The 124,896-nt window shown below is 34.2% G+C and overlaps 2 protein-coding genes across 5 annotated transcripts; both read right to left on the bottom strand.

Annotated features, from left to right (window-relative positions):
- Nucleotides 1–4,985: 4,985 nt before the first annotated feature.
- On the bottom strand, nt 4,986–113,632 carry LOC111061797 (pyrokinin-1 receptor-like). Of its 2 annotated transcripts, none has more exons than XM_039445199.1 (6): nt 113,504–113,632; nt 67,229–67,692; nt 38,574–38,790; nt 34,523–34,808; nt 11,821–12,035; nt 4,986–9,338 (listed from the first exon to the last, which is right to left on the bottom strand). In XM_039445199.1, the coding sequence occupies exons 2-6, from the start codon at nt 67,564–67,566 to the stop codon at nt 8,925–8,927; spliced, it is 1,470 nt and encodes a 489-aa protein (XP_039301133.1). In that variant the 5' UTR covers nt 67,567–67,692; nt 113,504–113,632; the 3' UTR covers nt 4,986–8,924. The 2 variants fall into 2 exon arrangements, with proteins under 2 accessions (XP_039301133.1, XP_039301128.1); XM_039445194.1 differs by lacking the exon at nt 113,504–113,632 and adding an exon at nt 70,960–71,831.
- Nucleotides 113,633–118,707: 5,075 nt separating this feature from the next.
- Nucleotides 118,708–122,437, bottom strand: LOC111060350 (protein disulfide isomerase-like 1-5). Of its 3 annotated transcripts, none has more exons than XM_039445232.1 (4): nt 122,310–122,437; nt 121,715–121,986; nt 120,637–120,829; nt 118,708–119,167 (listed from the first exon to the last, which is right to left on the bottom strand). In XM_039445232.1, exons 1-4 carry the CDS (start codon nt 122,407–122,409, stop codon nt 118,917–118,919), a joined length of 816 nt encoding a protein of 271 aa, XP_039301166.1. In that variant the 5' UTR covers nt 122,410–122,437; the 3' UTR covers nt 118,708–118,916. The 3 variants fall into 3 exon arrangements, 2 of the variants coding, with proteins under 2 accessions (XP_039301166.1, XP_039301169.1); XM_039445235.1 differs by having other exon boundaries at nt 118,708–119,178; XR_005573995.1 differs by lacking the exon at nt 121,715–121,986 and having other exon boundaries at nt 122,310–122,425.
- Nucleotides 122,438–124,896: the final 2,459 nt, after the last annotated feature.

Here is a 124,896-nt window from a genome sequence, read left to right on the forward strand (position 1 = left end):
TATGAGTGTATGTGCGTCTGTGTACACACGATATCTCACCTCACAATAATTATTATTAACGGAATGACTTGAAATTTGGAACTTAAGGTTCTTAATAGGATCCGACACGAACAATTTCAATCAAATGCAATTCAAGATGGCGGCTAAAATGGCAAAAATGTTGTCAAAAACAGGGGTTTTCGCGATTTTCTCGAAAACGGCTCCAACGATTTTGATCAGATTCATACCTAGGTAAGTCATTGATAAACTGTACCAACTGCCTCAAGTCTCATATCTGTAGAAATTTCAGGAGCTTTGCCTCATCTATGCGGCCAAGTTTGATTTCAGATTCCTCATTATCAGGCTTCAGATACAATTTGAACGAAAAATTTCAGGTGGAAAAGATTGAGCATGAAAATCTCTTCAATTAATGTTCAGTAACATTTTCACCTAAAATTGAAAATAAGCTCGAAATTCGATAAAATGTGATTATTTAATTGCAAACTGTTGATTCTATTAGATCATTCACTATGAAGAGATAGCAGACCTCTTATTTCTCCAGCGTTATTGTCCTGTCACCATCTGGCTCAAATCTGAATAGTAGACTTGAGATGCGCGTGTATACTAGCGTCAGATGATTAATTTTCATAACGGCAAGGAAAGTTGTGTGAGTGCGCCACACAAGATTTTTATAATCAACTAGCAGGGTACCCGTGCTTCGCTACGGGAATTTAATGAGCAGATTATTTTAGTAAAATATTTATATCTTGAATTCTACCAAAGCCGTTATAATAGTTTTTGAGATCCATCATACAAACAAAAATTGCTTGCTGAATATAACTTGAATAATAAATTAATATAGTCTCGTCACTGTCATAAGACCGTTTCAAGTTTCATTCAAATACATTTCTATAATACTTAGTTACCCAAAAATCGTTGTCAGTTAGTGTTATGATTAGTTGCGCTGCTATCACCTCAGTTTGAACAACACATTCAACTCTGTTGAAATATACATTCAACTGCGTATTTTAAAAAAACAATCAAAAGTTAGCGATGCCTTATGGTGTCACCCAGTTGCTCTTATGCACTCATCTTGACATCAGGGAATATTTTTATTGAATCATGCAATGTTTTCAAATTATATTGCTAAATGTTATAACCACAGCTGTTAATTTTCTCTCTTCCTCTCTTTAGTTTTCAACAAAAAATGGAAATTTCTGTTTCAATAAGCTGCCACTTGGATGATCAATTTTTCCTCTCAAGTTATCTCAGAGATGAGACTCAGCTCAAATTTTTGTATCACGGACCTACTATTTGCTAGGAGAATCTTATGATCTGCCCTCTATCGGTAATAAATAAAGAAATTAGGCCACAGCTTGGCATGAAAATTATTGAGTCTAATCATTTGAATTATTAATTGATGTGTTTGGAGTGCTCTGTAGAATAGTAGACTAATTGCAGCGAATTTTGTGGAATATTGAGCGGGGCTTAAGAGTCGACCTCGACTTTATCCATTGGCAATTAATATTTCTCGTTGACAGTTATCAAATTAGCAGTGATCATGTTTTTTTTTTGCTTTTGCTTGATGCAATTGAAAATAGAATTCCAAATCAAGTCTATTTGGGATTGGTTGACTCCATGGGTCTCTTGCTTATTCTGGAATTTCTGGCATAGCCTATCGCTTAAGCTGGTTTACACCGAAGGAGCAAATACATAGATCCACTACATCTGAAAATAAATCTTCCTCTAAACGCAGAGTAGTAAGTTATTGGCAAAATTTTGATAGCTTAATCCTTATGGATTCTATCAGATAGAACGGAACTTGACTAACACATTATGTTCATCAAATGTTCACATTTTGTTAATTACTTTGGTGTAAACACAGCTTTACTCTTCGTTTCACTTATTCAAAAGTGTAAAAGCAGCCAATCCACTGATTCTTTCTTCCATGGAAGTCCATTTATGTATAAGAGTCCATTCATAATAATTAGTCTAACATTTAATGTGGCTGATTTCTCATGTCCTAAACTTTACTACCATAAATATTAAAGTGGGAATTTTTAAGTGGACATTTCAATGTTAATTTGAATAATTCTGAATAGAGTTTATTCAATCACTTTGATTATTGACTATACCATTATATGATTTCTTTCTTTAATCTTAGCTTGAAACCAAAAGCTTAGGGATGAAAATTTGAATGTAAATTAACATGTAACTATATTTAATTTCCATCTAAATTGAGAACTTCGGTATTTACTTGTGATTCATTGATATAAATATCAATAGGTCTGTCTTGTGTCATGTAATGACATCAATATCGGGGACCGAGCTTAGCTCTGGAGTACAAAAGCATAAAACATTAATTTATTACGAAAGAAGAAATTATAATATCATTCATAGTTCATACAGAAATGTTCTATCTAATCACAGTAAATTGAGATTAATTCCCAGAGGAATGCAAAAATTTCCCTCTCAAAGGCCCAGTTGCACAAAAGCCGGTTGAATTTTAATCCTGATTAATTTCACGTGAACCAAATCAGAGAAGACCATTTCAAAAAAATTGGTCTACTGGAATTTATCAGGATGAAAATAATCCGGCTTTTTTTGCAACCGGCACTAAGTACCTGATTGAATGATTACAAAAGTTCAACAGCTGAGTCATAATTTTGACACAGTCCCACACACATGAACTCGCTCACTCACTTCCATCATCAACAGACGACGAAATAATTATTATCAGCTGTTTTTCCAAGGATGAATAATAATTATTCTTTCAATGTCCTTCAGCGAATTTTCCCAGGGATGAGACGTAATGCAATCGAATTTTTATATTATAATCCTACTATGCTCTGAATTTCGTGAGAATCGTTAGAGCCGTTTTCGAGATCCGGTGAAATACAAACATATAAACATCTAAATATCTAAACATCTAAACATATAAACAGAAATTGCTCGTTTAATAGTATAGGATGAAAGGGAATAGGACCAGCTGATGGAATATTATGTTTTTTTTATATAGTTTTTAGCTGATTTTGAAACATGAAAATATCAGGTCCAGTAGCTCAAAAGCCTGTTCAATTTCAATCATGATTAAATTCCATCAGAACTAATCAGAGCAGGGTTTTTTTTATAGAAGGCTTCTCTGATTGGTTCTCGTGGTATTTAGTCTGGGTTAGTCCAGAACAGACAGGACAACTGGCTCTCTCAAGGCCATAGCTGCGTAGAAACATAGAGCAACAGAGGAACCAATTCAACAGAAGCTGAAGAAATTAGTCACATTTCTATCACCTCACAATAAACATCAATTATTCAACTATCATATGTTTGGAGAGATCGATTTTAAATTTATTTTGCTATCATCCGGTCACTTTCTGTACCTACTTTTCCAGATGTTCCATGAATACTGCAATATTTTAAAATAAGATCGCTGAATTTGGTAACTCAACTACAGCTATTATAAGCTATAATCTTTTTCACTTGCTCACACTTTCTTTCTCATGTTTTCAACAGAGTATGAAAACTTTTTTTGATCAGCTGCTACTTGAGGGACAAATAATCATTTCTGAAAGAGCTTCAGCGATTTTTCCCAGAGTTGAGACCTGTTCCAAAATATTTTTTTTATCGTATAGTTTTTGAAATATCTGCTCTTGAATGTGTGACATTTATCATAGCCACCTCTAATAAAAGGCCCCGGCCTACGATATTGCAACGTCGCAGCGTAGGCCTAGAATCTAATACATGATTGGTGAAAAAGATTTTAAAAAATACCAGCTGATATTTTTCACCAATCGTGTATTAGATTCTAGGCCTACGCTGCGACGTTGCAATATCGCCGGGGCCTTGTATTAGAGGTGGCTATGCATTTATGAAAAGAAACAAGTTTGCCTCCAATTATTATTTTCTATTTTTGCTCATAGCCTATAACTTTTTTAAAAACCGATGGGAAAAATTCATGCTGATTAGACTATGAGTTAAAAAAGCATCAATTTCAATTTGATCTTTGATGTATAATTTTACAGTTCTACGCATTTCCCTAAGACTGTTGCAGCAGCTTTAGTGTTCAGTGAGAAATCTTTAGTTTTGCAACAAAATAGACGAATTGACAAAGGAATTTGGAGGAGATGGTTTGAACACAATTTTTGACTTTGCAGCTTTGTTTGGGACCAGTTCCCAAGAACTAATCCCTACCCCGTATGCTCAACAATGCTGTAGGGATAAAGATGGTTCCAAGGTGCAGTTTTTGTCTACACGCTTATATCTTGCGTTCAACCGACATTACTAACTATTCAAAAATGAAGATTGATAAATTTTCGACTATTTTTGCTCAGTGGAGATTTTTGATATTCCCACCAGATTTCCTGATTTTGCTCTTGAAAGTGTGAAATGAAGTCGATTTTCCATTTTCCACTTAGAATTCAATAGGAATGGAAAACGCCAAAAAGCTGGAACTAAAAGCCAGTTGATAGACGAATTAGATAGAATCTCTGAATTAGGCTATTTGAGTTATTGTAAAGTTTCATTGCAGCCTATAGTCCATTTCATACAAAACTACTTTCGACTTTTACAGTGATGGATATAGTCATAGCTCAAAGGTAGAAGCGCAGTTGCCAATTTGTCGATTAGACCTAGTCGACTCGATGCTTTCAGAGAGGAAACTTCGTAAGCACTTGAACACTCACTAGAAATAAAATTTGAGAACGCTGGCCGCTTTAGATCGGAAACATCGCCACCACTGCCTTTCTCTGCTGCTCATGCGCATATCCCTCCAAGTCAAAAGTAATTTTGTATGGACTATAACTTAAAACTTACAGTATTTTGTGGAGAATAGGATTTTATGAGTTAACCGATAATCCTTAACAGAATGATAGGCTATTCCCTGTGGAAGATAGGCTATTCAAATTATGAATTGAATGAATTTTTTGCTAGTTTTTAGAAATGCAAGTTTCAGAGCAAGAAGTGCTCCTGAAAAAGTTTCGGTCGAGGAATCACTAGGAAGTTTCGAAAAGTTTTTCTTTCTGAATCAGTATATTCTCTATTATAGCCTACGATAATGGTACACAATAATTTACATTGAATACAATAATTACTTGCTTGACACTTGTACCGCTGCCCAAAACAATAAAGTATCAATAACAAATGAGAACCATTTGAATTTTTGATCTCTAGAAATATTTAAATTGATTAAGTTTAGAATATAATTAAAAAAGGGCAAATCAATGTATCTGTTACACACAATTAATGTGAATGCCTAAAATGTATTAGCACTTATCAAATAAACCAGAGGGATGAATTAAAAACAGTAAACAATACAATACCTGGGTCTGAGCTACTGTATTCACTACAAATTCTGTTCATGAAATATTGACTAGTTGTTTCGCTTGAAATAATACACGAATGCATATTCATCATAATTTAGACTACTTAATCAAATATATGAACAGAGTCTATAAGGACTAGTAAGTGTTTTCTTAAAAATACCTATATTTTCTGTTGATATGAACAGTTTATAGTTGCTACATTGTTTGGCCTTGTTTTAGAAAAAGAATAACGATGGATACACCTATAGCCTACTAATTCAAGTAGGCTAGTAACAATAATAAAATTACTTACCTCTCTGTAAGGGTCGCAGTCTGTGGAACAAGCAATTATAGGTACATAATACGCAATTATACAGTACTTGCAGAGAAGCAAATGATTGATACTTCTTCATACTTTTGATACTTAATAGACAATCATACTTTTTCAATTGATATTATGATACTAAACAGACAATAAACATGATCATTTCCATTGTCACATTATTTAAAAATTTCAAGATGATTTATTATCGAAACTAGAATGGTACCCTTTTGGAATCATGCAATTTGGGGAAACTTCAAGTCCATGTGGTAACTTGAAATCCTTGCCTTAATCCCAGGTTTTCAGATGATAGCCTAATAGATGAAAATAATAAAATGTACAATAAATTGAAAGTCACAATATAGAATGATAGCCACCTATGCTAATATTGTCTGTAATCTGTAATAAATTACTTAGAATTAGAATAAGTTGCTATCGAATTATTATCATTGTATGGGGTAGCTCTTGTGCAATGTGATAACGTTTGTAGATAACAACTCAGGTTTGCGATTTTGAATTGTACTATTGTAGCCTTCTTACTTCTCCACCACTTATAGTACTTTTTAGTCCTACTGTCAACCACTTTGAGTGTAAAATCTTTGCAAATTTTGGAAGCCTACTACACGGTTTCGGCTGTAAAAACAAAATTTAGTTCCTATCAAGAGTGTAAATGATTAGGCCTAATTTGCCTACTTAGTACTCAAAAATATTGAAAGTTTGTTGTACTAGAGTTCCCGATGTGAGGTATCCCATTGTCAGCTATTACCTACATGCCTAAAAGAGTGTTTAATAAAGTACGGTACCATTACAAGTAGGTACTCTAGAGTTACATGATGAAGGTATCGTACAAAAATATTTACCTTCAGTACTTACAAAATATATCTTGTATTTTTTCAACCCTGTATTCATGATTACAATAATATAATACTCAATATATAAGTATACTCATATATACTTATGATTATAAATTCAGTTTAATAGCATAGTTGAAAAATAGGCTCATTCAATCAGAGCTCTCAAGATATTGCACATAATTAGTCAACTGAAGTATTGTCAATTTTATAAGCAATCAAGAACACTAATCATCATCGCTGGAAAAACACAAACTATTCAAAGAGTTTGTATTGAAAGTTGAGATGATATGATTATGGTTATTATAATTGGTCATTTGAATATCAGATAGATAGGCCTGACCACGGCTGGCTTGAAATATTGTACAATACTTGAGCTACTTATATACCAAGTATGAGATAAGGTAGCCAACTTGTATCTCAAGCATAGATAGCCCTGACTCCCCTCTCTCACTTCTCAATATACAAACTTTTCTATTATCTCTGAATATTACTGAATACAATACATTGAAAAACTATTTACAACATTTCAACCTATATTCAATAACTTATCTACTACTGCCATTGTCATTGTTTTGCGAAAATATAAATTCTATTTCATAATATGAAATACCTCTTACACTTATTATTATCCATCTATTACATTCAGTGTTTGACAATTCAAGAACGCTTTTTGCATATTGTACCCATATTATTATTACCCTGCTTATACAGTGGATAAAATCTCCTCTCTCAATCATACTATAAAAATGAAAGAAATGAGTGTTGATTATATTTTAATTGCACAAGGCATCAAAAAATTACACAGAATATAATACTTAGCTTGCTTCGATATCTCACAACTATAAACTGGAGAATAATGGTGAGCATCGAAGCTGTTTCCGAGATTGATGTGGATATGTTCACAACTGATTCAGAAAGGTACAACATAGAAAACTTTGACTTGACAGTAGGAAAACAGTTCTCATACATAGCTATAATAATAATGCATCGCACCAAAAATTATACGAGAATAAAAACTATCATAGGTGTTCACATGCTAAATATTCAATTGGAACACTGAACACAATATTGTTTTGTTTTCTATCGTACATGGTTTGTTATTGAACATTTTTAATCACTTTTAAGTATTGATTTTTTTGAGATCCTTCTCTTGAACCTTCTACGTATTTCCCTGCTCTCTACTCATTCTATTACAAAATGTGTATTCTATGAAACCATCAAACCCACTTACAAAGCTGTGTATTGATTTATTATAATTATCGTGGTAAGATACTTAATTACATTACTTGTGAATATTCAAATTTTAGAATTGGTCAAAAAGAGGTAATGAGAAAGAGGTAAAGAGAAATAAGAAAGAAAAGATGTGGGAGGAGATATAGGGTGCATAGTTGCTTAAGGACTGTGCAACAGGCTAAAAAAATTTACTGATTATATTTTTCAAAGTTTTTTGATTTGTATACTATCAAGCTATCAAAATAAAAAATCTCAGGAAAAAGTTCACGTTCATTTAGATATTAACGCCTTGAGTAAAAAGTTTTGGGACAAATCATTTCAAATCCGGTAAGAGATAAATTCTTGAAAATTTGAGGATACATTCTTCATGGTATTATTGAATAAAACAAAAAATTCTGAAAAAACAATTCTTGAGAAAGTTATTCCATTTACAAAACATAACCAGAAATAACTCAACTGTAAGTCACATCACAAGTAAACAATTTTTTCAGCATCTGTTGCACAGCCTTAAAGCAACAATGAACTGGGAATGTATCAAATCAAATTAAACCAACTTACTTATTGTTTTATCAAATGAATCATTTTTACAGATTGTTATTGGGTGTTACAATAATTTGACAATTCTTTATCAATAATACATATGATTTTTGTGTCCTGTAAAGATCATTATTGTTCTCATTATTTCAGTTGAATGGAATGTCAATACAGAATAAAACTCCTACACACTAGAAGTTCTGTTCATGTAGATACTTCACCACTCCAGTTCTATTTATGCTGTAGTGATATCAGATAGAGGTGATAATTTGATAAATAACTTGATCGTTCAACTACGCAGTACATTATCGGTTTCCGAATAAACTAGAGTTGCAGTCTTATCACGAGTATCACAGTTTAAGAGAATGTGTATTCCTGACCAGATCATTCTTTACAGACAGCCAGATCTGTCCAGAGTGTGTATTCCTGACCAGATCATTCTGGACATAAAGCCAGCTCTGTCCAGAATGTGTATTCCTGACCAGATCATTCTGGACAGACAGCCAGCTCTGTCCAGAATGTGTACTCCTGACCAGATCATTCTGGACATAAATCCATCTCTGTCCAGATTGTGTATTCCTGACCAGATCATTCTGAACATAAAGCCAGCTCTGTCCAGAATGTGTATTCCTGACCAGATCATTCTGGGCAGACAGGCAGCTCTGTCCCTCTGGAAGGCTTCCGCCTCCCATTCTTGGCTGATTGTCACCGCCGGTTCAACTCGCCCATGTAGTGAGCGAGCTCGGATCCGGTGAACTCAGGCTCGTCGTAGTCTTGCAAGCTGGAGTTGCTGATCGTGTGACTTTCTATGCTCATCTGCGATGGTTTCAGATGGAAGAGTTGCAGCCGCTTGGGGACTACTGCGCTGGCCGGTGACGCCTGGTGCAGCGGGGAGGTCTCCTTGTTGCTGATGTTTGTCACCTGCTGAGGCACAGTGATGCTCTGTCGAGACGTGTCCTTGTGCAGTTGCAGCATGATGTCCTGGTTGCCCCAGGAGATTGACGATTGGTGTCCAACACGCGAGTGGTTCAGCAGAGTGGGCCCACGCGAAAGCACGCTGTACTTTCTCTGGGCGAATGTCTCTTTCTCTGACCAACCGCACAGCTGAGCCAAAGTACCCTGCAAATGAGAAGAGACGGTTTAGAATAAATCATTTCACAAAATATAAACAGTAGGCTACCGCTGTATGGTTAAAGGAGATAGATAATCAATCAGTACATAATAATTAATCATATACATCAATCAATAAATAATATATGATTGAGGCATAATGATGAACAGACATACACAATATAAAATACAAATAATCTCACTAAAACACAAGAATGTCTAGAAACAATGAAAGAGGAAGCATTGTGTTTCTAAATCCACTCAATCATGGCTCTTGTTGAATAGTTGAACATAGTATGGTATACAGGCATACACAATCTAAAACACAAAATATCTTACTTGAACAAAAGAGAATGTCTAGAAACAATAAAATAGGAAGCATTGTGTTTAAATATTCACTCGAAAATTGCTCTTGAATAGTAGAAAATAGTAGTTTTGAAATAAAATAGAGGGTAGACCCTCTTCTTCTCCTCTCCTCCCTCCTCCTCCTCCCCCTCCTTCTCCTTAATATTCGAAATTAATAATAAGGACTGGCCCGTATTTCCATAATCGTAATTGGGATATAATTAATGGAGATAATTTATTGTACAAATTGTGTTCATTGTCTTTTATGAATACCCTCTGTACAACGATAATCAACCACCGTCGGCTACTATAGGCATGAATACAGTTTTGATTCTCAGAATTTGAAAAAATACGACATTGAGAATTCCACTAGATTGATTATCAAAGCAAATATGGGTATTGGGCTTGTGTGATTCGGAATAGTTCAACTAACGTTTGTTTCAATAATTAACTAGATATTTACCAAACTCAAGGAACATGTTTTTTATAAACAAATTTAAAAAAAAATTGAGGTGGTTTTATAACAAAGATTTGCAGATTCAGATCTACAGGTTTATCATAACGTAATATACATAAACAAATCATAATACTTCATGCTCGATATTACAAAGGATCATGAGACAGCATATTAAAGGAACGGAATAATAGTAGCCCGGTTTCAAAGACATTTTTCAAATATACAACTTTGAAGGTTGCAAATGCCACTCAGGCAATCTCTTCTGCCCTTAAAGTTATCCAAACTTGATATTAAGTTAGTTGCCTCTTTCTTCGACAATCTTCGTCCAGTGAACTTTTCTCTCAGAACTTCCGCATTTTGAAAAATGAATATTTTCACCAGGGGTGATTAACCTACTCAAAACTCAAAATTGATGACACCTGAGTGAAGTGACTTGGCGAGTGAAGTGATGCATCACTCTTGACGAGTATTGCGGAACAAATTCTGGCTGCAACAAAACTCTGGCTGAGGTAGTTATTAATAGCTTTGGAAGAGAGGTAATTTAGCTCTTGATATTTTCGCTTAATTTAAAAATTCACACCTCAAATAACTTCCACTAATTTTGACAGCTAATTTTTTCAGAAACCACAAGTCATCTAATGCCGGGTCTACACGACAACGATATTTGCGCAAACTTAACAGTGATCAATACAAAGTTGATTTATATTTTAGAGTATCAAAATAATAAAAACAATCATTATAAATTTTACTTGAGATGTTCGGTACTGCATCTATTTCATCTCATTGATACAGCGGAATACAGTCACAATATCTTGTATAGTCAATGCTAATGAATATTTTTTGTATTATAGAATTAGGATAATGTAGCCTATTATGGAATCGTATAATAAAAATCGTATTACGAAAGTGGATAATGAAGATTCGAAATCTACGGGTGTGGAATAGGAATAATAAAGATTCAACAATTAAAATAAAAAATATATCAGGCATATAAGGTTGATATTTATAATGGAGAAATAATCAACTTCAGTTACCATGTAATTAACGATTGAAAATTTCTAGTAGCCTAATGGCGTCAACTTATGGAATTTCTGAATCAATATAGCCTACTCATCACTTAATCAACATTCATATTGCCGTACATTTCTTTATAGAGAAGCAATGATCACCAGCATATATGAGTTAATTTCTCAAAAGTTTCGTAAATAGTCTTTTTAAGAATTTCAAGGACGCAGTCTGCGACTAAACCCCGCTTTTAGGCACCCTTGATCTATTTCAACAACTTAAAGCCGTGTCCACACTGGACAAATGTTCGACATACATGTTCGGCAAACATGTTTGTTGAGGAGCTCAGGGACAAACATTCAAAAAAGTTTGGACAATCATTGTTTGTCAAACAAAAAATTACTGTTTTTCCAAACATTTTCAGTGTTGACAGCTGTAAAACATAAAACCTGTTCTCCCCACTTACAAATATTTTGTTTGGTGACGCGTCCACACTGGCCACTGGCAAGCATTGTTTGTGAAACATAAAATTTGCCCAAACTGTTTCAACAAACATGTTTGTCGAACATTTGTTCAGTGTGGACACGGTTTTATAAACAAATTGTTTCAACAACTGAATGTCAATTGCAAAATGATAATCTGATTCAAGCAGAAAGTAATGAGTGAATTGATGTATTATCTGACCTTGAAAGCATCTCGGAACTTGTGTGACATGATGTTGTAGAGCAGTGGATTGATGGTGGTGGAGAGATAGTAGAGGATGCCACTGGTGTGAGTGAGTATGTTGTAGATGGCGATCACTGTCTCAGAGTTGGTGCCCTGGCTGCTGGCATAGAGAGCGAGCAGTCGCTGAGCGTGGAAGGGTGCCCAGCAGATAAAGAAGGCCACCACCACCACAACTGTGAACAAGCGACAATCACACATACTGATTGAAATTCAAATAATAGAAGTAAAATTATATGACACCAAATTGAAGAGAATAGGATTTTTGAGAGAATAGGAAATTCGTAATTGTAATTTCGCATCATTATCAATACTCCAATATTTATAATGAACTAGTTCTTTATAATAACTAAATTTGAAAATGGAGGTTTTTGATTGATAGTTTCAATCATTCTTTTAGATTGGATGAGTGCTGTGCTCTTGCCACTAGGTACCACTTGAAATGAGGCCATATTCACTAGTTGTGAGTCAATAGCCAGATTCATAGTTGAGGCCAGATTCACTAGTTGTGAATCAATAGCCAGATTAACTAGTTGTGAATCAATAGCCAGATTAACTAGTTGTGAATCAATAGCCAGATTAACTAGTTGTGAATCAATAGCCAGATTAACTAGTTGTGAATCAATAGCTATTATTCACTAGTCGTGAATCAATAGCCAGATTAATCAGTTGTGAATCAATAGCCAGAATCACTAGTTGTGAATCAATAGCCTGATTCATTAGTTGTGAATCAATAGTGATTATTCCTAGTTGTGAATCAATAGCCAGATTCACTAGTTGTGAATCAATAGCCAGATTCACAAGTTGTGAATCAATAGCCAGATTAATCAGTTGTGAATCAATAGCCAGAATCACTAGTTGTGAATCAATAGCCTGATTCATTAGTTGTGAATCAATAGCTATTATTCCTAGTTGTGAATCAATAGCCAGATTCACTAGTTGTGAATCAATAGCCAGATTCACTAGTTGTGAATCAATAGCCAGGTTTATAGTTGTGAATCATGAGCTAAAACGTCACCTCCTGGTGGTTTTACTGAGAATCAGTAGGAATCACAAGCTTCCAATTCACCTCCCGGTTTTTTAACTGAGAACCATGAGCTTAAAAATCACCTTCTTGTGGTTTAACTTTGAATTATGAGCTAAGAATTTACTCTCCGGCGGTTTAACTGAGAATCATAAGTTTATTGATCATCTCCCAGTGATTCAATTGAGAAACATGAGCTTGAAATTCTTTTTCGCGGTTGTTTAACTGAGTATCAGTTGATCAACTGAGAATTATGAGCTTAAATTCACTCTCCGGCGGTTTAACTGCGAATCATAAGCTTATTGATCATCACCCGGTGATTCAACTCAGAAACATGAGCTTGAAATTCATTTTCCCGGTTGTTTTACTGAGAATCAGTTGATTAACTGAGAATCATTAGCTTAGAAATTATCTCCCGGCGGTTTGGAACTGGCCTAAAGCCGTAGGTGAATTCTTGTCTTATCAACACCCCACCCATTAGCTATGTTCAAGCCTGGGGCAAATGAGAGCTTCAACAAATTATATGGAAAAAGCTTATCTTGTTTTCCCTCAATACAGTGTGAATAACGTGTGTCTCTGCATTATAGTTCGCGTTTATCAGAGGTGTAGGAGCTTCACGTTGATAGAAAAATGAAGAAGAAACCAATATCATAAATTCTATGATTAACAATGATCATAGGCTGACATTTCTTTTCGATCTCCGACTTCAAAAACTGTGATTAGGCCTACTTTGGAAATTGAACTTTAGCAATTCTAATAGATAACATCACATGGCTTGAGGCTATTATATTGTCTGGCTGGAATCTATATACATTTTTTTAAACTTCTATTGTTGAGCTATTGAATTTATATTGTATTTAAACTTCTATTTTATCCAAAAGGTTTGTGTACACCGTTCATACTATCTTGTCTTGTGTAAAGAGGAGCTGGCATACAACTAAGGAGTTGTGTGAGATAGGAGTTGAGAAATAGTTAGTATCTCAACTGAGGAGTTATGTTGAGATACCCGCATAAGTGATGAGTATCAGCATGAGTGACTGTATCAGCATAGACCAGTAATTTGATTGGCCAATGGTGATGGTCTTGATGATGATGAAAATAATTCAATGAGTACTTTAGGTGCGCTCAAAACCACTGGAAAGTAATTCCGTAGCTCGTAACTCACGAGCCTGTAGTGAGTTATGGAACATTCTTGAGTTTTGTAAAATATACTCCTGTCATCAAATTACCAATAGATTTATGACTGAACAATGTTCTTGACCTTTAAACATAAATAATAGAGGAATTTTCTCCCTTTCAATCTGAAACTCACGGGGAATCACTTAAAAAAGTTTTCCTATTTCTTTTTCGATATAAAAACGTTCGAGTTTACATAAATTAGTAGCATTAAAGAAGTCTGTGAGGACCAACATCAACGAACTCTGACCTTTTGTAACGATCTGGTGAATATTCTGTTTTCTAGGGTTGAGGCCAGCGTGCAAGGTTTTTATGATTGAAATTCCCGCTGAGATCAATCTGTCCTGGCGTATTTATGAAGATGAATATTCTCAGGGGAGAGCGGTGAGCGCTCTTTCGACAGGACCTGCTTTACAGCACTGCACCGTCGTTCGGTCCCCATACTTCGCACTAACTGAGGACACTTGTTCAATTAATAATCCTATATTGTCAAGGCTCCTGCAAGATTGGTCAGCTCCCTCACTACGCGCATTCATCAGTGACAAAATTGATTTTCTGATTCATTGAATCAGATTACTACTCATCAATCACATCTTAAAACAATTTACACAACGATATGATAAACCCTTTCAGCAAAGAAAACTTCTATACAATATACTTACTATACTTCTATATTTATATGCTTTATTCTGTGCCTTCCAATTAACCTTTTATTGTAATGAAGTTTCGAATACAATCACCTCATTAAATCAAGAAGTGAATCTTTCAATTTCTCAATACTGGAAATAGCCCTACGCTATGAATCGGTGGTACTTTTAATTATACTCAATGAGACTCAAATTATCTTCTACATACATGTTACATGCCTTCACTTTTAGCTTCAATAAAATATATGCAAAAAAACACCAGCAATCTGTTGCTAATGAAAAATGATGCAATATTACATGCGTAGAAGGTGTGGCGTGGAAGTTTGAAGTTGAAACTATACTAACTAGTCTATATTTTTCAGAATAGCATCTATATACAATGGTAATTATTCTCAAGAAAGTTAGCAGCGGTTGTGTTTGGATTGAGAGTTGATGAAAAAAATGTTTGCAAAAACTTGTTTTGCTCATTAACGTGGATTTAATATTTAGCCATCGCTGCCGCTTCTAGAGTCTGTCTTTTTCATTAGGGCGACTCTTTTCGAACGTGATTCACTTTAAATAATCCAGATATCTATTAGAAATCAACATTTTCCTCAGAATGGATCGAAATGACGTTCCTCAAAATGAATCAACTTCAAGATCAAGATTGACATAAGTCTTGTTGTAATCCATGATTTGAGAAAGAAAAATGAGAACAGTGAAAAAATTGATTGGTAAACTGTATTGAACGATTACCAAATGGCGAATACTTTGAAAGAGAAAAAACGATATAATTGATAGAACGTAAAGAAGGTAAAGGAAATGAAGGTATCCTTGAAAATCCAAGTGATTAAAGAGTGTAAATACAGTATAAAAACATCACTGTTATATATATGTGTATAATATTATACGATATAAAGTATAAAGTGATATTTCATTTTCACATCATAGATACAGCCATAAAAATTACAATTACAATGATAAGCCTTGAATTTAATTGTATTTCATGCCTAGTAGGATTAATTTGAGGAGATGCTGCGTTAAGATTGAGATGAGTTGATGAATTTCGTTATTTGATGATTTGATCGTTCGATTTTTAATTAAAATTTAAACGAGTTCGAACGAAGATTTACTTCCAGTTGTACACTCATAAGACCAGAAACTTCAGGCACAAGCACAATAATTTGAACAAATAGATAAAACAGATTACAAAAGCGAGTTGTTTTTATAGTAATTTATTAGATTTAGGAGCTATCTCATAATAATAAACACAGCTACTCATTTAGGGAAGCTTAACCCTACAGAAAGGGAACAATGATACTCTCCTTTGAATAGTGAGTAACCCGAATACCGCATTTTCATTATTATGTGAAGGGTGTGGAGCGGAAAAAGGAAGAAATAGCTCATAAAATCGGATACAATGTTTTTTGCTGAGTTAGAGTGGAGTGGAGTGGGCAACTTTCGCGGTTCCTTATCTTGTCATTCCAGCTGAGAGAAACATGGTGATGAATGTTTGTTTCCCAAGCATTGAAATGTGCGAGATTTTGCGACCTTTCAAATATGTTTGATTAATCGGTGGAATTTTTGAAATAATAATCTGCTCAATTTTCATTGTCTGGAAGTGTCAAGCGGTTGAAAAGAGAAGCATTGAAACATTTTTAAACAGTTCTTTCTTTGCGTATCAGGAACTAGTCTTCACATATCAACGAGTTCTAGTGTTCCACTAAAACTATTATTGCGGAGAAAGAAAAATCAGTGAACATTTTCCTGATAGTAGGTGAAGCTGACAAATCATCAGTGGAAGAGCATCCATGAAAGCATATAGGATAACGCTTGGAAAATGAAAAATAAATTCTTATCCATACTTAAATACTGATTTGATTCAAATTCAAATTCTTTATTTTCTGCATAAATACAATAACAAGAAATGTCTGTATATCGCAGTCGTCATAAGTACAATTATATAGGCCTACACATAGGTAACATGTTTTTTGGATTTAGTTAACATAATAAAAGGTCAGAAAAAGTCAGCCAGACAAAAACTCATTCAACGAGTAAAACTCTCCTTCTACAACAAACTTTTTTAGGTTTTTTTTGAACAAAGCATCATTATTAATCGACTTCAAACTATCTGGTAATTTATTATAAATTTTAATACCAGTGACATTTATATCCCCTTCAGACAAGGCAAGACGATGCTGGGGAAGTAGCAAATTGGTACCATGTCTTGTAGAATAATTGTGGCTAGCTCCTACAGTTATAAAACGGTCACCATTCCTTCTTATATATATAACAGACCGATAAACAAGAAGACCATAAAATGTCATAACGCCAAGTCTGCTAAAAGTCCCTCTACATGTATGATATACTGGAAGGCCTTCTATAATTCGGATAGCACGCTTTTGTATCTTGAACACCTCATTGGAATGGGATGAGAACCCCCAAGCTTCTATTGCATAAGTCATCACCGATGCAAAACATCCATGATAAACAGTAAGTAAATATTCTTTTTTAACAGTGACTTTAGTATTCTCAGTGAGAAGCACACTTTACTAAGTCTACTGCACACTTCAGTGATGTGAGGAATCCAAGAGAAATGCTTATCAATAGTAACTCCCAGAAATTTAGACGTAGCGGATTCACTAATGTGCCTACCATTTACAGATATGGATATTGGAAAGGGTGACTTATTTTTTGTCAGAAACTGGAGGAATTTAGTTTTGACCACATTTAATGATAGACTATTTCCAGATAGCCAATCATTCATAGATAATACTGCTCTATTCACCCTCAACTGAATACTCTCTTCCTGACCACCAAAAAGCAGAGTTGTGTCGTCTGCATAGAACAGAGCCTTGATATTTTTCATAACTCCTTACTCATGATAAACGATTATGTAATATTTTCCAGTATTATCGTGAAAGAGAACTTGTGAGTTTTTAAGAGTCTCCATAAATCTATCACACTCTTCAGGACAATATGGCTTCCATCTTTTTACATTAAACTTTCATCGAAGTCGAGAAAAGATCCAATTCATCTCACAAAGAGCTCTTTCCAAAAGCCTCTTGAGAGAATGATGTAATTGATGCAGTGCAGAAAGTTCCTGACTTCTTCATTGAAAGTTTCTTTCTCTTAATATTCTCTAACAATGGATTTTATCGGGATATCTTACATAAAAAGACGCTCCTATAAACGGAAAATCTACTCATTTTCCAGATGAATTACTGTATTCATCACGTTGAGCCAAGATCAATCTAATCACTCCAAAAGTTTGAAAAGCTAACATCCTGTGAAAAAATCCTTCTTCTGGATCCCCAATCGGTTCTAGTGTAGGCTATAGTATTAAGCTTTTGATTTGGATATAATCTCATATAAGTAACTGTAGTGTCAACTTGAAAATCTACATTTGAACTTTGTGCGTTCTTATCAGGCTTTCAAACTCTCAAAGAAAGTTATTCTCATGCATCAAATTTGATTGTTCCATGACGTTTTTGTTTTTGTACCGTGAAGATGGTTTCTGATCATATAATCTTCTACAATCAAGAAGTCCGTATAATCAACATAAAAGTTCAGCAGAGTTCATTCCACACACAAAAGCATTAATAAGAGCATATATAATCGAAACTTGCAGTTTTGAAATGGATATTCTCTTCAATATGAGAGTTTCCAATGTTATAAAATAAGTGCATCACCTACACATATTACCGTTATCATAATAGGATTGATCCATTGTTTCCCAATCAGAATGAGTTTGAACATTTTCAATTGGTGTCAATTTGGAAACGTAATGTCCTGAAAGAGCTGATCTTGAACAAGCAGTTTTCCGGTGTTTAAATGAAGATTTTCTCTCACTAAAATGGAGGCTGTCGCTCTCCATTGACGCGTACACAATTAAAGTTATTCGCAAAAGTTTAAAGTGGCTTAGAGCAGGTCTCTTACAAGAAATGTTCAAGTTGGACGGTAGCTTGATTTACAATCGGAGTGTTCAGTACTTCTATCTACTCTGTGGAATGGTTGGGATGAACAGAGCCAACTTTGAACTGAATTACTCTGACGAGTTCAGTTCATTGTTTTCCCATTGCCTCCTTCCACCATTACTGAGCGTTGTGAATTGAAGTGTTGGAGTGGATGTCGACTGCCAAACAATTCTACACGGAATGAGCAATGTAATCAAATTAGCACAATTGAGTATTATGTTGGAGGTTGATCATTTTGAAGCAATCCAGCAATATTATTAATCAAAAAATACTTTGATCCAAAAAGAACAGATAAATGAGAATATTATATGTGGAAGCATGAATCGATAACAAATTCAATCTATTGAGAGAGAATGAACGAGTTTTGTTGTGCGCATATCAGGCGAGCAGACTAAAAGCCGGGCTCAGATATTGATTTCAAAATCAACTAATTTGAAATGAAGTTGAAAAACTCACATTTACAGAAATACAGAATAAGGACTAAGATTCATGTGTTTAACAAAACAAAATTCAACTTACGTTCTAGCGTTAAAAATAATTAGTAGGAGTAAAAAATTACATGATGAATCATTACAGACTGAGGAGTTTTACAATAATATTGAGCAAAGAAATATGATGGAATATGAGAAAATTTGAGGTATTACTGTGATGTTTTCTTCAAATGAAACGGTGAAGTTTGGCTCTTAAGATGTCCATTCTCAGAAAGAGTATCGAGGATTCCCTCCCCTTCAGCACATGAACATAACGTAAGACGATGATCTTGAAATCAACATAGATTCAATGAAAATGTAATGTAGACGATTATTCTATTGAATGATATCATCACACGATTCATAGAGATATTCAGCTAGAAAAGAATACATTGCGTTATAGAAATCGATAGAATTAGTCTTAGAATCCAATCTAATGGTACTGGAATAGAAATCGATAGCATTAGTCTTAGAATCTAATCTATGGTACTGGAATTTACAACGAGCTAATACGTGGGAAAATTCATACACTTGGATATTGAATTAAGATTTGATCTGTTGTTGGAATTTTAAACAGTTAGAAAATAAGAAATCAGATATCCGCCACGATAATTAGGAAGTAAGAAACCCTCTCCTCAATCTTATTGAAAATACTACAATTATATTTATCTCTTACAGAGCATTGTAAAGTGTAGTCTTGACTTAGTATTTAGTATTTGAAATTTGTTTCATACTTGTTTGTATCATACTCTCAAGGCCACCCCAGTTTTTCCCAGTCGCTCTCAATGCGACACTATTTCAGAAAGACGAGTGAAACATTTTACTGGCTTTGTTACAAAATTGAGCTGTGGAATGGTAGGTCTACTTGTGGAGAATGAGAATATTTTTGTTCTATTCCCTGATAAATAAGAGTAGCCGTCACCAAAAAGTTAATATTGTGGAGAATGGACTGGGATAACTCTCATGTTCTGCGTCCACATTATTTAGCGACTAACAACAAATTGCATTTTTCATTTCCTATTGAGAAAAAACGCGCCACTGAAAATTGGTCTGTCTTTCCATATAATATAATTCATAGTTTATATTGAGTTTGACAGAATAATTCATAAACGAACATTTTTTTTTTCATAATAAGTGGTGTCCGTATGAATTTGACTAGGTTTAGTGAAAAAATTTTGTTTCGTGAATAATCTCACGGCTGCGGTAACTCATTCTCCAGCTCAGCAGTTCCTATTCCAATAATTCAGTGGTCGCTATGAAAGAAGTCATAAACAATTTGAAGAGTACTGACAGTGAGATAATCATGTATGAATTATGAGCAATTGCGGTTTCAAGTGGTTTGCATAATGACTTGGATTCAAGTCAAGAGGATCATGGTTCAATAATTTAAGTCTTGTTGGACATGGCAATCTTTTTCATCAGCTAGTTACAAGCACTTACAAAAGGTTAAAAATTCTCCTCCCTTCCCTATAATTGACTTTCAACATAGCATGATCAACAATATTCTTAAGCTAGTTTTACTGATTCACTCATTCGAATCTCATTCCGAGTATATTATGAAACTTATGTACTCTGGAATTTAGTCATATTTCAGTCACTTTTGCGAAGTAATGATAATAAAAAGTTGTTTTTTTTCACCTCCTGATTTGTTAAACGCAAAACTGTTGAATAATGTATAACTTTAATATCATATGCATTCTTCAGTAAATACGGATTTTACGGCTTTTTTAGCATTGTAATTTTTCCATTTTTCTTGGGATGATTCCTACATGAGCTCCAGGCTTGTGCGTGGGTAATGAAACTGATGATTTTTCAAGCTATCTGAAAACTGCAATATCAGAACAAATTCATAATTGGAGCTTTCATCTACAGTGTTGGACCATTTTTCCTGAATGAGTCTGTTCTGAATATTTATTATTCTAATTGATTGTTATTCTTCGATTTATTTATATATTTTGATTTATTATTCTTAATATTGTCAAATAAAGTATCCGACCGCACGTGGTCCCGCTATATGTCGCTTCCAGGGAAATTCTCCCAGCAGGAGGACAATGAATCCTTAGCTTGAAACAGACTTGGTTCACTGCGATAATTCTACTTCCACAACCTAATTTATACGGCTTCCACCCTCAACAATTCTCTCCACAATCCTGCAAACTTTCTGTCAAGAATTCAACTCACGTAAATTCATTCAGTCAGATTTCCTTCAGAAACCTTGGCTACAGCATGAGCCGTGTTGACCGCTCCATGCTAATGAAATTAATGACTTTTCTACGACTTGACTATAATATATGTTTCACATTCTTGGTGCGCTGAAATGTTGTCTTTTCTGTGAACTCTGTCTGTAGCAAGTTGATCATGAGAAGCAAGTTCTGTTGGGGCCTGGCGGCAAATCAGAACCGGATGTCCTTGGTCAAGGCTACTCCAGAATCTCCTGACTGCAGTCACTTGTTGTGCTAAGCTTTTTCCACTTAAAATCACTACATGCTTATTATATCACATTCACAGCATTTCGCTAACGTGCTATTAGACTGCTGGGCCATTTCAGCCTTGCTTTTTGCTACCAGCTCTGAAATAATGATTAGCAAAAATGTCAATAAATGACCAATCTCTTTCAGGCTTCCCAAATTATATGTTATCCAAGATACGGAATCTATCTCATTATAAGATCTCTCACATTGTTTCATATATTGGTACATAATCAATCAGTTCAGTTATAATTTATGACCTACTATTATCACTTCTTTCGATCTTGAAAATTGAATAGCATGGACTGAGCCTAACAGCATTAACTTGAAAACGGTAGATGATTGTTGTTAGAAGAAGCAATTCTCCATATATAGTGCTTTAAATTTTATAAGTATATCTCATCTATTATCATCATCCTCCTCTATATTGCTCACGCGTAAACCTGGAGCGGAGCATAATGTGCAAATCACCCACACCAAAAAAAAAAACACATTTCATGTCCCAATAGCCAATTCCGTCACCCTTTTGACCACAATCAGATAAGAAACTCTAATTCATGTCCCAATTCATCAATTTACATTTGAAACATTAGATTCATCGTCTCTTAACAAACACCCTTTAACTTTATATAGAGTTATAAGAAACTTGAAATTTGATAATATCAAGTATTATGTGAGTGTGGTTTAGACACTTAAAATTCCGTACGAACATGGACATGTAAAGCTGGGTTTTCGTTTGTGCATAAATGCCGTCGTCGACCACGACAGGGTGAGGATCTCAGATTGGGAAGATAGATTTCAATTTGTCTAAATAACCTAAAAGATTATGATCAATTATGTTTTAATGGAGGAGGTTGAGTATATACTTTTTATACTTTTAAATGGCAATATGTTGATATTATTAGAAATGTTTGATTCTTGAATAATAAACACAAATGATGAAAAGTTATTTGATTAGCTGTTTTAGCAGACTTGAAATTTGGACAATATGAATGTCTACAATGCTTGTCATCGTGGACTTCGGGAATTTACGCACAAACGAAATTGCACCTAAACTTATTCAACCTATTTATTCATCCAGCAATTAAAATCAAAGCACGAGTTCAAGATCTATCTAGATATCTTCTGAATAGATGAGATCTTAATAGATTCAAAAAGAGCTTCTCACCTGTACTGAAAGTGATTTTCGCAATGTGATTTGCATGGAGCAATCATCAATCAGAAAAGCGTCACTCAAAGCTTATTCGGGGAAAACTCAGCAAAGCAACACCTGACGAAATCTCCTCCCTGCTATCCATCTTAGGCATTTTGAAGACTGTATTGTATCATAAATAATATTTGCAGACTGAAGAATGAAAGCGGGCCTCATTTTATTCTATTATTACTGTCGCTTTAGTCCCAAGCAATATTTGATATTAAATTTATATTTTTTAAAACACAATGAACGTGAACTATTGCCTACTCAACCTAACTATGTAAAGTTCAATGTCAGCTAAAACCAAGATTGAGCACTAGAGCTTTCCATTACTATACTTATTTTCAGGAACTTCACCGTACGAAGTTCAATGCCATCCAACAATCAACTTCCTATTACTCACAAGAGTCATTTTGTCCAACCATTAAAGTATATTGCTGGAACTCTCCGAGTATTGAAGAACGAAGTTGAGGTTCGCGTAATGAAAGTGAAAAAGTAATCAAATTTTCGACACGATTAGTTGGCAGCATACTGCGCATGAGCGTGGGCAAATGAAACCACAAGTCGACCCATCCGTCCAATTTGAAAATCTCCTCTATTTGGGAAAACTCGATTGTCTAATTCAATTTCACAAGCCCGACAAAGATCAAGCGCCTCTCTCGCTCAAACAAAATGCTGCTGGAACTTCAATGTTGTAATCAGAAGGCGAAAAGATATCAGAAAGTCTGAATTCCAACTTCTCTCGACATGGGCATGCTAAACGGTTCCTAAGATTCCAACAGCTTCCATTCACAATTGAAATTGAATAAGACTATGAGACTGATTGCTTTTCTTATTTCCAGGCGTTATTCATTCGAACAATCAAGTTGAAATTGTTGTGTGCTAGGAACATTATATTATTTGCTCCAACACATTATCCATAATACGGAAGATTGGAAAAGCACAATGTTTCAAATTGTTGAATTATAGAACTTTGGAAGTTCAAGCTATTGAGGTAGCAATAGAGGAATCAACCAACTTTTCTGAAGATAATGATTAAAACTAGTCTCAAAAACTAACCATCAACTTCAATTTCACTAGAAATCTTACCCTTTGAGAAACTTAAAAACTTCTAAAACTCTAAAACCCAAGTAGTTAAGTGAAATTATGAGCAGTAAAAATCATATAGTCTGCATACACTATCACAAATTGATTTCGAACTAGTTCAAAAGTCTTCCTCCTCTTTAGCCTCCTGGTTATATCTTCATTTTGTAGTAGTTGGCTTGCATCAGGGTTGACATGATGATGGAGTCTCGACTCATATCGCATGGCAAATCGACTTATGTAAGCATGTGATATTTTATTTATTTGTCTCATTTCACAATCACAATATCAAATAAATGATTGGGTGAGAATCAACAGGATGAACCCAAATCTGTAGAAAAAGCGTGAGCTATGAAATTTGGACGATATCATATTATTTTATTCATTCCTCAATAAAATAAAAAAGGTGGTTGATTATGAAATATACTTAATTCAACTACTTTTATAAATCGTGAAATTTCAAAAATCAAATCAAAAAAATTTATTTCCAAGAATATTATATACAAAAATTATAGTTACAGTACAATAATTTATAAAGGAAACACAAGACTAGAGGTCTGTGTGTAGCAGGAGGTGAAAATGAAGTGAAAATGAAATCATTTTCCATCAGAGGTGACTTAACATTTCTTTCATCTACCTTCTATTGGCTTCCGAAGACTTTCTATCAATAAACTACATCAGTGGATCATTCCACCCTGGGCTATATTTGTTATCAGATAATACCAAAAAATACTCTCTGAAAAGTACTATCCCTTTCGATGTTCAAATTTCACCAACAATATCAAGAGCCCATGCTTCCCATTGTAAACTGAACAATTTTTGTTTCTCGATTGTTCGATTAAATTTCGCAATATATCGACAAATATTCAATAGTAGAATCAATGGAGAGCAAGAGTTATTGCTGAATGTATTGTGTGTACAATAGGCACCTTTCAGAGTCTACTATCACAGTAACCGCGAGCAGTGATGAATGGAGGTCATGTGATGTGATGTGTTGCAGTGTCTGATGTCAATGTGTATGGGCTTGCTTCTCAAATAGTAATATTGTGCAAAGCTGTGTGCAGTGCTTTGTGCCAGCTAGTCCGGTGGAGCAGACAGACGGGCTTCGTGGTTGTGATGAATTAGTGACCGCTTGCATCGACAATCGAGGCTCTCCATTACGCTGGATGAGGGCGAACTCCAAACAGTAGATATAGGCAATGCGCCATACACTGCGGCTAAGGAAGTTGACTCTGGTTGTAGATTTGATAGCAAAGTGAGTACAGAGAGTACATTACAACATAGCATAACAACGTATTACATTACATTACTTACATTGCATTACATTACAACGGATGTAACATAGAATGTAATTTAAAGTATATACTACATAATCCATACTCTTTGGGTGGGTATTATAAAATAAAATAGAATTTTTTTTTTATTGTCTTTTGTGTTTTCATAAAGAAAAGATAGCATACGTTATGCTATCAGTTCTCATCTATATGGTATTACTGTATACTATTAACTTTTGTTTGAAATTTAAATGTAAATGAATTAACACATTAATATACTATGGACTTCTGTTTGGAATTTAGATGTTATTTTATTAGGAAATGGATGAACACATTAACACACTCTTATTACTTAGCTTATACGAGCTAGATGTATTCAAATTGAACTATTGTTTTGTGTTTAACATAGAATTTAACTTTATTAATTGGAAAATGCATGTACTTCAGTATGTATTATCATGGAGAAACATTAGCGTAAGTAGATATCCCATAGTATAGGGCGTTTATGTCGCAACTTTTACTGTTATCTCAAGCCGATTACTGTTGATTATTGTCGAATTTTACTGTTTAGTAGGGGTGAGAGTGTATGAACGGCACAATATGAGAGACTACCAGTGTCACACAGCTCCACGGGAAAGAATTATATGAACAATCGGCTTGAGATAACAGTAAGAGCTGCGACATAAACGCCCTATACCATGGGATATCTTCTTATGCTATTGTTTCTCTATGGTATTATCCAAACACTTGTATAAGTCCGAATTTAACTATTGTTATGTGATAAATATATCATATACTTCATTTCAACATGGGCCTATATCATATACTTTCCTTCCAATGGATTATAAAAGAATCATGAAGATTTTAATAGTCTACTGGAATAACGAATGTGTGGAATTGATGAAAATTCATACATTCTTGAAGGAAAAGCTTGTTGGTTCACGCTAGGTGAGCAAATAATTATTGTGAAATGTCAGTGACTCTCCAAGGAAATCATGGAGAGGTCAAATTTGATGATTCAGTTAATCTTCTGGATGCAATATTATTATACGTAGTTGCAATATTTCAAGGTCACATGATGATATCAAGAATGAGGTAATACGAGATGGTTTTACAAATGGCTCACCATCCCTGAATTTCGAATAACTGATAATGTTTTCTGAACTTAAATGCTTAGCTAATTTAAGATTCAACCTTCACTTCGATTAATATCATCGTAATTTTCCCAATCTTTCGTCATTTGAGAGAAATCAATAATATCGTTTAAAATCACGACCATTTTCGAATAAATCCCAACTAAACTAAACTAGATAACTAACTTTAATCCAACAAGCTCTAAATAATAGAGAACATTATATGAAAATCTGGTGTGGCGCACTCACACAATTTTCCTTGCCGTTATGAATATTAATCAACTGAACGCTAATGTTCTCGCCCATCTCAAGTCTTTTATTCTAAGATGTGAGCCAGCTGGTGCCAGGACAATATCGCTGCAGACACACGAAGTCTCCTATCTCTTCATAGTGAGCGATTTAATAGAATCATCAGTTGCCAACAGTTTGCAATTGAATAATCTTATTTTCTCGAATTTCGAGCTTATTTCCAATTTTAGGTGAAAATGTTACTGAACATTAATTGTAGAGATTTTTCTGCTCAATCTTTTCCAATCAAAATTTTCTTTTTAGATTAAATCTGAAGCCTGTTAATTGGGAATTTAAAATCAAACTTTGCATAGATGGGGCGGTGCTCCTGAAATTTTTACAGATATGGGCCTTGTGGCAGTTGATAGAGCTTATCAATGACTTTTCTAGTTATGAAATTGATTAAAATCGTTGGAGCCGTTTTTGAGAAAATCGCGAAAAACCCTGTTTTTGACAACATTTTCGCCATTTTATCCGCCATCTTGAACTGCATTTGATCGAAATTGTTCATGTCGGATCCTTGTAGTGTAAGGACCTCAAGTTCCAAATTTCAAGTCATTCCGTTAATTGGGAGATGAGATATCGTGTACACAGACGCACATACACTCATTCTTATGATTCTTAAATCAAAAACTAGTTTTTTAATTGTCATGAATAAACCCAACCAAAATGAGAAATCCAGGTAATAAATCCAAGACCTTTTTTTGAGTCAACTCGAGATTAATCCTCTTGAATACACATAATACAAGGATGTGAGAGATTAACATACGCTTCAACGTCTATTATAGCGTATAGGCAGAGTCCACTCGATAGCTTGATAATGGAGCCACACTTCTACAAATAGGCTAACAAGCTCAGCCTATAATAAGATCATACATGATTAAATACCAACGCAGCTAATTTCCGAGCTAGCCTGCAGTAATTTACTCACGAAATTACTGATATTAAGAGTTCATGAAATTGCAAATGATTTACAGAGACCGTAAATTATCCTCAAGGAAGAGTCACGCTTTATCAGAGAATCCGAGAAAGTCATCTATCCGTTTGATGCGGATCCTATCTATTTATTGTGTAGCCATAGCTATAAATGGTACCTAAAGAAACAAAACTTCTTAACTAAATTTGACTTTTATGGGAAGTAGCACTGATACTTAATTCAATAGGACCTGTTCGGGTAGGTAGCCTATTTTTGTTCATTGTTCTCTATGGAATCATTGATCTTTTTGATCAAGTTTAGTATTACCCAGTTCTGTAGAGTATTCTATGCAAAATAGCTAACAGATGAAGTCAACAATCCCTCTCCATCGTTCTTCTTAGTTCTGATAAATAGTCTATACAGTATAAAGTATAACCATATTTTGCTATATTGTACTTCAAAAGAAGTTGGAAAAACTATCTATGAGACTCGATTTTTCAGTTTGAGCCAATTCTCGGAAAGGAACAGTATGGAAAATCTAGAAATTGTTCTCTTTACTGGTTTCAATATTATGTTATATTATAACAAGTGTTACTTTTTACTTGTTATATTATATTATTTCCAGTACTTGTTCAAAGGTGAAAATGGTGAACGGAAATCATCTGCATCATATATTGAAATATACTGGTTTGCCTAAACTTGTAAACTTGAAGAGAAAATCTTGGGACATCCGAGTGGAAATGCATTAATAACAAGCAACAATCAGAATAATGTCGAATTGAAATTCTACGAATCCAACAGCGTAGTACAGGGTAGCCATCTACATCAAAACCGCTCTCATTTAAACAAGATGACTCAAAGCAAACAATACAGCACCCGTTTAAATGAGAACGGAAAACAAGGTTGATTTTCACCGTCCAGAAAGGTCAGTCCAACTGTGCTCCACCAAGTGAAACAATGGAAATTATTTGCTGCACATCTGATTCATTTGAGTTAGTTTATTCTAGCATGCAATGTATATAACAAAGTCTTCCGCCCCCGATTAAATTTTAATGGAATAGCTTTCTCGTGAAATCATACGAGGTTTTTATAATAAATCACAGAGTTCTATATGAGTGCGTAATATGAATAATAGATGATTAATCATGAAACAAAACTGAATCTCCCTTGCATGATATAATAGATTTTTTTTTAGGTGACGAAATAAACATAATGTATCCTGTTAACAATGCATCATCTTCTCAATCTTCTCAGGAGTACACATGAATTATTTATGAGAGCATACATCATAACATGAATATATGTAAGATTCAAGCAAACATATCTAATATTAGTTAGATTAAGAGTTGCAATGTGAAATCAGTTTGAAACAAATAAGTTATATATCAGTGAAGTTACATTGGAATTTGTGAATTACCAATCAAGTTTATTGGAAAATGAAATAGAGTGGTACTAATCCTATAAAATTGTTATAGAATGTGAAGATTGAAGATCATTACAGAGATCAAGAGAATTGAAAATTATTAACACTATCCTCTTATTTCCATGACGCGGTTGCGCTATAATGAACAGGTTCACTGCTACACATATTTTGATTCGTTCTAAGACTGTCATTCATAGACTCATATTTCATAGAGATAAAATTTTATTGAATTAATTGTGAAATATATTCCAGATTCAACTCAAAGCAGCCTTGGATCAAAAATATATTATCATATCTTACCTTCTCACCATAAACCTGTTTCAAGAAAACAAGTTTCAAAAGTTGCAGTGGAAGCTATTTATTTCAGAACATTCTTAAACCTTTAAAATATGTCATATACTCCAAAACAATAAATCTTTGCACTACCATTCTATTTATTATATTCCACATGAAATCCTATACAGCAGGATTAAGCTTATTCTATGAATTGTGTAACAGGTTTTTTTCTCACCCAGTAACACGTTTCTACTTTTTACTTGCACATTATTTTACACCAGCTCACTATTATGAATTACCAAATGATAATTATTATCATTTCAATCGAATTAATAAATTATATTCCTGTTGAAATCACCAGCAACTTATAGAGTACTATGATATTATATCACCAACGATATAGTAATAGTATGAGATTCAAGGCTCTCGAATTGTATAGTTATTCATTATTTAGATTCTTCACTTGACTGAAAAAATCTACAAAACTCATTATCACCCAACGAACTACCAGAACAACATTAAGATGCAACTAATAAAATCAGTGTTAGTCTCAGAATAGCATGTACCCATGTATCTGAATTCTTGTATCTCGAGAATGGTAAGATCTATTTTCACAATATTATTACAGAGCTTGTAGATATTCTCTAATGCATTCTTTACTCGATTATTAAGAATTATGGGCTACAGTAGCACAATTTTCATCCACTATCATAGAAAATGATATTTAAATCTAATCTGATTATGAAAAATTGGTAAACTATTACGCCCACTTCACTTTTATAGTATTACTCTTCTCTTGAAACTTATTTTTATATTCAAAAACTCTCTTTGAGCAGGAGACACGGCTTCAGATAGCAAACAAGCTTTGGGATAAATGCTTGAGATGGAATTTTCTCATGTTATTGATATTGAAGTCTAACCTGCAGGCACATAGACAAAGAGTCAAAGACTTATGGGATTTTCGACTTTCCTTCTAAAAGATAAGTTTGATGTTGAAAGAAGCGCATGAAATTTTCATCAATCCATACGGAGCCTCCTCTTCTTAAAATGCTATAAGCTTCTTTGGAACCTGCTTTTTAGGTCCACTGGGTAAATCCAGCAGCTGCATTCTAAACACAACTGTGTTTCACTCGAAATCTTCCCATATTGTATCATGAGCCGTTACATATTTATTCATTTCGTTATCGAGAGCTATCACTTCATCCTGAGATACAGTTGAGATAACTTGATAATTTTTCGGTGAAGTTTGCGGTATTTATATTACCGGAACATTATTATAACTTTATGTTCTTTGAGTGAATAAGTTCTTGAAGGATTAGTAAGGTAAGAAAGGAATTAATACATTTTCTCCTCGAATAATTGAGTTCCATTATTAACATTCTGCATTAAAATTTCAAAATCATAAAACGTGATTGTTTCTAGAATAATCGTATAACTTTAGTATGAATCATAAGAATAGGATGCACAGAAAATCTCGATTCCGTCAAGAAATGTGAAAGACAACAAATTCGATCATTTCACATCAATACCAATTCAATACTGATCAGTACAATATTAATAATAATTCGTGAACAAAATAATTTCGAATCTTACAAGAAAAGTAGAAAAGGGGAAAAATTAGAATCTTGCTTGAAAATATTAATATGCTAATATGAATTCACATAACTTTGATAAGTTAGTTACTCCAATAGCTGTATTGAGAATAGAGCAGAAATAGCTGAGACTTAAGTCAGAAACTTGAGTTTCACTTATTGTCAAAATAGCAGTTGTGTCAGATGTAAGTTTCTTTTTAAAATTCTCCAAGTAGGGTTTCCTATTATGACTTGAACACTGGGAGGCTCACTTGAGTTTAGACGGTAAATAAGAAATATTTATATGGGTGTTCCTTGGATTGTAGCTCCTAATGGGAGGGTGCCACCTAGCTTTTTGAGTTTTGTTCAAGAATTATCATAATATCATGTACAGTTGAATCAATGAATAATTAGACCTCAGATAAAACTTGAACTTCTTCAATTACGACATAGATGATGAAGAAAATACAGTTCAGTTTTGAAATAAAATTCCATATCACATTGATCTATTGATAAATTTGTTTCGTGTTGGCAGAAGCATTTTGTTCCAAGCTGAATAAACCTTTCTTTTAGATGGTACTAGGATTCCTGACGGGAAGATTTCAAGAGTATCTCAACAAGTTTTTAACACCACTCCAATGTACACGAGAATGGAGTAGGGAGAATGCCAGGTGAAACAAAATTAGATAAGGGAATTCGCGAGAGTTCAAGATGGTTGTAGACTAGATGAGATTTAGCCGGGCATTTAATGGGGATGAAGAAAGGCTGCCAACCATCCTTTTCCCTTTTCCTTGTTGATTCGTTTCACACTTTTGTTGATTCGCAGTTCTCTCCTCCATCACTTTGAACTTGTCAGATCTTCTATTTTCGCTTCATATCACAGGACGCTCCTTGTCTATTACTGACAGACAGCTCGTGTGGCAGAAGGAAATATAAGAGCATCACTCTTTCGTTTCATTGCTCCAAATTGCGAGATTTCTAACAATTCATCTCCAGTCATGTGGACGACTGATCATGTGTCAAAATAGAAATCAATCAGGCTGCTCCATTCATATTATTTCTCAGATTGCGGATTGAAAGAAAATGATTGTGTCCAACAGAACTCTGCGCCACTGAGATTGATTGCTATTGTGAGAAATATTGCGACCTTCGATATTCCTCACACCATCGATCCGATTACGGTGGTCAGTTTCCCAAGAGTCGTGTGAATCAAAAATGTCTTATTACTTCCACTCGTGCTTTGACAGAGTCTGCCATTGAACCTTCATCCACTATTCGTCAGGAGAATTGATCATGATGAATTCTGCCAGCGCAATGTAGACGATAGAGTCTGAGACAGGAAGGTGTTAGAGATTCCAATTTTGACATTGTTGAAGCGATCAAATACACTCATTTAATTAATCGTTGCTAGAAATGGATTGTTTGAAGTAAATGAGCCCTTCTCGAAATGGGATAGGCACGGTAGCTTGTGATGAATTATTTTCAAAGATAACAATTTCTGTGGAAATACCACATGGATATACCAATTCATTGTACATCCAAATAAATTTGAGTTGTCTAGTCACCATTGAAAATATGCTGATACTTCTTGAAATTGAGCCTTTAGTATGAATTATATAAAAATTGGAAGTACCGCAAAGTTACAATATTTAACTTATACTATCTATGGTAGTCAGGGCGTGTTAATTTGGAACGCAGTTTATGAATGGAATTAACAAACATGTTTTAAATCAATTTCTATGTATATTTTTTGTTCTTTGGATGAAACATTAGGCTACCAGGATAATTCTGTAGAGATCTGATGATTTTGAAAGTAGTATTATCTAAAGATCTAAAGTGACCTTCACTTCCGATAATGAGCCATTTGTATGCAATAAAATTTTTACTAAACGTTTTACAAGAATTCTTCTAAAGAAATCACTTTATTTTATGTGAACCAAAGCAGAGCATGCAAATTTGTTCATTCCAGTTTTCAACTGCTCACAAGCTCTCACAACGCTTATTTTACTTTTTTCCGAACTTTTCAGGCCTAACGGTTGGCTACCAATAAAAAAACCAGACCAGCCCATGTAGCGGATGAACTCGATTCAACGAATATTGAATTTGCTGGTTGCAGTTACTCTGGTCACCAGAAAATTTCTAATATACTCTCATAACCTTGTACATATTCGACGAGAAATCACCTCCATAAAATACTGATTATTGAAATCCATCCAGATTTAAATACCTCGCCCTCAGCTGCCTATTAAAATTGATATATTTTTACACCTGTAGATCAAATTTAATTTATTCATTTTGATACTCTTCTAGTTAATATTGACAGACCGTGATAATGCTGTTTCACATCCAAAGTGTATTGACCAATCTGATTCGGCACGTTTGAACTCCAAGTATGGGTATTGCCGTATTGCGTGGACCAAATCGGATCAAGTATCAGTGTTTCATTCACTAATAAGATTTTAATGCGGAATATAAATCTGGTTATCTTACGAGCTGTTAAAACTGCAAGTATCCGTTTATGGAGCAGTAAAATGAGAGATCAGTGTTTCAGATCCATGTAGGCCTACAATACAGCGGCAGAATGGTATCGTGTTTTATTTGCAAGGAAGTCGTCTCTCTTTCGAAATGAATGACATTTTCCTCTAAGGAAGATTAGAGTGCTACTCGAGTTCTTATTTCCGCAATATGCGACCACAGTGCTGTAGCTATTCAAAAGGTAATTAATTCCCACTAGGGTAATAAACGGAGCTGTTGTAAACTTCCGCAGTGGGCTACCGGTAATGACCATTATTAGGCAATGTGTATCACGGGGCTATTACTTCCAACTCCTTTTGGAGTAGTGATAAAAAAAATGGATAAAATATTGAAATAACCTTAATTGTAATCAAGCAGATTTTATTACAAGACTTTTACAAGCGGATACTTTATTGGTATTCTATTAACCATGGAGTTTTTGTATAATTCATTACACAAATAATAGAATATTTCTATTGTAGTCATTTCTGGCTTCTGTCCCTGAAGTTTAATATTTGAGGATGAAGAATATAACTGTGAATCAACTGTCGATCCAAGATATCTCATACTTTTGTCAAAAAAGGTAAATATTATTGTGATGTGGAAAATGAAGAACTGAAACTGTTTGAAACTATCCTTGTTTTATAATTGAGCCATCATTTTTCTTTCAGGTTGAACTCCACGGAATTTGCAAAATTGACCCCGAGAGAGATTGGACTCCCCATTTCAATGTAGGAGGGATTGAGCAGTATATTGGAAAAATATGATTCTTGGTTTTTTTTTAGGGTGATGTCTACAAAAGGTGCAAACCTGGGCATAAGTATTGTAAAGATTATGTAAGAGGATTCAACATGAACAAAATATACTTATTTGATCCAATTCTCACTGATAAGAATTTCAGAAGAGAACACTGCGGCCACAAATACAGAGTTATTCATGATCCTTTGTTTTCTATATCTTTTTGAAATTACATACGACGATAATTGATAGAGATGTGATTTGAATCAGTTGAGTAGTGAGAAGTGGGATGTATACTCCATACATAAAAAAGTATAAATTAATGGTGAATTTTAACTTTTTTGTTTAGGGCTACTCTTGTTTATTTACTCTCTTGAAATTGGTATTAATTTTATGTCGAAGCATGTAGTGCTTGATGAAGTAAAGTTTTGAAAAAAGGGAACTTAGATGGTAAATTTTGTATATGTTACATTTTTAGTGGAATCACACAAACCCAGTCAAAAATACTCACTCAACATGCGAATGACATGGTTCTGACTCTTCTGGTTCTGGCGCTCGGCAATGTGATTTCCGGTGATGGAAGGCCTCTTTAGCAGTCTAGACCTTCTCAACTTGAGGCCGATGAGGATGTAGAGCACAGTGATGAGAGTCATCGGTGCTATGAAGAACAGACAGGTGGAGAGCAGAAAAGTCGGCTCAATTGAAGCGTCTTTCTTCAGAGTGCACATCGTCTTGGTGAGGACTGGTTCGTCAAAGGTCGAGTTCATCTCCACTTCCACTATGCCAAACTGGATTGCCTGCACAAAAACATTGATACATTATATCGTATTTGAAATCCTGGAATATAAGAATATTGGAATTCAGAACTAAAGGAATCCCTATCTAATAGGAATCAATATTGAGAAGTTTGGATGAATACTTTGTACATAGTACAATGTTGAAATTCCATATTATACATCTTTCATACAAAAAATACTAAAGTACTGTATACGAATTTTATCCTATCTAGGTGTGAAGATACTCTTCAGCCAACCAAATTTGGAATCTATTGCAGGTATAACATTGTGATAAATGTGAAATGATTGAAGTCATCCAATAATAATTTAAGAGAATAATTTCAAATTGTTTCATTCAATAAATACAAACAACTAACATATAAAAAAAATACAAATTACATTGATACTCGTGATATGAATAAACTACCTGTTTGGGCGATTTATGCGTGTGCGGAAAAAAGAGCCGAAAAGCACTCTTATGATTATTTATTATGATAATCTCTATCAAAGATAAGGAGATCATAATATGTTAACTATATACTTGAAAAAAATTCAAAGATATGATTATATTGAAAATAATAATATGAGAAGAGTGTTTCTTAAATGTTAGTGTTAAAAGGTCAGACAAATCGAAGGATTTTTCCGACCACTTAGTACTTTGCAAAAACACCTTTCAATGTCCCTAAAAGAAACCTGAACTTTGCCCTAGTTTTCCATATCCAGAAGACCAAAATTGGGATTCCCAGGATGATGTATCAATTTTCGATCTGCCCCACAAGAGAAGGATGCTTTGACATCCTTGACCGTACGCTGAGCGTGCTGAGAATATATTATTGGACATTTTCGGCTCACTACACCAAGTCTTTCAGCATTTCATTACTGTCAGGTGATCCAATAAGGAAAAATTATTCAAGGGTATAGTAGCCTGGTTTGTAAATCAATATCTTGGTACCTTGTGACTCTGACCTGTCTCCTCACGTTCAAGTCAGATAAGACTTGATGAGGTAGTGTCACGTATCACGTATCAAAACTGAAGAGTTTCTTGAGGAACAATAAATTTGATTATTTCGAAAAATCATACATATTGACAAAAGTAATCTCAATACCAAGGAGTGAGCGGTGGATGAAAACACAGATGTCAATACAAGTAAAACTAAATTGGATCCAAAAGTTTGGTATTTTATTGTGGACGTGCAGTCATGCGCAGATACATTTCCATTAGTTCATTTTTCATTTGTCATGTAATATTTCTTCCACAGAAAGTATATGGAAGCAAAAATCCATTTCTGCAATCGTATCTACAAACATGAATTGTTCATCTGACATCAACAATTTTATTTATATTTTCTTAGAATAAATTACTGTTATGAAAAGAGAAATTCTGAGAGAAGATAATAAAGCGGAAGAAAATATTATTCTACTTTTTCGTTAATCAAAATTCGAATCTCTTCTATTATTCACATCCAATGAGTATGTATTCCACGTAGGCCTACTTGATTGATTCAAATCCAAATTGAAAATGAAAAACATCCCACGAACTTCTGATTGCCTATTTCAGTACTTAATGAACTCTGATCCTTTCAGAGAGCTCTTTAAACGACAAAATCCACAATTCCCCTGCTACTGATTCCCAGTGCTGGATTTTATGATTATGTTCCACATTAAAGTGGAAAATACGTTTTGGTTGTAGATGAGCCATGATGACGAAATTTTTGCTTATAAGCTTCAACCAATTAAAATTTGAAACGTGAGTGTAATTTGGGAGGTGATTTGCTTTCAACTTTTTATAGCATTCATTCTGAATTCTCACCCAGTGCTATTGATTAACTAGCTAGTGTTGGGAGATAATCAAAGGTAGGAGTTATGTCGTCCTGAGTACAGCACCAAGTTACAATAAACTTTATTATTACAGATTTACATCTTTGATGATTCAACGAAATCTCAATGCTGTGAAACTTGACGAACTGTTGGCTCAACTTCCAATTTGATTTAGTATTCCAAGAAATGGTCGAAATAGGTACTTGATTAACTTAGAACTTGACAAACTGATACCCTCTCTGTTATAGAATATGTAGGAGAAGAAGAACAAAAATTTGTTTGCATTTGAAAAAAAAATCAATTGCAATTAGCTTCTATTGATATTCAGTGGTTGAAGAAATGGCCAAAATAGGTACTTTATTAACTGAAAACGTGACGAACTGAGACCCTCCCTGTTTTAGTATATAGTAGAAGAACAATTTCATTGCCTTTGAAAAAAAAATCAATTTCAATAGGCTTCTATTGGTATTTAGTATTTGAAGAAATGGTCGGAATAGGTACTTGATTAACTTAGAACTTTACGAACTGAAACTCTCTCTGTTATAGAATATATAGGAGAAGAAGAACAAGAATTTTATTGCCTTTGAAAAATCAATTGCAATAGGCTTCTATTGGTATTTACTATTTGACGAAATGGTCAAAATAGGTACTTGTTTAACTGAGAACTTGACGAACTGAAACCCTCCCTGTTTTAGTAAGGAGAAGAACAATTTCATTGCCTTTGAAAAAAAAATCAATTTCAATAGGCTTCTATTAATATTTACTATTTGACGAAATGGTCAAAATATGTACTTGTTTAACTGAGAACTGGACGAACTGAAACTCTCCCTGTTATAGTATAATAAGAGAAGAAGAAGAGCAGTTCTATTCGCTTTGAAAAATATCAATAATTGCAATAGGCTTCTATCAGTGCTCTCTCGACAAACAATTGATTAATGAATAATGAACAACGAATAATGAATTTATTGCCAAATATTAGAAATATTTTTACAAATTACAATTATTATTACATTGAAAGTTCATTATCGAACCATCAAACTATGCGAAGCAATCAGCAAGTAGTGCCCCATAGTGAGGTCCACGTTATAATGGCAGTGAAGAAAGATAGGAAAAAAACGTTGCCAAGTCTTCCATTTTGCCACTGACTGTACACAGCTGTTACTCAATTCATCCCATTAAATTTAATCCAATACTAATTATCACTTCCTTAATAAAATAATTAATTTATTGTCAAGTTATTCAATAAAATATATTTTTTCATAATTTGATTCGAAAATTTGCTTTCATATATAAGATCATATTTTTATTTTTATACAAACCTGAAATTTAAAAAACTGTGATACAACAATATGAATTTCAAAACAACAGAAATTGAGTTATTTGGTAGGTATTCTATTCCAATTTCCTTTAAAAATGATAGAAAAATAGAAATACTATTTAAAAATGAGTAATTTCAATGGATTAATTCTGAAATAACTTTTCAATATTATTTATACCGGTACGAGTAGGTCTAACCTATACGGGTTGGCTAAATGAAACATGGATGAAGTCTAGGATGGTTAGTTATCAACTTTTAAAATGTCATTTCAGGTATTTTAATTTGTGTTTCTCGTTCGGTAATGTTTAAAAATTATTTCATTGTTTCAAAAATACATTTTAAATCAATTATACGACTTGTGTACTCAGTATTTTGATAGAATGGAGAAAGAAAATGGCGGCTGAGAATATGGTTTGTTCAGTTTTGTACAGTCACTGTCAAAAGTAAATATAAAATATTCTGGCAAATAGACAACATTGCAAAGTGCGAGAGAAATAGTGCTATCTGTTTTGTTGTATGATAGAAAAGGACACCAACAGTATTGTCAATCGTGCACTGTCATTATAATGTGGACCTCACTATAGTAGTATGCTAGCGTTTGAGCGATCGTAACTGTTTCAACTTTTCGCCATCAATTTAGAGTGACTGACCTGCGGTATGGCGAGAATGAGCGCGAACAACCAGATGATGAAGACGAATTTGATGGCTCTGGACAGCTTGCTGAAGGTGTGCGAGAGGAAAGGGTGGCAGATGGCCACGTAGCGCTCGACCGTGAAGGCCGTGATGGTCAACACCGTAGCGTTGGCCGACGTCTCCGACGCCAGACCTGTCATCACGCAGGCCGTCTCACCAAACGTGTACGGGTATCTGCAACAACACTCATCCATTATCACATGAAAACCCCAAAACTCATCCATTTACAAATGAAAACCTCAACACTCATCCATTATCACTTGTAAACCTCACTCTGCACCGCAAAATTGATCCTCACTCATAATGTAATCGGAACCGGAAAATTGTTCAAGACTCATGATTTTTTTTCACACTGTAGGCCTAAAGCTGGATTCCCGTGACATTGAACAGTTAAAATATAACTCCTCAAGTTCTAATTTAGAACAGTATTTCACTCAGCACAGTCAATCGAGTATAGAAAATCCCATCACAACTTATGGGAGTTCTATTATTTTTACTGTTCACTGTTACTGTTGTGTGGGAATCTAGGAATATTCATCCTTCTCTGTGCGGGAATCTTTCTACAAAAATAATGTTAATTCGTATGGTTTTTAGTTGGTGGGTATGGTTTTTTACACCGTTATCTTTCTACTTTCTTGAATAAACATCGACAATTCCATAAAAAATTTACCTTTTGTGAAGGATTCCTACCTCATGATGCAATAATTCCATCCACAACGTAATCATTCTACGGTCGTTTCCCAATGGAAACAATTTTGGTTGAGGATACATCATTATTCTAAAGTTCGTGAGGGATATATAATAATTGATTTCCATTTGTAGGCTGCAGTTCGAAAATTAACAATAGATGTTGAATATGAATGCATAAATGGAAGTGGATGAATCAAATTTGAAATTTGTATAGATTTATGAATCAACGAAGTCAACGAAGTCTTTGACACACATGAAATGATTTTCACGGAGAAATAAGTTTCATGAATTAACACATTATTTTTTCAGGTCACGTGTATTGCGTATCGTGTTATTTTTTCCTGAACTCATCCACATAACTAAGAATGAATGTGAACTGTTTAAAATTATCTATTTATTGATAATAACAATCCACCGTGTTTGAAATCAATCTAATTCAAATAGTTCAGATAATAGCAATGAAATTTGTCCATAAAAAATACAGTAACTAAAATACAGTATCATCCATAATATATTCAATATAGAGTAACGGTACTGTATTATTTGGATGAGACTATTTTACAGGCAATATAGGAATATATAGGAAGGAGATGTTGACTATTCACTCATACTAGAGGACAAGAGCTGAGTTTCGGATCCCGGTTTCCACGCTTTGTGTACTTTATGCTTCAAAGAATTCTTCACTTCAGACATCTTCCTCACAATACAACTGAATATACAAGCTCCACTTTGAATGTCCGTTAGAGTCTGAACTAAATCCTCTCAGAAGAACTTGGGAGAATACAGGAGTAAGCTGCTTATAAATGCCCGTGCACCTGCTTATCAAAAATACCTTATTCAGAATTATGATTCCATAAACAAACTTCGACGATAAAGAATCTCCCTATTCTGATGTATTTGGAATTAATTACTTGAGATTGGGAGTTGATAATGATGATGAATTTCACGAGCTCAAGGTGCTTAAAATGATTGAGCTTCAATATAAAAGCTGATCAGAAGCAAATAGGGGAACTCAGGGAATCTGCTTTGAACCATTTGCTTTTGCTCTGAAATCTGTAAACTGTATTTGTTAACTACATCAATAGGAGTCTTGATATGTGATAAAGATAGTAAAGGAATGAACAATTTCTATCTCTCTCCAAGATAAAAATTACAACTTGATGTCTGATGTACCATGTACTCATGGTAATTGATAAATAAACTATACTGATATTAGGAGAATCACTTCATATTCCATTCAAGTTCTCATACCAGATTTATATATTACATTACAGAAATTCCCTTCATGTTCGAGTATTTTATTTATAGTAGTAATGCATTTGCTTAATCAAACATTTGAAAGGAATTCCTAGGGAATGTTATGCCTATTTTATTGTCACTCACAATAGTTCATGAGCGAGTTCTCCAGCCCAGGGGGCTCAATAGTTTAATCACGGTTGAATCCGGAGTTTAAAGGTGCGTACAGATATACGCGCCGCGAACATGAGCAATTCACTTTTAATCAGCTGATTATATCTGTATTTTTACAGAAACAGTAAGATACAGATATAAAAAGCTTGGCATCAGCTGATTAAAAGTGAATTGCTCATGTTCGCAGCGCGTATATCTGTACGAACCTTTACAGGTACAACCCAGTAGCAAATGCCACCTACTTGAAGAATTGAGAACTACGCCTGTAGGCGTTCCAATGCACCAATCAGAAGAGAGTATGGGGAGCTGGGAGGCGTGGCTTGTTGCTATTGGTCAGTTACTCTTACGTCACGGTTTTGGCATTCTCTATCATTCCCGCTATCTTCCACACACACAAACTCTTTCTCTCTTCAAGTAGAGCGCTGATGGGAAGGATAATCTTTTGTATCATTCCCCAAGAGCCCATTCACCATACAGAGTAACCAATAAGGCTCTATTGATTCACATTTTATATTATACTTGTATTTAATTCATGTTGCGGATTTGAAAATCAGTACAATAGGAATGAGTCCAGCCAAGGGCGGTCACTGGTCAAGTGTCTGATAACCAATATGCGTCTCTGATACTCAAGTGCCGTTTTCACAGTGCACCTTAAACGAAATTCTATTCCAAACTAGATTGAAAACATAGCTAGTAGCTAGTCTTGTTTGTTAAAATGTGGTTCATATTGAGTTTAAGCACAGAAGAAGGAAATAAGTGTTCTCTCCTCCGTGATTTAAGCCACCAGCTGATTCTATTCAGTTGGATCTCTTAGAGCCGGTTGCACAAAAGCCGATTAGATTTTAACCGTGAATAACTCCATGAGAACCAATCAGAGTAGCCGTCTTTTCAAAAAAGCCTTCTCTGATTGGTTCTCGTGAACCAATTCAACCGGCTTTCGTGCGATCAGCCCTTATTGTGCAAATTGCCCTAATAAAGACTCAATTCCTAATAGATATTAATATAACTTGATAAATCAAGCTGAAGATACGTTCTATGGAAGTGATATCATTTCAAGTGAGAATTATTGTTCATGGTGATGCCATACAAAGCACCCTGTTCGAGTGACAGCTGAGCGAAATAATCGAGCAAATAAGAGAAGCCAGTATGACGTATGCAAATTGCATTCCAGTTCAGATAAGAGCGCGGCCATTGCACGTCGTTGATTGCAGCGTTGGAGCTCGTCTCGTGCGCTGGGCGCACTGCAAGCGCGCTCCGAAAACAATAAATTATCAATAGCTTTTGGCTATTCGCTCAGCAAATAGAATCGCTCAAACCAGATCAGCCGCCTTCTAATCATCCTATCAAAAAGCAGTTATTTGAGATTCGTGATCTGATTTGGTGCACATCTTTCTTTTCCCAGAGTGCATTGTTAAAACTCATTCATATAGGAAAACTACTTGTAATTAAGAAATCTGAAGAAGGAATCTGGATTGCAGGAGACACGTGTGTATCCTCCCAGTAGTATATGATGTAGTAGTGTTTAGCATTGACATTATAGTGTACTGTTTAGTAGTGTTTTTATAGTAGAGTTTAGTAGTAGTGTTAGCTCACTCAACGTTAATTATAACTAACTAGAGTCCACCACCTTATTGAGAATATTCTTCTACTCCTAACTAATATTAATTGTACAAGTCAAAGTGAATACATAAATCATACTCCATACAACATGCTGAGAGAATAAGCTCAATTATATTGAAAGTAACTTGGCGAACACATGATGTGTATCTGTACACATAACTTTTTTGACAAGTCCCGTTCAATCTGGAAGAATTTTTAAGGATGGCAAGAAATCGGTCGTCCGAAATTCAATGTGTGTGCAACTGGCTAAAGGCTACCACACAAATATCTTGTAGAAAATCAAGCAATAATTCATAGAAAAAATTACAATTTTGATGATATAAGTGAATTAAAAAGTGATCTATCCTCTTCCATCGCCAAGAAGAGGGCTCCTCCAGTAAGATTCATTACAAACTGTCAGCATTCTTCAGGAATGACATCAATGCTTCCCATTCAACCATTAATGACAATTCAAAGTGAATCTCACTAAAACTGGTTATTTGGTTGAGAGGATATGTGAAAAATGCGAAACTTAAATTCAATGCTTCCTTGGTTCCACTTGAAATCACCAATACACCAAAGAACTATAATTGAAAGTTTCATCAGAATGACAAATTGTTCTAAAATAAGAAGGTCACAAAGAAGAGTTTCAATGATTTCTAGTTTGAGAAATCTAATATGAGATTTCTTCATATTTCTCTAAATTGATCTCTCAGAGATAAGCTTTCCTAGCTTCAAGTTTTTCCACAACAGAAAAAACCGTCAGCTGTTGGCTGTTGTTCAAAAGAACGATTTTCTACAACGTTCTCGGATTATCGATGAGCACAATGCTTCGGATTTTCTGATCGTCAGGAATTTTCTTATATTTTCCTTTCGTCATTCACACACTCATACTCTTCGTTTTGCACAGCGTCACCCAGATTCGAAAAATAATTGGATCAACTTTACTTTACAATCGATTCCTTCCATCAGTTATTCTGGAGAGTGGATGGGGCATAAATGGAGCCGTTCTTCCATTTAGAAAAGTAAACTGAAGTGGAGCTCCAGTAAAATTAGTTTTTAGTTGAGTTAACTCAACCGGCAGACAAACAATTGAGAATAAAGAAGCTAATGAATTTCAACTAATGGATTTTAAACTAGGATTTTTAAAATCATTCTAAAACATAGTGAGTTGCTCCAGAGTTATGAGAAGAAAGTGATACAACTATACTTCGTTTCAAAGAATTATTCTTCCATTATTTGCTGATGCCATGTTCAAATAATTTCAATACTCGAAGGTGCTTGACGAGCCAAATTCAATTTATTGCTCCTTTTATTGAGATATTTCCCAATAGATTGACCTAGTGAATTTTTTATATTGAACATTTTCTTGTTCGGCTCAGAGAGCTTTTCAAATCTGGAATATTCCAGCTGAAAAGGTAGAATTGACTTTTCCATGAATTATTTCAAAGAGTGGAATTCTCACGATTCTTCATGAATTATAAGAATTTACTAAGAGGATAGAAATCGTGAATATTTCGGAGCTCTTCTGGTTATAGTTATAGAGCTCGTGTAAGGCTAGCTATACACACATCGATTTTTGCTCGTACGATTTTTTGCCGTAATTATAAATTCTAGCAGATTAAACAGATTATGTTTTTCAAGTTCAGTTTAATCTGCTAGAATTCATGAGGACGGCAAAATAGCGTACGAACAAAAATCGATGTGTTTGTAACTGGCTTAAGTAATGCTCACACGATCTTAATAATCACATAAACAGGACTTTTCTTCTGATATAGATGCTGAGGAATATTCATCAGGAGTTTTCAATCCTGATTCCAATTCGAATATAGCTAATTTTTGAGGGATGAATCGACATATAGGAATGATTATACAGAGAGCATTATCATTTCAAAAACCACTGTCTAGACTCAAGTTGTTAAATCAAGGATCACAACTTTTGAGAACATTCTTGCTCCGATGTTTAGCTCTCATCATTTTCCTACAAAGTGTTGTTTACATTAAAAAGAATAGAAAATATCAAGTGATTGATCACAGAATGCCACGCTCAAAATAACTTGTTCTCTGCTCTCGTGTTGGCAGCACTCCCAGTTATAAATTAGTAATCAAAGTTTATGATAATTCACAGACATTCATATTTTTTTGGTTGTAACTCATAGTTAGTTCCTTTGCTGGCTTGAAAGAAATATTACACAAAATATTTTGGATTTGATGACGTGCTGAATATTCTACATGTGAATTTGAAATGAAATTATTCTATTCTGTGCTGTAACAATTAGTCTACTAAACTGGATCAGAAATTATTTGAACACATCCAAATATTATTTATTTCTTCTAGAAGATTAACTTCTATGATTAACTGCATATGAAACTGGAATTTTGGCTATGGATAACTGTTGAAAAAGTTGTGATTGTAATCTTCCCTTAATGAGCAGATCTTGAAAACCTTGATTGAAATACAAAATATAATGTTGGAAGATATCATACTCAGTGCAGTTAGAATGATCAAATAGAGCTCAAGTATCTATCAGCTCTGAAAATAAAATATTTTGGATTTGATGACGTGCTGAATATTCTACATGTGAATTTGAAATGAAATTATTCTATTCTGTGCTGCAACAATTAGTCTACTAAACTGGATCAGGAATTATTTGAACACAAAATATTTGAAATACAAAATATAATGTTGGAAGATATCATACTTAGTGCAGTTAGAATGATCAAATAGAGCTCAAGTATCTATCAGCTCTGAAAATATTTTAGTGGTTATCTATTCATAAATCATCATTGATATGGTTTCTTCCTCGTTTTATATCTATTTTCCATCTGACACTGTTCATTCCCTTTTGTTTTCGAAACTATGAAAATATACTGAAAGACTGATTGGTTCATCCCAATTGAAGCTGGAGAAATGTTTCCTGTTGGGTTGTTTACTTACTCATCATCCATAGCAGTATGAAGGATAAACATCACCTGAAACAAGTGCTTCATTGCTGCAGCTTTATTTGATGTGCTCTTTTGAAAATTCGTATACATCAATTTTTGTGTACATTTTTTGTGTAATAATAGCAGAAGAGTAATTGTTGGTGGTGAGTAATTTATAAGTGATGGTGTGGGAAAGAAGTGTTCCCCGATCAAATACAGTTCATAGAATTATACGTAATATTATAACCCGATACTTCATTAATATATTACAGTTAAATTCAATAGGCTTGAATTTACAAGGGGTTTTTACTCCCATTCATATTATTCCCTCAAAATGTTTATTCGAATAAGTCAAAATAAGTTCTTCACTGCTTCCATCATCGTCAATCCATAATCATTTATGTTACCTCTTTTTTATGGTTTCTCAACGTGAAGACATTTCTTATAACAAACAATATCATATATGACATCTTGTCATATCAAAGGAAGTCGTAGAGACAATTCTTAAAACGTGCAGCTATCTAACATTAACAACAATTCAAAGTTTTTCAATTGATTGAGAAAATGAAAAATCAACATCTCTTACATCTTTATCCGACAGTACAGTGGAGTCTCCTAACTTTCGCATAGACGCCAAATGTATATATTTATGTTCTTTATAATTGAATTATGATAATATTGTAAAACATGTTAGTGTTGTGGATAAATTTTAATTTCAATTTCAAACTTTTTTCATTCATACAAGAAGTACATCATCAAAATGATAGGGGGAGAAAAAAAGGTAATCTTGTGCTTTTCCTTTCCCAAATTTAGATAAGGCTACACAGATCAGACAAACGTGAGGGTGACGAATCCAAAAGCCATTATAATGTATTTGGTATCAATTTTCATGTATTGAGTCTTGAGAACATGAACTTACTCTCCAGGGTTTTCAGATCCCAGGATTATTAGTTAAATCTGAGTTCGACTTTGAAGATCTCAGTCTTGAGTATATTGACTGGAATACTCATATAGTAAACCATGTAGTAACGATACTCTATTTTCAAAATACTGTAGATTATTTATTCAATATAAGAAAGTATGAGATTAGTATTAAATTCAATATTGAAGAAGTTTCAGTCAAGAGAAGACTTGTAGTCTGTTGTATTTCTATTTGATAATGTCTAGTGCTTCAAAAGAATGAGAATAGGAGAAAAATGCAATATGTGTTGGTCTCGAAACAAATTCAAATAGGCTCATGTGGATTCTCCTCGGTGAATAAGATTCTCGTTTGCGAGAGTCTTCAATCTTCCTGGAAAATTGCAGAGGCAGGAGTTGTCATTCAAATCATTCCCCCATTTCAAAAGATGTGTCACATAATAAGAATGTCGGAGTACTCTTCCTGATGTTTTGGGGAATAACTGTATTCGGATAACAATCCTTGGAACATAAAAAATATTTTAATATGGATTTTCCCTAACCTACGTATCGACCGGTACTAATGACTGGATCTTTGGAAAACAATATTCTTCCTTCAGTATACGTGAACCTTAGGAAGAGAGTTAGGCTTGTCGCAAATTGAGATACGACGCGTCATGACATGACGTGACTTGAGTGTGCTTGATGAGGTAATATAATGCAATCATATTATAATGTTCACATCGAGACTAAGCAAGTAATGATCTTTCTTGAATTGTAATGGATAGGAAAATACAAATTCTATGAATTGGTATATACGGAAATATGAAATAATGTATTAAGCAGCGTAGTCTATATTGCGAATGCAAGGGGGTGATGATATAGTTGCAGTACTTGTGTACAGCATCTGAATGGCAAACAACTTAGTTTAATAGAAAACATCTAAGTATACGTGACGTAAACTGATATACCTGACGACTCTACTCACTTGAATACGGTCAAATTATAGAATATTTTGCATAGATTACCTTACATTTTCCTATGATCGATCCTTCAGAATAAATAATAATGCCTTAATACTGGATTGATTATCTCCTCATGTTGTATCATATTTATCCAATTGTTTTGACCACATCGGTCCACTCTAATCAATATTATCAGCGTGTTCTTGTTTTGCACAACTCTACGATCAGCCCATTATTTTTATTCTTTCTGATCGCTGTTGACAAGCTCTATTTTTTCGGAAAATTAGTAGGCCTATGTGGTTTACTTATTGAAAGGTAAAAATCAATTTTCTACTTTTATCGTCGTACTTTCCTCGTGTTTCATCGTTGCACTAATGTAACCGTTCCGAAAATCTCTTAAAGATTCTACTTTAATCTCCAAATACGACAAAAATAAGCCTAGCAACGACTTTTGAACGTGATTTCATCGATCAACATGAGTTGTTAAATAGGGAACATCATCATTGAAATTCTTGGAAGCTGATTGTTAGGCTACGATAGAAATTGTTCTGCAATTTCATCAGATCCTATGGTACATGTGAAGTAGAGTTTGGTCTAGACCCTGGACAATATTATCCACTTTTGGAATAATAGAATTATGCTTGGTTACTGGAGTTGAATATAATAATTTCCTATTTCCAACTACAGTCACTTTCACTGTTAACACACATTTCCATCCGTGGAAATTCAACAAGGAGTAAGAAATCTCTCACCTCAGAACTCAACGTAGCGAATAATGCGGCGAGAAGGAATTTCACACGAGTTCACTTTGACTCAAAGAGGACCTCAATTAAGTGAGCCGGTGTGGCGGGCGGCAGGTTATGTTTGAATTATTCCAAGTTCAGGTTGGGTAACAACATTAAGCAGATGAGAATTCCAAAGCCAGAAGAAATTTCTTGTTCAAATGAAGCAGACATCAAAGAATCGTTTTTCGAGAAACTGCTGAAGCTCGAGAAAATATAATGAAGGCGTTCAAAAGACATTTTCATTCTCAATGCCGATGATTTCCAACTCGCAGCTCACAGCCCATTAATATCTTATTATACCTTGTCCTACTCAATCAGTGGAAATTGCTCTTCCATGATTGGGAAAGTGGTTGATAGAAGGTGCAGACTTCATTAGAAATTTTCAAGTGGACTTCTTCAATAATTCTTCATGACGAAAGAAATTTTCTTTTCAAACAATTTCCAGAGAAGAAAACTTCTCACCTAGTAGATAAGTTTCTTGATTATAGAGAAATGAATGGATGAATGCTTTATTCTCCATTCTTCATAAACATAACAAGTGTTTCGGGTAAGGATAAGAAATCAGCCCTTCAGTTCAATCTCATATGATTGTATAAGCATGAGCGATCAAATCAAATTAACCATCACCATACAACTAAGTAGATGCTCGAAACAGAAATAAATACTCAGAAAAAAGAAAGGTCTCGATCAGGTCTGTCATTCCCAAATCACTGACCAAAGAAATAATAGTGATGGAATGACTCGATGTCAATCACAGCCTTGTCAATGTGAGTTGTACAAAGAGCTCCGTTCAGGTACGTGGTGGCATTCTGGAACAAACACCTGTTCGATATATTGGTGTTGATAGCTCTCAAATACTGATTGACACCATTGATTCATTCGAATACTGTGATTCAGGTAGATAATCCTCAGTTCTTACATTCAATTGAAACCCACCACAATTTGTTTCAATATTTATTATTATTCCAATAATAAATTATATTCAATAGTAGAAGTAGTATAGAGTAAGCAATATTATTCCCGTGTAGAACCACAATGTGGTTTAGTAAACGAATTTAAGTAATATAATGATTTAGGCAAAATGCCTGTAGTCTTCCTTGCTCTTGTAATAAATCAATAATTTCTAAACAGAAGTGGAAACTCCTATTTTCAAAGTTAAGGGTTTCCTGCTCGTATGTGATTGGTTTCCCGAAGTGAGTAAGTATTTGCAATGTGGATCTCAATTTGATGCTCTATTCTGTAGTTCATTTATTTGATTAGTCATGTACAATTAACACACTTATAATGAGAAGGTACAACATGCTTATGCCCATACTATCCCTTTTCAGATTTATACTACAGTCCAAATCAAAATCTAGGTTAAGCTTGTAACACTTATTAAAATAACAATTTACACTCCAGAAAGCAAACACATTTTCTATTAGAAATGGATATCATGAAAAGCTAGATTTCACAGAATTAAAAACATTTATTTAAAAAACCTAAATTTTGAATAAAACTATAACATTTTGCACCGAAAACTTCACGCAATATTCAGAACTAGTTGATATTTAACCTCTATTATTTCAACTATTGGGAAATCAATGATTTTTATTCAGTCTGAATACTACTCCGTTCAGGAATTTCCAAATTTGTCACACTGAAATTCCTGTTATCCTATTTGTACCGTGTGGGTGTCCCACCAAAGCGTGTAGGTCTGCCAACGCACACAGACATCTCAAACAACGATCAATACAGTAATTTGTTGACGACCATGGATGCACGTATATTCAATATTCATATTCTTTGTTTTCACTGAAAAAGGTTCATGACCTTTAAAATTGACGTTTTGTCAAATACAGTATGATAATTATCTTGCTATCAACATTACAACAAATTGGCAATGTAAACGAGAAATATGATGGAGCTCTTGAGTAAGTAAACAACGCAGAGACCCCTAAGCAGATTTTGAAATACTGTGGAAACCTCAAGAACAAGAAGACTTTGTGTTGATGTGATGTTGGAGTCGACTGTGAGATTTAATCCGAGTAGAGAATGCTGTTTTGCATAATGTGGAGAAGGGAATTTAATGATCTTACAGCTTCTTCTTCCCCATCATCATCATCATTCATTAATCTGACTAGCAGTAACTTGAGCGGTAACCACAAACCGGAAAAGTGTGCACTCCTTGAATATTATTGTAATTATCTCTCAAGTGAACTCAACTTGAACTTCCCACCAAATATTTGTCTGCTGAGAATTCCTTATACGCGCAATTGATGGGTCCATGATGGATGTTTGTTTTGTTCATTATGTATCATCATGTTGAAGAACAAATTACTCGAGAATCACAGTAATTGAATACTTCTTAATATAGATTACTGTATACATTTTGTACACCAATTCTCAATTCATTAATTAATGTTCTGAAATCGTTTGATGAAACATTGAAAGTGGAAAGTTAGTCCAGTTTTTGAAACTCATACGGCACCGCCTTTAGGATTAGGAACATAAAGTCACTTCAGAACCGATCATTCAATCAGGCTCTGCTAAATATAATTTACGAACTACAAAATCATCAAAGCTTTTCCGCTCTGATCATCATGATATCAGATCACATTACTCTCGCACAAACCTGAAGCTTATAAGCACCATCCCCGACAAAAAACTTTGATGAATCCACATGAAACTGTTTAAAAACCATGGTATGTATCATTAGCACCAATTATTATTGATGTTATCTAGAAATTATTTGATTAACAGTTTCCTGCTCAAAAAAGAAGAAAACAAGAATAGTTAAACATTAAAAACAGAACAACTCGAAACTAATTTGCATTGAAATAGGCGTGTTTAGAACTTTTTCTGTTGATAGCTAGTTAAGGATGATGATTGATAGAATAGATTATGATTTATACTTCGTACACGAGCTTACAGGAAAAAGGATATAATTCGAATTGCAAAGTATATAGAATGCCCGTGTGTGATATCTATCAGCATATCGATTTAGAACACAATAATGAATTGGTGCTCAGTAACTTGTTAGGATGGTCCGTGATAAAAAAAGTTAGGTTACTGGTGTGGATGTAAAAGTTGCAGGTAAAATGGTAGAAATTAGAGATGATCCTTAAAAAATAATGTAGTCATGAGAAATGCGGTTTGATGAAAATGATACGTCTTCAAGTTTTTCTTGATCAAATTTATTTAAAATCCAAAGACCAATACAATCGATAAATTTCAATAATCAATAAATAATTATATTATTTTAGGTTTAAAAATTATATTATGTAGGCCTATGGTCACTGGAAAGTTTTCAAGTTCATTTGATTTAAATATTTATATTGATATTAAATAATTATATTCATTTTTAATTGCATTTGATATTTTTCTTCCTTTTGAGGGGTAGGCTTCACTGCTTGTTCCGATCCCCTGTGTCCTGTAATCAACGAATCAACCCATTTTTTTTCTTGGGACATCCCTGATCCCTTCTTCTAATTGGCTGATACACAAGGGCATGCATGTTTGCTGTTATGGTCTTTGGTCTTTACTCATCTTATTAACATGTCTCAACAAGGTCCATTTAATATATCATTTGAAAGGCCCCATCTCCAATTCTACCAGATTTACAATTTGGATTGTTCAAAAACAAATTTGCCTGTAAATGGAATATTGTCGATAGAACGTATTTCCATGTTGGAAAATAAATATAGTCTCTGATTTTAATTCAAATGGCACTGAGCTGTGTACACAATATCAATATGATGGATGGGTTTTTCGAATAAATAAACCAAGCAACCAACTGCTCTCTATAAAAACCGAATGATTGATAACAACGTTCAAAAATGCTGATGGAACTCCAGGAATTCCCGATTCATATATTGATATGAAAAAACTATTATTCAGTTCTTGAGTGGAACAGGGAACAGGATATATTTTTGAAAGAAAACAGTGAATTATAATAAGTGAAAAGTTTTGGTAACAGAATACTTTTACTCTGAATTAATATTGATAATAGAAGGTTGAATGCATCAAAAATACGATTTTGTTTCTAAAAGAACTGCGGAATTGAGTTGCTTCCTATGATATGAAATCAACAATACTCTTCAAACTGGCTTGATAATACCAACCATATTATTTAAACATCAGAACCTTGCTTCCTTCAAACATTGAATTGATTAAGTGATTGTGAAGAGACATAATTGATTAATAAGGATAAATTTCACAATTTCATGAGGAGCTCTGTAATTTAATCATTCTGAGAATGAAAAGTGAAGGCTTTTCTTCAACTTGTAATAAACTGATATCTTACTTACACGTGGCATCAAGACTGAATTAATAAAAGGGCTTGTCTTGAACATAATAATATGATTTATAATTGGAAATCAATGAAAAAGTTGTCCAACTACTTCTACAAGAGACTAACAAGAAGGCCTACAGTATTAATTTAGTACAGTATTTAGAAAAAGTAGTCACTAGACTGTGATGCAATTTATGAATCATTGTCGAAGAATAACATTATCGGAAAGCCACTATATAAATAGAATTAACTATTATAGATATGAAATGAGTTCAAATAAACTTACAGTGGTTTTAAATGGAGTTCGATTTTTTTATATTTCATCACTAGCAGAAGTTCATAGAATGAGTAGATCAGCATTTTTATGCACAATTTTTATTGTTGTAGAGTGAGATTTCTTGAAATGAATTTCTTAAGAATAGATTTCGAGGGAGATTGTTCAGTTCACGTCATCTGTGTAGAATTATATCTCAGAAGTAAACATCGTGAATGCTTTCAGCATTTAACGTCTGAATCAGCCTCGGTTTTGAATTATTTGTTGCGAAATATACAAAAGTTGATTCAAAGCCTCATCTGAGATGAAAGTAATAATGAAAAAGTTTCTGAGAAATGTCAACACTAGAATTAAAAATCTCAATCCCATGTTGTCACTATCATTGTAGCGCGAGGAGAATTAATGTCTTTGTCTCCATTTTAAAACAACACGGCTGCCAAAAAGTTCTGGCATTGGACATGTCCTAGTTTAGTGAATCATTTTGAGGGTGGACGACATGAATAAACTCTTTTTAAACTTTCTAGACTGTTAGCAGAGTGAAGATTTATCTCTGGCAATCAGATGGTAATTTTTGAATCGCTTCCTGATTCATAACATTGATGGCCATCACATGGATCAACCAACGTTTGTTCCTAACGGTTCACTTTTCTCTTGCTAGTTACACGTGTCTGCTCCTTGACATTTCCATTTGTTTTTGAATAGCGTTTTGTTTGGGATCATCCAGAAATGTTCTAGCAGATTTTGCCTTCAAGATTTCTCTCGGGAACTTTAATATAGCTTATTTTGAAAACGCCACGGAAGCTCTATTCTGAAACGATTCATTGAAAGCTCAAAACTATACTCGAGATTTTCGTTTTATTACAGGACGTATACAGGGCGTATTACAGGAGGAATGTTGCAATCACTTATTATATCGTTCTGATGGCAAAATCGAAAAACAGATGAAAGATACTCTGCAGAAAGAACATTATGATGGATCCACTTCGCTTCCTTTCCACTTCCATGGTGAATAATATCTATATAACTGAACAATATTTTGCTTTTATCTTCGAAATTTCCCACGAATACTAAAAACTGCAATCAAGGTTTCTAGAGAGCGTGAGGTACAGCATTCTCTGTGGTGGAAGTCATTTGAATTGAGCTGGATGAATAAGAATGAAATTAACTGAAATTAAATGAAATAAAAATGAAATTCACTTTGAAAAATGTCCCTATTCTTGCTCACTGAGAATGAATAGTGAAGTTTCTCTAAATTAGCGATATCTAGGCATCCAGCTACTTATTCCAAGACCTAGACTATTTTTGAACTATAGAGGCCGCAGAGCCATAGTAAAAGTGTAGTGTCGTATCTTTTAGGACAATTTTTAGTATCATCGTAAAAGACTGACAACTTTCCACTCCCAAAACTCAAAATGAAGACTCACTTTTTCCAACTTCGAATATGAGTCCCATTACAACGTTTATTTGATCTCAATCGCATACATTCAATCCCTCTATCTTGCAGGTAACACTTTTTTAGCTAAGCGACGGATGCTCGGTATTCCCATTGGTTGTATAACCACTTTGAGGTCAGAGTCTGGTCTGTAACAGTTTTTACTGTAATCATTTTTGAGCTTCGTAATAGCTTCACGTGGTTGAGGAATCTCCTAGTATAGTCGGTTTATTCATCTCTCATCATCATTATTCTCATCACTTACGCACAGAGTGAGAGAATATTATGCTTATTACCGGTGTAGGTATTACAGGTGTGTAGTAATCACTCATAATAAGCCATCAATCACTCTCAGAAGATATCATTAACCAAACTATCATTCTTGAATGAGAATTGGCTCAAAATATTATTTTGAAGGAAAAATTGTTATGAGATTGATGGAAGATACACTATAGGAACAACAACATTTTTCTCATTCACAGGAGAATTCAAATTATTCAATGTGTATTGCGATTTGACCTGCAGATTTTGGACTACATTGAGATCAATGTATAATTTCCTATTATCCGTGGTGAATCTCATTCTGTGGCGAACACAATCGATTTGCGATTTGCATGTTAGCCGAGGTGTTATCACTTAAAATGCGTGTTGGCGCGTTTTGAATTGAAATGCAAACACCCGGAGACAGTGGATGTGCGGGATGATGGATTGCAGCCACAGCTGTTCATGACATTAATCCACAATTCACCTCGGATAAGAAGCCCTCATCACATTGTTTACCACATCCAATAGGCCTACCTCCAGTTTCAACTAACCACCACACTACACTGAGTGGTTTCAACTGAAATGTTAAATCCAACCCGAAGGCTGCAGAATTGAACCGTAATCGAGCCCAGCTTTAATAAATCATCTGTTACTGTTTGTTGAAGAGTAAGCTGTTCAATAATACAGCATCACTAAATTGACCCTATTTCTGCTTGATTGAGCTGTCCAGAAGTACTACAAATGGAATAAGACACAATTGAAGAAACTGTTTGATCTTAAAATTCAACACCCGAATTTCTTTAGACAAAAGATGAACCACTTCATTGATTGTCAATCGAATCACGTGGCAGTTCGGGCTCAATTTCCTTTTTTCGGAGGAAATTAGTCACCTCATCCCCTCTCTCTTGCCTGTCACCGCGCTTAATAGATCGCAACCCTTCAGCGCTCCGACCTAGATACATGAAAATTACAGAAGCTCTCTAACGAAATGTTCTATTCTGCTTACTCAATTTATTCAGTCAGTTTTCAATGAACTGAGAATGTGGAAGGGGTGACGATCGGCGCCCTCTAATTTAACCAGCACACATACATCGAACACCCAGATTGCCGAGTTTTCAGACTTCCAAACAACTTGAAACTCTTAACCCATTTCTGAAATGAAAAGGAATGAATAAAGACCAAAGTTGTGGAAGCTGATTGGCATCGATTGAACGTGAATACATCATTTACGAGAGCTTTCAACCTCGTTAGAACTTTTGAATGCTCCAAAGTTTTACGTACTTGCTATTTGTATGTATCATAAATTGATTTAAAATTTCACTGAATATTCTCAGTCTCGTCTCATTCGCTATGGTATAACTCAGTAGCATATACATAAACTCTGACAAGTAATTCGAGGGAATCAACCCGCAAAACTTCTCTTTGAATAAAACTATCGTACAACTTGTTGCTCTGACATGTTGGAAAACTAGAGGTTTTACAAATGAGTGGTGTGTCACAATGCTTATTCATAAATTAATACAATATTTTCAAGTGCATCCTGAATCAGCGCCTGTATACCAGTTCAATGATGATTGTAGCTGACTTTATTTCAAATATCTCCACTCTTTCACTCCCACTTATTAACACTCTTCAAACTGAAACAGCAAATACCAAAGAGTGAGAGGGTTGATCACGAATCACAAAGTGTGAGGCTAGGCACATACCAGTTAGTCAAGACAAGACAAGACATGATCAGACACAATACTTCACATAGTTGCTTATGACGCAACACACACTGATTAGTCATTGCAATTAAACATGTCAAGCAACTATGTGAAGTATCGTGACTGATCATGTCTTGTCTTGCCTAAGGCTGGGCGTACACCGGTTAGTCAAAACAAGACTAGTCACGTTTAGTCACAATACTTCACATAGTTGCTTATGAAGACATAAGCATTGCAATGAATAATCAATATGAGTTGCACCACAAGCAACAATGTGAAGTATTGTGACTGAACGTGTCTGATCATGTCTTGTCTTGTCTTGACTAACTGGTGTGCGCCTAGCCTCAACGTACTCTCGTATCAACTCAGTTCAAGTTCAAAGATATTTCGCTTTTGCGTGATTTTCACAATCCTGATTGTTTTTCACCTCGATCTAACAATCCTTATCAAATTTTGACTTTTGCATGTGAAAAAACAAACGAAAAAATGAGAAGACAGAAAACAACACGAGAGAGAACAGTGTGAAATATTTTTAGAACAGGATAGTGAAAAGTGTTTACTGAAAATACCATACTTTGTGCCACCCTTAGGGTGGTACTTTGTTTTAAGAGTGATCATGAGAAACTGTACAAGTGATTATTATAAAGATGAGAGAAGAATCTCACTGATGATAAGGGAATTAGCGACATCAACACTCTGATACAATCCTGTCGAACCTTTGAGAGTTTAGATATTACCTTGAAGTTTCTTGAATGTTTCGGATTCGTGAATGTACTCTGATAAGCTAACCACCTGCACCATCACTGATTCTAAAATTCAGTAACGACCATTCACCATTGTCTTCACTCTACTGACTTCATACTCACTTCTCTCTACTAACTTTTCTCTTGAATTACTATATAGATTATTAATTATGGATGTATCTCTTTTTACTGAATGGTCTTATCTACTTTATAAGACTCTCATGGAAATGGTTCTGAAATTCTCAATGCTCCATCATGAATGGGGATCGTATACAACATGATATTCACGTGGCTTATATAAATCAAAAAGTTCTCTGATCGAAGCCTAAGTCATAGCCCTACAGCATAGATCAAGGGATTATAGGCCTTATACGAGCGGGAAACAGTGAAACTCAATTGGCTTACAATACGTGACAGACTCACCTTCAGATTAAGTGTAGCCAATAGCAGAAAGCGCTTAGACGGGATGGATCCGAATTGTTCCAGAGAACTAAACAACTGAGTTGTCCAGTATGTCGGACTAAACTTGACAATTCCATTACTAAGACAAATTCCTGGCTTCAGCTCTACAAAACTTCTGGAAGTCCACTATCCCAGGCTCAACGAGTACTTTCATAAGTAATATATTTTTGGAACCGAATCGGTATCTTCAGGATCGAAATAGTATTCCAATAATAATATTTTTTTTAAAATAATTTCTTTGATTGCCAATGAATTGCAATCAATTGCAATGCAGAGGAGTTTATTGAAAAAGCATATACATAATTATTATATTATATATACAAAAGTTGCTAATACTAAACTTAGTTCTAATTATGATACCCCACTATAATAATATGTGTCGAGGTGATCATAATATTCTTTTCTAAAACATGTATGAAAAATGCAGTTAGTAATTCTAGTTATAAAGGCTTGTTAGTTATTAAAGTTGGAATATAATACTTATAAGTATATTATAAAAAGATGACAGTAGTTTATCCTGTATCCTATTTACAATGAGCTCCTCGGTCTGGTAAACGCCAGTATCATATAACCAATTCCGTACTGCTCTTTTAAATCTATTTATATGTATTTTTCGTCCTTCGCGATCTGCGGGATTCTATTGCAAATTCTAGGACCTAAATAATTTACAGATCTCTGACCAAAAGCTGTGTTCATTCTGGGAACAAGAAGAAAATTTAGATTTCTAATTCTGGTGTTGTGGCTATGGAAAATTAAATCGGTAAAATTTGTGTTCTTCTTATTATAAATTACTAAAACTAATACATATAATTGTCTAACTCTAAGAACTCTACTTTCGGTGAGCAATTCACTTGTTGAAAAACGGTTGTTTCTGTTTGTCATAACCTTAAGAATACGTTTCTGAGCTTTAAAAATTGAATCTATTAAATTGTAATTTGCTGCACCCGATAATAACAGTGTAGTACAGAGTTGATTGGTAAATATTTTAACTTCGTATATCAGTCCTCATTATTATGGAAAGAGCTCATGATTATGATGAATGTTATCCAGGGCCGAAAGCAATTTGGAGCCGCTGAAAAAAAATTTCCGCCCAGACTATAGTTACACTCCTAAAACATTTCTAAAAAAATCTATAACCGGCCTATCAAGCTTATTTCTTGAAAACTGTATCACGTTGCAATTCCATAATTATTGTATTCAATTTTATTATTATTTTTATTAAACTGGTTCGTTCACTTCAAGTATTTTAGAGGAAAATAATTCTAGCGTAGAAAGGCAGAACTAACTCAAGAGACCGAGAAATATGGGAGTGGCTTTGTTTATGTAAGCCGCGCCCCAAACTCAACGAACAGTCTCATTGGACAATGACTTGCATGACGTTTTCAGCTGCTTGCTTCCGATTGGTAGTGAGCTGTAAACGTAAAATGGCGACTAATCAACCCATTGACCAATCAAGCAGTTTCTTAGTTTTGAAGGCGTGAACTTTCAATTCAACCACTCCTACATCAATTTCATGTTATTCAAAGATAAAAGATAGAAGTGTTCACGAAGTTCAATGATAAAAATGCAATAAGAAATCATTTATTCCAAGAACCACTAAACTAGGAAAGATCAAATTCGATTCACAGGCTGGGAGGTGGGGTTGAGAGTTAAAGAGTGTTCATTTTCACCAATCTTTGCGTTTCTAAAGCATTATTTTATTAGTTTTCTCGAGTGGACTTGTTAAGGTCAATGAATGCTGTGAAAGATTACTGCACTTTGCGTTTTTGTATGATTTTCACAATGCTGATTGTTTTTCACCTTGATCTAACAACTCTGACGTTATTCTTTATATTTAAATAACGATTAGCCTCCTGCTTGGCATCAGTCAGTAGAGCATGAAATATTTGATATAATTGTAAAATTTAGGTCGTGGTTTTTTAATAGGATACAGTCTCATAAAAATCTTTATAGGCCCAGGTATGAGCTTCCCCTATAATTCTTGTAATTCATTGAAAAAAAAAATATATATATATTATATATATATATATATATTATATATATATATATATATTATATATATATATATATATATATATGGTACTTATCCTATAGTGTTGAGGAATTAAAAATAAATTGCACACTATAAACAATTTGATACATATATTAACAAATAATGCAAAAAATAGATCAAGGCAAAAATATAAAGAGCGATAAAAATATAAAATATGAAAATAGAACAATAATTGAAATCAGTAAAATATCACAGGCTAAACATTATACTCTAGATTTATAGCACGAAACATTACCATGTGCCTTTATTTTTAAATCATTTGCATCCTTTTGCATGTAGCTGCGATATGAGCTTGCTAGTACTTGTCGACTTGGACAATCCAATTAAAAAATAGGTTCCTTAAATCAGCTTGATAAATTGGCAACCAATAATCCAAATATATATATTAAATTCTCTAGTACCTAGTAGATTTCTTTGTATTGAATATATATTTTATCTCAGGGTGCAAGATTCGGCACCTGATGGAATAAATAGAGCAATTCATCTAGTGAATTAGAGCTACAACAAACTATCGCAAATTATATTGCAAAAATTAAAGATCATATGAATATGTTTTAATAGCCTAGATTTTATACTTCTTTGATTTGTTAGAATTTTCTGAAATGTACTGATTCATATTTCCTTTAATAAAATACCTTTAATACTATATTTACTTGCGCAAGTATTTTTTATTAAATTCTTAATTTATAAGAAAACCCTTTCGACGAGCTAGCTTTGATTATTAGGTAATTCGAAGCACTAAGGGCGCCCATCACTAATTCAATTTTTTCACTCACGTGTCGAAATCTTCTTATAAGCCGCTGATGTCGATCCAACTCCTGGTGGTCCTGGACTATGGTAGCCGGAATCGTCTCTTCCAAGGGGTTACAAAAATTATTTGAAATTGAAAATGACTTCTGCTTTATAAGAGCATCACAAAGTCTTTTAAGAAATTTAATAATTCAATCTATCTTTAGCTTTTACAAGTTATAGTAAGGTATTACGCTCTAAAATATTTAGGGTCCTCTCATGGTGGCATTTGGCAGGCGAGTGATGGTTCTCCTTTCTCAATTTTACAATTCTTATTTCCGACTTTCAAATTTACATAAAATTTGAATATCCTAGTCCTCCGCCGTTTAAGGTTCAAATAGGTCATACTAAAATATTAAATTTTTACTTAGGTTGTATGTTTAATAATTTCTTTGCCTTCGGGCCATATCCATAACATAGACTATATAACATTTTTACATAAATCCCAATCCTTTATAGAAATATATATAAATATTTTTGAATTGGCATACAATTGCCGCCTATTAATTGCCATTATGCGATTGGTGCATGCAAATTGTTTCAGTATTCATGCGCTTGGTAACCTCCTATTTCCTGGATACACTTAATTATTTTTATTAGGTTTTTTAAGTATGCTCTCTACATGCTAGTTAATATTCTATATACTACTATTTATTTCATGCTTCCTAATAGTTAGCCACGTGACCATTTGTTCTTTCAAATTGCTTCCGATTGGTAGTGAGCTGTAAACGTAAAATGGCGACTAATCAACCCATTGACCAATCAAGCAGTTTCTTAGTTTTGAAGGCGTGAACTTTCAATTCAACCACTCCTACATCAATTTCATGTTATTCAAAGATAAAAGATAGAAGTGTTCACGAAGTTCAATGATAAAAATGCAATAAGAAATCATTTATTCCAAGAACCACTAAACTAGGAAAGATCAAATTCGATTCACAGGCTGGGAGGTGGGGTTGAGAGTTAAAGAGTGTTCATTTTCACCAATCTTTGCGTTTCCAAAGCATTATTTTATTAGTTTTCTCGAGTGGACTTGTTAAGGTCAATGAATGCTGTGAAAGATTACTGCACTTTGCGTTTTTGTATGATTTTCACAATGCTGATTGTTTTTCACCTTGATCTAACAACCCATATCTATGTTTGACTTATGCATGTGAAAAAAACAAACGAAAAGTGGATGACAAAGAGCAACAGGAGAGAAAAGAGTGCGAGATATTAAAAAAAACAGAATCAATTACAATAATCCTCATGTGAAAAAAGAAGTTTTTTCAAGTCTAAATAGACAAAACATTATGCAATCCTGAGAGCTCTGTAGTATACTTTCAAAATTTCAGGTAAACAGGTGATTGAGTCTAATTTGAAAGTCTCTATTGATGTGAATTATCCAGAAAGAAGCAGAAGGATCAAATTATTCAGATTAAGAATGCAGACTAGCAAAGGTTGGTTTCAGCCGGTGGTAAAAGGGGAGGAGCACTACAACAGCTAAATGGATAAGGCGAGCGGAGCGGGTCTACAAGCTAGTACCTTATAAGAATAACTCAGATTTCTCAAGTACTCAATCATAGTTGGAACCATGATAAGTTTCAATCTCATAAACACAACTACGAGGGAGAGGTTTAATAGTGTGACATAAAAACTATGTTTCAGAGAAAAACTTTTCAGAGTTTTATCCAGAGTACCACACATTGATTGCGAATGAGTTGTTAATTTAATTCAAAAAATAGTTGACCATTTATTTTTTCTTGTAGGTTTTTTCTCTCTGTTCGTGTTCCACATAGGCCCGGGCCTAGAGGGCCTATTGAGGACTCCTGCCCTGATGTTATACTATTGAATCTGTTAGAATAAGATAGCAATTCGAGATCTCCAAACACAATACTGGATTCTTTTATCACTGAATCAACTCTCTTTTAGTTCTTTGAAAAAGCAGAGTAGGATTAGAAATAAACATGAGACTCATCTTGTTCTTGGCATAGAACTAAGCTCCAATGTTTGTTTATTTCCTTGTCCTAGCTCGTCCATATATAATTTGAAAGCTGGCTTCATACTCATGATAATGTTTTCCAGCTTCAATAACAAATCTCTCAGTCTCCAACTTTGACTGGTTTCAAAGAACTAAAAATCGTTGATGTTCAGGTTGTTGAAATTGTGTGTTTCGTATATTGCTATTAGTCCACAAAAATTAACTTTAAATATCACATTAACTTCTTGCAAATCTAGAATACTAATATTGATAGCATAGTATGATTCATACAGTACATGATTCATAGAGCACGCTAGTGAATTACAGTAAAGCATAGTAAAATAATTATAGATCAGACTGATGATTTGAAAAAAAATAATATTATTTCATTTCCAAGAAAATTCTTTCACGGTAAATCCAGACAATATAGAATGCAATATTCTATGAATGAATGTAAGTCATGGAGAATGCAAGAATGTAATCTCGGATGATTTGCGTAACAATAGAGTCTATTTTAGTAATTGACATGTGAAAATGGCGTGTATTTGTCTACTCTATTTCTAAAAAAAATCGAATACACTCAGTCACTCATATGGTATATACAGGATGGAATAGGATATATTGTATTTATTTATTAAAAGAGTAAAGTATTTATTTTTTTAAAGAGTTGATCGTGATACACCTCAATACAAAGTAATCATCCACTGTAACTGTATTAATGGTTTTTGAATTATCCGATGATGAGCGAACGCTTTCAAGTGAAAAGCAAAACATTTTCATATGTGGATCAAAACTCAACTCATGTGAATTCTGTGTAATAGACTCAGTAATAAGTTCCTGCAACTCATTTCGAACTTTTGAGTGGAGTGTATTGAGTGATGTTTTTCGCGTTCTCCAACATTTTGGTTCAAGAGAGAATAATATAACGCTATTCCAGGCACATAGTGTATGCAGATGAAACAAATCTTACTCTATGATGAATGTGAGTTATTCGTAAATAACATTGAACTGTTATAAAGTGATATTTTCCCTTTGCGTTGGCTACATTCTAGAGTATTCTTTTTAAGCTTGGAGAATTTAAAGAACTTGAAAAACAACTGTTCATCAATCGTTAACAAAAGCTTTCAGTTGGATTCTAGATTCACATTGACATCTAAAATATTTCATTGCAGTATTGAACATCACAGGAAATAAATTCTTTCAAAAAATGAAATTTTCTGGATGGATAAACATTTTATGCCTCAATAAATAGTATCTCACATGATGAAAATTTCTGGTGACTTATCACGTTCGAGCAGAGAAGTTTTCTGGCTGTTAATCCATTCGAGTACTCTCGAAATTTATTGAACTATGTCTTTCAAGCTGAAAATAAAGCATGTGACCTTCTACATCCATAACGAGTTTTGGTTTCCCGTGCATGGAAAACTTCCAGCCGAATGGGTGTATTTGGGCCGGGAAAGTTGCAAATTTAATCACACTTCGTTCTTGTACCCGCGGAAAAATGTTTTAGGCTCCCTTCATTCTTTGGGAAATATTACTCCGGAATCTGCAATATTTGAAAATCTCTGTGATGGGAATGTGCTTTGGGTGGAGTGAGATGAAGTAAGCGTTTGATAACCAATAAAATATATCTCTTTAGAATAAAAAAACTCTTTTTCAATTCCATTCATTTCAGTGCTCGACATACTCAATCCGATCAAATCAGAACGGTTGATCATTCATTCACCAATACGTGAAAATCTCACCAGAGATTCCTTCCAACCAATTTATAAAGATTAGCTTATTTCTAAGTGAATTGAGAACTATTGATACCTGAGAAAAACTGCTATCATGTACAGGAGGCTGATGTTGTACAGCAGGGGTCTCCAACCTTTTCCATCCAAGGGCCACATTGTTAATTCTAGGGAGGCTTAGAGGGCCAATAACAAGAATGTACGTGGTAATTAACTTGTGGGCCACAAACGACGGGGGAATTGGGGGGGGGTGTAAAATTATTATATTTCCATTAAAATAATATGAGGAGTTTTAAGTAGGTTCAATTAAAACACAGGAAGAAACAAACCAATTCATTTCATTTCAATACAAAGTCAAATCTATTCAGTGTAAAAAATTCATAAGAAACATTGAGAATGCATGAGTTTAGCAAGTTAAACAAAATATGATAACTTTTTTTAATAGTGATAAGACAACTTGACAATACACGAATTTACAAAAAGTTACCAAGCTAAAAGAGAATATTTATTTTTAGTAAGAAGATTGCATTTGTTTTCCACTTGAAATGTCCGACCATTTAGCATCAAACTTTGTGGTTCCAATCATTAAAATTGATTTCAAATGTTCATCTGATAAGGAACATCTGTATTAGGATTTAACAAACTTCATTTTAGAAAATGTCTGCTCACAATAAATTGTAGGTAGATCCAAAAAGAGAACATAGCTTCAGCATGGTTTTTTCATGTTTTTAAAGTATTTTTCTGGGAGAGAACTGTAAAATGGAAGTAGGTTACCTTCTTTGTGTGAATATATATTTTAAAAAATCTGTTGCAATACCTAACTCTTGGCGGGCCGGACAAAATATATCCGCGGGCCGGATGTGGTCCGCGGGCCGTAGGTTGGAGAGCCCTGTTGTACAGCCATATCTCTAATTTCGTCTTGTAGTCTATTTATATTATCACTATGTACTAGAAGTTATTTCAATTCAGGAACTCCAATTGGAGTGTTCGGTGAAAAAAAATTTCTATAATCTTATTAAAATAGTGTTTTTTTTCGAAAATTGCATTGTTTATTGCATTAACATTATAAGATTCTATGTAGGTTGGATTCAAGAGATTCGATTTTTTTCTCAGGAGCATTTATTTTCTATTAAATCAATATAGAGTGAACTCGTGGACCACGATGTTTTGCTCAAGTCTTCCGTCTTGGGAGGTGAGCTAGAAACGATTTAAACTTCATTTCAGCGTGGCATAACGCCAAATCGCTACAGGGAAACAGTATTTGGATGGAGAAGTTCCATAATACACCGATTGTTATTATTGTTTTGGAGGATAAGTTATATTCAAGCAAAAAATCAATGTAACGGCAATATAGGAAATGTTGAAAATGTGTTTCAATCGAACAGAATGGATGATGGAAATGAATTTATCAGTTTCGATTTTCTATCACCATTCTGATGAGTCTTTCTTATTGATTTCCTACAAAATCGTTATGAGAATTTTGCTTGTGCCAACAACTATTAGAATTGAGCTGAGGCTCAGTGCAATAATTGAAGATCGATTATCAACAAGAGATAGAATAAGTTTTCATTCAGAGCTGGCCTATCACGATACTCTTTATTGTAGGGTAGGTCATTAAAAAGCTTTAACGACTTGCAGAATCGTGTTCTATTAATGAAGGCAATCTGGAGTAATTGTGATAGAGTGGGATCAAGCTGAATGAATAACATTGATCTCCAACTTCATTTAATTGCATTAAAACGTTTTGAATTCTCAAAGAGTTTTCAAGCAAGATAGTACATTGCTAGTTACAGATAGTTTCATTGTGAGAAGACTTCGTAATTAAGTGATAGTCCAGTAAGATTTCAATTATTCTCTGGATAAGATCCAAATCACAATATCCACTAAATATTTTCAAATCAGCTCATGATGATCATAGAGAACAATCCGCCCCAATTCTCAAAACTATCTTTCAAAGAACTCTTCATATAAGATTAACATATGATACTTCTTATCTCAGCGCAGTTCCATATCAGTACTATTTTCGACACGAGATGTTTCTCCTCAAGATAGGATCCAAATACACTGAAGTAGAAAGGAATATTGCAGATGAATCCAACGTAAGCCTGAGCATTATGCGTGGGTGCCAGCAATTTCAATTTATCGGATGCATCTTTATTTTTAGAGAACAGTGCGGTATGATAAGAGGAACCACTCCAACAAATCCCAACAAAGTAGGATTCTGAGCAATGCATCGAGTGTTGTTTCACTTGTGAGGGTGCAGAGAAAAAGAATGGGACAATATTGGAGTGGAAACCACGAATTTGTCTGTGGGAAAATCTCAATGCAGAAAAAATCACATAAATAAGAGTTGAATGGAACCGATTTTGCCGCTGAACAAACGACTCTTGAAATGGTAGCGCGTAGAGGAAGTTGTATTTTTGTCTCGTTAGGTACGATTCATGCAAATTCTATTGATCTGTCTCTCCATGGAACTTGAAAAAGTGTGTTGGTGAGTTATCACTGATATGAGTAGGATCTATGTGTTCATTGTTTGAATAGGATACAAAAAAATTAGAAACAGTAAAATGAAAATTTCACAAGTCACAAAACATTTATATTCAAAGTTTAAGGCCATCATTTTGTAACAGTTCATTACGTTTTTAAGTTTAAATACCAAATACCAAATAAGAGAAAAATATAAATTCCTAACTCAACGATTATTAGACTCACAAGTTTCTTCTACAATAATTTTAATTAAAACTAGTCTCAGAGACTAACCATTCACAAATGCGGATTAAATTCATTGTTATTTAGGAAATTGCATATACAGTACTCTAGTTTTTTGCCTGATAGTCACCTAGGAACGATAAGAATTTATAAATGGAAGAACCAGTAGAACTTATCTTCAATATAAATGAGAGAATGACTCGAAAAAACCGTATGCATATTTTTACATAATTTCAGAATTGAAGGAATTATTCTCTTGATCAGAAGATAAAAGTTTAGAAAGTTTATATTGGGATGCAGTTGGATCACAATTCATATTTCAATGAAATATTCAATGAATTTCCATCGTCAAACAACACTTTCCGCTTGTATTCATCAATATTCAAGTCTGTTAGATGAAAAGTATAGTGATCAATTACTTATTGATCAAAGTTTATCTACAATTTCGACCAATCTCTTGTACGACTGAGCATTTACAGGTTTATATTCAAGATTAATTATTCTTTCGTTTATTGACATTCGATGAATATCTATATGATTATACATCAATTGACTACAATAATAACTATATATTCACTGAACCATACCATGATTTCAAAGTTGAGTGGTAGAGAGGTCTTAAAAAGTCCTAACTCCGCCTAATAAAGATTATTTTTCATTTTCATATACCAGTATTTATACTCTATACCATGCTGAGTATACCATGCTATACTATTTATCTTGTACCATGCTGAGTATGTACTGAATTATGCACTTCACAATTTACAAGTTTCCATGAAAGTATTATGCAGCATTGAACTGTAACACAAGTTCAATATAAACTGATCATTAGTGGCAGAACTCGAAATTTCATGTGGAACTCTTGACCAATACAGCATTGAGACATTGTAGCATATATTAACGATACTCTTCAAGAATAGATTATTCTATGATTGTAGGTACTTACTTGAAAAGTGTGTGCATGATCTCCTGAGGCAATCCGGCCAGCAGCAGAATCATGTCGGAGACAGCCAGGCTGAAGAGGTAGTAGTTGGTGGCGGTGTGCATGTGCTTGTTGCGGGCTATCACAATACACGTGCTCACATTACCCACCACTCCACACAACAGAATCACTGCGTAAAGAATGCACATTGTCAAAAGCATGTAAAAAGGCGCACCTTCTTCATAGTTGTCCAGCGCTGAGCCGTTGAAATAGTACAACGAAATATTGGAACGGGCAATAATGTCATCTGCTTCACTCCAGTTCATGAGTAGCTGCAGCTTTTCCGGCTGCGGTGCCTCCATTTTGTTTTAGGATTCAAATACTCGTAGACTGAACACACACGCACACTACACTGAGTTCGTGAATTTATCCAGGTTATTGTGATGTTCGTTGTGAGTACAGTGACTGGCTACCACATGCAGATGGATCTGAAAATTAGAAAGAAAAACTGATTAAGGTAATGCACATTATTACATAATTGGTACATGGATATTAAGATCAAAACGTGTCTCACGTGTGATAAGTCTGATTAGTTCTGAGTCTTATGATCATACCAATTATCGAAATACTGGTTCTTTTTGCAAATAGTTTGGTAAAACTCAAAGATATGCTTCAAACACTCGTGAAGCACGTCGAAATGCTGCCAACTAATCGATTCAAAGATTTATATGGTTAATCGGACATTCCATTCAGAGCTTGACAACGGAGAAATCTTGAAATTGGAGAGAATTAGTGAAGTTTAAAAGCATAATCTTCTTTTATATAGTATTTACTATGGATGATATAGACATAAATGAATGGAAATCAAACTTCAACACTGAATGTTTAACATTAATTTGATGATTTGATACTCTACACTAGAAAAATAAAATGAGAGTTTAAATTGATTCCAAATTCTTTGATGGTACTGATGTCTCAAGCTCAAACTCAGTGAAAATTTAGAACTCTCCACAACAGAGAAATCGATATATCGATCAACAATCAAGAATTATCTCATTCCTTCTGAGATTTTCTTGAGGAAGAGCATGGAAAATAAGATTTCCATTTATTTTGTCCACGGTGTTTCCGATGATTCGTGAGTAATTTCAGCCCATAGTCTGGAGAAAATAATTCAATTTCTCTCAAGTGCTTTTCATAATCTGCTAATCCCGAAGTGAATATTATCTTCTCGATTCTCTTCTACTCTACTTTCAATCCCAACTCCGGATTGTGATAATAATCGTTACTGCTTCATCGAGAGAACTCTTTCCAGGACAAAGCGTTAATGGTAATGGCCTCTGGCTAGTCCATTTAGATGAGACAAGGGCAAAGTTATGATTGTCCCAGGTGCTTTAACAGAGCTTGTTACTCTATTCTCATCCTCGGAAATACTCCTGCACAGTTTGTGAGCCTGGAACTCGCATCATAAAATTGAAATGGACCTATTCTGTGCCGAATTCTGGCTTTTCTGAAACTTGGTCTGCTAAAATATGAATTTCTGAAATTTGGTCTGCTAAAATATGAAAATCCACCCACTCAATCCGTCTTTGCTTGCAATAGTCGCCTCAATATATAATTGAACTATTCTATATTCTAGGATAGACTATGATCTCAACACTGGTAACTATCGCAAAAGCTTTCATTGTCTTCTGAATTATGTTTGGAGAGCATTCTTAATCCTCATTATACTGTGAAGCAAAAATGTGGTCAATTATAAATATTTATTATCATACGATGCACGAATTAGTCAATATTATCGAATTATTCTATATTATTCAGGCTATCCATATACATGGTTGATGGCTTAAATCCATATAACTTAATTGTAGCTGATAACAGTATGATAGAAACAAAGAGATTGCGGATATTATTTACTATGAATTATTATAATTTTCAAATCCCATTTCCATCAATTATCCTGAGAAAAAAGTTCCCATGTCTTGCTATGTTTCGCCTGAGAGTGTAACGGTATTTTTATGAAGTTGTTGTTGATGTTGTTGTTTGTTGTGCGTGAACGTGTTTCCCCACTTTGAAAGCGAACTATAACGACTATAACATCGTTGTGAACAACATTTAAGGTCCGGTAGGATAGAAAAAAGTTCAACTTCCTTTTGATGAGAATGATAATTAATGCACAGCATTGAAGCTTGATACCAAGAACTGGAAACTTATCAATACACATTGTTTTTCTTACACATGTCTGTTCTCAACCACAGCATGAGTTCTATCCCACAAGATTCTCATTATTCTGCTGCGTTTAATTGGAACCAAGGCAAACTTGATCATATCAATCAGGGAGCTTATTCGGTCTGACGGGTGTAGGCTGGCTGGAATACCCAAACTGATAAGCATCAAACTTAATAAGTTTCAAATAATAAAGGCGTAACACTTGAATTGTAGCTAAAGCATTCACAGAATAATATAACAGCTCAAAAAAGTCCACAAATCATTTTACGATGTAGCTGTTCACGGCGAGGTCATTAATTAGTACATGACCTCTATCAACTTCCTTGAGAAATTTGTGATCTTACCAGAATTAAAGATGGACTAGTATTTCTATCACAACAATGTGTTTTACAATTATTATTTAGAAAAAATCTCAAGTTGAATGATGAACCTTGCTGAATGCTAATTTTGAACAATTGCAATTTCTCATTAATTTACATCTGTAGAATGTGTTATTTGTTGGAGTATCTCTTCAAAGAACTATTTAGTCGGTTGATATTCTGTATGATTTGGTTGACTCTTCATTGCAACCAAGTATGTATCAAATCATGTTGAAACACTAGATGTTCGAGATCTATTTCTAGAATCTACTGAGAAATTGAATAATTGAGAGAAATCCAATCAATTTAACTTCGTTATCAAAGATGATCCTTTTCAAATTCTCGAGTAAGTGTCCTAAATGGAAATAAATTAGCCTAATAAGAATATGAGGTGAGTCCGGTCTCAGAAGATCTCGAATCATTTATTGACAAATGATTTGGAAAACTGCAATAAATAGATATGGGATAATCTATCTTTCAATTAGTTCTATTATAAAGGAAATATAATCAGATTATTATAGTAATAAATTTAACATAGATAGATTGTTTATTCCATGATTCTACTAAAGAAAAGTTTGTGAATTTTCCTTCAACCCCGTGAATCGACCGTTGTTGTTATTTTGTTGGAAAATAATAATGAGTAGAATTATAACTGTAATATCAGTACTCAATGAGTTTACAATTATTTTGATTTGAATTCATAGGAGAATAGGCTCATTGGAAGTTTGTTAGAGGTTGAGACTGAAGGAAACAACGAAGGTCGGAGGGGGTGCATACAACAAGGGATGAAGCAAAGTGTTTCGTGGGTCCAGGAGATAAGGAGTTGAATAGCGAGCGTTTGAGAGAAGGTAGTTTAAGAAGTGACTATTCCTTGTATTGTGGGTCGCATGGTGGCACAAATTACTCCCACTTCTCTCTATCATCTTCCGTCTCCTTCAGGATCTTCTAAACCCCTCTCAACCTAAGTCCAACACCTCTTAGTCTCAGACCCCTCCCAGTCTAACACCAAGAAGCAAGAATATTTTCGCCTTCTGATAATCCTCAGATTTTCATCTAAAATTAATAATTCATATTGTTCCCATAGGAAAATTGTTCTTAGAAAGGCGCACTACAAGAAGAAGAATTCATGGACTATCTGGGTTGAGTTAGGGCTATGAAGAAGGAGCTTACCTCTCATTCAAGTTGCTGTAGAATCACTGATTTGGAATCGTTCACAGGAAAAGGCCAAACACGTAGATAGATTTAACAGTAAATGGAATACACAACTAGATAACAAAACAATTGTTATTTATTAGGTACTCAATTCATTCCAATTCATCCAAATCTTGATAAAGTGTGTCAATTATTTGATTGATAGAATATGAGTTTGAAACTAATTTGTAAGACAGCAGCTTTGTAGTTGTAGCGATATTTCACCAGCTCGGAAGTATCTTGTTTCACCTCATTCAAAATCTTGCCTGGCCAGCACACTAAAACCACAAAATTAGACGATCAATGTCAACTCCAACAGAGTATAATGGGCTACTTTTCGGCTAACATTGGAGAAAACATTTTGTACAGCCATCTAAACAAAAAACGGAAGCTGGTTGAGACGAAGAAGCCACTGACAGGGAACCGATTCACTACGCGTCTAGTTTGACACCACGCACGTCTGAACACGCTCCCTCACGCACTCAACCGCACCGGTCACCGCTCGACGCTAAACTAAACGCGAGCTGCTACACGACACGCGGATTACGCCACTCATACACCATCACCTGGAACCAGCTCTCACACGCACACTCTCCGCCCACTCTCGCCCCTCAAACGCCACAGAAGCTACCCGAGACCCGAGACCTCGCATTCTGGTTTGCTAACTGTTTCGCATTAACATCATTTGGTGGCGGCTGAAGAGCGAACAGGACAGAAGTCAACTTCCAACCATTAATTTGTCGGGGTCATCGCTATTTTATTTACAAACAGCTCTCCCGCTCTCATTATGAAAGCGGCGAACAAATACAGTCCCAATCTACAAAAATAAACCTCCGCATCCAATCTACACAAATCTCACTGGCCACACTGACAAAAAACTGCATCCAAGTTATGCGCGCACCTTGCGAAAATAAAACTTTTAAAATAAAAACCTGTTTGTTGTAATAAATAAACAAGTCGGCTGGCAAATGAGTGACTATCGACTAAAATCGAACATTCCAGTAGGTATGAGTTCCACTGAGCTCTTTAGTGTGAAACACAGAATCAGCCCACTTCACAGAATTTTGTGCCCACAGCAAATTTATTCAAATTCCTGTCCTTGATGAAAACTAAAAATAAACCTACAACAAACAATAAAAATCTATGTTTGTAGAGTTCTTAGCATTCCAGTTATAGAATTCAGGGAACTTGGTCATCATTTATTAAAGTAGACCACCTTTTTAGCTTATAAATATTATCTTTACTGATAAATATTTTCGATCCTCATCCATCACTATATATAAAATTTATCATGCTTTTCGGTGTAGCGAGCAATTTCAACTCACAAATTTGGATGAGTTCATCTCCTTGAATCATTTTTGTGTTGATTTTCATTACATAAAACTAACATTTGATTTTATCGTTCGATTTTTGAAGTTCGATAGAAAAGAGGTGAAATAACAGAAACTGTTTGAACATGTTTTGCTTTTGTGCTTTTCGGATAAAACTAGATAAAAGCTTGATAGTATTCTGTGAGAATTCTGAATTCTGTAATCTAAAATTCTATGTTATCTTCTCCAGAAAAACAAATTCAAGCCTACTCCACTAACAGAATGATTCAATAGAACAGACCTTTCATTCGCAAGGGTTGGTAAAGAGATTGGTACTTGTTCAGTATTTATACAAAGATTTGAGTGGTCGAATCGGGCTGGTATCACAAAGAACATAGATGAATCAAGAAGATAGGCAGGAAAGTCTTATTGATTAATCGATTTCAATTTATTTAGCAATCATTATAGTGATTTCCAGATTCTTAATTGTAGTAATTCCTAATTGATTCGTAATTGTAGTGAATCCACTTGACCTTCCTTATAAATTTCACCATGAAGAAAAGCGTGATTAAAGATTGACAATAAATGAATGACAGGGTGGAATGGAACTTGCTGAATGCATTTCAACTACATCATGTATTACATATCACGTATTACAAAACTACATATACGTAGAGCAGAAGTCCTATTCCAAAGTCTAATTGACATGAATAATATGAATTACGATTTAAATAAGACCAATGTTCCTCAATGAATATAAGTCATCCTAGCATTATTTATTATATCAATCGGCATTAATGAATGAGTGATCAAATGAGATTATCATCAATCACCAATAGAACTGTGAATGTTACTTGAGAATAATCATGTTAAAACAGCAGTAATCGCTTCTCAATTGAATATTCTGAAGGGGGCGTGTGGTAGTCCATCTTTCTCACTCAATTTGAGCAGGCAGACGATTCCTGCTGAATTGATTGCAGCAGTAGAACGGTGAATAGGCCAATCAGTCTGGGAAGTCACCATTGTCACCACCGTGAGGTGGGAGCTGCAGACTGCATTTGCAACCATGTCGATGAGCAGAGGTGTTCATGCTGGTGTTCATGTAGGGGGTTTGCTTTGACGGGAGTACTTTGTCAGGCATGAATTATTCATGTTGAAGCAAAATCTCAACGGCCAAGCCATCGGCTCTCAAGAGGACACAGCCACTACCAAATTCTATTTAAGACAAGATTTATTTGGCTAGACATTTTGTCGTGTTTGACGCTGAAATAAAATAGAGCAGCGCCCTATTCTCAAGCACACGATTTGTTACTTATCGCAGAACGCACCCGTTCAGATTCCTCAAATCCTAATAAATAATCCAACGTGAAGTATATCAACAGCTCCGAGCCTGCTTGTTTATGTGTTCACTCTCACTTATTGAAAGATTGCACGGAGCCGAAAAATCTGTGAAGGAGGAAAAATTCTCTTTGAAATGAAATCAAAGCACTGAGGCGGTGAAATATTCATTCGCTCTTCTTCCTTGAACCTTATTAGATCGACTTGATTCGAAGGGAATTTTCAACAACAGAGGACGAGATAGAAATGAGAAATTTGACTGTGAGGGATGAATATCTGAGATCCAATGGAATGCAACATTCTAAGTGAATACCATAATAATTCTGATGTTCGTAGAGTGAGAAGGGTCTCGTACTCAAATAATCATTTATAAGGATAAAACTGAAGACTCATTTATGAGATACATTATTTCATTTATTTTGTACATTCTTTTCGAATTGTGTTGTAAAAGAAAATTGTTGAATGGTATTTTGAGTTCACTTAACAATGTGTTCAAAAATGTTCTAATAAATTTGGATTTCACTCCAGACGAACTTCAACAACGTCATCCAATTTTGCTAAGGAGTTTCCTCTTCAATATATCTTTCACTCGATGTTGGTTAAAATTTTTAATTATTTTCTTCTTGATCAAGTGGTATTCTATCAACGTTTGTATCAAGGGAGGATACTTCGTACAAGAGATTGAAGGACGCAGAAAATAAACAAGTTTCAATTATCTTGTGGGAATTCTGAAAGAATAAGATCAAAAGAAGTTGTGGGGAAGAAAACTGTTTGAACAGTCTATACCCTTTGTGGAAGAAGAACAAGAGGAAAACTGAAAAGGGCATTGATGTACTTAAAACCCAACTGAGCTTTTAAAAGTTTTTCCAGCACATTTCAAAAGTCTTCGAATTTGGTGCATTCTATTCAAATCACCTTTTGATGTATAGTCTGATGATGGAATGGGAAATAATTGTGGTTGGTAAGTTTTAAAGAGCATACCAAGGTATAAAGTAATTCAAGGACGACGAGCGATCAATTGATACGGGCTAGACTAATTATGAAAAGAGACAGTCAATTTGCTGTGTGAGAGAGATGGCTGAGTGAATTTTATAAAGAAGAAATTTTATAAGAGATAAAAGACTGTTTGTTGGTGGATGCTGAAGCTTTCTGTTGAGGGAAATGCCGTCCCTTATAATAAGAAGCCCACTGAGAGTCGTTGTGCACAAGAATGAAAAAGTGGCTGAAGAGGGAGCTCTAAAATTAATAATGGAGCTGGCTGGAAATCAAATGCTTCGAGTGAAGGAGACTCTCATTATTTCTCAAACGCATTAGAAAAACTACAAGAGTAACTTTTTGGCGACTCAGTAGAGATGTCAATAATTTATAAATACTGCAATGGAGTACACTCATCAGTTTCTAGACGCATAAAAGACATAATATGTGTATATATTGAAAAGCAAATCATGGTGAAACGAGAAAGTAGAACGAGATGTTCAATAAATAAGAAGAAGAAGAATAGGAAGAAGAAAAAGAAGAAGAAAACGAATAAAAGAAGGAAAATGTAACCTAGCTTGATTGATCCAATTTTCGCATAAGATTCATAATTTTTGTTAGTCATTTCCAAGCCATTCATTAATTTTCAGGTATCATAATAGTTCGAAATGTTAACACGTCAAAAACGTGTAACATGTTAGAGCTAATAACACCTTACTAATTACAATTTTCGGCTATCCAATTCTAGAAAAACTTCAAACACCAAGCGTAGAAATGCCGCTGAACCGATGAATCGTTAGCCCAACACAAGTTCATTGAGGCATACATTTGATGCCATGAGTTTCACCGTTCCTTGTTAATTACCTCAGATCGGCTTTGAAAAACTTGTTTTCTTTCAGACTCTGAAAAAGTTGTCTATTTCTTGGTAAGAGGGAGATTCGTGGAAGGGTTGATGAGATAGAAAGAAAATTTAGCTGTCGGGCTAGAGACAATGGTGGTGAGGGGGTTGGGGATTTGGGATGGGGATTGGGGAACTGGAATTGGGATTGGGACAAGACTCGTTTATAAAGTTCACGGTCAATCAATTTCGACCGTTTCGAATTCAAATACAACTTGCTGCTCCCTTCACGACTGACTGGAAATGCGCTTCGCATTACTTTTATGAAGCCCTTCAGCAGTATTTCTGCACCTCTTTTCGACTATAAATTCCATGCTCTTTTGATAATCTTCATGATGATATAGAATATTAAGTTTTGAAAAAGAGCTCATGAATATTTACATCGTTTTGGAAATTATCAAATTATCTCGTTAACCTACTCAGTATTCAAAAACGCAATATAAACAACTGCTGATTTTATACCTGACAAGGCAACACTAAATTAATGGTGCCCAATGATACAGAGCTTCAGGATTTCAACTGCATTCCAAGATCGATACATCATAATATTATCATACTCTTGTGCGGGACAAATTTTTAGACATCATTATCAGGAAGAAGTTGATATATTAATTTGTTTATTGATCGATCGGTGTTTTTTATTCTTATCACGAGTTCGTACAGAATTTAACACTTCCATAGATGAGATTAATATTCATTGATAAGTATGAAGTAAGTGATTTATTCCCCTTCAGAATTAACTGGGTCTTCGAATGCACTGTAGGCCACAGATTCTTCATTGATTGTGAAAAAAAAATGATAAATTTCTCCACTCCACAGTGAGAACCCTGTATGAAAATCCTCCAAAATTATGTCTCCAAAAGATTTTGTCTTTTCTGAGCTCTGAGATAGCGCTTCCACGTCAAGAGCAGTTTTTCTCTAAAATGTGGAACTGACAGAAATCCTGTTTTATGACCTTCAAAAATAGATAAGAGTCGCACGAGACAAAATCGAACGAAATAGATTCATTCGTTTCTTGACACCTGACAGGCGAAGAACCCGACGCGTTTTTTCATAGATAATTGGAGATCTAATCATCTTTTGAGATTCTTCATCTCTATTCTGTCATGCATTGGTGCATGTTTCTGGAAAGAATGAGAGACTCAAGAAAAATGAGAATCAATATTCCATATCAGAAGATACTATCCTTAATATCCGATATTTCCTCTAGTCTTGGAAATGAGAATGCTATTGAGAAAGAGGGAAATATTATGACAGATATTCTTCCAATGACATGAATAATATTGTTACAGAGATTGGTAGTTACATGAGCTTCACAACAAGAATGGAAGATCCAACTCCACTAACTGATACTTTCTACTCACTTCACGATCATGGTTGTTGGAGTAACACCTTTTTTGATATTATGAATTTTTGAAATAAATACTTTATTCATGAGGCTTACCCGTGAGCATTCATGAATATTATGAAAAAACCTGTGCTTTGTGTTTTTACTCAACATTATCCAAAATCATGGTTCCAAGGTAGATTAAAGTGATAGAAGGATATTTCATGAAGATAATTCTAATGGATAACTATAATATATCCTCGTGAATCATTACTCACTTCAACTTATATGTTCTTCAGGAGACAAGAGCCCACATCACTTGTGTAGATAATCCTGGGATGTATGAGGATCTCCATAAATTTCTCCCTGTCATTAAAGCAAGCTGCTTCCTTATCATTGCCTACCTCTACAAGAATATGATCACATGATACTCGTCAAACAAAAGTATTGAATCAATTTCGTATTTGATAAAGAATTAGTGTGATTAATGTGTGTGATAATGATCAAGAATTAACTGTTAAGCCCTGCACACACACATACATTTTTGCTCGTACGATATTTTGCCGTCCTTATGAATTTTATCAGATTAAACGGACCTTTACAAACATCATCATATTTTTGAAATCATTTGTTCAATCTCATAAGGACGGCAAAATATCGCACGAACAAAAATCGATGTGTGTGTAGCTAGCCTTACTCATTCTACTCGTATAATATCTGAAGAAATACTACCCCTTATCTGTCTCAACCGAAAATTGGCAATTGCTTCGGAATCAAATAGATTGTAAAGCCTACAATGGAATTTTTTTTGTTTTTTCAATCGATTTTATTGAACTGAAAGGGTTAAACTCCAGAAAGAATCTTCAACTTCTGTGGATATTTTTTGAAAATCAACATAACCATGGGACTCAAATTGATTATACCGCCTACAACAGGAAATTCTGTTTATTTACCAATTCTATTGAACGCCTACAATGGACCTGGTGATGATAAGTTGGAGTTAATATTGATTTTAGCAAGCGATACCGAAAGCTAATGATCCAAACGATATTCTATGGAATGGGATTATTTTGTCTGAAAGAGATTAATCAAATTATCCAGAATGCTGTTATTCAATTACAAAGTGGATGATGCAGGGAAGCAGTACGGTAACTCTTCACCTGCCAGATCCAATTTTGCAAGCTCTGTCTCAGCCGGAATTTACCAATCCAATTCTGGACTAGCATCAGTTCTGATATGTTCACAAACTTTGATCTCAAAATGTATTAGATTTGATAGTACCTACAATATACTTTATTCGTCAGCAGGAACGTTGAAGATTTGAATCTTATTGCTTGTTAGACAATGAGAAGCTGAAATTCAATTAATACACCTGAACAGGAAAAAGCTTCAGTTGTGCTTTGGCATGAGATTTGCATTAAAAGGTATTGGTTACTCTACCCGAGCTCAAAGAATCAAATTAGTATCAATTTTCCTCCACTGATACAGTAATAATACATAAAGAGTGAGTCATATGTATGGGACCCTGTCAATAAATTGGAGACTGTTGTAGATATAATACTGTAACTTTCAGAAAAAGTTATTGGTCAAATACTCTACCTTTTGACGACCCCCTCATAAGGGGGTGACTTAGGGGTTGTAGCTCAAATATTTCAAGTGTAAACAAACATTGTGTGGTACATAATTTTGAAGGCCTTTTCGAAACAAGAAAGATGGCATCGACAAAAATATTCTATGATACTTGTATCCAAACTGGCAGCTCATTGAAGTTGAAGTTTTTTAAGAAATGAGGGGTTGTAACTCAAATATTTTGAGCGTAAACACCCATTGTGTGATATCATTTTAAAGGCTTTCCAAAAAATAGAGAGTTGACATCAATAAAAATGTTCTATGATACTTTTCAAAATGGCAGCTGATTGAAATTTGAGTTTTTTAAGAAATACAGTAATTGATAAATTTTAATTAGCCGCCATTTTGGATAAAAGTATCATAGAGCATTTTTATTGATGTCATCTTTCTAGTTTTGATAAGGCCTTTAAGATGATGTATCACACAATGGGTGTTTACGTTCAAAATATTTGAGTTGCAACCCCTCATTTCTTTAAAAACTGAAACTTCAATCAGCCGCCATTTTGAATACAATTACCATACAACATTATTGTCGATGCCATCTTTCATTTTTCAAAGAGGCCTTTAAAATGATATGCCACACAATGGGTGTTTACAATTAAAATATTGGAGTTACAACCCCTAAGTCTAATAAAAAAAGTCTAAAGTCCAAGTCTACATATGACTCGTTCTGTATATCTCCTACAACCATCTCTGGATCTCATTGTCTTAGAACTAGATTTTGCTAGTTATGATTGTGAAAAATATTTGTAGCTTTGAATGCAAATCTAGTAAATGTTGATATTTTTCAAACATGATATGTTACGCCCTATGACTATTCAGAAATAACCCTCCAATTGAAGAACAGTCTGAACGTTACCATAAGCTATTGAAATCATTAAGTCCAGAAGCGCTATTTCGATTAAACTCCGATGATCATGAGAAATTATGATTATTCTCAGAAATGAAAGAGTAGAGGAAATCATTTAATTTAGATGAACTACTCTCAGCTTCAGTATATGAAATACAGGTTCAATCCGTTCAATATTCATTTTTATAGATTCTTCATTGGAAATAACCTAATCAGGAGAGCCTATCCCGGTTGAATATTGAACTCACATCAATTAAATCGGGTACACCATTCAAATCCTAGTTCGAATTTGATTAAGATACATTAATACGGAATGGATCAGAACGAGATAATTTCAAAAATCAAACTAAATCTGTCTGAAGCATCTCACATGATCTATCTCCAAAAATTGACGAAATTGCACCAATATTTTCTCAGCTTCAGTGATCTGAAGAGGGGAGAGGGAGAAAATATGTGTACTGTCTTGAAAAAATTCGTCTTTGAATGAAAATATGATTCTTGAGAGCTGAAGTTAGTTCCTCATAGCTATCGATTGATTTTTATCTCCTTTGTAATATTAGACTTTCAATATTAAACTATTATAATATACCATTAGTCCACATCTACACTCACATTAATGGATATTATGGGGTCAGAGTACTATAGCGTAGACACTATACAGATATTATATTTATTTCAAGTAGAAAAATTTTGAAAGTGTACACAAATACTACACTCTATAACTAATTTTCATAATCATTATTCTTATGTTTCACATTAATGACAAAATTCTCTGAATTCTTTCAAATATTCTAAGAATTCTTATTAGTTAAATTGGAGGTCAGTAACACTCATTATCATAAATCTATCTTTGATAGACGACACACGTGGACTGCCATGAAACTGCGGTACTCCTGCCTTTTTCTTTGATAGGAAGACTGAATTATTGTTATGTAATACATCACGATGATATTTTACTTCATTATCCAACCGGTTTCAGAAGTTGATTTCAAATAAAATAAAATTTTATAGTTTGTAGAAGGGTGGAAAACAGAATATTTATTGTTCTTACAGGAATTCTACAAGTTTCAATGCAGATTAATTCAAACCAAGTCATAAAAGAACTGGAATTGTGTTCATAATAACAATGTCAGACAGACAGCCTAGCCTATAAAAATACTAATAGCCTCAAAAATTTGAAATTGATTGGCATAATCTGGGAGACCTGTTTAGTTTGTGTGCCTTGAATTTTTTGAACCAGTAAGCGTTTTCAAATGGGATCAGTTACTTGACTAATTAGAAAACAACATTCTCATTCTCATGTTGAAGAACTTGTACATGATGCTTCTCCATTAAGAAAACCCATTCATCTGGATGACTGTATTTACAGTCGTAAAAAGGTATAATTTAAGAGTATTACGTGCAATAAAGTAGCACTTGATTGGCTCGTGTCTCTTAATTTGATACATTTTAATTCTTAATATAATTTATATAAATTCAGGTCAACTACTCATTCCTGCTCAAGGAAAAGAAGATAAAATCATTCGTAGATCAATATTAAGTATTATAGTGGGATACTTTGATAGAAGCAAAGATGCTCTGAAGCTTGGGAGCTGTGAAGAGAAAAACTGAAAACCTAATTCTACGTCAAGGATCAACTCAATCGAAAGTTAAATTGAAAATTGCACTCCTAAATTCTTCAATTTGTAGCTTTAGTTCTTCTCCAAAAAAAAATTATATCATTCTCTGGAATAAGTGATTTATGAATATAGGAAATTTTAAATTTTTGTTACAAGTTAGAGAAAGAGATTAAGAATCCATGTGTAAATAGTTGAAAGGTTTTTCAAATATTATTGCTCTCTGTCACGATGTCTATCTAGACTGATCGAAAATGAAGATTATTCCAATAAAAATATTATAATTTGCATCAATATCCAATTTAAAAATGTAAGTCACTTCAACTGTAAGTTAACCTTTTCTCGAAATTCTCAGATACTTGACCTGAAATTGACATAAAAAAAATCAAATTTTCATTATTATCCAATAAGAGATTGTGTTTTCCCGGACTCATAGATAAAACATTTTAAAGATCCAAGAGAATTAACAATCAACTTAGTTGGAGAATGGGCGTTTAGAATGTCATATCATTACCAGAGACTTGTTGAGAACCCTCATATTAGGTGACTGGTACTGGGAAACTTTTTTTCAATCGTAAATATTTCATAACCCATGTGTATTTCCTGGAAAATTTCTCCAAATAAAAGTTGAAAGGTTATTTTTATGTAGTAAGATGTTATAAATGAATTATTATTTCAGTAAAATGAATCGAATATCTGATTCTGGCCTTGAAATGGTAGCTTGCATGCAATAAATAGCATGGAAATTGTAACTTGCTCAAATCACTTCTTCAGTAGAATAAACTAGTCAATTTAAAAAAGTGTGTTCTTCTATAAAGTAATTGTAATATTATATTCATGATTTTTACCGAATTTCAAATCATTCACTCAGTTGTCTTTATACATCATCTAATTGAGATTTTGAGTCATGATCACTATCAATCGAATTAAAAACCATTCCTTTTCCACGTGTTCATGCCATACATGTCGACAAACGCTATTCGAGTATGAAAATTATGATATGAAAAGCGAATATTATGAGCATAAATCCAAATCTTCTAAACAATCACTTCCATGTGATATGGCTCCTTGCCCATGTATGTGTGTGTCTGTGTCCTATGTTGCCTCACCAGCACATTCTCAAAAGCAATTTTCAAAGAGACTATTCTGGTCGGCGAGAAATTTATGAGTGTATTGGTTATCGACTTGGTCGAGGTTAGAGCCTTGCTTGGTCTCAGTTGATGCACCTTTGATCAGTTCAAATCCAAAGCTAAAGTGAACACAGATTAACATGACAACTTCTCGGTGGAAATAGATAAAACTAGGTATTAATAAGTAAAATTTATAATTACAAATTAAAATATTAATCAACAAGTTGATAAACTACTCTGAGACTTTATTTTTTGAAGGATTGTGGATAATTTGAAAAATATTCATAAGGACATTCCTAGCGAAGCATACTTTGTTTGCCATGAAGCAGGAACTAATCAGAACAACATTCTTGTAGCTGGTTCAACGATTCTGATTATTTTACGATAATAAGAGTGATTGACTGAAATCGTTCTCAAGAATCCATTGTAAATACAACCCTCAGATGTTGCAAGTGCGGCAAGTGATAATTGAAAACTATTCTCTAAGAAGAAAATAAAAAGCGCAAAGATACTTATATCTATCGCATTTTGTCTTAGATAAGCTCCTGATGGAGCTACTGTGTTTGAGTTTCAATATGAAGGGTTTAAAAAGTGTTTAAAGTCTGTAATACGAGTCATAATAATTGAATAATCTGTAATACTATTCCACTGCCTTCTTGATAGAGGGGTCTCCTTCGGAAGAAGAGGACTGAATTGATATCAATAAGCCTCTTCCGACTTGGTTCTTCAATCTCCCCGAGATGAAATTGAGAGACGTAATTGATCTGTTATTCTTTTTCCACAACTGATATAATGTGAACAAATTATTCAGAGTAATTTTGAGATGATGAAACATTCTGAAACGGAAATCGACATTTTTGTATCAGATACAGTTATTAATCTCTTCCATTGAAGAATAAAAAAATGGAATTGTTGAGTCACATTGCGAGTGATCGATAATGGTTTAAATGTGTATTCTTCTATCAACTGACATGTCCGACTACTACAATTACTACTCAAACATTACAACCCTCCAATAAAATGTAATTTCCCCCATGATGAAAAGTTATGGTCTAACTATGAATACAGTACAGTTTATCGACAACAATTTATCATTTCATTGACATCAATACATTCGGCAAAATTCCATTACTGATTTTGAAATTCGAATGTTTGGGACTTTGAATAACAACTTGATTTATACTGGGAGTTTGGTATGAATGAACAAAAACACTCATTCGTTATCACTACACATGATATGGGAGGTTCTTCGGATGATGATCTTATTTGGTCATAGATAGTTGAAACAAGAAGACTGGAAATCTTATGAGGATGAAGAGAGGATGTATATAAGGAGATATTTCATCTACTGAGCTTAAATGAAAACTTTTCCTCATTGAGTAGTTCAAGGTAGGTAGATAAAGGTAGGAAGTCGTTAGTTTCACAGTCATTTACAGTGAAAAAGTACTCTTAGAATAAAAAATGCCAGACACACTTAAAACATACTAGATTTAAAAAAGTTAACAACTCGATACATTGTACAGATTCAGATGGAATCACAGAATGATTGGAACTAATTAATTGAAATTAACAACATCAATATTAATGGGAAGTAATATAATATCGATTAGAATTTCATAAGTACATCCTTCTCTCAAGAGCAACAAATATACCTATAATCTGCTACATTCAGAACCTGCTGTTTCCTAAGGGGAGCCACTTGAATCATGCTCTCTGGATCGCTTCTCTAACTATATAGTCTACTAAAATCATACATTATGTAACATCACGTAGAGCAAGCATCCTAGTGATCGTTCAAAGTAGGATGATGTTCTCTAATGAAGAGGAGAGCATCAGGTCGTCTTGAGTGATCGCTTCAAATCAAGAGCACGTGTAGCGCCAGAATGTCATGATGCTGCTTGGATATTATCAAAGGATACTGCTGCAAATGGAGCGTTGATAGCGTCATTCAGGGATGGTATGCTTCCCACCTCCCATTGAATTAGCATATACAAATGTTCACTGTCATACTAGAATAAAATTCTTGTTAAGCACATCCCGAGTAGGAGAGATCATTCATATGTTTGTCACCAACAGGAGCATCTTAGATCAAACCGTACTTATAGACTTGAATGTTTGAGATTTTTCATGCACTTTGTTACACACTTGAAGCGTTTAGGAAAAAATTGTGGCCAAGATTAATAAACTATAGATTGCACACCAGTCAGGCCTAGGTCACAAACTCAAGTTCTGTCGTAATTTTGTCAAACTCTTTGAATAAGGACAATTGTTATGAAGAAGTGAAACTCAATTTCGATAATAAATCAAAATTAGCAAGTGCTGATATTCAAATAGACTATGCGTGAAGCTTGCTACAGCAAACATTAATATTATTTCGGGTGAAAAGTTTATTATTGTAGGTTTTGATTAATTGATACAGTCATTGGGAGAAGGCTGCTAATAAAACACACAGCAACATTCTGATATGATAAAGTTAATTTCACATTTGGAATCAAAAGGCTTTTAGTTACAAGTTAATAATTATTATTGCTGAGAATGTTTCCTCGTCTACAATGTGTAGAGTATTGGAATGTTTCGGATGAAGAAGTGGTACAAGATGGAATTCTGTGTTTTATAAAACGTAAAAGTCACGAACACTTGTCGAGAAACTTGTAAGTTGCTCCCTCCTTGAAACATAGGCCTACTAATGACTGGAACAAGCATTCGGACTGGATCAAAATTGAACAAGCTTATAAATCTTTCAAATGCTCAATATAAATTAGCAACTTTATACTTGACTGTGCGAGTGTGACTTGATATACTGGAATTGAAAACCTGCATTTTCAGAACCGTACAAAATGGAAAAAATCACACTATAGAACAAGAGCCTGGATTAATGATTTATTAATTGGTTAAGATAGTGATAATATGTTAGACAAGATTTGATTCGTTGACAGTTTAAATTTAGCTTCTGGTTAGACCTGGTTGTATGTATGCTAATAGATTTTGTTATATGTATCCCTTCTTATATGTAACTATATCGAACCTGATATCATATGAAGGGGGACAAGATTGAGTTTATATTTTATGAGTTATTCGCCTCGCCCTTGTTCAATAAATCTTTAACTTATTGCAGTTAGATATTCAAAATCAAATCCAAACTCATTTATTTGTCGTAGAATTAGTTAGAAATTGAACAAATAAATATTATAAATTACAATATGGCATTACCGGCAAATAACAACTTGTGCGCCGGCAGTGAGTTCGAACAACTTTAATGAACATAATTATCAAAAGGAGAAGAAAAATACAGCTTATTTTTTGATACATGACTCAAAAAATCTTGGAATGATATTTCAACACAATGATCGATACAGTAATAAAAATGGTTTGATTAATGAATTTCAAAATTCTTCTCATAATAAAACACTTATATGAACTTTCCCATTCAAAAGAAAGTACAGTAAGACCGTGTTTTGTAATGACAGTATTGTTCTGTATTTGAAAACATGCTTATACTTCAGGAATTGTTCTCCATTCAGTTTTCCTTATAGGGCTACTACAATTTTTGATAGAATGGAAATGTAATTTTACGTATCCTAACTTTACGTAAAATAAAGTATGAAATAGTTTTAATACAATGTTGTTCATTTTATCTTATTCGCACTTGAGAATGGCCATAAATGGTTGAAACATGCTGTGGTCAATAAACAAAAAAATTCAGAAGGGTAACGAGAGCTTTCATCCCTCTGAATCCTTCATTCTAAATGTAGGATGATATTTACAAATATAAAATTCTATACATGAAACATAAATCAAATTCCTCTTTTTCAAGATTCCTATCTTGTACGAGTTACTACCGTGCATCAACAGAAAATTGATATCAAAATCACTCGAATAGTATGATCCGTGTTATGTTGAAGCTGTATTTCATGAGGTGACTTTATAGGCCGATATTCCGATAACGAGCAGCACGTGAAAGGTATTTCACGCAAGTTTTCTTGCTGCGCTGATCTAAGGGTGTTTCAGGTTTCATACCTGCAGGCGCTTTCACCTGAACATTTGTTCTCGATGTCATAAATCTATTCTTTTCATATATGAAACTTTATCTCCCAGAAAAGTAGTAGAACTGAACTTGCAATCATGGAAATGATCTTCAACTCTTGAATGATTGTTATGACCATATTTGGAATACCGTACTTGGGCGTGATTTGTCATCCGTCATTGGTCAACAAATACTGGTCATTCATACCAAGCTATATATTCTACTGCTGTGTTTATTCTAAGTGTTTAAGCTCCAAGTTTGATTGCTAATGGTGATTGATAACAACTAGAGATTGATAATAGTGTAACAACCAAAACTAGTAGCTCAGATTGTTTTTATAAATTAATGGTTTTGACAATATCAAATCTTCTACATTCAATATGAATATATTACCACGATATAAACTACGGAACAACTTAGAAAGTTAATGAAAATATGATATTAATGAATCATCTAGTAGGATCACGTCACGGCATGTCACGTCGCATTACGTCGCGTTACGTCATGTCACGGTGCATTACGTCGCGTCACGTCATGTCACGTCACTTCACGTCATGTTACTGCGCATTACGTCACGTCACGTCATGTCATGTCACTTCACATCATGTCACGTCACATTACGTCGCGTCACGTCATGTCATGTCACTTCACGTCATGTCACGTCGCATTACGTCGCGTCTCGTCATGTCACGTCGTCGCATTACGTCGCTTCGTCTCAGTTTGTGACAAAACTTCACTCTAAATTGGCTTTCCCAAACAGTAAACCACAATAATAATAGTTGATTCTATCATATTAATAATAATAATTGATTACAAACGACATAACGCACATTCATGTTTGCATATTGACACGAGCTATTCCCTTATCATTCAAATAAACTAAATAACATACATTTGATTCTGATATGGTGAATAATATTAGTATTTTATCCATTCCATGACAGTGATTGATGAGACGTTGTGATGTTATAGGAAGTAAATTATACGGCTCACTTACTTGTACATCTTATATTATCTCTTGTTTGATAGATTTCGACTGCAGATACACACTTTCGACTTCATAAAACAAGACAGATATAGAAAAAATATAAACAGAGTACTCTAATCTATAATTAACTATTAATCTATCATCTATGTATTCATTCTATATCAATCATGATCCCAAAACAACGGGATTGAGCTTGGTTAGGGATTTGGTCTGCTCAAGACGAGGTATAGATTGAAATATTTGGAACACAATATATTCAACTTCGTAACTCTGTTTGGGATAGGTAAGAGATGAAAATATAATAAGATGACACTTTATTAATCAAATGAACAATATGGTTATCAATTCATTAGAAGGGAATTCTTTGAACAATATATTGCGGTGCCATAATGCGGAGTATTGGAATAATTGCTTTCTTTTAAAGTCCGATCAACCATATTCAAGCGATCATACTTTCTTGTTAGATACTTCAGTCACCATTTGATCGTCTTGAATAGATGGGTCTGGTGAACGTATTCTTTTTATGTAATATTGAATGGTTTGAGATAGTTCAGTTTGAGGATGAGGGTTGATGATGCTTAGATATAGAAACGTTTATGCTGTTGAATCTACTAAGAGGCATTAATGTAGAATGATTGTAAACAAAATGTAAGCAAATGTAGTATCTGGTCAAGAGGGAAGTGCATAATAATTGCTGGGATCAATTTTATACATGATAAATGAGATGAGATGAGATAATATCTTCTAATCTACGGCTAATGACTGAAAAAATGGATAATAAAACGTTTTTAAGGCGCAGAAGTTCGATATTTGTTTGGAAGATTGATTTAAGTATTAAAGTGCGGGAGAGTGTCGAGAGGGGGATGAGGATGGAACATAAAAGTGGATGCTTGAACGTTCAGATGCAATTTATCATGACATGGCACGGATGGGGGTGGGGTAGGCGTGTTTGTGTGCGGGAGAAGCCATGAAGTAGCGTCACGCAACATCTGGTCTCGTTTTACAGTGTCATGAAAATAAGGCAGGCTACTGTTTCCATTCAACTTAAACATTATTAATAACTCTTCTTACACTCTGTTTACCATGCTCCCAAAAAAGATCGCTGAAGGCTTAGGCAATAATTTTCAATCAGAACAAATTTGGAAGTCATTTCACCTATAGGTCACATAAATTTATGACGGGGATAAGACATATTGCAATGTATGGCACACATCAATAAGCTGGCTTATCCAATTTGCATGCACTGTCACCGGAATATATTTGGGGATTAAGGGAAATCAATTCGAATGGGATTTAAATCTCATTATTGCAATCATGACGTGAATGTTCCAGATTATTATCACTGCCCAATCAATTTTTTTTTCTCTAATCAATAATACGATTTTGACTGGGAAACCTGCATTTTCAGAACCGTACAAAATGGAAAAAAAATCACACTATAGAACAAGAGCCTGGATTAATGATTTATTAATTGGTTAAGGTGAAGATAATATGTTAGACAAGATTTGATTCGTTGACAATGTAAATTTAGCTTCTGGTGATACCTGATTGTATGTATACTTATAGATTTTGTTGGCAGAGAAATCGCTTTTGATATGTAACTATATTGAACCTGATATTATATGAAGGGGGACAAGATTGAGTTTATATTTTATGAGTTATTCGCCTCGCCCTTGTTCAATAAATCTTTCATTTATTGCAGTTAGATATTCAAAATCAAATTCAAACTCATTTATTTGTCGTAGAATTAGTTAGAAATTGAACAAATAAATATTATAAATTATTACAATATGGCATTACCGGCAAAGAACAACTTGTGCGCCGGCAGTGAGTTCGAACAACTTTAATGAACATAATTATCAAAAGGAGAAGAAAAATACAGCTTATTTTTTGATACATGACTCAGAAAATCTTGGAATGATATTCCAACACAATGATCAATAACAAAAATGTTTTTATTAATGAATTTCAAAATTCTTCTCATGATAAAACACTTATATGAACTTTCCCATTCAAAAGAAAGTACAATAAGACCGTGTTTTGTAATGACAGTATTGTTCTGTATTTGAAAACATTCTTATACTTCAGGAATTGTTCTTCAATATTCAGTTTTCCTTATAGGCTACTACAATTTTTGATAGAATGGAAATGTAATTTTATACATATTGCAATGTATGGCACACATCAATAAGCTGGCTTATCCAATTTGCATGCACTGTCACCGACCGGAATATATTTGGGGATTCAATTCGAATGGGATTTAAATCTCATTACTGCAATCATGACGTGAATGTTCCAGATTATTATCACTGCCCAATCAATTTTTTTTCTCTAATCAATAATACGATTTTGACTGGGAATCGATAGTCAGAGTTCAGTATTCTAAAAAAAACATTCTAGTGTGTTTTTCCAAAATTGTAAATTTGGTATTAGCACTGGATTCTATATCATGAAAAGTGAGTAGATTCATTTTACTCGATTCCAGGATATGCAGAGATTCCGGTTGATAAGAGGGCCCGCCCACTTTGGTTTTATTTATTGATAAACAGAACACAATTCTCTAAAATGATCGTGTTTATATTCTACAGCTAATTTCGGGGATGCGATATTTTGATTTTCCACAGAATCACTCGCTCACTTTTTACTATCCACAGACGACGAAAGTCTCAGCTGTCTCAGCCAACGATGTATTATCCTTTTAATATCGTTCAGTGAGCTTTCCCAAGGATGAGACCTAGTGCAATCGAATTTTTATATCATAAACCCACTATGTTCCAAATTTCGTGAAAATTGTTAGAGCCGCTCTCGAGATCCGTTAAACATAAATAACTAGATATACAGAAATTGCTCGCTTAATATAATAAGATTATAACGTTAAAGAAGGTCTAGTTATGAAAGGTCGTTGATTCTAAATACCACCCAAAATTTGATTTCTTGTATCATACACGAATACTGAGGAAGTATCAAGATTATTCTTGGTAAAGTTTATGAGTTTATTTTTTAGCAAATTGAAATATTGTAAAACTATGAAAGGAAAAATTTCAAAGTGCACTTGCTATACAACTGAAATTACCTTAAAGGTTGAAGCCTTAACTGAAATGCTTGTTGGGTAGAAATAATTGAATTACTACTCTGATACCGTCAGGTCTTGAGTGACAGAATTAGCAATCATGGAACTGCTAGTGGGTTGGTATGGTTGGTTTGACTCGATTACGTCAACGGTGCATTCTGTACTTCCCATCTGCTTGCATCTTTCTTGGGGGCCCTCAAGAAGATGCATTACTAGAATGAGTTACAGTTTCCATGTAGAATACAGGTAAGACCAGCTCAAAAGAATGAATGACATACCCATTACTTATTTGGAATTTTTTTTCTTATACTCGCTAACCATATGGCCAATGAAATATTTATATTTGCAAATGATGTAAGGTGAATAAAATATCCAAAAACCTATTTATAGAAGTGAATATTGCTGGCAGATTTTGAAATATCATGGAGGATGAGATGGATCAAGTGCAAGGAATTCGAATCAGAAAAATTATAGATGGAAAGTGGAAGAAAAATAATTTTTATAATAATCATCATCCCTCCATCATCTACGCACAAAATAGATCTTTAGTAATGTTTTAGAGTAATGAAACGTTTCATAGTTCTCTGTTGGTTGATACTTGATAGAGAAAAAATTATTCAATACTCAAGATTGTGAATCCAATGGAATAAAATAAAATCTACTCAAGAGAAAATGACAGTATGTAGTGAGGAAATCATATATGCTTTTCAAAGATAGGATAATCTTTGATGTGAAAATTGTAGCCTAAAGTATCATGGTGGAGTCAAAAATAATGTTTCTGGAAAAACACTTCACAGCTTGAAGCTTTCCTTCAAACATGCTACAGAATCGATAGTGGTGGAAAAAAAAGTTGTGTTATTGTAGTATGAAGAATGCTCTTATGACAATGTAGGTGAATCGTATGGTGTAGTTGAGTGACAGAAAGAGAAAAAAACATTGTCAAGTGGGATGGTCGTGAGGCCGGTCACAAGTGTGACGGCGCAAGGCGCAAGTGGAGAGATGAGAAGCGATAAATATTTCCCAAGGGTAGTACTAGAATCAAGAATGAAAAGGAGGGAAGTGAGTGGGCGGCAGAATCATGTAGCCGAAGAAAGACGTCACCTTTGAAAATTATTGCCTTTCTTCCAGAAAAAGCTATCTCCTATTCTGACAGAATTGAACCGACTCACTTTAAAGCCCATTGGTTTGATGCATGGCTGCTTCGATTCCGAAAATGGAGGGAGCATCTTCTCACACACATTTAATAGCTCAGATGAAAAAATGATACCTCTCCCTCCCACCATTCTGGGCACTCACGATCCAATGTGACTGGTTGCACGTCCGAATGCGAAATATCTCTTCACACACTCATTCTCTCTCTTCCCCCCTTCCTCTCACTCTCTCCCATCTCTCTTCACTATTTGAAGGTAAAAGCTGGCTTATTCTGCCCGATTTCCGGTAATCTAATTCAATTTTCGCAATACATCGATCTTCACAATATTTTAAAAGCAACCACAGTGTGCACTCCTAGATTCCTTGCATAAATCATGAGATTCATGAGGTTTTGGAACTTGAGAAATTGAACAGCTGACTACTTGTCTGCGACCTATCAGAAACTCTGTTACAAGCAGAATTGCATTGATTATTCTCGTATGAAACCAAGATGATTTCACAAGAAGATTGGTAGGACAAAATGTTCAAATCAGTAGCATGGCAAGGACCACTGTGCGTTTCCGAAATTGGTACTAGATTGTCTAGCAACAATGAAGTTTTGGGGGCATAAGAAAACTATAATATTCAACATTTTCGGATTTACATTTCAGTTCTACATGGATTCCTTATCATTATTTATAATGAGAATAAAAAATCCGTGATAGAAGAGTAGTGGATTGAATATACTTATTATTTTGTCTCGACTAGTAGCAATTTATTACAGGTGAATGAATAATTTTAATGATTGTGAATGTATTTATTTATTTAATCATTCAGAGTTACACAACTTACAGAAAAGTACCAAGTACAGGTTTATAAACCCAAAACGGTTCCAATTCTAATTTATCCAACAGTCCAAATGTAGTCACTTGACATTGGTTGAGCTCATCACTCAAAAAATTATAGATCGATACAAATCGATTCCACTTTTTCAACCATTGAAGAACAACTTGGACAACTCGATTTTTCTCATATAATATTGGAATAAAAATATAACCAATTTTCAATCATCCTACTTGAAATTAGGATTCATTAGAAGTCCAGTATTTATCTTGTTCACGCTACGTTTGCATTTATACGGAATTGAACTTGTATTCGAATTTAAACGATTAAATGGGCAAATATTCTTGATCCTTCAATTTGATATCTCTTGATCCTCAAATTATATTACCAGAGCTTTTAATGGTAGGTAGACTCCTATTTCATTCAAGTCACTTGTGTTATTGTATATGCGACCATTTCTGTTTGACAGATTTCTCAGTTAAAATCCCCAAAGGATTGCAAAATACTAGTAGCTCTGTAGACAAAAAAAAACAGTAGACCTCGCGCAGTTATGAACCACAGCCTCCTCTTATACTGTTCATCAGAGTAAATCATGTCTCTATGACTTGTCGGCGAGATATCGGTGTGAAAACGGCTAATGGCTGTTGGGGTTGGTGTATCAAAAATGCTAACATCAAAAGCTAATCTCGTTCGAGACATGCTGGCAATAGGTCAGCCCGAGTTTGGATCAGAGAAAGGTCGAGAGACAATACTATGATATTTTAGTTATTAATTGCATGCGTTATTGCATGCAATCAATAGTTCATTTGATACTGCATAAAAATTGCATTCAATGAGGCATGCAATTAATAGTCCACACAGCAGCTGATTTCTTACCAAATTACATTGAGATATTGAATTGCATTCGTCATGGCATGCAATTTATAATCCACTCGACAGCTGATTTATGATGAATAAGTCTATAGGGTGTTTTTTACTCTAATATTGGGGTTAGAAGGAGACTCCTTTTCTTTTTGTATTATCCTTAAAATGCAAAATTTCAAAAAACCTCATATGTCGACGAGAAATTCAAAAAGGAACATACCTGTCAAATTTGATGAAAATCTATTGCCGCGTTTTGCTGTAAATGTGCAACATATAAACATAAAGAGAAATGCAAAAACATCGAATTGAAACTTAGACATCACTTCGCTCGGTCAATTATTACAATAAGGTGCAAACAATAGTGGTATTCCTATATTTGTGAATGATGAGTAGGGAACACAAAAATAATCATCCAGACAAGTGATTAGCAAGGTGTAGATCCTCGAGAGGGCGATGAAACATGGCGTTGACTAGACTTAATCATTTCTCACAGCGACATGCAACTTTAAACCCCAGCGAGAGCTGTTCTCCACTTCTTAGTTTGACACATGCATTTAATGTATTCTGGCTACGCTCAGAAGCCGGATGCCAAACGCTATGCAAAGTGCCTGGAGAAACAATTAAATTCGACCTTACACAAGTTGAGCTGAAGGGTTCACCCTGCAGCCACCACATGGGATGGGATCCCTACAGCCATTCTGTGTGGGATGAGTGCACGTTTGCTTTCCATCCATGAAAGATCAGTTCGTTCCAGATTTAATTAATGCTACAAACTCCCACAGCCGAAATTACTATTCCAACGAATTTGTACCGAATTCACAATATAACCATAGTGGGCTACTCATATCAATGTTTACAGAACAAATTTGATGATATTCATCATGCACAAAGGCAAATCAAATACCTCACAACTAATGCATGCAATTATGTAGCTGATAGAATTATTCATTCTTATTCTTGTAAACTCATGATTTTATATACAGTATTCCTTCGAGAGTCACGTTTGGAATACCTTGTTGAGCTCTAGTAATCAATTCGTTATAAATTTTTTTTGAAGAAAAACTGGTTTTACACCAAAGTTATTAACAAAGGCTAGTTACACACACATCGATTTTTGGTCGTACGATATTTTGTCGTCACTATGAATTCTATGAGATTAAACGGAACTTGGCAAACATCATATGTTTGAAATCATCTGTTCAATCTAATAGAATTTATAAGGACGGTAAAATATCGTACGACCAAAAATCGATGTGTATGTAACTAGCCAAAATGTTAATAGCTTAATTCTTATAGATTCTATTAGACTGAACGGAACTTGACAAACACATATGTTCATCATGTGTATGATAAGTTATATTAATAACAATTTGTTAATAACTTTGCTGTAAACGCAGCTTAAGAAGTGGAAACTTTTATATATTACTGTCTTGAAATTCCATTTTGAAATTTTAGAAAAATATGTTCTTATGAACCTGTTGCTTCACTGATATACTCACAAGTAGCATAAAATAAGCAGAATAGAACCATTCCAATCACATTAGTCATTATGCATTATGTATATTTCCTACATTTTAAATGATAACGATTTGATATTGTTAACTACTCATTAAATGTATTATAATAATTTGAAATATTAGTTTTGGTTGTTACACTATCAATCACCAGTAAACTAAAAAGCTTGAACATTGAGCAGCAAAATGTATAGTATGGAGGGGAAGCCCTAACATTGGCCATTAGCTGTTGACCAATGAAAGTCGTGCTCTATTGTGATTGGTCTTAGCTAGGAGCGCCCGTTAATCCACATACTAAGAAAATCTCAGTAATTATCAAAACGAAATGGATAATATGGGAAAATAATGGATGAATATGCAAATTTTAGACCAAGAAACACGAAAATACAAAACAAATAAAGGTGTAAAATCATTTTATGTTGTAGTTTTTGTATTTTTGAAATGTGTATATTTCCTCATTCTTTCTCATATTATTCACTTGGTTTTCTTGGCTACTACGTTTCTCTTCATTTGTCATTAACGGTCTCTCATGATCATATTTGTAATACTTGAGATCTTGGACTATCTCGTCCAATGACAGTAGATCTCAACCTTCAATATTCAATGGCCAATCAATCATAGGTCTTCCCCCATACTATATATTCTGCTGCTCAATGCTTGAGCTTTCAGTTTACTAGAGATTGGTCATTATGTAACAGCTGAAACTAGTATGTCAAATTGTTTTGATAAATTAGTTTTTCTAAAAGTTGGCATCTTTTAATCAATATAGATAGCTCCATAGCATCACAACACCTTAGCTTCATAGCTCCTGTACCTTCACAACAGAATAGAATTCAATTTAGTAAGTCTAATAATCTTGATAGGAAATTCAATATGGTAGTCCTGATATCTATAATTCTCTGCTAGCATCGTCATTCTTATTTTCTCAATCAGATATGGAGTTGCTCAATAGCATATGAAAGAATTTGTAAGCGACAATTCAAAGATTCTTCAAGAATCTCAGCTAGTCAACAAACTGTATCCAATCCCATTCAGTTGTGTTCGCGTAAAAAATACCTAGGCTATTGAAGGAGAAAAACGATTTACTCGAACAAGGAGAATCGGCTGGAAGGAATCTCGAGCCGTATAGAAGCTGATACAATCAATACCCTATGGCATAGAAGAAGAGCAAAGAAGAGATATAAGAAGTAGATGTAGAGTGGGTGGTAACGGAAAGAGATTGAGCGAAAGCGTATCAGTGCAGTCTATCAGCCACATAGTGTCAGAGTGTGAGATTGACTGCCTTTTCTTGTAAAAAATGAGGTGTTCAACATCCAACATAACAAAGACATAACAATTGGTTTTTAAGTGACTGGTGCCCGGTTGCAGAGTAGTCACATAAAGTTAAACTCATTTACGAAGCCATAACTCCACTTTTCGTTGCACAGACGTCAAAGTAAACTATAGCTCACATACAACTATACTCACATCAAGTATACAATTTTTTTTTAAAGCTACGATTATCAGACAAAACTAATTGAATGATAACTCATCAGCTAGTTGTGTACAGTCAACTACCCATAACAAGAAGCCTGGACCTATTTTCCCTTCCTACAGATCATCATCAAGATACTACTATGCATAACAAAAACATTTGAACAATCATCTGAGATTTGACAGCTAATCAAGTCGAATGCCTAGCACACCGTGATAATTTTATAATAATTATTATCCCGCGCCGAGCAGCTAGGGATATTCTCATTAGACCATGTATCTGTAATTTATGTTTGCAATCTTCAGAAAAATGAGTTCAAAATTCAAAAAGTTATTTATTTTATAAGTCGTACAAGCAATCACAGTGGTAGCCTACATCATAAAATAAGAATACACTTTACAATAAAAATAAGACAATGTCAGCACCACAGAAATGACAGCTATATACAAATATATATTAAGAAATATTTACTCTCGCAGAGGCATTACTGTCTGTGTGCGAGAATGAGTCTAAGGTAGGAATACTTACTTACTTACTTACTCCTCAGCTCTACAGGTCTTTGCAACCCTTGGCCTCCCTCACATAGCCTCTCCATCTGTCACGATCCTCGGCCTGCCCCCTCCAGTTACGAACTCCAAGCGTTCTCAGATCTCGTTCCACATCATCCGTCCATCCTAAAGGTAGGAATAGACATATATATATATATATATATATATATATATATATATATATATATATATATATATTTATATATATATATATATTTCGCATACTTGCATAGATCGGTTAAGCTTGTTGACATTTCAATAATGAAAAGAATGAAACTAAATTTCTCCCCCCTATCCCTATGCCAGCCCCTACAAAACCAAGAAACCCCTTCCCGCCCCCCATAAGTGACGATCCCCCCATCCAAACCCAACAAACAGTTGAAATGGATATGAATATGATTCATTCAATTTATATTTATATGAATATGATCCACAGATATTGATATTGATACTCTGCTACCAGTGTCCTGTTGGGGCTAAATCTGTCCTTTTGAGTATTGAATGCAAAAGACAATCAGTAGACCATCAAATAATGCAAGGTCTGGATCACCAGACCGTCGATCCAAAGTTTCATGTTTCTTCAAAAATTGAGTGTACCTATGTTAGCAAACTAGTAAGGAGTATTTCAAACTATACTTACATGGATCTGTAAATTCGACAGAGAGTCTGATTTAAACTGTCTTCATATGGACTATAGAAACAGTGATTCATAGAAATATTTCTTCGAATAGAAATATAAAATGTGATGAATCGTATTGGATGGAGAGATCATGGTTGGGAACTGGTGGTTCAGGTTAGGCTGTGCGCTATAGGGTGGTGTTGACTACGAAGGAACTAAATAGTAAATTGCTCCAGTTACATAGGATGGGAGTGACATGAATAGCCAAGAGAGTCTCACAACAGGGAATGGCTTAGAGCAGCCCTCGTAACCTAAAAAAGTGCAATTAAGATGCAGCTAGTCTCGTGGGAAACCGCTCAACACTCAACACTGATCTGCTTGCTCATTCGTATTTACTCCCAGTCAATGCTTGGTGCTTGGTCGCATTTCGACAGAGGCAGAAAAAACTTGTAATCAACACAAATTTGAGAGAAATTGGCAATCGCTGATGAAAGACATTGATTGTTTTTCGAAAAACTACGTGTTGTTCAAACTAATTCAAGTTTGATTCTGGATCGTGTTTCTAGAATTAATAGTTAGGATACCTACAGAATTATCTCAACTTAGTTACGATTAGTAGGTATATCAAAAGCAGGGGTGCCCATCCCCCCAATGGTCCATGTCGCAAAATTCGGTCTGTCGCAAAAGCGTTGGCTGGAGGATGTGGAGGACGACATTAGGAAGCTGGGTGTCAGGGGATGGAGACGTAAGGCTGCCGATAGAAACGAATGGAGAGGCTTTTTGAAGGAGGTCAAGGCTCTGAATGAGCTGTAGCGCCAAGGAGTAAGTAAGTAAGTAAGTAACCAATCCTTTTGTGAAAATTAAGAATAAAAATGAAAATGAAGAGTTAGCTGTAATCACTAGATTAATTTCCAAGACGATGGCAATCGTCACAAAAATTCAAATGAAAAGCAATCTTAGAACATATATAGAACTTAGAATCGTAGTTGGATCATCATATTCGTTAACATTTGACTGAATTGAATAATGAGTAACTAGAATCGTAATTGAATCATCATATTCCATAACATTTGACTGAATTGAATAATGAGTAACTAACTATCTCTCCTATCCAATACTTATTATATCGCTCTGGAACATTTGCAAGGCGTTTCAATGGCAAGCACTGAGGCTGAACTCTATTACTCTATTCACTCACGCAATGTCAGTTGCAGAAATGAATGAAGTTGTCAATTAAGACAATGCTGGTCGCCGCTTATCGGTCAGCGATCCGTGCTTCGCAGCTTCATGAATCAAGCCGCAGGTGAATGGGATGACGACACTCTCGCTAATTTGCTTCGAATTGAAAGGCGTTTCAACCTTGTCTCCACTATCAGGATTTATTCAGCGTTAGCGGAGAGTTCATCAAATCAAAAGATCTTCTCCATACTCTGCATCTTCCCTCACTATAATACCCTCACTTAATACCCTCACATCTTCCCTCACTATAGGTATGTGTATATGAAGTGCTAACTTGTGAATACTAGCTCCACAGCATTGAAAGAGATTACTCTTTTGATAAAAGGAAAGAGGACATGCAGAAACTCACAGCACAAATATTTCTTTGAGTAACTGAGATAGTGGTTAGTTAAAGGAAGGGGCTGGTTATAGAATAAGAGGTTGATAAAATTCCATGAATACCAACTAGTTTGAAAAACGCCTGGGAAAACACTCGTATGGCCTCGCCATTTGTTTCATTGGATTGTTGCCCAGTGCGTGAGTCTGTACGCAGTTCTAAAGACTCTCAAAAGATGATTATTGTGATAAAGTATATTTTTAGTAGATGTTCACTAAACATTCACTCAGTAGTGAACATTATTTAGTACATTTTTACTGAACATCCACTAGAATAGAGATCTAAAAATCAAGATAGACTAGACATTGTTCAGTCTATCTTGATTCTCTAAAGACTATTGTCTAGAAGATAATTTTCTCCTATAATCTTTATCGTTGTTCTTCAAAAGTGCCGCTTTGTAATGGGATAATGATGAGCATTTTGAGCGATCAAAATGTTGATCGGAAGATGAAAATCAAATGTTATCAATGACGATTAGTTATGTTTCGATCACAGCTTTTCTGAGCATGGGTAAAAATTTCTGAATGGTATAAGAAGTATCCAGTCCAACATAATTTATATTGTATATATTATATTGTTTATATTGTATATATTAATTATATTGTATATAAGTGCGAAGATACATTCTTTTGTCACAGGCATTCAGAGGGAAAATCATCGCAGGCTTGTATCAATAGCGAACCCCATAGAAGGAACCCTCATTGAGAGGCTTGGAAGAGCTCTCTTAATCGAGAATATTTGGACGAAATTCCTAAACATCTCTCAGCAACGGGAAGATTATCTGACGATATCCCGAAGCGCGTTATGGAATTCCATCAGTTTTGTAGTGCTTACAACGTGTTATCCCGTGAGAGAGCGAGAGAGAAAGAAAGCATTCAAAGCGAGCTGTTCTCATGTCTTCTAATCGACAACTCTTCCTCTCTCACACCTACAATGTTTAGCTACATTGTGATGATGTGAGAGCTCTGTTCCATCACAGACTCCTTCACAGTTGTTTGAATGCTGTCATTCGTTCATTACTCTTGGAGGGTTTTAGTTTAACCCCATAGCGGACTTGGAAAACTATATCCAATCTTTTTGGGAGGGGAATCTACAATAATGAGAATAATTTGTAATCACCACAAGTTGAATTCAGTTCAGAGAAGTTGTCGGAATTATATTACCGTAGCAGCAATTTGGTTCTCTTTATCATATAATTTGTGATCAGCCTCAATTGATTATCAAGACACTCATTTGTAATTACTGAAAAATCTGTTACATACATTTTGCATATTCAGAAGCTCGAAGATTTTCTTAAAAATTGATTTGTTATTTCTCATCAAATATGCTCTATTGGAATAAAGGCATCAAATAATAAAACAACGTTTGCAAGAAACTGCTCTTTAGCATTAACACTCTATAAAAATCTACATTTTGTCATAAACAAATAATGTTTGGTATCTTTCTATTTATGTTTAGTGCTCCATCCTGCTTCAATCTAAAGTCTACACTCTCTTCCTCCAGGACATAAAAAGAAAAATATTCATCTCATTTCATATTGATTTTGTTTGTCATTCAGTAATAGGCGCATTTCAAGTCTATAGAGAGGAAATTTGTATAACCGCATTCATATTTTTCATCAATTACTTTCCTACAATATTCAATTGATCAGATATTGGTTCAACATGCAATTCATAAAGATTTTATGAAGCCGTCAAAAATAATAAAGCAACGTTTGCAAGAAACTGCTCTTTAGCATACACAGTCTATAATAATCTACATTTAACCCCATATTGCGGACTAGGAAAACTATATCCAATCGTTAGTTGTTGTTGTTGTTGTTGTTGTTGTTGTTGTTGTTGTTGTAATATCTCATATTATAAACCGATTTTCAATTCCAAATGATCATTATTCACAGAATATCAACAACTAAAATGAGTTGGACAGTGATGTAATGTCGTTGTTATGATAAAAATATCATAAGATTCGCTTGAGTTTTCAGCCAGCTTTTAATGCCAAATTCAGAGAAATCTCATATCATAAGCCGATTTTCAATTCCAAGAAAATAATCATTATTCACAGAACAGTCAGTCGAAATTTTAATATTGAAATGAGGGGTATTTTGGCAAGCTGAACAAAAAAATAAGGTCCTATGCTCTTTTTCGATATTTATGTAAATGAAAAATGAGTCTTGTGGGTTGTCAAAGCTCCCCCTGGAAGGGCAACTATTCATTTTATCCTATCTTTTAGTGAAATAACAATGATTTTTGCCAACAAGAATCGAACTCTTTGTGAATTTAGATAAAATATGACCTACACTTTAGATTTATATAATTATATTAATTGAATTCATGGAAATTGAAGTACTTTTTTCAGTCAGTTTATGATTAGTTGATGAAATTTATTATCAATAAAAAAAATGATTATAATTATTTTATCAGTACCGAATTAGTTGAATGAATTGTCGATGTACTGAGTTCTTTGTCAACAATAATTTAATATTGGTATTTATCCAATCATTATTTTTCCAGAAGTTATTCATTTGAATTAGAAAATATTTATAAGCTCCTATCAATTTGTCATTCGTAACAATGAATTGTTCAAAACATGAATTCAATCAAATAAAAAATGGCCCATACTTCTGTATTCATGTTCGCATGTTTTCCACTTGTGTTGGATAGCCAAATATTGTATGGCGAGCTGCACGGCGAACTGATGGACAAACACATTAAGTTATTAGTTCAGTTTTTGCGTACCTATAAAATTGTAGGATGGGGAGGAACAAACTACGTTCACCTCGACCCCCTTATAAAAGTGCCAAAACTAATAATCAAAATCATCAAGCAGAAGTCACTTTCTTCGTTATCCGTCAGACCAGCTCTACAATGAGTTTGGTGTGATGGACGCAAGACAACTCTACTCCCTAGGAATTATTTGCAGACTACACAAAAACCCAGAAAGCTTTCAAAACAGAAACCACTGTCATAACACAAGGAATAGAAGCCTTCTCATTACGAACGTGGCTAGGAAGGCAACATACCAACAACACTACTTCAACCACCTAGCACCAAAATACCACAATTTACTTCCTGTGCACATAAAGATAATAGAAAACTCAAGAAATTAAATGCGCCATTAAAAACTGGATCAAACAACTGGAAGGCATAATATAGGAAACATAAATTTCGAACAATATTTGTAAGCTCACTTTCTCAGGGGTTATTTGCACCCCCACTCTAAACTTAATGTATTACTATTACACCTGCTCTAGAACATGGGTTTTCCATAGTTGAGTAGGTTAATTTCCGAAAAAGTGAAATTTATTTATATTTGTAAAAAAAATTCATAAATTGTATTTGAATATTGTGTAAATTTTATTGATTAGATTGCTTATTTGTATATTAATGGGAATAAAATGTATTATTATTATTATTATTATTATTATTATTATTATTATTATTCATTGTATATTTTTCCCCCCGACTCAGATGTCCGATTGCTGTCTCATTCACTCAATTATCAAATGAAAAGCCTGTTTGACTTATAGTAGAGATAATATGTCAATTTTTTTACAAAATACAGTTTTTATTCATCAGAAGCCAATACCAATATCAGTCCAATAGAAAAATCCTTTTCTGTCATGTTCCCCGTAGCGAAGCACGGGTAACTGCTAGTATCTCATATTATAAACCGATTTTCAATTCCAAATGATCATTATTCACAGAATATCAACAACTAAAATAAGTTGGACAGTGATGTAATATCGTTGTTATGATAAAAATATCATAAGACTCGCTTGAGTTTTCAGCCAGCTTTTAATGCCAAATTCAGAGAAATCTCATATTATAAGCCGATTTTCAATTCCAAGAAAATAATCATTATTTACAGAACATCAACAAATAACATTTCTTGTTAGTTGAAACTAATTATCAGAAGATTACCTAAGGTGCTTAGAGGTTTTATATGTTACAAATGAACAAAGAAACTTCTCATGAAAAGCTCTGAAAGCGCTTTTGGCTTGTTCACGAGTCGAGAGCAGTTTTTCGAATCAAAGATAACAGTTTTCGCTAGAGAATAGGCGCTTTGTGGTGCGACTTGTGAGCTCGATTGATTCCATCAAAACAAAGCGCAAAGCCTCTTGAGCAAACAATCATGAAGATCTCTATTGTGCCTCTGATTCTGTTGCAGCCCAACATATTCTGATTTCTTACTCGAATAAAGTTTATGGGGAATTCATTCGAGAGGCTTTGTTCCGGATGATTAGTGAGAGATTGTTTTCAAAGATGAATATCATCCATACTCCAGTATACTCCAGTATTGCACGATAAACATCAGAAGACTCTATTTTCCTGTTCGAATAGATTTGAGGGCTTCATATATGGATGGAATAGTGGATTCAAATGCTTTGTTGATAATTTCTATATAAGTATGATATGACTACAATATTATGATCTAGAGATCCAGAGAAAGAGAGTTTGATACCCTCTTCCACAAGTAGAGCCGAAAATATACTCACGAGAATGTTACCCCTCCAAGAGCAGAGCGTTTTCAACACAAAGCTCTCTGAACTCTTCTCTCTTGATTGCAAATACGTTGAGCGAGAAGAATGTTATAACTTTTAGACACACTCACGGTAATACTATTATCAGTAATAAGCTGAACCATGAGTGCTCCAGGAATTTTTAGGCTCATCAGAAATGTCATCACTGCAAAGGTTTCTTAATAACCGTTGGAGACATACGAGGAAGACATGACTTGAATACAAAAATTAACAGATTCCAGTACATATGCGGAACTATAATGCCCGAAAAGAGACAAAGCTCAAATTTTATAAAGTAATGGCCGTCCCTACACTTTTGTATAGCTCTGAAACCTGGGTACCAAAGAGGAGGGAGTTGAGTAAGTTACAGGCGGCCGAAATGAGATTTTTAAGGTCAGTGAAGGGATGCACCAGAGAGGACAGGCTTTATAATATCGATATCCGTAGAGAGCTCAATGTGATCTCTATACCTCAACGGGTTACGAGAATCGACAACAGTGGAGAGAACATGTTGAGAGAATGGAAAACGGAAGAATGCCCAAAGCTGTCATTGCTTACAAGCCAGAAGGGAGGAGCAGTATTGACAGACCAAGAAAAAGGTGGGAGAGTGTTTGAAGGCGGAACAGGTATTAATGCCTACCCCTGTAACAAGACGACGACGACATACAGTTATAATTCGCATATTTGAAGGAGAAGGCTGCAGCAGGAGGGCATATCATTATGGTTACTTAGAAGAACATTCTGTATTTTCACTTGTGGATTCATCACTGTAGAACACTGATATATAAGAATTATTTCGAATAGAGTAAAATTAGTTTTTAGTGTTGAGGATATTATACGCATTCATGTGCTGTGGCAGATACAAGTATCTAATTGGATTGTGATTAAACTTTATTATTTTTGTATTTTCTTCAGCCACCAGCTCAAATACGAGTGTAGTACTGATGATAAACTTATTCAAATGATAATTTTCTTTCAATTTCAAAGAATTGGTTTTGAGTAGTCTCTTAAGTGATTTTTCATGCTGACAACTTCTCTCAAATATCTCACCACATCCACATATCTCGTAGTAGGTTTGTTATTGTTTTGAATGATAGGGCAAATATTGTTTCAGTTTGTGCAATATGAAGAACAATGTTATTAAAGCGAATGAGAGCTTCAAAGCGAGCAGACAGTTGAGATAGGTCAAGGAGCTCTGGAGAAATATTAAATTCCGAGACCATTCGTCTGGAAGATGAAGAATTTGTTGGAAGAAAGGAAGAAATTTTGGAAGCAGAGACTCTGCTTCAATTAAAGTGGCTACTTCTTGAGAAATGAGTTCCATGAGATGGGTTGTATATTGAGTGCTTACGAATTCACGAAGAAGTAATAATATACCTTTCTTCGTCCGAAATTCAATTATTATCTTTGTTCTCATTTAGGATTCCCATGATGCTTGAGAGTCATACTTTTCAAAACTCGTCAATTATTTTTGTCAAGTTTTTTTGGTGAACTATTCGGAATTATCATATTGGCAACATTATTATTCTCGCAAGAATCATTAGTAGAGAATGAGTTCTGGGTCACACATTCACGTTCCACTCTTTCCAGATTCAGAGAAACTGCGTTCATTTTTTACAAGAATATGACATTCCATGTGATTGGAATATTTATTTTTCTCTCGAGATCTGATGAGAATATAAAATTGCGTAGAAGTAAAAAAAACCTGATTCAACTTGGGTTTTTGTAGAAATCAACTCCAACTTTGAAAGTTTCAAGGATAGCAATCATCGAGAATGACAATCAATTAGTGAAATAAATATGGCAGAGTTGAATGAGACTGTAGTGAATAATTCATGAAATGGATCCTAATAGTATCAAAATGTAGGGGGTCAACCATAATGGAGAAGTATTTCAACCAGTTTGCAGAACACTTAGATTGATGGTGAGGAATTCCTGTGGAACGAGAATTTTTTGGACAGCTATACTCTATTGCAGTGTTATCTATAGAATGCAAAGTAGCATTCTCAAGAGTAGTCAAACAAAAAAAAACCGAAAAAATCTAATCTTTATATTGTCATACGTTGACGTCCACGTGGCCCAAACTCATATATTAGAAGAAGGAAAACGTAGATCATAATATTTTAAAACTCCAGTGGGACTAATCCTTGCTATTTTGAAGGATTGTTAGAAGAGATGAAAATTCTCGAAACCTAATTTACTGTTGAGTTGGTTTTTGGAAACCTGATTGATAAAAACACGCAAAATCCTTGATTTATCATTGCTCTTGAAGATCCAAAAATTAATGTCAATTTCCAGGTGATTTGTATATTTGGAAATTTGAAACTTCAACTACGCCCTTAAAGCAAGTCACGTTTGAGAACAACCAATGAAACCTTTATTCATGTGAAACCAATCTGAAACTCATCAAAGTGAACTCAATGTCAGCATATCAGGCCTGACAGAGTGGCTATTGGATTTAATTCGGATGGGGGTCACACGAGCACACCAACCCTACCCTGAGCCACGCGATGTCCGATTTTATATATTTCAGTGCCTCCTTAATTCTGGACGACAGAGTTCGATCGGATTGCGAAGTGTTGGCAATTAATTACTCGTCACGTTGCATGCGGGGCCGACGTCCCAATGCCAGCGCCGGTTCGAGGCCCTCTGGGAATTAAGTAAACCTGTTAAAGTAAGGTCGAGGGATATACGCAGATTGCTATCGAATATACTGGAGCGATAGACTGTGTTTGAGTGTTACTATCATCAGATATTTTTGAGTTATTTATCTGTCCCAAGAATAGAATTTTTTCATTTGATTTCTAAAATCGAATGAAATTATTATTATTATATCGTATGAGATCGAGTACATCACATCATTTTATTTACAAAGTAAAAGTCACACATTTAAAATCAGTGCGTCAAGCCATTGGATGAAATTTGGTGTTGCTTGATGAACCTCGTCAAGGTTTCCATTAAATTTGAAAATTGGACATTCTAACATTAAATGATTCATTGTCTGTGTCTCAGCGCCACATTCACATACAGCAGTGTCAGCAAAGCCCCATTTATACATCAGACCTCCACATCTTCCATGGCCAGTGCGCATTCGGTTCAACCGAGTCCATGTTCTTCGTGGCAGTTCAAATCCTGCTGGTCTTATGGTTGGATCCAAATTCCAGGCACTGCCATTCTCAGCAAAATTATGCCAATGTTCTCTCCAGGCATTGGATAAGTCAAAGTTGGAGTCCACGGAATTGCATGGAGCATTCCTGGATTTAAGCCGCTGTCTTGGCATATTTTTAAGGTCTTTATGGATGGGTAGGGTCTGATTTTTATTTATTTCAGCAAACAGCTTTTAAGAGCTTTATGACGTCTCAGTTGTGGTGGTGGAATATTACTCAACACAGGGAGCCACTCTCTAGGAGTTGACTTGACAGTGCCTGAGATCATCCTCATAGTTGAGTTCAAAGCTGTATCTATCTGCTTGGTGTGAGCACTGTTCATCCATACTGGAGAACAGTATTCTGCAACTGAATATACCAGGGCCAAACCAGCTGTTCTCATTGTGTCTGCTGAGGCACCCCAAGATGAGCCAACAAGTTTTTGCAATATGTTGTTTCTTGTATGCAATTTTGCTCTCAGCTTTTGAGTGTGGCATCCGTATGTGAGCGACCTGTCAAGTGTAATTCCTAAGTACTTAGGAGTAAAATTGTTTCTCAGTACTCTCCCATCAAGTGTAATATTCAGAGCAGTACCTGCCTCCTTATTATTTAGGTGGAAACATGAGGCCTCTGTCTTTGATAAGTTTGGACACAATCTCCATTTTCGAAAGTACTCCTGCAGATCTGTAAGGTCAGCTGTTAGTTTGTCCTCTGCCGCATTCATACTCTTACTCTGCACAGTCAAAGCAATATCATCAGCATAGATGAATTTCCTTGCATTCGTCTGTGGCAGGTCACTTATGTACAGATTGAAGAACAATGGGGAGAGGACCGATCCCTGAGGAAGACCATTGTGGAGCTGCCTCATTCTGCTCTCCTTGCCACCCATATGCACTGAGAATACTCTTGCTGATAGCATGCTGCTTACCAAGTTATAGATTTTCATGCAGGGGATAGTTTTGATTAATTTGTACAGGAGTCCCTTTCTCCAGACATTATCATAGGCAGATGATAGGTCTATGAATACTGCAGATGTTTTGAGACTCTTCTGAAAACCACATTCTATGTTTGTGGTTAGGGCCATGACTTGATCTGCACAGCTACGTTTTTGTCTGAAACCAGCTTGCTCTGGGGGGATAACTGAAGTGATTGTTGGCTCAATTCTGTTATACAGCAACCTCTCCAATACCTTATATGTTACACTTAGGAGGGCGATTGGTCTGTAACTGCTAGCATCATTTGGATCTTTACCAGGCTTCAATATGGCAACAATTTTTGTTTTCTTAAAAACAGTTGGTAATATCCCAGTTTCAAGAATATTTGAAAAGAAATCTGCAAGCCACTTCCTTACTTCAATTCCACACCCTCTCAGAAACTCTGGGAACATGCCATCTAGTCCAGCTGCTTTCCCTGTTTTGGTCTTAGATAAAGCTATATTGATTTCATCAACTGTGAAACGTGCTGATAAGGCAGAAGAGGGCTGGGTTTGCTTCACTATCTCTTTCAGATTCCGCTGAACCTCTCTTGTATGGTCTTTATGTGCTGGTACATTGGAAAGAGAGACTATTCTGCTAGCAATCTTATTTGGGTCAATTCCTGGATTTGTACTCTGAATGCTAGGAGCAGCACCAAGCCTTCGTAATAAGTTCCATGCTTTCCTGCTTGAGTGTCTGAAATCAGTCTCCTCCAACATTGATTTCCATCTCTTAGCACGGGATTCATCCAGCTTCCTTAGCAATTCTGATGCCACTTCCTGGTTTTTTGTATGTATAAATTCTTTGTATAGAAAGTTGCATTCGTTTGTCCACCCAGGGATATATTCCTTGCGGTAGCCTCTTGGAATAAACTTTTTCGCCACCCTCAGAACCAGTTCAACAAATCTATCATAGTTGTTCCAGGTAGAGGGAACTACTACAATCTCTCTATCCAACTCTTGGCAAAAATGATCCCATTTCGCTCTCCTGAAATTCCACCGTGGTTTGGGTATTGATTTTACAAGGGGTACCTTAATTCCAACTTCATGAAATTATTGTTTTCGACGTATTCAATGAGTAAACCTCATCGCCATGGAAAGATTTAAACTGAAATTAATTGCTTTGAAAAACTCTCCATAAACAATGTAAATGGACATGTTATATAAAAAATACAAGTATAGTTTAAATTGTTTCAAATATAAAACAATTAATTACAGTATTTATAAAAAAATTGCTCGTCTTTATAGAAAAGTAACTTTGTCTTCAATGAAATTCAACATTATTATCCCACTAGAAACAGATTGCATATAAATCTGTATATCGATTGTATACATATTTAGGCAGGGAGAACTATTCATGTAATCCATAACACTGTTATATTTTGTAAATATGTCATATTTCATGAATAAACCAATTTGAATTTGAATTTTGAATACAGAGAAATCTATATACACGATATATAAAAATATATATAAACTATATAGATAAAACTTTGATTGCAGAAAATTGTTAAATACAGTAGGCTTAAAAGAACTGTGGATTATTGTCTCTTTGTACGGTCAAGAGAAGGCAAGTCAGAGAGTAAGGCAATAGGTGGATTTCTTTAGAATTAATTATACCATATGAGGAAAAAACAATTTAAAAAAGGTTTTATTGAAATGAATAGAATTTTCTTCATATATATTATATCAATGAGCTTGAGACTCCAGAGGATAAGGGATGCAACACTCAACTGGAAAGGAACTCGTTTCAATTATTTATTTTTCTTCATCCTATCATAGATTCAAGCTATTCATTCTAACGAATAGATTCATTGTTTATCTAGTCCATCTTCGAAAATTCGAATCAATCAAATCTAATTGATATGATGAGAGTATTGATTTGAAATTGATGAGAGTATGGACCTCATTAATTTATTCGTTTAAAAGAAACTACAAGGTTAAATATGTTGAATTCGATTCTTCATTCTTGACTTGAGGAGAGTGGGCTACCAAGACATTTTTCTGTTATTATCACTCCCAATATCTTCTCCAATCGGGTTGGTGAACAGATTTATTTCAGTAAGGGTTGAGGATAAATATTGTGGAATGAATTATGAATTTGAGTTACGGAATTGAGATGACAATATTATTATTTGATAAACCGAGTTTAGAATAGGATGGTCGAATACTCTTCTGAAAAATGTTCAACCTCTCATTTCTTACTTTCATAGTCTCTCAATCCTATGTAAATTGAACGAACAAATGAAATATTGATTTTGAATCTACAACTCATTTGTTTTAAAACGTACACAAACTACAAGCATGAGAAAGTGACAGTCTAGTTTACTAACATAGCATAAGCCACCCCTATCTCTATCAATTCTCTATACTATCCCTGAGTAAACTTTTCGATGAAGAACTCTCTCATGTTTGCAGTCTTCTGGTGGAAGAAAATTGTTCATGACACTTTTGATTCTTATAAAAGTGAGGGCAGCAACTCACAAGTTGATTTTCAGCTTAAGCTTGAGACCAGTCCAAGCTTCAAACTTTGCCGGAGACTTTTCATCTATTCATCTATTGTTAAATGAATCCGTCAATTGCAGTCGTCCCCAGAGGACGTAAACAAGCATTTCAGCAGTAAGTCAGCGACGCTGATTTTCAAGTGTGATTGAGGAAAACGGATGAAGGAATTCCTTTTGTTCGCAGCTGCATCAACTCGTTCAAGATAGGTTGATGCGAAGCCTGAGAAGCTTATCTCAGAATTATTTGATGCCAAGAAGCAGCTTCCATCATGTAATATGATTCTAAAGTGAGCTGCGTGGCTCTATTTCAGCACAATTGCATGAATCTAGTGCGTTTTCCTTGAGTAAGAAAGAGAGAGATATAGATAGATAGATAGAGAGAGAGATAGAGAGAGAGAGAGAGAGAGAGAGAGAGAGAGAGAGAGAGAGAGAGAGGAGAGAGAGAGAGAGAGAGAGAGAGAGAGAGGAGAGAGAGAGAGAGAGAGAGAGAGAGAAGGACAGAGAGTGATAGAGAGTGAGAGAAAAACCTGTGAATCGAGCAAACTAAACACAATCTTCGTCTCAACTCAAACTCTTGTGAAGATAATATATTTCGTTCTACTCTGCATCAAACCACAACATTGAATTCCGTTCAGAAGTCAGAATTTTCAAAGAGATGCTATCACCGGGTTTTGAAAATTTCACCCCAAAAGGATCAAGGATTTATAGAAGAATTTGGAAAATAACTATTCAAAACATGCTTCTCTTGCATATTTGTGACGGTCTCCAGTCTCCTACATCTCCTAACACATGGAAAAATAAAATACTTCTTCTCTCACCGAATCCAGCTTGAAAGATCTCAAAAATATAATATGTTTAGACTCATCAACACGTGAGATGTCTAAGTTCTTGCAATCAAGTCGCTGATCCCCGATGCGTCTTCTCACTTAGAAAAAAACCGAAATAACAAATGCACAGATAAAGATTGATGATGTTCATAATGAATCGATTGAAACTTGATAATGAAAGTTTCCATAACTTTATAGTAACACTGCTTTGTTTCAGTTCCATTTTGAAACTAATATTTTTCAACTAAACATTTTTTAACAGAGATATTACATGATATTTACTACTGAATTTCACGTCTTCACTTAATTACCTAATTAACTTAGTTCAAATCAAGCTTAGAGAAACTATAACTGATAGCATCAAAACAGGAAGCACCCGCACGCTGTCTGTTTCTCCAGACGATCCTATTGGGGGCAAAGCATTATTACCTGAAGCCAAAAATAGATGTCAAGTAGAAGAACTCGGTAACGGTTGTAAAAAGTGGTACCTACGATCACAGAAGAAAAAGATGTTGACATAGCAAGCAAGAGCGAAAGCCATTACTAGATTAGTTTCATTTCTTCAGTTTCACGAAACCTCCCTTTATGGTTTTTGTGGAGAGAATTATAGGAAATTCTGAATTGCTCATACTAAAGAATGGAATAAGTTCAAAAATCTGTCTGGAAATTGGTGGAGGATTCCAAATTAAAGAGTTTATCCAGAAGGATAAAGTACGAATAAATTTGAGTTTTCAAGGACAGATTACGCATAAAACACCTGGGAGATGAATATCTTGGAGGAAAGAGAGGATGTAACAAATTCCTCAGCTTATTTGTTGCACTCTTGCTTCCAGACTACGAATGAGACGATAACGTAAGGGATATAAATTACAGATGTAAATTGGAGTGCGTTCAGTAAGTGCCGCGAAGGGAACGGAGAAGGCTTTAGGGTAGGTGGAGAAGTTTTGTTATAGGGTGAGAATAGGTTTTCATAAGGAGTGAAAACAACTCAAGTTTAAGAAACAGGCTCCTTCATGAATATTAATTTCGTCTCGCTCGCCTTAATTCCACTTGAATTCATAGCAAACTAGCCCACTCAATTCATCAAATTAGATAAAATACCTTGAATTTGCTGTGAGTTTACTTTATGAAACTATCTAATGAGTTCTGCTAAGCATTTTTCAAACGTTTTGGGGTTGAAAAGTTTATTCAAGCTTTAAACAGCAGATAATCAGATTACCTTTTCCAGTTAAGTGCATACAAAGTCTTTTCATTTTCACAAAGCTCTTTCCCATTTTCCAACTTGACTCCCTTTTGATTAAATTCTCTTATCCAGTTACTCAGTCTCTAATTTCTAACAAACTGTTCTTCTTTGATAAAGTATTTTCAACTGGACAGTTAGTTTTTCATTTTGCTACTGGCAATTCAAAATTCTATAGTTTCATGAATATAGATCTAAGGCATAAAAGTTCTAAGGCTAGTAGCATATTGAGACGCGACGTGACCTATCTGCTAGATGAGTTAATATCATAATGTTCACACGTGCTAGCTTCGTCTCAATGTAAATAATATGATCATATTAAGTATAAACTCATCTAGAAGACTCGGATCATGTCATATGTCACGTCACGTCGCGTCGCATCTCAATATGCGACTAGCCTAACGATGAAAAATTCCTAAAAGCCTTAAAAATATGTACAGTTCTCATACTACATAATTTCATATTCTAAGCAGGTATGCTGTATCATTTTCAGGACAATTTTGAACCTCTTGAACACATCTTTCCTTCAAGTTGGGAACCTCAGACGATTTTATAAAATCCATTTGTAACATATACTAGCAATGCTAAACTCACTTCTATGTTATGAAATTCGTGCAAATACATTGATACATGCATTTTAGTGGACGTTGGCAAGAGCGGTGAAATCGTTTTCTGCATATTAAATGTTTATTGCCAAAAATTCAAGGAGAAAACGTACCGGTAATTTCCAGAGCAATATGTGACCGGAACGTTTTGTAACACAATTTTGTAAGCAGTTATAACTTATTTTGATGAATTTAATATGTACATACAGTACTCTAATACAAAACAAATTATGATATTTCTTTCAGTTGTATTCATCATCATTGATTACATGGTCGACTTCGGTATGAACAGAACGGTCAGATCCATGTTTAGGTTTCAGTTTAGTTTGCACTCGCGATCGAGCTTCATGTAACTCAAACACTGTCAAGCGAGGGATTAAACAGAACGGTTAAGTCTCGATCGAGTTTCAGCGCGATAACATCCAAATATTTCCATCATTGCCAGTGGCATTGATAAAACGTGACTCACACGCTCTGTACGCACCTTTAGGGGAGCGACTCTGACTACACCTCATTTTACACCTTTCAATCTACCTAGTTGTGCCACAAACAAAAATAGAGATTCAAAATATCAAGTATTTCCCAAAGAATGTAGTAGCAACGTTCATTTGTATGATAATTGTTAGATCATAGTAGAAAACCAAGAGCCTTCCTCGTCCAGAATTGTCGTCATGAAGTTTTCGATGCTCCATTGATTCAACCATTCAATTCATATAATCCTAAAAGTAAAAGGGAAATGCAGGAAAATGATTTCCTCTCAAAGCTCTAGGAATGAATCGACAACAACCGTAAAATTAGAAGTAGGTATTCTTTTCAAGGCTATAGGGAAGGTTCATTGTGCTACTAAAATCCAAATAAAGTCTCATGGAAAGATACCATGGTATTTCTTATTTGTTGTCTCCACGGAAATCAATGTTGTAGCTAAGCTATTCGAATAGTTACTTACAGACGGAAGTATTTCGCCCCGAAATCGACTTGAAGACTTCAAGGCTGGAGGTATTCGGCCGGCGAGTCGATTGAATTCCATTGAAAGTTTTGCGAGGGTATCGACGCCGATCGAACCCGCTTTCAATCTGCCCAACCAGTTGTAGCTCCGTCCCCCATCCTCCGACCCCGAACTGTCAGCCCAATCCTAATTAAATGCTTGTCTGAAAGCAAAGCCATCACAACAAACATTCCACTTTCATACTCTTTTCTCGTTTGGAAACTTTTATAAATGAGCGCAATCGACTTTGACCCATATAAGGGTAACTTTCAAGGATATAAACTCCTGGAAATGGAGTGTTGAATTCATAGATTCTCCTTAGTTTGGTGAAAACAATGGAAGATAATTATTTTATATAATAAAATATAAGCATAACTATTTTCTGGAATTGGTGTTGAATCAGAACAGTTCTGGGCTGTGCCTGTTGGTCCTTCACCAAACATTTTAATGAATATTGTGTTTTGTGTATCATTGTGTAGTATATTTTGTGTGATATTAGGATTCAAATAAAGGCTTCACATTTCAAGAAAATTTTCGAAATAACAATTCTAGTTGAATGATTATTTAATTTGAAATACTTTCTCTCAGGCTATGAAAATGTACTCCAGGCCTCCAGTATTGTTACCGATTATAATTATAGAGAACTTCCTGGATTTCAGTCTATTTATTATCGGAATAAAATTTCATTTCATTACTGACATATTGGACAATGATTGGAATAATTATTGTAATACCGGTGTGTGATGGTTCTGCATACAGTAACTATATAACCACAGTATGGCCATTGACTGTCACGTGGAACAAATCCGCCATTAAGATTCCAAACAAACTTATCTTATTCCTTATCAAATTTATCCTATAATATTATTGCATTGAAATTTTGGAATTTATCACTACCGTACTTCTTTTACCGATTGGAATCATATTTTGACGAGCTTCCGATGAGTTTGCTATACAATTTTCGAAGGGAAATTGATTATACTTTAATATAAACCAATACGGTAAAGTTAATAATTTAAATAGTAACACTAATAGAACTTGAAACATTAGATTTTTCTTCCCTCGGACTTCTCGCGGCCCACTTCCAGAACTTTGGCGGACCATCACTTTTTGGGAACCACTGATCTAGATAAATATGCAAAAAGATAGATTTCAATTTCATTGTATTCAGTCAATCAATCAATTTTATTGGAAAAACATTTTTTACATTGTTGGGTCCTGCTAAACCGTTGGTTTTTTCAGCATGTGCCAAATCAAAACAAAATTATTCACAACGTTAAATTAAAATGAAGTATAAATAAAATAAAATTAGCTTATTTGTTATGAATCAAGAGTCATCCTCATCCAATTTATTTGATTGACCTTCTAATAATCTAATAATTTCAAAATATTTTTGTGGCTCAATAATTGGATAAAACATTTTATGGAATATTTCACCGTAATTAAGTGCGGGCGTCTTTACTACTATAATTGATTCTCTTCAGTCCTGAGTAGCCCACCCATAACATGTTCAATAAATTGTTCAATAGCTGTTGATATTATGAGCTACTAGCAGTGGTATTGGAACATAACTTCAGAAGATTTGAAATATCACCGAATATATAATAATAATGGTTATGGGTTTTGTGTTTTCATTTTCAATTGCTTACATGTTTATTAAATTCATCAAGTACAGTAATACTATGGCTAGAACAGTTTATATTCAATGTTGTGCTTTATAATATTTTCGTCAGACTTCTTAGCTGTCACCTAATAATACAAATGTATATAAATATTATGTTATCAATTTATCATGAGAATTCCATCATATTTCTACAAATATAATTGAGAACTTGATCATTTTTTGTCAATGGAACAAAATATATTACAATATAATAACATATTTCAAAAGCTTATTAGATAGTAATTTCTTGAAGATTCAGCTTTCAGGTTACGTTAACTGGGTACCTAACTTTCATTTTTACTCGCTATTATCTACCGTTTACTATTTCAAGTTCTAAAACTATAATTATTGGGAATATAAAAGAAAACTGAAAGAGATTATATCAAAGTAATCACGGAAATATGCTATGATAAGAAAAAGGTTAGCGATTTTACTTATAATCCACTATAAGCTGCATTATGAAATAGGTACGAAAAATATTTGGAATCTTCTCTTCTCGGGAAAAAGTTTAAAAAATATTCAACCGTGATTTAAATATTTAATAAAATTTCAAATCCAATTAAGTCACAAAATATTTTGAAATTACATTATTAGAAGTTCGATCCAATAAATTGGATAAGGAAATACAATAGATTTGAAATCTATCTCTCTGCTTATTTATCTTGATTAGTGGTTCCCAAAAAGTGGTCCGCGAAAGTTCTGGAAGTGGTCCGCGAGGAGCCCAAGGAATAAAAATTGATGTTTTAAGCTTTATAAGAGTTATTTAAATCAACTTTATTGTTCTATATTAAAGTATAATCAATTACCATTCGAAAATGGTATACCAAACTCACACAGAAATTCATATAATATGTTTCCAATCGGTAAAAGAAGTGATAGGTTCCAAATTTTCTATGCAATAATATAGAACTATAAAGTTTGTTTGAAATCTTAATGGCGGATTTTTACATCGTGATCAAGCTAGCCAATCAAAAGCGTCAATGGCCATACTGTGGTTATAATAGATACTGTGTAGTTCTGCAGAGCCACAAATTAATTAAATATATGCTGCAGAATGATTCCATGATAATACTTTGTTGTTGTTCAAATTCCTTTCGGATTCAACGAGAAGAGATTGAAGAGATTCGTTTGAAAAATCACATATTAGTGTTGCCTTCAAGATGCTGAACGATATAGGCCAGCCTTTTCTAATCAATGCTTATCGAAATTTATTATTATCGAGTCACCGCAAAATATGATTGATGGAACTTTGCAAAGTAATATAATCGACTGCTCTTGATAACAAGGTTCTCTTAAGAACATCTGCGTAAAAATAAAATCAGTTGAGAATTTGTAGGCCCTATCCATCCTCATTAATCTTCCAACAAATAACACAGGGCTCTAAAATGTAATGGTTTGACGTCTAATGCAAAATCAATACATAATATATTTTGGGAACAGTCAGATTCTCTTCCCAGTTAAAATTATCATACCTATTCTGATGTGAAATTAGCACATCAAGAAAAACTACAGATACAGGACAAATAAATTTATTCAATTTGAATTTTCAAAAATTATCTATTAATTTTAATACTACCATACCTTACTGATACCTCTTTTTTCAATTAATAATTGTGATTGTTTTTCAAACGTTGAAACATTCATGCTTTGATAAAATAGGTACTCTGTTTTTAACGTTTTCCAAAGCTTTGGAAATACTATCAATAATTGTTTTATATTGTACACTGAAGAAGATTCAAATCAAATCAAATATTTTTTATTGCCATTAACAAATACATGTATCGACAACGTCAATGTAACATAGAGCTAAGCTAAAACATTACACATTAAAATTTGTGCACATGACAATATAAAACAATAAATTAGAAAAGCAGTACAGGCATTCTTACTCAAACCTAAAAGTTTACATTTGTATTTTCAAAGAACTCCTCAATACTATAGAAAGGATTTTCTACCAGCCAAACATCCAATTTTCTTAAAAATACTTTTTGATTATAAGAGTATTTACAAATGCTGTCAAATAGCTTATTATAAACTTTTTTGCTAATTACTATGTGACTCTTGAGTGACTTTTCCAATCTACAGTACTGAAAACTCATTTTTGCTTTATTTCGTGTATTATGTGAGTGGATGTCTTCATTAAGAGTAATGTAAGGCATTTTTTTTAAGAGTATACAGCTAATTCAAAAATGTACAGATTAATAATAGTTTTTATCTCCAGTTTAACGAATAAAGGCTTGCAATGATCCAAATACTTTGCCCTGCTCATAATCCTTACAACCTTTTTTTGTAACTTGAGTATTTCGTCAACCCTAGCAGAGTTACCCCATAAAAGTAAGCAGTATTTGATAACCGACTGAAAAAAGGCGAAATAAGCCATTCTTACACAGTTTGTTGTAACACAATTTCTCAGACGTCCTATAAGATACACCACTCTTGAAAGCCTCGTTTTCAGATAATCGATATGTTTCCCCCATGTCAGCTGATGATCAACATGAACACCCAAGAACTTTACATTATTAACTACACCGTGTTCAATGAGTTCATTATCATAAGGTCTCAAACTAAAGATAACATTTTCAGTTTTCCTTTCATTTAAAGGATTGATATCTACTTCCAAATTATTCATAGATGTAGCATAAGCACGAATTTTCAGTGATACATTCATTATTGAGAAGGAGAATGAATAAATAAAAACAAAATGAAAACTTTTAATACCCTTTTATTAAAAACTTTAAAATAAAGTAGCCTACTTTAAGTTTTTATATTGTTTTATTTTAATTAAGTAGTTTTTTTTGTAGTTTTTAAAATCACAATTAAGTGATTTTAAGAATGAATAAAATATTACAGTGAAATTATTTATAAATTATTTAATGATGAGAGATAATTCCATTCCATCAAAATTCCAGGAAGGATAGAATTTATTCTATCACAGAAGACTTGTTTACAAACAGTAGATCAAATAGTGTCTCAATAGAATGGAACAAAATATTTTTAGTAATGCACAAAAATGTAACAGCATTATGAATTTGTATACAAAAATCGAACACTGGGGAACAAAAGTGTGATTTCTCAAAAAATTTGAGTGATTTAATAATAACTGGTCAATTGATAATTTACAAAATGTACCGTATTTGAAAGCAAAAGTAGCCTGCTACTACGATTACTTGCATTGTGCTAATTTTATTAAATATTATTCGTCTACAAGTATGAAAAAACTCAATTCAAATTTCACTGATGAGAAAATGGTTTGTTAGTATAGTCTCATAATATTACACAAATATAATATTATGATAATACTCGGATGCAAAATTCAGTCTCAACTTACAATATATTAATCAAATTAATAAACACTCAATTTCATTGTTTTAGGTGTTAGAGCAGCAAATAATAATAACTGGTGGGAATGTTCTTAAAATAGAAAATTGATCATCCTTCAATTGCAACGGGTATAAAATCATAAAACAATGGACTCAATAACATTAAAGAAATTTAGACAGAGTTTTAATTTCAAGCCTTGATATTATTATTATTTGGCCATTCTTCTTAGGCCGTACATTGCTTTTATATATTTGACTACATGAAATGGATTATCACTAACAGTTACAACAGAGAAAAGGTTCAAAGTCCTATGAAGTTTACAATTAAATTTTGAAAGTGCTGAATTGGGTCTAATATTTTTACTCTACCTACTACGGTAGGTCTTTTCGATCATTTAACTTTATTCGCGGTGTTTAATCGGATGAATTCTAGTAGACTGGAGTATTCACCTGAACCATCATAGGTTTCCACGAATACACCTCGACGGTATAGTTTGAGAGTAGGAAAAACCTGAACGTCATGGTCTAAAACAATATCAGGAAATTCATCTCCATCGAGCATAGCCAGCCTGGCTACATCACTTGGAATTTCCTGAGATAGTTGATAAAAAATTGTTTTCATGACTTTGCAAAATTTACACCCTGTGGAAAAACTGTTCAAGTGAGAAAGCTTCATATATAGATGGTTGAAAGACTCTCTTACAATATTAATTTATTAGTTTAAATATCGAGATAGAAATATCGAACAATGAAATGTAAAATAAAAATCCAAGTAGCCTACACTTTTGTAAAATTGTTTACTCTAGACTTGAAGTCAAGACTACTTGATAATGGCATCATAGCCGAAACATGTGGTGAGTAAACAATTTTTCAAAAGGGTACTTAGATTTTTATTCTTATTTCTATTCAAGACGAAAAAGACAATGAAATTAATGTGAGTTTGAAGAAATAAAATAACTCACTTTTAAGCATAATTTGCACATTTTTAGAAAATCCAGATAATTCTGGAACACTATTATTATCAATCATGATTCTTTATGAAAATGATTTTATGCCACAATTATTTCATATTTGATCATACAATGTCATATTTGATGAGTTGTGACATAATAAACCATATTATGGTTACTAATAAGCAAACCATCTGGTTATAGATATGAGGATGTTGTTTCGTGTAATCCAATAAACGAACAGATATTTCATGTGCGAGCTGTTTCCTTTAATAATTTGTTATGCGAATTTTTCTAAAAGATATAAAGTGGCCAAAATCAAAATTTATCTGAAGCGAGTTTCATTTAAAATTTGAAATAGACAGTCTGCACTTATACACAAACTCACTCATTTAGTTGAAATTCATTCTATACCAATTAAAGTGTGACTATCAGTTCTTAGTAGGTAGGTACGGTAAATTCTTTAAAATTCAGTCTTCAAATAAATATTTCAGTGTATGAGAAGAAACGTTCCATAGAGCCTACAATATTTATTTTCATTATCTCATGAAATGACACAATTTGAGGCCAGGTATACTGTATATCGAAATAGTTATTAGACAGTATGTAATTATCAATATAAGAGAGAATTTCATGGGGTAGCCTACAAAATGAATGTTAATTATAAATGAATCATTCGTCAATGTTTAAGTAATGTTGTATTTCATCTAATGATTTATACAGTATTTCTATTTGGTAATGTTAAGAGTTCACTTTGCAAATATGATAATCCAAGTTCCTAGAGGTATATAGGTACTTTTTTGAACAATGATGAAATAGTTATTAGACAGTAGGCTATGTAATTATCAATATATGAGTGAGAATTTCATGGAGTAAGTTTATCCTACAAAATGAATGTTAATTATAAATGAATCATTCGACAATTTCAAAGTAATTTCCTATTTCATCAAATATGATTTATACAGTAGCCTATTTGGAAAAGGAAGTTAAGAGTTCACGTTGCAAATATATGATAATCCAAGTTCCAAGAGGTATAGGTACCTTTGTGAACAATGATGGTGAACTTCGAAACTTTTGTTAGTAGGCATATACACGATAAATCTAAAAACACAATATAACCGTATATTTTATCAACTAAAAATAATATTTTATTACACTCACATGGAGCATGGAACATCACTAAAGTAAATTTATACTTTTTCAGTTCACTTTCAAAGTTTGACTCGTCCAAGTTGATTATCTCTTGTGCGCTACTACTCTCACCCTCACCACTTGCTAATGGTGGAGGTGGTACAAATGTATCTTCATGATCTTTCAGGTTCAGATTAATCAGTTTATGGACGTCAATACTCGACTGAAAATTTAATAACTCACTTAGCGGTAGCCAATAAAATTTAACTCTTTCGCAAAAAATAATATTTTATTTGCAATATTTTTCTTATCAAATCTTTATGCTATTTGATAAATAATTGCAAAGTTGAAAATCCTCTACAGAAAATTTGTAAGGATACATAATTTATTACTCAAATAAATCATATAGAAAAATTGATACTTCTATTATTTGATTGTCTACGATTACATAATTGATAGCCGCCGATATGTAAGGTCACTACAGTATTTTATTTTATGTATCAGCAGTATTGAGGTATTTCACCATAAACATTTACCACACATAAGTATTAGCGGTAAAAGTTAATATTTTATACTTTATTTTGGTAGGCCCTCGTATGTCTATCTTTTTACGTCTAGATATTATTATCTGTCCACTACTATTATCATAGCCACCTGTATTAGAGGTGGCTATGCTATTATCGTATATTTTAAATTATCTTCAAAGCGTTTGAGAAAGTTGATGAAATTTAAAAAAATATTCTCAAGATATTTTACTGTGTTAAAATTTTACAATGTGTCAAGTTACTGTGGATATAGGCCTAATTCTATTAATTGGAGTTTATGTTATGGTATGCTTGTGATTTTGTCACACAGTATCAAAAGAACAATCAACCTAGGCCTAGTTCAAATTTCCCATTTCCACTGGAAATAATGATAATATATAACTATATTATAGTACGACTTATGAAAAAAACATTGAATGAAATGTAACTCAAGTGAAACTTTTTAATTAAAGAATCACAAATATTATTGTCGTTGATGACATACCTTATTACCATACATTTTAAAGAAACAAGATTTATAGTTTCTGATTGTTTTAGGAATAAATATGGAACCCTATACTTACCCCATCATTTGATGTTTTGTCCTTGATTAATCCATCAATATAATAAATCTGGTAATATTTTATTAATTCAGAACGTTTTAGAAGGCTCCAAGATGTGTTTTCAATTATGATTTCATTTTTTGTTTCTTTGAATGGATATGTTAATGTAGGGACCTCTATGATATTATTCTCAAATCGCACTTCTTTTTTAATTGAGCAATAAGGATAAATGTAGTGATATACCAAATTTTCATTATGTATTATACTTTCAAACATATTCCTCAAATTGGTTCCTGTGAATAGACATGTTTATTTTTTGGTTGGACGAAAATTTTTAAAATGATAAATTAAAGAGTAAACATACACATAAAGGCTGATTTTTATAAAATAATTTTTTTAAAGGTTTTCGAATGACGACCATACCTTTCCACAGTATCAGAAATGTCTATTAATAAGGTACCTAGGTATTATGCTGTTACCATACCTAGATTTAGCCTACTTCTAATATCATTTGAATATACAATAGTTAAGAATCAATTAAAATGTGCTTTTCAGTTCATAGATGGAAATATAGAATAGTCTAGAAAGACAAATTATAACATAATTACCACTCTACCTTGATACTTTATTTTTTGCAAGAAAGATTGCCACATTTTAATATAATACCCCACCAGTAACGTTGTTTTTTGCTTTTCATAAAACCCTCTTTTCAACATAATTCATGAATTATTCCAAGTTATATACAAATTGAATAAACTCAAAATAAATTCTCGACTTGATCGTACAGCTGTTTAATACAGGCTATAGTAACTATGTATTTAAATTCAGGTTTAGGTTACAAATAATAAAAATCTGGTGTGGTACACTCACACAACTTTCCTTGCTCATATTTGAAACTACGATCAGACTTTTGTATATGTGTATATATAATTATTTTCAGAGTACTTTTTCCTTTGTGTAAATTGTGAAATTCGATGATTTTTTTAGTCGTCATTTTTTTAAAGTCGTCAAAACAGCTGTTCTACAGATGAAATATCTCGACTAGGTATGTGTTCTTTTTATGAACTGCTCTACCTACCTACCTCATGCACGAGAAGGAGGTTACTAAGTCCATTTCTCAAGGATGGGGTGGACCCCCCATTAGTTTCCCAGAAAGGAGACTCATGCCAGTTGAAGGTTCGTTGTCACTGGTGCGGCTGGAACGATAGTCGTTGAACGATTATCGGTGGACGATCATCGCTCGGCGATGATCGTTGCAGTGGTCATTGTCACTGATGCGATTAATAAACATTAGTTCAGTTGAGGTTTGACTGTTGCTAAGTGAAGTACTGAATGATGAGTTTAAAGAAACGGCTACTGCGTTATTTGTTAGTTGAAGATATTTTAGAAGATGAAGATATTTTAGAAATGTTAAGTGTACCACGACTTAACACACATAATATATTCACAAAGAGAACAGAAGAAGGTTACTTCAAAATATTAATAAACAATCATTTGCAAGCTGATGAGAGAATGTTTTCTGAGTTCTTTAGACTTTCCAAAGTTCAGTTTCAGTTTGTGTCTAGTTTAATCAATGAGGACCTTAAAAAGTTGTCTTCAAACTACATTCCATATCCAATCACAGGAGATGAGAAGTTAGCTCTTACGTTAAGGTAGTATATATTTTTTATTCTTATTTAATTTTTGTAAAGCAACGATTTTTTAGAATGATTATAAAAACCCATATATTGTAATAGGAAAAGGTTCAAGTAGAGCTTTTGTTTAAGGAGTGAGAGTATAAAGGTTTTATGTTTCGGTTAGGTTTAAATACATCTTTGTATTTTTAAATGTATGTATTATCTTTGTATTTTTACATCTTTGTATTTTTTGTAAATTTTAATGTTAAAAGAGCTGTTTTGGATGACATTGCAGAATGATGACACGCACTCTATCAAACTCACATGTGCACTCCTCGAAAATCGGCCAACGACTGCGATTATGACTGCTCCAGCAGCAAGCAGACCCGTACGATTGCAGTCAGCGACTCTGTTGACAGTCGCGTCAGTGACAACGGCGCCATTCAAGACAATGTACAGCAGGCGCTCTACGATTATCGTCCAACGACTGTAGTTCAACGATTATCGTTCCAGCCGCACCAGTGACAACGGACCTTAATAGAGCTGATAAATAACTATACAGAGTATGAATTTGAAAAAAAACGGTCAAGTTATTTTGAGAAAATCGTGAAAAACATGGTTTTTTTAGTAATTATCCGCCATTCTTCTCAAGTATAATACGGAGCTCCTGCAATTTTCTCAGAAATGAGACTTATGTCAGTTGATAGGGCTTATAAATAGCTATCCATGGTATGAATTTAAAGAAAATCGTTAGAGCCGTTTTCGATAAAACCGTGAATAACATGGTTTTTAGTGATTATCCGCCATTTTTCACAAGAATATTACCGAGCTCCTGCAATTTTCCCAGAAAATGAGACTTATGTCAGTTGATAGGGCTTATAAATAGCTATTCATGGTATAAATTTGAAGAAAATCGTTAGAGCCGTTTTCGATAAAACCGTGAAAAACATGGTTTTTTTAGTAATTATCCGCCATTTTTTCCGCCATTTTGAATTCAATTTTATTGAATTTCTTATTGTCAGATCCTCATGGTATAAGGACCTTAAGTTTAAAATTCCAGGTCAATCGGTTGATTAGGAATAGAGTTATCGTGTTCACAGACATACACACATACACACACACACACACACACACACACACACCACACACACACCACACACACACACACACACACACACACACACACACACACACACACACACACACACAGACAGACCAACACCCAAAAATCATGTTTTTGGACTCAGGGGACCTTGAAACGTATAGAAAATTTGAAATTAGGGTACCTTAATTTTTTTTGGAAAGCAATACTTTCCTTACCTATGGTAGTAGGGCAAGAAAAGTAAAAATATAGTTCAGTTGAGTTCTTTAACTTGAATCAGGAGATTATATACCTAAGGTATTACATACCTAGGTATACATACCTAAGGTATTTAGGAGATCCTGTTTGAATTATTATCAGTTAAGTTTTCATTGTCAATCAATTGCATGATTTTTCCATGTAATATAAGATATCTGTGAATATCTTATAATGTTAAAGTACCGTAGACCGGGGTTACTTTGGCCCTTGGCGGGTAACTTTGGCCC

Source organism: Nilaparvata lugens, chromosome 1 (genome assembly GCF_014356525.2).
Source record: "Nilaparvata lugens isolate BPH chromosome 1, ASM1435652v1, whole genome shotgun sequence".
NCBI classification, from domain to species: domain Eukaryota; kingdom Metazoa; phylum Arthropoda; class Insecta; order Hemiptera; family Delphacidae; genus Nilaparvata; species Nilaparvata lugens.

What these genes read in the sequence shown, in the direction of transcription:
- LOC111061797 (XM_039445199.1), bottom strand. Translation starts at nt 67,566, where the DNA reads ATGGAGGCACCGCAGCCGGAAAAGCTGCAGCTACTCATGAACTGGAGT. An exon ending in CCATGTCATTCGCATGTTGA is followed by an intron (nt 12,036 to 34,522) that starts GTGAGTATTTTT and finishes GCTTGTTCACAG; the next exon opens with TTGTGGTGGTGGTGGCCTTC. An exon ending in AGTTCCGAGATGCTTTCAAG is followed by an intron (nt 9,339 to 11,820) that starts GTCAGATAATAC and finishes TCTCATTTGCAG; the next exon opens with GGTACTTTGGCTCAGCTGTG.
- LOC111060350 (XM_039445232.1), bottom strand. Translation starts at nt 122,409, where the DNA reads ATGTTGAAAAGAGGGTTTTATGAAAAGCAAAAAACAACGTTACTGGTG. An exon ending in GCAAAAAATAAAGTATCAAG is followed by an intron (nt 121,987 to 122,309) that starts GTAGAGTGGTAA and finishes GTCTATTCACAG; the next exon opens with GAACCAATTTGAGGAATATG. An exon ending in AGTGATGTTCCATGCTCCAT is followed by an intron (nt 119,168 to 120,636) that starts GTGAGTGTAATA and finishes GTTTTTCCACAG; the next exon opens with GGTGTAAATTTTGCAAAGTC.